The sequence below is a fragment of the Anopheles nili genome, chromosome 3, assembly GCF_943737925.1.
Source record: "Anopheles nili chromosome 3, idAnoNiliSN_F5_01, whole genome shotgun sequence".
Classification (NCBI taxonomy): domain Eukaryota; kingdom Metazoa; phylum Arthropoda; class Insecta; order Diptera; family Culicidae; genus Anopheles; species Anopheles nili.
In genome coordinates, this window is record NC_071292.1 from 25,362,894 (window position 1) to 25,507,072 (window position 144,179).

The window sequence follows — 144,179 nt, forward strand, 5'->3', positions numbered from 1 at the left end:
GGACTTTGGAGCAGCCGGAATCGAGTCCCTTAAAGCTTTTATGGGCGCGGGATTCGTGTTTGTTTTTTTTTTGCGCTTTCCATTTCCGATTCGCGCGACTCGTGTTTCTTTATCATTTTAGCAAATTCCATCGGCGATTGAATGAAAACATGCGTTATCATTTATTGCACCGGCTAATGGTGCCAGAAATGGGACATCATTGTGGCGTATTTTGACGCCTCAATAGACATCGTGGCGTTGAACTTTTCACGATTGATTTGAGCGCTATTTTAGGACCTCGGTTGATGAGACCATCGTTTGTGTTTGAGCTTTGCAAACATTGAAATTGGCTGTCAAGCTCCTGTTCACCGTTGCCATGGGTAACGTAATTCTATTTTTCCACGACCTTTCTGTTCACCTTTCATGCACCCATAGCTTACTGCGTTTGATTGCCATTACTATGGATGATCATTTGCATGTTCAATGGCACGACAGTTCGCCAAGCGCAAGAGCAAAACTTATGAGCTGTTACATTGTATGAAACATGCTGTATATTTCAAACCAAACCACTATCAACGGTGGACGCTAACCGCGAGAAGCACTCGCCTCGAATACACCCCGGTGAGTGCATTTGCCGGTGCCACGAAACGCGCAGTTTATGGCGCAGAGAATTGGTGGCGATAATTTTCAATTTTTCGAAAACGATTTCGCCCCATAACGCGGGCAGAAAACACTCGCCAGGTGTTGCATTGGAGTTGCACCAGCATGAAAAAAGGCTATCCTTCTGGCTTACCACACTACAGTGAAGGCAGAAGGGCAGAAAAGCTCGCCTTTCCTCGGTTGCATCGATGGCTTACCACACCGGCGAGTTCGATACAGACCGATGGAACGTGTTTCTTTCGAATGGAGCCATATTTTGTACGTGGTTTATTTTATCCCCGCATATTACGTGTGTGTGTGGGGGTGAGAGTGTTTTTTTTCCACAGGAGTTTTGCTCGTTTTCCTACGTTTTTTTTCTTCTTCTAAACTATCCTTTAGCAATCGTTTTTGCTGGCTTTCTTCCGATCGTGAGCTCGTTTAGGTTGGGGAGTTTTCATTTTGCTGTTGGAAATAAGCAAACTGCTACTTGGGGGCAGTCTGAGGCAGGCTAAAAAAATCCAAGTTTAAAAAATAAAAACATAAAGAAGAAAAGCAACAATTCCTCAAGACGTCCACCGGTGCCGAAATCGAAAAAACCTTCCCGGTATGGACCTCCTCGATCCAACCCATCGCACCCCAGCTCGCACCGGCACGCTCCAAGCGACCGAAGCGTTCGGTAGAAAGAAAACAGAAACAACCATAAATGGCTCAACTTACCCGGACGGTGGCAGGGACGCACCCTACGCAAAGGGCAAGGGCAAAGGAAAGCAACAAACGAAACACAGCTGCAACAAAAAGAAAAGAAAAAAGGCGAAACAGAAATGACCACGTTCGGGGTGGAGCCGGATCCTTCAGGACGAAGGATGTAAACCAATTTTCATAATCGTAAATACGAATAAACTCTAAATCCCAAAATTGTAATATAAAAACGAAGAAGTTATCACATTTTATTCGTTTCGATTCCGCAACGATCCCGCCCCCTGGTCGCGGGTGTCGACGTTCGATTCGGTATCCCTTGGCGCCTTTGGGGTTGAGTTGGCGTTCGAGTGTGTGTGTGTGTGTATGTGGCCACTACCCATCGCTTCCTTTCTTGGCTCCTTGCACTCTCTCTCTCTCTCTCTCTCTCTCTCTCTCTCTCTCTCTCCATCAGTGGAAAACTCACCCGCTACGGAAGGATTGAAGTTTTTCCTCACCATTGCCGAAATGGGACGGAATTCGGGTGGAGTTGTTGTAACACACCAAGCACGGGCACGGGCACGGGCAGACAGTCTTGGGGTTTTTGATAAAAACGCCCAGGGTTTCATGCGTCCCATTCCCCAGGTTCGATGTTTATCTTGCGTCTTCTCGGTTGCGTCGCTGGCACCGGGCAAGGATATCGCGCGCGAGCTCGCCCTTCCCAAGCTGCTTCCGAGCTTATCGGATACCGATCGCGTAATCCTTGTACCAATTTGACGCTACAAGCGAAAACCAATCCCAAATTGCAATACGCAAAGCCCCTCGCGTAGTGAAGGCGAGTGAAAAACGAGAGAGAGAGAAAGAGAGCGAGAGACAGTAAGCACCGCCGCAAGTGCCGTAAGTCGTGTGAGTGTGTTTTGGATGTTTCGTTTTTTTTTTTTTCGTTTTGGTGTTGTAGATTTGTTTTTCCAGCGGGCATATGTCGGCGCCCGGATGCAACAAGAACCACCGAAGCCAAACCCGTTCATCACGGCGAACGGCGAGAAGATATATATTTATATTCCGTAGCAGGAGCTTTCCGTTGCCGGCGCAAAGCAGCTGCTTTTCGGCACCGGCTTTGCGAGTCCTTGCGATAGTTTTGTCGCGACATACGACTGTCGTCGGGTCGGGTTTGGGTTGTCCTTTTTTTTTGCTCTCCATTTCTTTCTTTTTATCCATGATCCCAAACCGTCGATAGCGCGCCAGTTGAGGGACTTTTTCCCCGTTCCCCGGCATGGGATCGAAGGACGAAACGTATGCCCCTTTTGGGGTGAGCCCCAAAAACACGCACGGCTTTACAGCCAGGACATTCAAGCGGACCGGGGAGGCGCTTTACAAATCCTTTCTCCTGAAAAAGAGGAAAAGAAACTGGCCCAAACGCTGCCAACCAGGGGGTCGTGGGTCGATCGGCAACCGACGGAGTTACTTCATTTATCGAATCCCAGCATGAAATCCAACTCGCCTGCCTTGCCGATCGTAATCAGTAGAAAGCGTTTCCAATAATCGTTCGGCCGAAGGATCGGAAACAAATCCTTTCCCGGGAGGCGTGGGTGGCAGTGAGTGTGATGGGCTTTTCTACTTTGTTTCCTTCTTGCGCTTCAATGTTGCGATCGCTTCAAACCCATGCCCCGAGCCCGTTTCTAATCAGCTTGACAGTTTACAGCGCCGTCCCCGGGCAAAGGACGACGATGGAAGTGAACAGCGGTTGGCAAGACTATTTGTTCTCCAAACGATGATTGCCGATCGTCGTTAGGTTTCGGTGTATTATTTGAGGCACAAAGTGGGAGTGGATGGGAGCTAGAAATTGAATTCGAATGGTGGAAGGCGTAAGCACCTGGGTTGCGTTCGTTTAAAACCCCTACAAACTCATGCCAGCGCCCGTCGATTGAGGAGTGGGTTTTTTTTTAAATGTAAATTCCCTCTCAGTTCGAATAAATAACTCCATCCGATCGGCGGGCAGCACGCGCTTTGTGGTGCATATTGTGCGAGCTGTGAATCGTGCCAATTCCGTTTGCTGCATTCACGATGGCCACGATGGTGTGATAACCCTGCTGGGTTGCCAATTTCTCGGGAAACTGCTGAGTTGGAGTGAATGTTACTCTCTGGCCACGTTCTCGTGCGATTTCGTCCCAGACGCTGTGTCGCTTTTCCGTAGCCCCCCCCGTTGAGCGATATTCGGTTCGATTGATGTTTCTACAAATCAGCAGAACACGCGTTTCTCGGAGCCACTCGGTGTGGATCCTGACTCGGGCTTCGGTATGCCGTGCCAGCTGACCGTGAAAAATGTGTCCTGGCGTACGACAGCGGCATCACGCCACGAGTGGTGTTTCGTTCGTTTGACTTTTATTCGATCGATTTCGATTTGGTGAACAATATTGACCGGTCTTAGTCCTTCGTCGTGGACAGGTCGACGCTTGGGTGCTCATAAGCTACATCATACGAATATTTGTTCCATTCTTTGAATGCTTTCCATGTACGATTTGAGCAATTGTTAGCAGGAAATATGAGAGCAAATTCGCTATCAATCGGACTCTCAGAAACATCCGGAAAAGCGGCTCTTCATCCACGTTGTTTGATACAGCGAAAATGATAAACAGTTCTAGAGAATACGCGAGATAAGTTTACTCCCTAATTTTTTAAATTAATTGCCAGCTCGTCTTTCATTCCACGTACCATCGCTTTATCTTTTCCGGTAAATTAATCTTATCACAGGGGGCCCCAAAGTGATAAAATTATCACATAAAGTACACATACCCTACCTGGTTGGCTCGAAAAGCCACCCTCAAATATCATTACAGCGCTCAAGGACATTTACATCTATTAGCGCAACCATCGATCGCGTCTAATCGGCGTTTCTGGGCGTTCGAAATCTCGACCGGCGTTGTTAATTTATCATTAAAAGATTAAAATTAATTCCACGCCGCTGCCCGGCGGCACGGATTTCGGGCTAAATCTTACAAAACACCTAATCCCGCTACTATCGATCGAAAAAGCCCACCAGCCTGCCCGGTAGGACGCACCGCGGACACCATCTCGAATTCCAACTAATGTCACACCCCAAAAAGGGTGAACCTAAATCCTTTCCACCCTCTTGATGGGCTGGTGGGTGGAAGATTAACCGACCAGCACCAAACGGTGACGCGCGCTGTTGATCGCCGATCACCCCAAGGGTGATTCGCTTTCGGTGCTCGGTTTTCGGAATCGATTCGTCCTTAATCCTCCGGAGACAGCTCCTCGGTAGCGTTGGATAGCCAACGCTGACAAACGCAAACGAGGTGGGCGAGAGAAAGAGAGAGAAAAGAAAAAAACGGAGGTGTACAGAACAAAGGAAACGCGGCTTCAGCGTTGCGATCCTGTGGGAGAATTCCGGACCCCGGACGCTAATAATAAACAACTCCTTGTTAATCTGAGGCACGTAATTACCCCAATAAATCATCCCAGTAGCTGATTAAACTTGCCGCCTTCGCCGAAAGCTTTTCGCGCGCTCTCCTTTCCGGTCCTTGGCCAAGCCCAAGTCCAGTGGGAGGGCCTCCGTTTTCGCATCGCAGTGTTGGTACGCTAATCAAAGTGTCCCGTGGGGAGCCCTGCGTAGATTCCCGCTGCTGTCACCGTCCCGACTGATGGATGGATATTCGCAAGGATTGCGAGATGAAGATGGCAAGCCAGTGGCGCCAGCAAGGCCCTTGCACGCTTTGCCTTGCATCGAAACGAAAGGATAAATGGTGGTAATTGTTTTAATTTTGATTGAATCATCTTTTCCACCGTGTGGCGCACTGAACTACTCTGCGTCTCCGGAGCCCGACGGCGATGGTGGGATGCGTTTTTCACCCGGTCCCGGGAAAGTGTTGATTGCGAATGGTAAAAGCGACCGCGAGGAAAACTCTCATTCGTCCTTCTCGACTGGACGATGCGCCCGACGGGGGAAAATTTGCGCATTCGCGCGAGCAAATTGCGTCACCTTCTTTGAGGTCGCACGGTGGCGCATAATCGCATTCAAATGAGCTTACCCTTAGAAAGGTGCCGTTCGATGGAGCTCTTTCGTTTGTTGACGCAGCTGCTTTCGTATGTTGAACGGGAGTGTATTTTTTTTTTGCTTCAACGCCATGTTCGGTTTGTTGAATTTATTAGCTTTTTTTTTGATACGTTTCCCTCTGCAACTGAAGGCTTTATTTACTGTGCGTTATTGGATTCAATTGGGTTGTCTAACGATTGGTTTATTATTGCGTTACCTCAAACCCGGGTGAGTCGGGTGCAGGCAGAACTGTATGCAATATGTTGCAATGCTGCGGTTGGGCTTATTTCATGGTTATCAGCAGCACCAAATAGATTATATTTGCGCTCTTTCGAGCGCACGCAAATATGTGCTATATATTATCATTTCAACAGGAGAAAAATCAATGCCACGACTACAGAATTGATCAACACACGAGCTCACATTTCCATTGGGATTTTGGCTAAACCAACCGGTGTATGTAAACTATTTACTAACCGTTTGTGTGCCAAGCGCAACTGCAAATTGTCTGCCGTACGGTGAAAGCAAAACCCCGAGATCGATCAATTGTGTGCAACCACGCTCGATCGATTGTGGGGTACATATTTTCAGATTACGTTTTCCTCCCTGACTGCAAAAACCCCAACCGATGGCCATCAACTTCCCGCCGATCAGCAGGTGAGGTTGTTTTCTTTCGCAATCAGCGTAATTGGTAACGCTGGTAAAGCCCAAAATTATTGACATTGATGTCGTATTTCAAGCGTTTTCTTTTAAATATTGACTACGTCAACACATCGATTATGCAAAACGCGCTTGGTTTCGGTTACGCGGGGCCATGACATCGAACCAATTCGGTGGTGCATTCGAACCAACGCCGGCATGTAAATGGTTCGCTTCGTTATTTACCCCCGGACCCGGCACTCTTAATAAATCGCCATCTCGCGTGTGGCAGAAGCCACATCAAAGTTGCAAAATGAAATTAATATAACTCCCACCCAACGCAACGTGCCGTCAGTTGGGGTTTTTTTTGCTCGCCCCACATCAAAACGTGGAGCTAAAATTACACCACGAACGGTGACTCACGGGGGCGTTTTGGGAATGAATTTCGTTTCAATTAAAATAATTACACATGCATCTCGTGGGAAAAAAAACAGAACCCACTCGAATGGCAGCTGACGAATGCACCGGCGACATGGTTTGACGTGGCGTTGAGTTGGGTTTGATGGCCGGGGGGGACATGTTTAAAATGGGAGCTGATTTTAAAATTTCATCATCACCCTAGCAAAAGGGGCTGAGTTGGTTGGGCTGTATGTTTATGAACCTGTTTTATGTCATAATCAACGCGTGCGTGCATGCGTCCTCGAGCAACAAAAAAAAACACTAATCGCGCGATAACATGAAACGAGGTGTAATGGTACAAAAAAAAATGGCAACAGCCTTTGGGGCTTGTTCCAACAGCCCCAGCCACACGTACCATTCCTGTGGAGCCGAATGGAAATAAATTAAAACCTAAGCCCCATTAATTCGTCCTCGTGCCATCACGCGGCCCACTCCCATGAGAGCTTCCTATCAATTTTCCCACGTGGAGAGGTTTTCCGAGCGGTAGCACGAAATTCAATCACGTTTGATTCGCGTGTCTTTTTTTTTCAACACCACCCACTGGTGTGTCCTTTTGGCGAGCGCAAATGCACACCCACATGCCATTATTGGAATCGCCAGTGGAAATAGATCGAACAGTGTGGGTGAAAAAGGCGAATAGAGCTCGAATCGGTGCCCCAAAAACCGAATCGCCCCGACATGTCTTTGCGCGATAAATAATGCATGATGCAATATGCGTTGCATATTGGTGAAAAAAGGGGAGAAAAAAAGGGGAGAGAAAAAATCACTCCCGCCCGGAGGGAAAATGCAATGTTCGGTTAGTTCTTGTTCTTTTTTTTTTTTGCTTTGGTGCTGTCGTTTTTACCCTGCACATCATGGGGGTTCATTAATTTTGAACAAACGGTTGAATGTAACATTCGATACGAGTTTGATGTGGGTGCGTTTATTTATTTTTTTTTTTTTGCTTTTCTGGTAAAATCATCACATCAGTGTCAACCCCAACCGGGAGTGGTTCCGGGAAAGGACTGCGTGTCCTTTTAAGCCCACTCGTCCTGGATTACATCCCGCTGTTTGTGCTTCCCGCGGCTCGGTATGACTAATCGAACTGTCGAGAACGAGTATGTAAAATGCATGGAATGTAAAATGATTGTGATTTTGGAATTTTTGAAATTTGGCGATATTGATCATAGTTCATCATTTCCGCACAAAATGATTACAAATTCCATTCGATAGCCATAATGGTTTGCTGGAAAGAAACGCCTTACCATCGTTGCGCTTTAAATTCGTTCTTATCGACCGATCAAAATGTTCTCTAATCCTGGCCCGCTGGCACGATCCTGAATCCGGAAAAGCAAAAACGAACGCATAATGTTGCCCAGTCAAGAAGCAACAACCTCCACGAAGAAGAAGAATCACAAAATCATTAATCAAACCAGTTAAACAACCCATTTTGCCTTCGTTTGCTCACTTCAGGCTGGGCTTTGTTTCTTCATCGACGACAGAACGGCCAAATCACACTCACACACAAGGGCCCAAAAGCGCGCTCTTCTTCCGCAAAATTTTCCGGCACAATCCAGCCCCGGGAAAATGGAAACGCTTCGGGAGATAAACGATTTGCGAGCGGTGCGAAATTGGCACCAATTTGTAGCGGCCGTGCGGCCGAACGCTAATTCATAAATACACACTCATCGTTTTGGGGTCTGCCGAGTGGGATGGGGGGGGGGTGGTTGGGAGGACAGAAAACCCCCACACCTTTTCCCCACTCAGGACACGCTCCACCGTAGACCGTACTCCAAACTTCCGACGGCCCGCACCAAATGACAAATGACAAAATTCCCAACGCCGGGGGGGGAAACGCCCCGGGTGGATGACGCGCGGTAATTGGGTGGAAGCGATCCCTTATCCTGGAAGCGGGACAGTGGCCACCGGTCAACCGGATGCCCTTTTTAGTGGTGCCCAAACGCACCTTCCGTTGGGCGTGCGTTTACTTCCGCGCGAGTGGAAAACAAAATGCGAACCAAAGCGCCGATCGGTTGAGATGCTGACGTCCTACGGGCGTCCCTGGCCTGACCGAACCCTGTCACGTGCCCTTACCATGGACAGGTGGTGTGGGTGGGTGTTTGGGAAATGTCAATCACCCTCGCCCCCCCTTTCGAGCTCGAGGGACGCTTCGATGCGTCGTATAAATTTTTGGCTTCAAGTGGAAACAACAACAACCTCGGCCGCGAATCCCAATCCCTTCGAATACCTTTCCTGGGGGACGGGGTTGAGTAGCCGAAAGAAGGCGTAGGCGTTGGGTGGTAGGATGAGGGTGTACTCTCAAGCACCCACCCATCATCCCGACCGACTCCCACCGAACAGGGATCAAGCGACGGCTGCACGGAACCGATAGCGGGCGGAATTTAGCGACCCACCGGAAATTACACCGGGTGATTGATTTTCATCCCGCAGCAGGCCATGCGAAAATGTGTTTTTTTTTTTAAGAAAGTTCCTCCAGCGCCTTCATCCACCTCCGCTCGCTCAATCAACCGTGGGTTTGTGTAGTAAGCATGATTTTACTCTCCTCGTGGGGTATCGACTGACCACGCAGTGAGTCGGTTGTTGAATGAAGGGTGGATTTACAAGATGATTCGATGCTTCTTTCAGTAGCTAGCCGAAAATAGCTTTTCTTGGCAGTACAAACCCACGGGGGAAAAAGGGTAGATTACCCACGGCACGAGTTGAATAATGTTCTAAAAACCAAAAAAAACGTTCAGCGAATCGTTCTACGAAAATTCACACTTCAAGGGTTTTGTGCACAAGAGTACCGCAAAACAAATATAACCCTTGAAATGTGTGCCATTCCTTAAAGCAAGAAGGATAGATTAGAGTTCAAGCATTTGCATATGATTGTGAGATAAAAATGCTGAATGTGTTTCATTATTTAAAGTACATTCGTGTTCAATCCGCTATATGCTTCTCATTTTCATCCAGCTGCTATTTCTCAAAACGTATTACATTAAAATGTGGATTAGTCGTTTTTCTGGCATATTTTATCAAGCCCAAACATTGAATAATTTGTCACACCATCTTCAAACCACGTGATTGAGCGGGAACATGAATTTTCCCAGTTACATCGTATTAAAGCAGACTGTTTTTTTTGTTGATACTTTTCCTCACATTAGTTGTGAACCATTTATCACCGCCTGTTCGTTCGTTTTGTAAATTATTTACCAGCTTCCTGCGCGTGTTCTTCCCCGTGTTTGCAGGCTCCGTACAGGAGTCGTGTTCCCGGCACCAGTACACACAGTTCCTAGATCAGCCTACGGCGGGGTTTTCTCGAAGATTTCATGTTTCTACGCACAGCCCGCTCCCGGAGCTCGCCCGAAAAACACCAACCCGCCCGGGTTCGCAAGGCACGAAAGTTCAAGCCATCCGAACCACCGAGAGAGAGAAAGAGAGAAGGAGAAATGGTAAGGCGCAAGTGAGACGCAGGACAAAAAACACCCGCAAGGCGTCTATCAAACTCGCATAAAACAATGTTCGATGTTAAATCAAATAAAAGTGGGTTTATAAATTTCTCAAAAATCATAAATACTTTCCGAAAAGGAAGCCACCACCGCGCCACCGCCGTCTTTCGCCACTGATTGGGTGGTATCCGACAACGCAGGATGGTGACGACGACGGCGACGGCGCTGACGGCCAGGACACGCCGCCTGCGGAATCCTTTTGCGCGTTTCGTTTCGTCCTGCGGTCTGGTTCGCAGCCAGAGTCCAGGAGCCGAAATGTGGGGAGTGTGGAGGAGTCCGAATTTTCTTTTCAAATCCTCGCGCACTCCCCCGACGGCCACCCACCACCGAACCCTTAACCCCTTTTCCACCCGCGGCCGGTCCAGGGTTGGTGCGTTTTGCGAGAAAGTTGCGCATAAATTTCGCCCTCCGTTTGTGCCAGCACCAGAAGGCGCCTCAGGGGGCTAAGGACGGTGGCGGGGGTGGATGTGGTGGCCACAATGGTGGTGGTGACGGAGGGAGGGAGAGAAGAGCCCGGGAAAGATATTCTAACAAAAATGTACCAAAAATTCCGCTCATAATTAATAACATCAAAGCGGAGATCGGTAAACGGTTGCTGGCTCCCTGGCACCGAAAGCTCGCCCTTCTGCTGCTTGGTTTGTGTCTTTGATGGAACTTTTTGTTTCTCTTGCGAGCTTACCCACCCACACCCGTCCATTGGCCCTTCGCCTCAGCCGATAAGCGTGTAGTCATGCGATAAAAAATTAGACTCCAGCAAAGAGAGAGAGAGAGAGAGAGAGTGAGCGCGAAAAAAGAGGTAGGACATAAAAGATATCCCCGCTGATGCTGGGCGTCGGGAAATCCGGTCGTGGCGCGGGGAAAACTCGACTAATTTTGCTCCTTCATCAGCGTCCGTTCGGTGGAAAAATGGTACTTGTGAGGGGGGGGGAGAAAAAAAACGAATGTCGGAGCCACCCCACGGGAAAGCGAATTAATGTTGCCCGTTTTTGTGAACGTGTGTGGGCGATTTTGTTGTTTTTGTTCTTACCTTTATTATATCGGTCCGTGAATAAAACCATAAAACTGGTGCGAGGGAAACTCCCACCCTCCCCGGAACCGAGGTGGCGCAGGGAAAACCTCTAGGAACTAGAAAATTATACCACCAGCCGTCGGTTAGTCGCTTGCCTGGGTGACTGTTGTTGACTCGATTTTCCCGAACGGTTCCGATTTTTGCCCGTAGAAAACGCGTCCTGTTCGAAGGCTGGATCGCAACCCAAAACGCGCGTAGTTTTTTTGCCCCCCGATTGCTCCCGTCAGGTGAAAAACTTTTCCGACCACTTTTTCCGTCCTTCTCGGTGGCCGGTTCGGTGTTCGGTGGCTAGCGCGAACCGAAAGATCGCAAGAAAGTGGCTCCCAAACCGGAGGGTGGATCGGCTGCCCCGTAGCATAGTTCACAGTTTCCGGTCGGGATGGAATGTTGTTTGCCGTCCCGGGTACTTCCCACCAGGGCACGACTAGCCGCACGAACGGTGGGTGGTTTTTATTCCACCCTTTCCTGTTTTGTGGTGCTTTTTTTATTATTCCTCTACGCCGAATGCAATATTCTCCTTTCGGGAATCTTTCGAATTTTACTCTCCTCGGCTCGGTATTCATTTTATCACCAGCCACCTTTTTGGTGCACGGTTAGGTTCGTGTGTGTGTGGATGTTTTAGTTTCTCTTCTTTTTTTTCGTTCGTTCCTTTAGATTCCCACCATCGCTGCAGGACGACCCGGGCAGTAGCGCTTGAATTCCACCGGAAATGAACCAAAAATAAATGCGCCCGGCCATTGGCGCGGGAAATGGGAACCCACAGGGAAACGGCCACATCCACGGCGAACCAAGCGGCCGAGCTTGTTCGTGGAGTTTATTTATTCGCCACCGTCGCCGAATGCCATCGGATAGTACGTGTTCATTATTTAGCTAGCAGTGGAAAGATTTTGGAATGTTTCTCCCTCGTTGAGAGGGGTTTTTATGGACCAGGAACTACGTTAGTTCGCTTTTTTTATTGCCAGATTGATCGAATTTTATGGTTCTATTTTGTTGGGCGAAACGTAGCGGCGCTCGAGCTCGGATGACCTGGCATTGGCTGAAGGCTTTAGCAGTGTTTTATGTTTCATTGTTTTTTAATCTCTTTAGATTCACACGTCGTGGCATTCAAATTAGAACCCACTTAAGGTTAATTGTAGTTTTTGAGATGAATTTTAATAGGTTTGTATTTATTCTTAAGCCAATAATGAAAACTGCTCATAAGTAAATCATTGCGCTAAACATGAAAATAATTATTTTGATATGCATTTCTCATACCTGCTAACACAAGAAATGAAATATGTTGAAAATATCATTTGAGCAAAGGTGGTGTATTTATAAATATTTTTACATTTTAATTGAACAAAGAATATTAAAGTAACTTTTCTTCTAAATATTTCGACTAAATCCAATGGGTTTTAATAGTATTATTTATGTTGGAGACCATAACAACTTGATTTATTTCATGTTCAAATTGTTTTCTTGCTTCAATGTATCCAATATTACGATTCTATTGATTGCTTAATATCTTTTTCCCAAAAAAAAAGTATAAATTGGGTTTAAATACAACGAACTTATTGAAATAAAATTCAAATTATTATTTTCATTTGTTTTGTAATCGTAACGCCTTGTACTGGTCTTCTAACGTCTGACGTCTTAATTTTGAATATTCAAAAACTGTCTTGTTGATGTAACAATCTATAGCTGGTTTCGTTGAGTCTTGACTTATATCTCTAGCTATGCTGAGTTATGCCTTTTAAATTAAAAATTCAATACATTCCAGTAAGATTCAATGATTTTGCTTACTTCGTTCATTTATTCAATAAAAAGTCTTGTTTTAACACATTTTCCAGTGTATCAATCTATGGTGACAATGACCTAACTTTCGTTTGTATCATACGTTTATATCTGTGCAGCTCATATCTTTGTTTTTAAAATGTTTGCGTGTTAGCTTAATATAACGCTTGTTTTCGGTCAATCAAACTAGCTTGAAAAGCAAACTTTCTTGACTTCGAGTCAAATTTGATGGTATGCTGAAGTTTTTGCTCTCCTCAATCATAACAACCGCCATTTTATTATCACTTCGAACCGATTGCGGTCGGCACGCATTCTGTGAGATACGCCACCAAAGAAAAGACTGCAAGAGGTTTGACAAGCCGAGATTTAGCTGCAAATATTTGTGACGATCAACGGTCAGAAGAAAGTGCATCAAACAGACTAAATTGTGGGTGGCTGCGGTCGGTTTTTCTCAGTGATACATTCCGCCAAAGAAGTGCTTTTCGCTGCTGTTTTGTACGCAAGCAAGCGGTGGTAGCCATCGTTCCGTTGCGCCTGCTCACTCTCTCTCTCTCTCTCTCACTCTCTCACAAACCTGACGTCCGGTGCGCTAGGCGTGCCGGTGTGCGTGCGAAGAGCTCGAAGCACAGCTAGGACCACCATATATGAACGAAGCGCAAACACACGCATCCGCTGTGACGAAAGTGACGCGCGGTCGTTTTTCAACAACACTTAGCAATTGCAACCGTGCCGTCGGAGTGGGTCCGTTTTTCGATAGCTCGCCAGCGAAGCGTTAGTTCTGCGGGTACATTGACGAAGCTGCGCGCATAATTACCGCATTAAGTGCGCCCGCCAGTTTTCCCAGCCGTTCCGCGCCATCATCAACGTCGTGTCACAGGCTTGGCGTCTGCTTATCGGGTTCGGCTTAATCTGGAGAGTGTGTGCGTGTGAAAAGTGCGTTACCGCGCGGGCATACGTCGAATAGTGCCGAGTCCAGCAAAGGCAGCCCTTTGACAAGCAGAAGCCCTTGAGTGCGGTGGTGTAGTAGCAGGCGGTGCATTTTTTTCCAAGCAGCGGGAGCCCAAAAACAAACAAAAATGTCCGACAGTACGGGTTACGCGGTGAATGATCTTGTTTGGTGAGTTTTCCACGGTGTGGTGGGTCGGTTTGTTGTGTGATTTCGTGCCATTTCTCGCCCCGTGTCGGAGAAAAATGATGTTTTGATCCGTATGTGGCGGGGCTGGGAAATGGGGCGCCTAGCGACGGCACCGCGTTGTCGCGTGTGTGCGTGCGCCTGTGAATGTGATGTTGATTGCATTTTCCACCGCTCGCGGCGACGTCGCTGCGAAAGAAGCGGGAGAATAGACAACATAACCTCAATTGAGGGGTGGTTTGTTTTTAGTTATTTTTTTTTACTTTTATGCCATGGATACTAATATTTTGATTGTTTTCCTGTCGATCTATGTGAATGCTCGTCCGCCATCGCTCATACAGGGCTAAAATGAAGGGATTCTCACCCTGGCCCGGCCGCATCTCGGTTCCACCAGCAGAGTTGCGTAAAATCGCTGTCAAAAAGAATAACCCGGTGAAGTGCATCTTCTTTTTCGGATCCAACAATTAGTAAGCGTAATCGACACAGGAGTACTTGTGAACCAGATAGCGTAATTTACACTTTTCCAATGCTTCCGTTTTAGCGCCTGGATCGAGGAAACGCAAATAAAACCATATCTGGAGTTCAAAGAGTCGCTGCTAAACTCTTGCAAAACAGCTCAGTTCAAAGAGGCGCTGAAACAGATCGAAGAATTCCGTGTGAATCCCGAGGTAATGAGAAGACCTACCCGCTATCCTCGGCTAGCTACTATGGATAGCTCCAGCATTGAATGTAGTAACAATCTAATTTGTGGGGTTTGTGTGTTTGCTTGTGGTATTGTAGAAATTTCAGCCGCTGTTCGTTGGAGAAAATGAAGCTGCCAATCGCCCGGATCCGGACGAGGAGTTTAACAGATTGCGCGAGGGTGGTACCACAAGTGGTACGGAGGAAAGTGGCGCCGAGGACTCGCCGGCGGTCAACAACACGTCCACTCCAGCTGCCCTGGAGTCGGTGGACGACGTCTCCACACCGCTGGTGAAGAAGTCGGCCAAGAAGAAAGTACGTGCCTCGTTGCCAATCAAGTTGAACGTGGACAAGGTGGTGTGTGAACGATTATTACTTTTTTTGGTTATGAAAATTGTATTCCCTCTGTTTTCCTACATTTACATTTGGCCGGTTAAAGAAATCGCGTATATATAGCGTCTGTAGAACCTTCCTCTCGAACTTGCGTTCGCCTACCGCCTGTGTTCTAAGAGCAGTATTTTTGTTTTCTATTTTCGCCCAACAGACGTCGGTCACGAAAGTACGCTCGATCGGTAATAAGACGAAAGCTACCGCCTTGGACGATAGCACAACCGGTACGCCTTCTCCAAAGCGCAAGAAGAAGTTGTTGAACGATTCGGAACTGTCCTCGCTGGATATCGACAGTTACTCGAGCCCGGTTCGACGCAACGCCCCGGTTACGCATCTGTTGAACCGTCCGATGACCGTCAACCGGCCAGCCACACCCGAGATCGACATGTCGAGCGTTTCGAATGCGGTCCAATCGCGCAACATCAAGGCATCGGAGCTGAAGTTCGGCTTTCTCGGGCTGGGCGTTATGGGTTGTGGGATCGTGAAAAATCTTATCAAATCCGGCCACTCCGTTGTAGTCTGGAACCGGAGCGCCAACAAATGCCGCAAGTTCCAGGAGGTCGGAGCCCAGGTGGCGGAAACACCGTCCGACGTGGTGGAAATGACGGACGTCACGTATTCGTGCGTGTCGGACCCGCAGGTGGCCAAGGATGTATGTTACCCAGCCCGGTCGATAAGTCCGATAAGCATTGCTAGAATAATCGAAATTGTATTGTTATTTTTATTTGGGCCCAGATGGTGTTCGGAAATTGTGGAGTCATGTCGGCGACTTTAGCTGGCAAGGGCTATGTCGAGATGACCGGCGTCGATCCTGAAACGTCCAACGACATTAACGAAGCAATCATCTCCAAAGGAGGCCGTTATTTGGAAGCACAAGTAAGTGAGAAATTTATTAGAATCATACCAGATACAAAAGTCTTACAATCCTATATATTTATTACACGTGATTGTATCGTTAATTCATAACGGCTCATCCCTCTAGATACAAGGCTCTAAAACACAAGCGGAAGAGGGTACACTTATCATTCTGGCAAGTGGCGATCGGCTGTTGTTCGAGGAATGTCAAAGCTGTTTCGAAGCTATCTCGCGCAATTCCTTCTACCTGGGCGATGTTGGCAATGCGACAAAGATGAATCTTGTCCTGCAGATGATTTCTGGTATTACTCTGGCCGGCGTTGCAGAAGCAATGGCTTTAGGTAGGTGTTGCAATATGGCACAAATGTGTGATAAGTTAGGTGTGAAGGGACGGTAAAAATGACGAACGCCTTGTCTGTTTGGTTTAACCTACGTTAGCGGACCGTGCTGGATTGCAACAGAAGGACGTGCTAGAGGTGCTTGAGCTGACTAACATGTCGTCTGAGATGATGCTGCAAAAAGGCAACGGTATGTGTGAATAAAGCTTTTTGCAAAAGAAATGGACGCTAGCATCTAAGTATATAACATAAACTCGTTACAGCAATTATCAAGGGCGAATTTCCAACCCATCAAGCATTGAAGCACATGCAGAAGGACCTGAAGCTGGCGCTGAGCCTGGCCGATGGCCTGGAACAATCGCTACCAATTACGGCTGCTTCAAACGAGGTTTACAAGCACGCCAAACGCCTTGGCTATGGATCGCACGACGCCAGTGCCGTTTACGTACGGGCACGGTTTTAACAGCGACCGGATGGCCGACCGTCGTAGGGCGTCGTACGCCACCGTGCAAGCGCTGCCGAGTAGAACGATAACAGGTGGGGAAAAGTACCGCTTAGAGGAATGTTGACATCATTTAGGATGAAGTATGTACAGAGCATGCACTTTCAAACGTATATGTGTCCTGCTGTGACACTGCCCAGATCTCCCACGATAGATCCCTTGTACGACCACCTTTGTCGTCGCAGGCCGTTGTTTGATGCGTGGGGACATTTTCTTCCCGAGAACTGGTAGCTTTTTTTTGTTTGACATCGAACTTTCGATCAATTTTGATAGAAGACATGTATGAGACGAGCACTGCGTATACAGCCAAAAGGTGGTATCGCAGCCGTTGTTTATGCTCAAGGCAGGGATAGAAAATGTTTTTTTACTGTTTTTGTTTCCTACGAATGATGCTACTACTTTACCGGAGCTTATTTCTGCCTTTAAATTTGGCTAGGGTGTTTATTTTTAAAGTTTCTTTGCCATGTGTGTGAAGTTTCTATTTTTTAACAATGTACATCTGTGCAAATGTATGCAAATATATTGATTGGCTATAAAAAGCGAAACCGTTTAGTTTTGAGCATTGCTCGTCCAGTTTTTACGAAAGTGGATAAGGAGCATGATGAGAATATTTTTTAGGTACGTAGGTCGCAAGGGGATCGGGCGAAGAATTCCTTGACGGCTCTGAACAGCAACAGATACGATGAATAGTCGACACTGCAATAGAAAATCCTGTAAAGGATGGTATATATATAAACACTTTTTTTTCGAAAGAGTTTTCTCTCTTAGTTTTCTTCTTTCAATGTTTACATGTTCAACATACTTTCTGCTAGATTATATGAAGGTAAATCGTAATGAAAAAATGTAAAGAGGCAGGAAAATAAAGCATCAAAATATTGTATGGGAGAGCGGCACTCTAGCATTAGCGTAGAGCAGTTAGTTTTCCCTTTTCCTTTTTTATTATTTTAAGTTAGATTTCATTAGTACGCACGTGTGACACTGAAATATTGTCTTGTTGCAGCATACGTATAGTTGTTTTAGCCTTCTTTTTCTTAAGTACGAAACCGTCGTCATAAATTGCTCTATAGCGTAACTTACGAGCCGTATTTGCTTCCTCATTTTTAAATCAAATCAACTAAATAATCACGCTGAACGTTCTCGTGTAAGTACAACATTTCATCGCTGCTAAACCGGACTGACTTTTAGCGAATGAAGATGGCGAAAGTAAACAAAATCGATAGCGAAAAGTAAATGAAATACAGAAGAGAAAGATAAATACATCTTGTAAAACAACAGAGTAATCGTCATAATGTAGCAAAACTAGGAACTTCCCGACAAATAGTTGCGGTGAGATCGTGAAGTGTTAGGATATTTTTTGGCAATTGAAATAAAATATTAATCGAGATAACAAGATCAAAATCGATAAGCTGTACGTATAAGAAGAAAGTTGAGTGAACGGACAATGAAGTTTGAAAGAAAGAGAATTGTAAATTAACAGATTTATGCAATGATTTTATAACAAACCAAATCAAATTGTTTCCTTTCAGTGTAATATCTCTTTCACTCCTACTTAACGTTATGCAGGACGCTACCATGACGTCATCGGGAACTTGTAAGACGAATGAATTGTTCAAATTCTGGAACGTCTTAAACTCTTGTAACATACTTCAAGAGTTAAATTTTGAAGAAGGTGATGTCCAATCTCGTAGCTTCGATCTTCAATTGCCGTCCTGAAGATCATTTATATGCTATATTTTATCAAAGAAGTATGAGAAGTTTACGTTTGAATTGTGAATAGCTTTGAGTCTGTTTACCATGGAAGCATAAATAGTTACGGCTAATAATGCCACTAACGTATATTGATCAATTCTGTGTTACTGATAGTAAACCGTTAGGAATTTACTTTTCGTAATGAGAAACGATAGAACGCACAGGAACTGCGAATCGCCGTTGGAATGAACATTTAGAGCAGGTAAGCAACCCTCACGGTGGTCATGGTTGAACCGCTGATTCATGTGCTATAAACAAAGTGTATAGACGGCGGTTGTCAAATGCCATATCGTGCTGTAATCTCGCGGAAGAAGAGAGAGTAAAACAAGAAGATGTGCGCGCGCGAGTGCGAGAGAGATGGCAGGATGAATGTGAGCGAAAGGTAAACGCGCGACCACGACGACGAGCCGCAGCAGTAGTAGCAGGCACTGAAGAGCAAAAAAGACAAGCAATAAGAAAATAAAATGGCGATCTTTGCGTGTTGTACATTTTTCATTGCGGCCGTTTAAGGTGATTTTTTCCACTGAAAGTGGTACGGTGCGGTGCAATACGGGTGCGCGGTACGTGTCGGAAGTGGCCAGCTGTCCAGGACATCCGTGGACGTTGAGATACGGTTGGTTCCGGGGACAGGGAGAACGAACACGGTGGCCAAATTCTCTCTGGCGAGTGCGAACGAAAGAAATTTGTAATGAGTGGCGGACGGATTCCAACCACGGCCCGCGGCAATGGCAACGTGACGAAGAAGATGACTGTGTGACGGGGCTGTTCGCAACCGTAGAGTGCACGAAGGGAAAGGTGATCCGTTCGCATAGCATTCTGAAGGATACGATTTATCCTTGCGAGACGTTTTAACGGTGAATTTGTGTGGTGCTACGGGCACGAAAGGAAAATTCAAAACGAACGCAGTAAACGGTAAATGAAATGTCCATCGTGAATGAGAAAACCCCTAACGTGTACGTATCGCGCGTAGTGAGGACGGAAATTCCCATTCGGCCTGCTGTAACTGGCTCCGTCACCCTGCGTGTTACTTCAACCTTCCCCTACCCGTACGCGCACATCAGCCCGTGATCGTTACTATCAACGTTTGTGCTCTTTTTTTTTGAGAGCAGTATATTTTTGATTCAAATCCGGCCCCCTCGCTCGACTCGCACCTTCTCGAAAGTACCTTCACCAGATCGGTCTGGCGACGCATGCATGCAGGGCCGACAAAAACGATTATCAACCGTCTGTGGAGTATTGCGTATTGTTTGGTGTAATGGTACTGCCCAATAGTCTACCTGCCCGCTACAGCATAATGCGAATGAGGTTCGCGTGTACCCGTGAGTCATATGTAAGCCAGGTCGCGACAGTGGCCAAGTCCAATCAGACTGCCAGCCCACTCCACTGGTCCGGCGGATGTTGTGTATCCTTTTGGTTTCTCTGCCTGCCTGTCGCTCACTCGAAAACGTTACATTGTTGCGTTACACACATACAAACCCACAATGGCACGTATATTCTCTTATATTTTCATCGGCAAAAATCGGCATCCTTTCGCCCGTGTGTTGCGCCGGCATAGTCCTTTTTCTCAACATCGCAAGAAAGAGACAACAAAAACAAGAGCATGCAATGCTCGCGTGGGCCAGAAAGAGCCAGCAAGAGCGACAGAGAAAGAGAGCAGGGGAGTCAAAAACATACAACAAAAAAAAATTACTTTGTGAAATCCCATAAAAGTCCTTGTGCGGTTGACATTTAGAAGAAGAGGAGGCTAATATTTATGTGCGTTTGCGCGCGTGTGTATGTGCATGGGACCGTGCGAATACGGTGTTCATTGCCATTCCTTACGAAGCATGCCATGCATGCGTGTGCCTATTTGTAGAAGTACGCCACTTACTGTTGCTGCCCGCGAGAGGAGCTGTTTGGAAGTTCGTTTTTATTTTTTATATTGCTATCGTTTATTTTACCTGCATGTTTTTTTTTTCCTGGCCGAAAGCTGCATATTTTGCTTTCTACCTCATTGAGCTTTTAAACTTGTTCGAACGGTTGCGCCGCACGGAATTAGTTCGGTCAGTTTTTGTGTAATTTGTTGTTGTTGTTGTTGGTATCTTCGCTTGGCTGCTGCAGCCCCTCTCCACCTTTCTCCTCCTCCTCAAACACACGTACCTACCGTACCCTGCCGTGAGGCGTGAAACGTGCCGACGTGTGACACAAGCCTCCGACGGCGGGTGAAAGCTGTACTAGCTCAGTTTACTCGTGAATAACGGCCCGTGGGTGGTGGGGATGGAAAACACCACGACGACAACGGCGAAAGCAAGAAAAATCGGGAAAAACAAAGACACGGTGGAGGCCACCTACCAGCCAATCCGTCAGGTCGCCGTCGCGGCGTAAGATTCGTCTGGCGAGACCCAAAAGGGAAACAACATCTCGCCTCCGGAGGGATGAAAAACGTCCGCAGCGGAGAAGACGTCGTCGCGGGAACGGTCGGGGTTGCCTTTTTGGGGGGGTTGGAAAATACGATAAAGGTAGCCGAGCTCGTGGAAGCAGAGTGTGTTGGTCCGTGCTCGTCGTAATGAGTTGGTACGATTGAGGAGGTCTAGTGGGGAGCCGCAGTGGAGTGGGAACGGGTGGAGCAGAGGAGGGGAAACACTCACTACGAGATAGAGCCAATTATAGCGGCCCCAAGACTTACGTACGCGCGAGAATGGGGCTGATCGCGCGACGAATCCGTCGCGGTGTGCGTGTGTTTGGTGTGCCTGGTTTATGGGAGACGTTTTTCTTTTTTTTGGTGTGTGTTGTTTGGTCTCCTTTGCTCGCGATGGGGTATCCCCACCCCCCCGTTCGGTGGGTGCTCCGAAGGGGGGTGCTCGTGACAGAAAGGCAAACGAGAAGAAGGCGGCCCGCCACGCTCCACACACGGCAACAGCAGCAGCTGTGTGTGGGCCCTTTCGAGAACCAAGCGCAAGCTTCTCATCCACAGCTCACGCGGTGAGAAGGAAGTGAGAATCGCGGTGCGTCCGAGAGACGGCCGGAGCCGCAGGGCAGATACCGAAACAGACCGCGGTCGGTAAAGTCTGTTTTTTTGCTGGGTTTCGTAACGTTGTGGTGCTCTTTTGCCTTCAGTCATCGTTGACCGTGTGTGTGGTGCCGTGCATTTGTTGTTTTTTTGTTTGTTGGTAGCCCCTTAGCTTTTCCTTTGTTTTTGTGCGGTTTTTCTTTTCCAATGGCACGCACGCAAATCACCGACACTCCGTTTTATGCGCGACAATGGCTTACGCACGCCGACATTACAAAAAGTGCGCAAATTCGTGAATAATTGGAACTGCTCCCGTGACAACGCAATCAACAACAACGACACAAAGATCAATTTTCAACAACACTAACCGGTGGCATGAAATGAGTTTGAAAAAAAAATGCACTCCCGAAGGACAACGTCGAAGGGGGGGCTGGTGGGAAAACACACTCACACATGCGTGTACACATTCTGATGCAAGGCCGCACAGCATGAGCATGTATGGTGCGTAGCAAGGGCCATGGAACGTAATATCCCTTCGAGAAAAGCACTTCCTGTCGGAAAGGCACCGGAGCGGGTTTTTTTTTGGGTCGAGCGCTGTCTGAGGTGTGTCTGACAGCTGTTCAGCTTCTGTTACTGCCAGCGTTAGGGTTCGTTCGTTTGGTTAACGAGCACTAAATGTGTGTTTTCTTGGTTAGTCCTCCAGCGAGCCCTCGGGAAGAATGGAGCAAAATTGCTCTCAATCGAACACGGTTCGGTCGAAAAACGTGTGATCAGTTTGACGATTCGATCAGACGTTTAATACTGTCCAAAAAACCCATTGGTTAATTTTACGAAGGAGATATTGAATGCTTTTATCAGTGACATGCAACAAGCATGCTCGATTTCTCTTTACCATTATGTATCCATAATCCAATAGTTCTTTCCTTGCCTTAGCTTTAAAGTTTGCGTAATACCCATCCAATATTACGTTGACTCACAACATACATCCTACATTGTCGCCATTCCATGTCCAGCGATAGCGAAAGAGCACACATTTTCCGCTACTAAGTAAACCCCGTATCGATTGTTTTCTTTACTCACATAAGCCCGACCCAAAGCGCTCTACTGCCCTTCGAGTGGTGTTTGCATCCGTGCGTGATTCCTGTTCGGCTGTTGGAGCTTATTTATTTATTTTTAAACTCTTGACTGTGAAATCAATTTGTACCTAATCATGCGTAGCGAAAACGTCTCGCTTCGACGTGCCCTAACTATGCGTGCCTGTCGCACTTTTGAGCCCTCGGTGCAACGTGTACCAGGGTGCATGTGCATGGGTGCATTGTGCACTTTTTTTCTCTTTGACATGAAATCAGTTCTTTTACGTCAATGCTTCCTCTGGATGCGGCAAAAAAGGACGACCCGCAAAGTAAGCCATAAGGATACGCCATTTAAAGCCTTTTCGGAAGCAGAATGATTTTCATTGTTCCGTTCCTTACCGTGATTGGCTCGTTCGGAAACGCGAGCACCGCATCAAGACGCGCGTGTCAGAAAAGGGGAAGTTTTCCTTTTTTTTTACGTCTCAAACACAAATCAGCAACATGGGAGGGGGCAATAGGGGGTGGTGCTAAATGTGCTGCAGTTTTCGTATGACCACAACGTTCGCCTTTGCCATGCACAAATGTATGACACGATCGTTAATTTTCCCCCACCGCCAGTTCTGCATCGTGCCCCATAGTGAGAAGAATGCGAGCGAGAGAGCTGCGTGTGTGAGCGAGCCCTTGGGGCCCGGTGAGAATGAGATGCGTCGCTGATGGGGATGATGTAAGTTGAAGGAAGTGCCCAAGGGGTGGTGGTTGAAGCGGAGCTCGAAACTCACACACTCACAAACACGAAATCCTTGTGATGCTGAGAGCAATCAAAAAATGAATGTGCGACGTACTAGTTTGGTGAGGTTTTTGCTTGAAATGATCGCGAAAAAAGATGCCTCCCAATCGCGGTGCGTCATATCGCAAAAGCCTGGTTGGGTTAGTTGTTTGGTGTGAAAATGAAGTGAAGTCGCCATCAGCATGTCGTAGTGTGGTGTGTTGTGATGCTGAAAAACCGCGCATCAAAGTCCTTGACCAGAAAAGCGAAGGCTAAGGGAATGAAGTGGGCTAGATTTAAAACTCAACCCAAAGCCCATTTCTAAGTGCGTTCTAAATAACGATCGATAGCGAAACGGGGCCTGTATGATGCGAGATGCAACGTGTGCGCACTGGTGGTTGTGATGACCGGGGTGTGTTAAAGGGGATGTTGTTTTCTTCATCTATCGCCCCGCGTGTGGTTGTTGTGAGTGTGTTTTTTTTTCTGTTGTTCGTTGACGATTGTTGTTGTGTTTGCTTCCGAATCGCGCTGTGCAACTCTTGGTGCCTCGTTCGACCCCCAAATGTAATGCGCAATCGGGTCTCGTAATTCGCGTGTCGTGAGGCGCAACAGAACCACCACCACACACCTGCGCGCGTGGTGTGTGCGTGTGGCCACCCGAGCGCACGATCGCCGTTTTCTAATTGTGATAACCCCGCAATCGTAATCAGCCTGTGAACGTGACTGTAGCCCTTTGCCCGTACTGAGTGCGTCAACACTGTGAAGTGAGTGGTTGGAACGTGAAAAACCCCCACCCAGCGTGTTGCGTGGGTCGCTGTGTGCGAGCCAACAATGACGCAAACGTATAGGCGGTGCTGCTCCTAAAACCGACCACAAAACGCACACCCACCAGCCGGTGGAGAAGGCGCCGTCTGGTTTCCTCACCGTTGTGGGCTTTTCTTGTGCACGAGTGAGAAAGAAAAAAAGAAGCCTAGTCTCCGTGTGCGCTCCACCTTGCCGATCATGTGCGGCAAGTTATATCGATCGCGCACGCACACAAACACGAAAAACCCGATCAACCGATCGACTGCCACTGGGGAAGATCAGTGCTCGAGCGCAACGTGAGAAACAGCTGCTTTGGCTCACTTTGCTTGATGCGGTCGTCGATCATCTGCCATGTATATGCGGAAGGCCCCAACAGCGTGAGCAGCCAGTGAGCCAGTGAACATGCACCGAATCTCTCACCACACGCAAACGTTCAAGGTGAGCAAAATCAATTTGATTCGACGATCTTTCGCGTGACGTCGTGAGATCGCGAGGTGAGCAGTGAGCTTGCACCCGTGAGCGGATCGATCGCGCGACTCAGTGAGCAATGATCATACATGCAGTTGCAGCGAGACGCTCTTAAAATGCGCTCTCTTTCTTACTGCTCCCTTTCGGGTGGCTTCTGTTGCACATGATTACGTGGTGCAATCGAGTACGAGCAAGCGTTGGCGGCCCCTCCTACCATGGGGTGATGAATATACGCTTTCATGAATAGTTCTTGTTGGTCGTTTGGGTGTCGTTTGTCGTCCTTAATAGGTTGTGGTTCTAAAGGCGATGTAGATGATTTTCCAAAAGCTCCGTAATTTAAGCAGAGCATATCAGAGGCGTCACGTTTCTATGCAAGCGCCCGTAGAAGGATATTGCTTTCCGGCTGGATTTCCTTACAGCAATCAATCGATCGCGTTCTCATTAATCAATCAATCCCGGTCGGTTGCCTTCAAATGTCTCATCCTCGTTTGGCTGTGTGCGACCGAGAGCAAGCGCGTGTGCGTGCTCGTTCGTCCGCAGGATGTGGAGCAATAGCGGCGATAAATAGCGCTTCCTTCGAAGCTCCGGTTCCATGTTTGGAGCAAGACGTTAGCAACAGGCCTTCCAACCGAGTGGGGTTGGCTATGGCGGAGAAGAGCTATGCCTTTCGGGTGGAGGATGAGGCCGACCGGGAGGGTTAAGGGTATGAATAAATCGTTCCATTTTCCCTCCTTTTCGAGCAGTTCGTAGTGCAGCCGCGGGTGCAGTTTTTTTTGTTGGTTCTCGGCGGCCAAAGAGAAAGAACACCAGGGATACGAAAAAGAAAAAAAAATAACGATACGCACAACAACGTCCAGTTTACTTGTTTGTTTGTGAGTTTGCATGCTGGTCTCTTCGAGTGTGCCTTGTACTCAGTGTTGTTGTTGGGGATTGCCGTTGTTGCATCGCTTTTTCTTACTCCTCTTGTGTTCCGACTGGGGCCATCGTGGTATGCGTGGCGTTCGTATCGATGGAAGTGTGCCACTTCTTTGCAGGTGGCTTTTGGTGTTGTTTTCCGTCGCTTTTCTGCTGGTGTGTGAGCGATGTTGCCCTCCCTTGTGTTAGGGGTGGGAGCTAGGGTCATTTGTTTCTTCTTCTAAACGGGTGGTAAGTTCTCATTGCCACCCTAACCGACGAGCAGCACCACCTTTTGCTCTTCCTTTCAGCGCTCGCAGCTCACGGTTGTGGCCGTGAGACAGATGAGTTCGAGGCTTCTGGGCGAATCTGAACTAAATCGCCACAACGCCACCACCGAGAGCACTGATCAAGGCTTTGGCGGACGACCAGTGGTCAGCGTGTGATTAATTACCCTCAGGAGGCTATTTTTTCACCACATTATGAATGCGGGTGGGGTTTTCCACTCGCGGTCTAGCGCAACTGTGCATTTCCCACACAACACCCGGGGTCCAACGTAGCCAGTTCCTAATGGGCGTATTTTGTGCTTGATTCGATTTAAATCGTTGATAACCACCACCCAAGGGGGATCTAGGATTCAACGGGTGAGGAGGCAACCACCCGATCCGGGCATGCATGTTCGTACGTGGTTGAAATGCATCATCGGTCGATAAACCGGGTTGTTTAGCGCATTCTGGTGTATTTGTTTACGAACGTCAACCACCGGTTTATTTTTCTTGAATATTCGCGCACATTGATGAGTCATCGGCTGTGTGGATGGAGGGTGAGTGGAGCGGCAAAAAAAATCCCAATGATTCATCGTTCGCTTACTGCACCTTTTATCCGCCACTGGATCCTTTCGGCTGCGCCTTTTGGTGATGGCAGCTGGGGTGTTGAGCATGGTTTTGAGGTCAAGTTGGCCATATTTGTGCGAAATTTACATTCCGATCCACGACGTACGGTGGTGGAAACTGTTTGCTGGCTCATTTTTTTGCCGTTTTGGACCGGTGGCCTAGCTTTACCAACATGGTACGACGCCACCGTTCGTCATTAACATTTTTTTTAGATTTGGTTATAGTATTGGAAACTCCTTATTTATCGGTTATGAGTAACAGTCGGCATTATAAATGAGTTATTTACATTGAGATATATCGAATTTTTATCTTTTAAAATCGCTTTTTGAAAGTGTATGAAACGTTTTTTGTGGATTTAAGATGCCGTCATTTACGCTTCATGATATAAAAAGTATAAAAGGATTTGTTGATGTGTAAAAACCATGAATTGGACATGTTATACTAGTTAAATTCGGGTTAAAATTAGTAGCTCGTATTTTATCAAAATCATTTTGCTATATTGCTTCAAAATTAATCATAATAATTATTATGATCCATAAAGTTCCATGAAAGAATTTTCGACCCCGTACATTCTTTTGCTAGCAATTTGATAACGACTTCGAGAGAATGTAAATATGTTTATTTTGAGAATTCGTTTCCCAAAGAGCCACTTCTGTTGGAACGTGGTATCTCTCCCTTCCGCGAGGAAAAAGTAATATACTTATTGCTCTTCTATGAACCAGGGCAATATTGGAGGATAATTTTCCCTGAATCGCTACCCACCAAACAAATTAGTGCAAGAAAATAAAAATTGCTACGGTGAGAGGGCTTACTATGAATAGCGCTAATAATAGCGCTATGCTGCCGGATCCGCCTTTATTTTTGCTCACTTCGGCTTTCACCCACGTAACGGAATTGGCTTTGTTTCGCCCGCCGGTTGTCGGAAGCTCAAAAATAGCCAAAAGTCAAAAGTCACAAAAGATCCACCGGCGTTTCCAGCTACACACACGCACCCGCAACATAAACACAGCACTGGTTTTGCGTCTCCTAGTATAGGTTGAGTGAGGGAGAAAAAAAAAGAAAGAGAGAGCACCGGGTTGTATGATGTAGGGGGTGGCATGCAAGAATGTTTGCTTTCGGGAGTTACACAAAATAATGCAAAAAAAAGAACAACATACTTTCTCGAGCAAGTTCGTTGGGGGGGAAAACTGAAGAAAGTCGTGTCGACAAGTTCGCGGAAATCTTTTCGTCTTAAAAGTTGTCAAAATGATTTCCACGTGTGATGATGCATATCATCTCGGTGAACAGTATTCTAAACAATCAACACGCGTTGAAGACGATGGCGTGTTACAGATGAAGTATCGCCTGACATCAGCTTGATATAATTGTAATTAAATATTGTTTCCCATGAAAAGTTGGATCAATAGAAAAATAACAAACAAATGCATGCCTTTACTGGTGGTATAAAAAAGCGATCCCGTGGTCATTTCCGTGTCTGGCACAGTTAAACAGGCCAGTGCAACGAGAAGTCACAAATGTGTGGTGTGGAAGAAGGGTCTTCCCATTAACGTTGCACCAGAAATCTGGTTGAACGCGCACACAGACACCACTCAGAACACAAACCACCCTGCTAGGTCTGACGGTGCCGGGAAAATCATACCCGTTCGGGCGCGTTTATTTATTTTCGTACAAACCATGTGCACTGTCTTCCCAATGTTGCTCTCGGTGTTGCTGATAGCTAGCAAGTGAAGACCCCACAAGCTGCAAGGGGAGAGCGAGACAGAGCGAGGGAGAGAAAGAGAAAGCGAGAACGAGAAAATTGAGAGAAAGAGATGCGATGAAAATGGTCGCACGCGCGAGGGAAATTTCGGTTGACGCGTGCGTTATGCTGAATCGGGAAAATAATATGTCTTGCCATCTCTGTTGCGCTTCCGCAGCCACTTTCGTGCGTTCTCGCTCGTCTCCGTCTCTCGTGCCGGTTTTTCCTTCACCACCCACCACCCACCCCGTGGTGGACGCCCTCACTTTCTTTGTTATGATTTTGTTTTTGGAGATTACGCTCACTCTCACTTTCTCGCGCGTGTGGTTTAGCAGCCGTTCTCTCTCTCTCGTTCTTTTCGTTGTTTTCTATCATTTTTTTTAGATTCATTTTTCATTATTCACATAAGAGATGCATATGATTTCGGTCGTCTTTTCTATCGGTAGGTGGAATTACTCCCTCGTACAACCACTCTCCACTCCAAGGCTCGTCTATGGCTTTTTTGACATCGTGGCTGTGTTTTAATTTGCCTTAATTTCCCGAGCATCCCACTACTCTCGAGGCGCGTTTTAGAACAGCTTCCGTATCCGTTGTTGGAATATTGTTGCAACGCTGCTATCTCCCCTCACTCCTTCTCCCATTCCTTCCCGGCAACAGATGCGTCATCTTAATTCTAACAGCACCCATTTCCATCCATGTTTGGGAGCAAACCAACTGAACAGACACGCGTATTCTGTATCCCCCGTGTGCATATGGCGACCCATGAGCGCTTTGGAGACTGGCAACGGGCAACGAATTGCTTGGTTTTTAATCATTTCGATACACACACTGCGCAGGACTAGATGCAGGCGACCGGCGGGAACTCCTCCCCGTACGACGGGTTTTCCATCGTTGCGTCGTCGGTGGCGGTTGTCTTGTTGCTTTATTTTGGGTACCGTTCCGTCGCCGTCGGTTTCCACTGCTGGTGCCACATGTTGGGAAAGCATGTTGCCATGTTTGGGAAGAGTGTGGCGACAAATTCTATCGCGGCAATACGTGCCTCCGACCCGTTCGGAGTGATTCAGCTGCATCCGTTTTTTTGTCCTCTCATTTTGCTTCCTCCCGCGTGCAAACGCCGTTCGTTGACCTATGCTGCTGCGGGGCTGTCCAGTAGGGAATGGTTACCTCCAGTGTTCTCTCTTTGGGATAGAAAAGCTTTTTAACAAATGATGAAAGCAAGGGTGAAAGCGGTTTAGGATATTCAGCTGAAGGATTGTGTATAAAGCAGAGTATTTAAATATGAAATAGAGATGGTAGCTTTGCTGTAATCGAGATAAATTATATCGTTGGTGATGAACGAAACAACGTGTCCTGCCATGTGTATTAATCGTGGCCATATTATACATATGGTTGATGGAAATATTCTCCAGAAGGTTACATGGTTGATAGAAATATTCCCCAGAAGGTTACATGGTTGATAGAAATATTCCCCTGCACTCATCCCTTTTTAAGTCTAGCAATAAAAACAAAATAAAACCAGAATGATAGAGCCAGAGAATGAGCGAGCTCGTACGAGAGGTAAGAATATAAGATGATTTTGCATTCGCCAAAGTTCGAAGGGCAAAAATGAACAAAACGACGCAAACTTATGCACGCGCATGCATCGCAGATCGCGAGCGGACTGGGGACTTTTTTTGTCGCTCATAGCCGCTTCAAATTTGGAGGATGTTTGCATATTTCCGTTCCCAAGCAACACACACACACACGATTGAACAAATGGCAAAAGCATAGCAAAATATCGCGAAACGATTGTAAACGCGAGCGCGCGCGAAAGGGCGGAAAAGCCGTGGCCGAGAAGAATGGATTTTCATGCCCATTGTTTGTTGCCGCGGTCCCAGTGCGCGGGACGACCCCTTCCTGGCCGGGAAACGGGCGTCCTGAAACGTTACGGATGATGATTTGATATTGGCTCCCCTCTCGTCACACACCACAACCACCTACCCCCCTGCGATCCGGCTCAGTGTGTGGTGTCGTAAACGAGCGAATGAATTCGCTTGCTGCGGCGGGACTATTTTCTCACTATTCGGGAGGCAATTTATGCTGCTGCATATACAGTGCCCGGCACCTTTCTCTCATTCTCGTCTCTCTGTGTGCAGCGTGCCACGGTGGTGGGTGTGCTCGACCGATCGATAATCGAAGCAGCGCGTCAGTTTCCCTCCGGGGTTTTCCCGTTCAGTACCATCCCGGTCAATCGAACCGCCCAAACGGCAGTGGCGGCAGGATCGAACGAAAAATGTAACTATTCGTGCGGTGGCCTTTATGCTGGCGCTTGGTTTCGCGGGAGGGTGTGTTTTATGCTGATGGCGGTAGAGCGATGATGATATTCGTGACCGGCGGAGTTGATGGATCAATCAAACGCTCGTCAAACTGCTCTGGGGGGAGGCTCTGTTTGGAGATGGGTTGCATGCGTTCGTGTGCATGTGTTTGTATGCTGTTGATTTTCTTTTTCCCTTCTACTGCTCCTTCGCTCGCAGTATGACCCAGTTCCGCGCAAATTTTGTATAATTCCGATCGACATCGCCGCAGCGTTTGAAGGGCACTGTCGAGATCAAATCAAACACAATTACATTGCCCCGCAGTTTAGGTTTAGGAGTTAGTTTGCTTTAAAGTTGGTCGTGCTGCCAACGGCAACATTGAAATAATAAAACCGTCAGTTACAACAAATCACTCGCGCACTTTCGGCTTCTTATCAGACACGCTCGCTTCCATTGTTGCATTTTAATGTCCCGTGGCGAATGAATGTTTATGCCTCGTTCGTCACATAATTCTGGCAGAAGCAATTATTTCCACCGAACACGAGTGATCGTAAAAATTTGAGCATTCTCTTCCTCACGGACCTTTACAGCGGTCGTGTAAAATCAACAGGACCTCGTGGGATCACTCTTCCTCGCTATCCTCTTAAAAGCGTACCGAATCTCCCATAATAAATAGTCCAATTGTGCTGCTTCGGAACGGAATTTTACAGCTCACCCGGAATCGTCACCACCGGACGGTTCGAGCTAACTTGACTTTTCTGCCACCCCCAAGATGCGCTTCTCTGCCACTTGTCATTGCTGCGTCCTGTGAATGTGCCTTCCCCCTCGTGCGCCACTTGAACAACGTGCGGCAGTAGCTGCGAAGGAGTGAACATTTGAATAAACAGCACGACAGTTGTGGCAGCTGCCGTCGCGGTGTCTTGTGCCGACGAACCCATGTGGAAGGCATTCGATTGTATGTGACTTCTTTTTCTTTTTGTGTGTCCGTAGATTCTCGTTTTGTTTTGGTTGCGTTTGCGGAGCATGCACGAATACTCACTGCTTTACTTCTCAAAACCCTCTGCCACCAATGCCGCATTGAGTGCATTATATTTTACGACCATTTAAATGCATTCCCTTTTGACCCGACGCGACGACGTTCTCGGCGCTGGTTACGGTTCAATGGTTGCAACTTTGTTGCATGCCGAACCCGGCCGCTTGTACGAGGGAATTTAAGGCGTCGTTGTGTGCGCGTGTGGGGGTGATTTGAGAGCACATAATGACGGAGGATGCAACGCCGGGCATGATGCTCCCGTGGGAAATGCTTGCACCTCTCGCCTCGGTATCGGATTGCGCCGGTGACGAGTCTACCGAAGCTGCAGCAGGATGAGAGAAGGAAATAAGTACGGTCGTTAATCGGTCGTAAAAACCGTCACCCCGGCGAGTCTCTTGTGGTTGCGAATTGCACGCGAGCCGGTTTGCAGGCGTTTGCGGATTGCCGGGCGCGTTTTTCACTGCTCTCGATCTCGCGAAACACACCCTCCTCTGGTCCGGGAGGACTCTCTGGTGTGGCAGCAGCAACAGTTGGCTTCTCGGTGCGCATTCCTTGGCGCGAGCGTTGCTGCATCGGGGTTTCCGGAGTGTTTTTTTTTTGTGTACAACAGCTCGCCCCTCGAATGGTCCCGATCAGACATTTATGATCGAATTATCGTTTTATGGAATTATGGCATCCCGCACACGCGGTTGCAGATGAGAAAAGCACGCTGAGATGACGCCGGGGAATTCTGGAAATGCATATTTGTGGTAGCACACCGGTTGCAGTTGTTCAGTAAGCGTACTTTGTGTGAGGCGAATTGAGATGATTTTAAATTTAGCTAATTAATCAAATTAATTGGGATACGTTTTGGTTTGATAATAAAACTGTCAAATGAAAAGTATTTTAAATGCTTTAGACGGTTTACATTTAGCAAATTTATCAAATCAAATAGCGGCATAGGTTTTGGTTTGATAATAAAGTTGTTAAAAATAAATTAAAAAGCATTTTAAATGTTTGTCATTCTCTAGGTCGGTTTTTTTTTCTACCTTCCAGCATGTTCAAGGTTCTGTACATTTTTAGCAATTTTCACGGTATCCTTGGCATAACTGGAGTTGACATAAACTAGAAACCGGCCTTTGATGTTTCTTGCGTGAGCGCTTCGGGATGATTTTCTTTTCTTCATTCGTGTAAATGCTCTTAACCGCAACGAAAAATCAACTGTGGGCGCTGCAATGAAACGACCCCCTTTGCGTTTGCTGCAGCGACATGGAGAACGTTTTCCTACCGTGCGTTCGAAATTGGCACCCAATCCTAAACCAATAAATTGCCATGATTCTAGCTAGGGAAACAGTCCGTCGCGCACCGGCGATTCCGATCGGGAGCAGCTGATTTTTTTGACTTATTTTTGCTCTTCTCACAAATGAACCAACGTCTTTCGCAAGAGCGTACAATCGTAGTGAGTGTGCCTGCAAAGGAAGGCAATCGCGCAGGGGTGGGAGTTGCTAGTGCACCAAAAAAAAAAAAGACCGGCCGGCCGGCAAAAAGGCCAAATTTTTCTTGATCGCATTTACCACCACCCCCGCGGTTTCTTGCTCTTGCTCCCAGAGGGTCACTGGGCCCCATCCCTTGTTCTCTGTCGCCGCTTTTTTTTGGGGCCTATTTTTAGCGGCGCGCGTGTGTTAGTGTGTGTTGCCAAGGGAAACATTTCACCACTTTGTGTGTCGCAGCAGGTGGTGGTGGGTGGCTTGTTGTTCTCGGACCGTTCGGATGCCGCTATGCTGTGCGCGTGGTTTTAAGGAACAAACGTTCGGACCAGCGGAAGAAAAGCTGCTCGCGGTGAGTGTGTGTGTGTGTAGGGAAAGCAGCAAAAAAAGCTGCAAAATCGAAACCACCCAAAAACATCGATATTTGTCGTGATTTCAAACACTGCCCTGCGGAAGGCGTTTGCGAAAGCGAAACCGATAAGAAGTGGTCCGAAAGGTGTGGTGTGGTACTCGTAGCGTGGTGAGGGGGAGGGGGGGGGGGAGAGGGGGCGCTTGGAGATTTCACAACGTTTCACTTTTTTCGTTGTTCCAAGCGCTTATCATCAAATCATTTATTGCGCTGGAAAAGATGGCCAGAAGTGTGTGGGGTGGTAATGGCGTGGGAGGGAAAAGCGACACGGGAAGGGATGAGGAAAGGCGCGGTTGTAATGGTGTCGCCCGTTTTCGTATGTCGTCGAATGCTTATCTTAGCGGGCGCCAACGTTACTGTTTCAATCGATTTTACTACTGACCGCGTAAAATATCTTTGAGAAGTCCATTTCGCATGTCAAGTAGAAACAAGTATTCAGTATAGTTATCGAACACCGTACGGCGTAGAAATCTCGCAGTTGTGAGTGAAATAATCACCAAATTTGATACTTGTTTGTGAAAGCAATTTACAGTTTCAATCAAATGTGACATAATGTGACTTTAGTTTGATTTATGCTATTTTTCAAGTTTTTTTTTTCCATGACATTGGTTATCATGTTTAAATAAAAAAAACCCTAAGAACTTCTGCGCAAATGAGTTTAATTACACTCAACTTACGTTCATAAATGTGCCCATAAATATATCATCTCGTTTAGAGTCGTATCGCTGCTCAATTAGTCGCAAAAAAAAATGCACAATAATAAATGGGTTGCGTTTAATCACGCCGCAGATGGGAACCACTCCATTGAGGCGTTAACTCAAACACCAGAACGCAACGAAGTGCCAATCTGGAGCACGCCGTCCGGCTCCTTTGGTGGTGGTCGCAGCTCCCAAATCAGTTCTGCAGTATTTCTTTCGTCACTTCTTTGCCCCGATTCGATTTCACACTTTCTCCCACGAGATTCGTGTGTCCCATTGCGCGCAGTTTCTTTCGAGCGTCTGCAAAATGTGAGCGCCTCACGGGTTGTGGTGGGTTCGATCGGGCGGTGGCTGGTGCTGGGGGTATGTTTTTGCATCCCTCCCACCCCGTTCCTCACGCACATACACACGCGTGGGTGCGCGCACACACACACTCACACACACATACGTTCACGTGCTGTGATAGCGAAAAGTTGCATTCCTTTCACTCTCGACCGTGGCGGCCTTGTGTGTCACCACCTCCCCCTTTCATCCCTCCCAGGTGACAGGGAGGGGGGGGGGGGGGGTGAAGCGTGAAGGGAGGGGCGAGGACTCGCAGAAAAGAGGTCGTAGAAGAAATCGTGCCGCGTCGCGCCTGCTCACAGACAGATTTTAAGTGCACTTCTTCCCTTCTTGTGCATGCAAAAGGCGGCCTGACCTCGCGTGGTTTATTTTTTTGTTTTCGCGACTGTTGCTGCACGGCTTTATGGGGGTGGTAGGCACTAGTCCGAACGGATGGTGGTGTGTATGTGTGTGACTTTTTTCTGAAGCTATTTTGTTTTACTTTTTTCCTCCCCCCAGAGGGTGATTGGTGTTGCGATTTGTGTGTGACTAATATCATCACGGCCCGTCTCGGCGACGGGTTTCTGCTTTCGAAAATATTTTCTATTTTTGGCCCGGCACGGCACGGGCCACCACGGTGGGCCAGAAAAAGTTTCCGTTCGTGCGGACGGGTACCATGCCATTGTAGCGATTTTCTGCTCGAAACCCATCCACCACCCTCACTGCGTTTTAGGGGGTGGTATTTTATTAATTGGCGATTTTTCGATGAGGGGAAAATAGCTTTCTTTGGTGAGGGGTACTACAATGCGTCCATTTTTCAGAGTGAATTTTTGATATGGTTTATCGACGCAGCACTGTCTCACGCACACCACCGAGCAGCGGGAAATTGTGTTGGCTGCATACCGTACCAAATCCGGATAACAGGATAAACGCGCGGATTATGCTGTCGCTATGCTTGCCACCCTCGGCCAAATGCGAACCCGAGCTAATCCATTTATGCTGGACAGCAGTGTGCCGGGAAAATGGAGAGAAAATGAGCCGTAAGCCCTCAAGAATCTACGCGATTCGAGCGTGTATGGTTCGCGTATAGCCACGGACCGGCGGCGGGGACTAAGGGTAATTGATCCCCTGTCTCGTATCACCCTCATTCAGGTTGGAGTAATTAAATTCCAATTTCGGTTGCATTCTAGGGTTTATTGTTTGCCGCCCTTTTGCGTTCCGTTCGATTCTTTGTATCCGTTAAAGTGCTCTAACCCGTAGTAGATCCCTAATGTATGATAATCTCTGATTCTCTGATTAACATTCATTGTGCGATAATTACGAACCGAAGGGGGCGGCCACGCAGGACTGGCTGTGGAAGAAAAAAGGGCGACAGAAAGAAAAACCCGTCCAGCAATCCGTCCGCGCTATCACCGCCCGTTTATCGGCGCTTTATTGACATTCACTTTCACTCGATCGGGCAAAAGTGAACCCGGGGGGTTGTGCGATAGCATCTCAATTAAATTATCTTCCGCCACCCAACGGTGGCTGGAATGTGGCTCTCCCTTCAGCCCTTCGGGCGGTTGGTGCCGTAATCCTTTCCAAGACAACGGTCGGTGTCTCCCCTGCGTTCCTGCTCGCGTGGAAAGGGCTCCCAGCCAGGGGGCATCCGACGAGTTAGTTTTGCCCTTTCCTTGCGATTGACTGGCAGTGGCGCTTTTTGGCGCATCAAATCGACTCTAATCTTGCCGATTCCGCCGTGGAAAGCGTTCGGAATCCGTTATTTCTTATGGGCTAGCCTTTTTTTTCTTTCTACCCTCGGAGCGAAAGCAGAATCAACGCGATTCTTACCGTTTATTACGGTACCGCGTCCGCGAGAGTATGTATTTAACTGTTGTCTGAACCCCCACCAACCGGTTCGGTGGTTGGGATGATGGCGATTGAAAATGGTACGCTTTTCCTTTTCTTTCGCTTTTGCTGCCGCTTTTTTCTTCGTTTGCTTTCGACTCCCTCGCCGACCCGACTACGGTTGGGTTCTAATCCACTTTATGCCAGTCCTCGCCTGGACCCAACGAGATAGAGAGAAAGATCCCTCGCTGCCACCGGGCTCGGGGTCTTCAAATGAAACGCTTTTGAGGGTTTTTTGTTCGTCCTCTTTTTACTTCATTTCGCTCCATGGTCGGTTGAGGTTGCGCTCGAAAACGATGGCACCGATGATGGGCTACCGCACAACAACCTACTTTCGGTGAGCATACATTGCGAAAACGCGCTCAAGCATCATCGTCATCGTTTCCCATGCTGATTGCCAAGTCCGGTCGAAACCGGTGTGTGGAGTGCGTTCTTTTACGGATGGGGCAGTTTTTTGTTGTTGTTGCTTCACACGCGTTTTGGTTTATGCTTTTTTGGAAGGTTCCACTTTGCTTCTTCAAATGTCTAACCTCTGAAGCGAAACATTGGAGTATGATTTTTTTTTGTTTCATTTTAAGTCCTTACAGCTTTAAAAAGAGGCCTCTGTTTGGTGCATTTTGTTCGTGTATGTATAGCCAAATATTTGCGGTAATGTGAGGTGATTTTTATGATTCAATCCACAGGAAACGATAGAAATTAATAGCTATAATTATCAAAATTTAAACCCACTCACCAATCAGCTACCGAAGCGAGCTGTAGCTGCTCCCGTTGGTGGTGTTCGTCCTGCATTCCGGAAAAGCCATAGGCACTGGGTGTCGGGCACAGCAAACCCACCCATCCGTCCCCGAGAGGTTGCGATGAAAAATGGTGAAGCGCGCACGGGTGAAAAAAGCTGGATGAAAAATGTGCCCATACAAAAGGGGGCTTTCGGTTGTAATGAACGTGCAACGGTCCCACCACACGCAGCCCTTTCGGCTCTAGCAATTCATCCTAGCCCGGGTCTTATTTTAACTTTTCCAACTTTTATGCGCGCTTGCCCACGACTTTCGGTGGCTGAGTTGTTGATTTTGTTGTTCCTTTTTTTTTGCGAACATAGAACTGGCCGGAAATGGAATAACTTATTCCACCGTGGACAATTTTTGCTGACTATCGCGAGGTCGCCGAGCGCACGGTCGTGCTTGCAAACGGGGCAAATAAAGCCTGTTTTTTTTTCTGAGGAGTTGGAGATATTTTTGAAAACATTTTTAAGCGTGTTTTATGAGTTTTTTGTATTCGTTCTAGGTAAAATAAAGCTCAATCGTTGAATGAACTTGCGCTGCAATTAAATCGTTGTAACAAACCTCCACTTGTTTGTTGGCGTTTGTAGCGAAACATTTATTTTTATGTCCAAAAATTGTTTCCTCTGGATATTACTTGCTCTGAGCGTTCAAAAATCGATCCGTTCCCAATATGTTCGAAAGAAAGAATCGACCACGGGACAGACCTGTTGCGTTTCACCTCCGAAATGGGGCATCACGCACATAAAGATGCCATTTTACTAGCAAAAATGACCCGGCGTCGTTTCCATAAGCTACGAACCATTCGGAAACCCTTCGTTTGAGCTCGTTTTCGAATATTGTCACGATTGCCGTTTTCGGCATTTAAAACTATGAAGAATTCAATATTGCGCTGGATTTCTGCCTTAAACCCACGGAACCGATTCAAGCGAACTTCATCCATCGTCAACGGCGAATAGAACATTTCCCACAGGAGGCGCCTTGCTGTGGTGGGTGGGATACAAAACGTTTTTCCGCTGGCTAGTTGAATCGTCGTCCTGTTCCGGCAGCCAGTAACGGTGCTGACGCGCAGACGGGAGCTTTTTAAACTTTCCTTGCTGATTGATGAGCTCCCCATCTCCGGCGCACAAATTGTGCATCGGAACACGGGGCAGACGACACACACACGGTGGGGGTTTCCGATGAAAAGCGTATTTGATGGATGGTGCGGAAAACCTTGGTCCTTCGCGGGCAAAGGGCTGGTAGGACGGCAAGTTATGACCGCGTCGACGATGGTGGTGAATTTTTACGATGCCGTCTTTGTCGATTTGCTTAAAAGCTTTCGTTCAAGGATACCGCACTGGCTTTTCCCCGTACGACGGTCGTGCTCCTGTTTCTGCATGTTCTCTATCGCTTGCGATTGAAGAAACGTCGGAGCAGAACGCACAGACACATACACGTACTCCAGAGCGATGAGTTTTCCTTGCGCAGGAAGGAGAAGAAAACAGGGGGGAAAAAGCTAACGGTTGATTTTTGGTGGCGTGTGGAATGTGGTAAAATTTATTACTAAGGAGCTATTGCTCTCGTATGTTTGAGGAGTGGGCGTTATTGGCGTAGGAGCGACGGGCGCGTGGGGGTAGCAAAATGACGTGGAGAGCATTGAAGGATGGTAAAGGGCGAGAATCGCGCGTATGGAATGAAATATCGGCTCCATTGAGAGACAATGCTGCCTCAAGAGTCGTCTGATGATGTTTGCCAAAGCTTCACGGAAAAGGAACAGCAAAGGCAAGGACATCGATGCGATATGGCTCGAATTCTACATTCGTGTTCTCGCCGCTAGTACCTGCCGTTGGTGGTTGCACGTTTCCACTGAGTTCGCAGACGAGTTCCGTTTTACCGTTGGCCTTTATCTGTCTCCGTTCATCGGTTTTAAGTGCTTGTGATGATTTTCCGATTATTTTTTTTTCACTTTCAGTCAGCTTCGTGTCGTGACATGAGGCAATATTGGCGTTCGCTAAGTCGAACGATGATTTCGCGTCGCAACAATATGGTTGTGAAGGTTGTAATTAAATTTAAATGAAAGTCAGCATCGAGAGCGGCGGCGGCTCTGGCTGGAAAACGTACAATGACACAACGAATCCTAACGATTGTCAACGTCGATGATGACGATGATGTGCCGTTTGTTTAATCGATTCATCCCTAGAGGTGTGTGGGGTGCGTTTTGATTGTGGCGCCACGTTGAAAAGGTTCCATAACAAGGCTAATTGGTTTTAGGAAAGTGTACCGACTGCAATAAACAGCCACGAGGCTTTGGTCCGATAGCGTTAGAGAGTAGACGCTGTTTTCCTCAGTCTCTTTCTTTGAGGAAGGTTCATTATCTCTCTCTCACTCTCTCTCTCTCTCTCTTCGTTACTATATGTCCTTACAACTCTGCTTTATCTGTACAAAAGTTGGAAATATAAACTCGTCCCGAGAACAACCGAGCAGCTTCTTTTGCTGGCACCGTGCCACCGTTACCAAGTAAATTTCGATTTTTCACTGGCGCTATTCGCTTTCCGTCCATATTCTCTGGTTCTTGACCTTCTGTTTCTTCATTACCGGGTAATTGTTTTCAGATTACCCAGAATTATGGGCCAGGTCAGAGAATAATACCAATTGCAAGCTGTGGCTTATGTCCAGATGACTGGGATTGTGCCACGGCAGACTCGCGTCGGCGGAACGTAATGATGGTCAGGATTTGCTTGCATGCAGTTCCGGCTGGGGTAAAGGACCACCTACTCTAGGGTAGATACCAGCGGCGATGAGCGATGATGAGATTCCATACATCCATGAAACCACCCGCCAGGAATCGAATGAGGCTTTCCGATTCAGATTGAATTTCGTTTGATCTTTGCATACTCGTACTCGATCTAGTTGTCACTCTGTTGGCTTTCCACGTCACCCCACCTGCTGGCTTTTCTTCTCATTCTCATTTGTCTATCGGTGTGATTTCATCGTATTCATGCTCTCTTTCTCTATTGCTTCCTCTCTCTCTATTTCAGATCGTGTCCTTGCTGTGAGCTTGCCGGTGCCAGAGCCGGAAAATCGTTCAAACACAACGCGTGCAAGGACTACGTGAGAGTGTGTGTTCGCGCGTGGTGTAGTACTGTCCTCTGGTGCCAACTCCGTGCGTCTGTGTGCGTCTGTTATGAGCCGTAAAATGAACACGAACCGAGGAAAATCGCTCCCATAACAACACGAGCCAGTGCTAGGTTTAAGTCGTAATTTGGTGGCCTTTTTTCCGAAACAAAACCATCATCATGGTGCAAGCGTAACATGTATTTTTTGCTGTTGCTGTTGCTTATTTCTAATTGCTTCCCATCCGCAGGGTGTGCGTATTTGTGTTGTGTAAAGTGTGCCCCGGTGCCAGGTGATTTAACAACACGAGCACACACGTGCCTCCAGCCGAGAGTGGTGAAGTGAGAGAAAAAGAGAGCAAGTGTGAGAGAAAAAGAGAGAAGAAAAAGAAAAAGCGAGAGAGAGTGAAGGGAAAACGACCAAAAGTGTGCGGGCGAGAGAAAGAGAGTGTATTTGTGTGTGTGCGCGTGTACGTGCGTTTGTGTGCAACGCGTACGTGCATAATTCTTCATCTGCCGTATGCAGCCGCGAATGGTCTAGGCATCAAGCCGATGGTGGAGTGCGTGCGATTACATAGCGGTGCAGTTTAAAAAGACATTTTCCACACCATCCACCCCCACCCCCCCATACACACATACACGGCGGTGGGTCTATTATCATTTATTGTTTGTTTTGGTGCTAAGAGGAAGAAGAAGAAGGTGATAGCGCGCGCTTCTCGTGCATTAATGCACCCCACGCCGAAGGAAGTGCGTGCGTGCGGAATCGCGAGTGCCGGAGAAATGTGAAACGGAAGTGTGGGTGGCGAAACAAAGGGCTGCTGCGATTACGATACAGCCAACAACCCGCACCCCCCGGGGGTTGCTGGTGGGGAGAGGGAAGAGCAACGGTTCGCGGGATGGAATGGAATGTGGGCATGGTTGGCGAAAATTAATCTGCCAAAAAAGGGGAAAATCGCGGATCGAGCCGTTGCGCGGCACCGTGGTGGATCGCGGTGATTCAGTTTGATGGAGAAAATTCTGAAGTAAAGAAAGAAGCAAAAAAGGGGTTTTTCCTCCTTCAGAGCCAAGTGACCCGGCGCGGTCTTGGCCCGTGTGGGTGGAGTGATTTTCGCGAAGGTGTTTCGCCTCGCAGAAGGGGGCGAAAGAAAAATGGGAGACAAGCCCACCTAACCGTTCCGGTGCGTTCCGTGTTTGTGTGTAAGGAAAAGCGAGCCAAATATATATATTCATTTCGAAGAAGCAAAAAAGCGAAAGGAGCTAGAAAAAATAGTTCCATCAAACGCCAGTGTGTGTACGTGTGTGTGTGTGCATAGTGATTGCAGGTTGCGTGTGCCCGCGCGAAGTTCGAGTTTTCTTTCGCGTGGAGGAAAATCGCGCGCGCGAATTTTCTTCGCCCGTGAAGCGCGTGTGTGCGTTGCGGCGCGTCGTCGTCTCCGGGTTTGCGACGCGGAAGATGCGCTATCGCAGCGCATCATCGGCGGCAATAGGCAGCACGATTCAGTGCGACCCACCAGCATCAGCAACACCGTCGTCCTGAGGGCGCTGATAGCGAGCGAGTGCGCGGAGATGTAGCGAACGGTGCGTGCGGAACCGGAACAGCAACAGAAACAGTACCTTTCCCGCGACCCGCCGGCTAGGCCAGTAGTTTCCTTTCGGGCGGAAGTTGCCAACACTTCCACCCGCTTTCCACGCACCAAGGCCCCATCCTCGACGCTTGATCCGGCCAGGAACCGTCTCCCGTCTCTTCATCGGCACTGTCGACCGCGTCGTCGCTTGGGACGGCCGGCGAAGTCGGTGAATTGGACATGAACAAATCGCTATATCCAAGGTAAGGACATTTCGCATTGATACACATTCTGCCCACCCACCACATTCTATTGGACCGCGAGCGGATGCGAATGCCTACGCCGCCGACGCGCGGCTGGATTCACCTTCGACATTTACATCTTATTGGACCGACGGCGCCGGTTTGGCATATCCCCGTGACAAAATGTTCGCCGATGAAGAAGTCATATTTATTCAAATCTCCACCCGAAATAGATTCTCCATGGCGGTGACGGGTTAGCAACGAGGGTCCTTTTTTTTATTCCCGCTTACGGCGGGCGAGGCGTTTTACATGGGTTTTATGGAGCGAGGCCAAGCATTTTTTTTTGTGCACGCCAACCGGAACAAAGTGCGCCGAGAAAACCGGCGCGAGGCCCCTGTGGTTGGTAGTAAAATTCACGAAAAAAAACCCCTTCTTTAGGGTTGATGGGAAGGTTTTTATGTGTAAAATTTGTACAGAAGATCGCTAAAAGCATTCCCCGAGCGACTTCTCGGGTCGGTTGTCATTCGACTGTGGAATTTCACTTCTAATCGCGCATCTCGGGAAGAGTTGGCGTTCTTTAAATGAAATTACTGCCCTGCAACGCCGCCACATGTATCAACGTTAGCCGTAACGAAAGCCGATCTGCATCGGTGGGATTTAAATTTTATTTCCCTGTAGTTTTAAATCTTTCGCCGGAAGTGAGCAAAAAAAAAACACATACCAACTTTTATTGGCTTGCAAAAGTCTCCCAACGGGGGTGCGAAGTGAGCGGGTGTGTGGCGCGAAAAACGATTAAAATACGAAGCAAAAACTTTTAATACTTTCCGTTTTTGTGCAGTACACGGTCCTGCTGGTTTGTGCTGAAGGCGGTTGGCTTCGGTTCCGATCACCCGCAGCAGGACAACGAATTAGACGATGTCCTCTCTGTCGCTTTCTCTGTTGCTTTCTCTCTTTCGCGCGCTCTTTCCTTTCCACCCACATTCAGCCCATCATCGATGGTAGCAAGTTCGTGGAAAATGTAGCCGCTTTACGAAAGGCGCGCTCTTGGACGCCCCGAGTGTCGTACGCGCGAGCAATTTTCTCTCGCCCTTCGGACGTTGGAGCAGTTGGAGCATGACGAGGGGTTTTTTTCTTGCACCCTGCGCCTTTCGAACCCACCGAGACGCCGAGAACGGAAACGTAACGGCAGTGAGCGGGGAGGGGCCAGCACGACAGAAATGGGATTGGTGGAGCTTTTGGTATTAATTAAATTTCCTTCTCTCTGCCACTGCTTAATCGGGCTATGGTACATTGCTGTGCGATAAAGGATGCTTTTCCGTCGGCCCGGCTCGCTGGCTCACGCTGGGCTATACCCCACCGCGTTGGGTGACCGGGAAATGCGAAGGCCATCATCGAGAAGAAGCAGAGGAGAAACCGTGGACGTGGGCCCCAACAAGGCCTTCATTTGAATATCGAGATATCTTCTGCTCTTGTTTCCGGGGAAAATCCGCTAGGTTGCCCTCGGCTTCGCATCCGGAAGGATGGTTTCCAAGAAGCCGCGGGTCGGGAATGGGCGAGTGGGTGGAAATGGTTCGATTCTCGAAATGATGCAAACTTTTCCATCGTGTGCGCCCTTCCATCGATTCTGCTTACAGGACACCCACCACCAGAGCGTATCGAATGGGGAGGAAAAACCACCTTCGAGATATCGGTTGGCGTGTTTTTCCTGCTCAAGGAGACAGGCACCAAGCATGAAGGCCGCTACGTTCGTCCTTTCCGCTAGGTAAAGCTTTTCGCACGTTGGGAAAATGAATTTTAAACAATTTTTCAAGATTTTCCACACGTAATCTCGCGTACGGCTCGTCGAACGTCGATGTGAGGCGGAGCGTATCTATAGAACGGCTTATATTTCCGTCCGTTTCCGCATTGAATCGCGGCCGGCTCGTGGCATCCGTTCTAGTCGTTTTCCGTAGAATTTCACTCCTCCACAAGGAGGCGCAAATATAGAACGATTTTTTTTTCTCGACCAAACTCCGAAAAGCATTGGCGTTTATATTTATGGCATCAATAACAATCGTTCGGAAGCGCGTTCTCTAATGACAGAGGTGCTGGAAAACCCGCTTGCTTCTTCTTATCATTTCACATTGTTTTACGTCCGGGCAAGCGGAAAACGGCAAAGCGAGAAAAAGGAGCATGAAAGGGAAATCGAAACTCCCTTCGGTTTAATAGTATCGGTTCTCTGGCGGTGGGAAATGAGAAATGGTTTCGTTTATTTTTGATTTAGCGTAAACCGGCGTAAAATCGAAAAGACCCCGAAAAGACGAAAACCAAGCGAATTATTTCCAATGCGGCTCGAACGTTTGCTGTTAAATTGTCAACCTAATGAACCGCTTCGTTGCGAAGTTCAGCCACGACGCAATTCGTCATTCAGCCCCAGCAATATTGGGCGCGCTGTGTAAAGGGCGGCATACAGGGAAGTGACGCAAGGACGGGCACTGAAATGGAGTCGTCGATGCTGTATTGCGTTAGTGTTCATTTTCATGCTCGGTTGAAATAGATATGGCATTAATTTACCCTTCTGCCACGAACGTTTGGTGATGCTTTTATTATTATTTGGTGTTTCGTGAAAACGAATCATTAGATGGGAAACAAGCGATAGAAATTGTTTACCAAACGTATCGGTTAGTGTATTTTGATTAGGTTAAGAACGGCAGTTGGTAACCTTCGGTCGGCACGAATTACTTGTTAAATTATGTAAGATTACACCATGCAGCCCATTTCCAATGTCTACGAGTATTAAACTATGTTATGCGTATGACCAACACGCATGTTGTTTTGTTTAACTTGTAATGATGTTTATATGAGTGATATTGAAGGGAATTCGTTAACTAAAGTTCTTGTTTTGGATGGTTTCCGTTCATCGCCGTTATTTCTATAGCCTGCAACTAGTTCTGACAGGTGCGTTTATTATGTGCAGCAATTAATTCCGCATCACTCTTGTCAGTGTATGCAAATTTAGGACTTTCTTTTTGCATTTTTGCGGAGCGTAGATAGCAATATAGATCCTGCCGTATTCTTTCGTCCTTTATAATAAACACTATCACAGCCACCAAACGAACCACGGCGCGCGTTTCCGTGATGGATTACGGCGAACCAAACCCGCACACGAGCGTTCGTGAATAATGGCTTTTGGTGGGAGATTTGCATTTTTTTTTTACGTCAGTTGCAACTCTGGCGCTCGATCTCGAACGGGCCCAGGTTCATTTATTTATAGTGACACCATATTTCTGTCACCGGTGTCAGAAAATGAGGGAAAATGGGGCGAAAAAAGCATGGTTTTCCACTGGCGTGACGGGTGCGGTACTCGAGAAAATGTTTTTCTTTTATTCTTCGCATCCTAGTGCTGGCGTTTATGCGGTCTCGACACACAAAGGTCGATCGTTATTACGGGTTGAGATGAGAGGATTCAATTGAAATATTCCGGTTGACCTTAGATATACGAGAACCATGGAGAAATGGCTAAACGATAGTGAGGATACGGGAGAGATAATGGTGGGACTGTTACTCGAAGCAAGGAAAAGCCCTTTTTTATTGAAATACCGCTACAAAGGGATTCTTCGTTTTTAATCTAGTGTTGGAAGTAGACTAACTGGAATTTCGGGACTTTATTGGTCAAAGAAGAGGTTTGGTTTGACTCCTGTTATACATATTAATAAACATCTCGAGCTGTTAGATTGTTTGTTCTCTTTGATAAAATGCAGGTTTTTTGTCATCACATAATTGTGGTCTAGTTTTACGCAAGGCCCAATTGTATTCAGTTCGTCTAATATGACGGTTTGAATCTGGTTTCAACCAATAGAGCCAATGCTATTAACGGTACTTATATACTCGATATAACTACACCCAATAGAAAAACACACATTTCCTTACATGGGGCAAAATGAAACTCTCTCGTTGACTTCTGGAACGTTAACCCTAAACGTTCCAATCCAGAGCACTTCTGCTTCTCGGTCGTACGAGCGCGAATACCCGATCGCGTCGCGGAATTGCCTCAAAGGCGGTCTAAAACGATTGCGAAAAGAAAAACTTCAAAATGGCTACGCCCGAGCAAAGGGGTGGGCAGGAAAACGCTACGCCCATTTGGGCGGAGGGAGCGTCACATCGCCATCGATGGTGATGGCGATTTCTGCGAATTTGATGCGCCGTGCTGCGGCCCCATTACAATCGCGCTCGTGACTCTGAGCGTGGCCGTGTAATGGCGCGTCAGTGCGCGAAATACATTCATCGCGGCTGGCCACGGAGACAGGAACAAGACAAAGCCCTGGGCGGATTCAAACCGTGGGGTGGTGGGTACGCACGGTGTTCATAGGGGTGATAAGCTTTTAAAAATGGGGCCTGCGTCGATGCGCGCGCTCTAGTGCGCCAAAAGGAGCGACGGCGATTAATCTAGGTTAGCACCAGCGCTTTGAATGCCGCCACCCTAAAAAAAAACATCCCCCACAAACACATACGAAGTGAGCGGGCGGGCACGATTGTTAAGGAAGCCACCCCTCCCACAATGGCGCCGGGAGAGCCGTGGGGACGTGTTCTGTTTCACTCGTACGCAGGCAAAAACGTACACGCGCGTAAGAGAGACACTTGCCGGTCTCGAGGGAGTCGATTTTATTTATCGCCACAAACGGTAAAGGCGATTAGAATTGCACCGCTGTCTTGTACATATTCATACAAACGTACTGAGCTCAACAAGTGGGTGGAATTGTTGCGTGAAAAACCGCGATAAGGGAAGCTGCGATAAAACGCCTTTTCTTAATCTAACAGGTATCGCTCACTAAAAACAAAGTTTTTATTAGTATTTATTCGTTCATGAAATTGTATATTGTCACTCAAATGCGAATTTTGACGGTTAGTTTACTTTGCATAATGTTTAATTCATATCAGCCTCACACATTTATTCAAGCTTAGTTTTGTGGCAAACTTGCGACGTTGACATGCGTTAAAAAGCCTTTTTTTCTCTTCCTCGGTCGGAAAATAGTGTAGGAAGTATTAATTAACATTAATTTGTACCATTTGTCAGCTCATGAAATAGCTCCGTAGTACCTGACGGTGCGTACTAACAGCAATCAGCGTGCTCGAGCAACCGCGCAATCAGTGTCGCACATCAAACATAATACAACGCTTCGTCGACTGGTGTAGTAGTGTTGTCGGGCGGGTGAGTTTAGACTGGGGGGTAATTGCGCGGCTAGGGGGTTTGTGAGAGCGAGAGACAATTTCCACCCTCCCTAGCCAAGCTAACGTGGTTCACAACATGGCGAATACTTCCCACCAACCACAGTACTGTGCAGATGCCTGGTGACCATGGTGTAGAAGCGCGTAGTTTATGTTAGCATTCTCTCGTTTCCGGCGCGACACAGAAATGGGGCATATTTACGGGCCTTTCCCGTTTTACAGGAGAAGAAAATCGTCGGTATGTGTGGTACGGAAGTTAGAAATAAACACACACCGAAGGAAAAGATGGATGGGATGAGATGTGCTTTTGTTTAGCTTAATAATGAAAGTTTTCTAACAAAAGATGAATTTCTTTATTGATGATTGGGCGTAATATTTGCCAAATATTGATTAATCTCCAATTTGTTCGTTTAGTATCAATTGCAATCCCAAAGATGGCATTCTTCTATCCTATGATGAAGGTTTGTTGACACAAAACATATATCTTGTTTACGCGACCTTGGTCGCACTATTCTTTGTCCTGTTTTCGCTGTATTAACAATTTAACTAGCTTAATTTCACGCGCACTTCGCTCTTCCCGAGTTGTCCCTTTGGCGATGATGACTTTGTATTCATGTTCACTTTGGGCCTATTGAACGGTAAACAACTACCCGTCGACGGACTTCAAGAGCAGTTACCGTTTGTAACCAGCACAGGGTGCAGTACCGAAAAGGGCCAACAACAAACCCTACAATGGGTAACAGCGGGAGGATGAGTGATGACGGGCACGTACACGCATGCCATTGCTCGTGACGTACAGAACGGAATGGAATTATCACTCTCGGACAGCGTTTGGCGTCATCAGGAGACGAAGCAGGTTGTTTACAGTCGGTCGTTTGTGAAAATGGGATTGAAGCGAATAAATAGTTTTTTTTTTCGTTGCTTCCGCGGCTAAAAAAGCGAATACAAACAATGTTGTCCCTTCTCTATACTTGTGATAAAATATCGAGAATTATTACACACAACGTAATTACGAGCTGCTGGAAAATACAAAGGCCACAAAAATGTATGTTCGGCATTTTACTCATTCAAATGAATGGCTAGTTGTCTGGGTAATCATGGTTCAATTAATATATCAACAACAACAAAAATCTCTTCAAACACATAGCTCGTTGGAGGGTGCTTGATCAGCAATTAAGTGCACAAAAAATCGCTCAACAATTTTCTCAATTTCCCCAGCGATGAAAACAGATACGGAAATACAAGCACATGAAGTTCACTTGAAAAAATAATAATATTGCCTGTTAATCGCCTTTCGTGTTTGCTCTCGACCGGGCAAGCTGATGGAGCGATGTAACTTTGGTGGTTTTCATGTGGTTAAAGAAAGCATAAAAAATATGAACACCATTGCGCAACGAAACACGCGTAATAACTCGGAGAACGAGCGAGATAGGCAATGAACAAGTGCGAATCGTGTGGCTTGTGTGGTTATGATAGCCTCGTTATGTGCAACGACCGTTCATGCAGAAGTGATTATTTCAACTTTTTTGCGTTTGTTTCTTTTCAAATTCATAGGGAATGCTGTGATCTATTTTACTGTAGAGCGTTCAATTTAATACTATGAGTCGAGTTTACCCTTAGTCATTCTCTTCATCCAACTCGTCAAAAATCTGTCACAACTTAACATTTGTTTAACACTTAAATATGTTCACATAAATTGAAATATACCAGTTGGTGGTACTACATTTTATACGAATAGAATGTTGTGTCTACAAACGTTCGAGCTCGAGTTCATGAATATTAAATTCCAATAGAAGGTATGACGGGGGTGCGTACGTAAACGTTTCGTTCTCTTCAATAAAAGCAAGAAAAAAAGTACTGGCGCTAAACTGCCATGGGGCGAAAATAAAACCACCCTTATTCGCGCGTGCGTATGCCCCAACACCTATCGTGCTGCATCATCCACAACGCCATCATGATCATCGTGATTATCAGCTACTCGTCGCTCACCAACTTTCCTTCCCAACGCGGCGAACAGAGTGTTCGTACTTCCGGAACTGTCGGTCATTTGGTGCGGTAAAGCATGAAGAATAAGACATGACACACGCTAGCGATCTGCGGTCAAAGAACCACGAAAAGCAGGACGGCACATGACGGCGTAATATTTCAATTAATTAGTGTCAGTTTGTCGGGGATGCACATTTGCCCCGCAGAGCATCGTGCAAAACCGGAGGAGCAAAAATCGAAACGGGAACTGTTGCAATTCGGGCACTGTATAACCACTGCGCTCACGGTGCGCCCACAGGATATGCACGGGAAAATAAAATAAATCGAAATGTGGCAACATTCCCACAAAATGGTTCCACATTCAATATCGCTGCTGTCGGGGTTTTATCCGATGGCCGATTTCGGCTCGCTCGTTTCGACCGCGGGCGGTGAAAAGCGGAAAATATTTATGAAAAACTTACCTGCAACTGGAAAACGACAAGCCTCCGGTCCCTTTTGAATCTGCCCGGGTTCGCCTGCTTTCGCTTTTCACGTGTTTATTTGCGTGTGGTTGAAAAGATTCGCATCATCCGATGGTGTGATCGAAAATATACGCTGGCTTTAATTATCGACGCCATCTGCCTTCTCCCATCGGTGAGTGTGTGTGCGCGTTATTCAGGACAGTGGTAAAAACAAAACGGACGCGCGAAGTGCGAGGAAGAAACAGGGCATCATTTCAAAAGTGGTTTTAAAAATTAATTCAGTTATTTGGCAACGGGAGCGGAAAAGCATCGAAACACGAAAATAAGCGACACAAAATCCTGATTTATGTCACACACTTGAAGTGTCCGGTTTGTATGATTCAACTGGCGGATGAGCATCAAAATTTCACCCATAACACCTAACATTCGAATCAAAGTAACCTTTTTTTCCCTTCGACATCCACCCGGATCTAAGATATTTCAACATCCGAGCGATCTGAATCAGCGCGCCGGAATTGAAACCTGGACAGGTGAAAGTTGTTACACACTCCGAGCCAAGAGCGTATGTATGATTGTGTGTGCGTGCTTGGGGGCTTGTTTCTCTCCTTCATTCGCAGCATAGAGTGAGTTTTTGTAATGTTATAACATTATTTTCCTTCGTTGCTGTTTGGGTTCCGTCACGTTTCCGAAAGTGGAGAAATCTCATGCTCACTCTCTCTTTCTCTCTCTCTAGCTCTCGTGCTGATGGGACGGGTTTGTTGAGCCGCAAGGGGATTAAGTAAGGGTACGTCCCAAGGGCGCGGTAGCTCCCGCGAGTGGTGGTGATGGTGGCGTTGGAATTTAAGCGGAGCAGGTGAAGGTTGTCGCGAAGGTTGCGGAGCTCACCGGAGCGGTCGACTTGGAAGCACTTTAAACCTGGTGGCCGTTTTACGATCGTGTGTTGTTTGCAAACCTGCAAGAGTGGCGCAGAATTGGGTAGCAGCAGCAGCAGTACCGAGAGATTGGACTTTCTAGGTGACGAGTTGTCTGCAAACTTTGCAGTGTGACCAAGGTTGAAGGGTCCGACCAGCATTTAGCTTTCGTGCGAGAACGCCACCACCTCTGGGTTTCAGGCTTACGATCACTTACGGGAATGGGGCTGTTCCAAAAGGAGAAACTCGAAGTTGTTGTCTTCTGTAGCAGACGGTTTCGCGCCAAGCGGATGCATTTTTAAATAGTTGTGTTCTATTTAATTACATTAAAAAGTTATGCGGCGACTACGAAACCGGTTTCGTGTAACTAGGGCGCAGTAAAGGTTGCCAATTTTGCTGCATGGCGGCAGAAACGATTTCATTTCGGATAAGATTAGCTAAGTTGATAAGTGTGGCTGAACTTTTTGAAGGCTACCGACCATTAGGTCTGACGATTGACCCATTTAGGGTTTCTAATTTTGCTGTTGAGCTGTTAGTATGATGAGGTATTGAAACAACCTTAAGTTTTTGTAATATATGAATTACAATAAAAAAAACAATGCATGCACCTTTTTCATAATCAAAGCGCAATGCCGATTTATACGTGATGTAAAATTACTAACCCCGTAAAGCGCTCGTGGGATTAATAAAATAAGTAATTAAATTTCAATTTCACGAACACGGCTGTAAATCGGTGAGGTTTACTAAACATAATAGTAGGAGACTGTTATTGCTGTCCAACTTTATCGTTTATTTGGGCAACGCATTCTAAAGGTGGAGATACTTTCCAGACATTACTTTCCGCATTTGCTTTGGGGCAAGAGTTTTCAGCAATCAATTTCATCCCCACAATAAACCACATTTACGTGTTTGGTTCGGTCTCTGGCTGTGGCGCTTTCGCACGCTAGAATGGGGGCACAAAAAAAACGGAATCCTACTCGTACACTCCTACCAACTTTCGTGTCGGAGTCGATGATCCTTGAAAATGGTAATACTCCATAAACCGTTTTCCACCTCACTTCCAGCGTTGGATAGGCGAAAAAGAGAGAGCGCAAAAACGGGATCCCGCACCGGGAGATGCACGCACCTGATAAGCCACGTGGTAATCAAATCATAAACCATCATATTTATCCACCAGTGTTCGTGGCAGCACCAGGCGTCCCCGCGATGAACGAACCCAAACCGGGTCGTGGTGCGTTTTTGCGGTAGCATATGGGACGAGGCTTTTTCTCCGTCCTGTGTGTGCCTGCGTTGGTGGTTTTATGTTGGTGTGTGGGGCCACAAGAGACAGCACCATTGGCGCGGGAATAAATGTGCAGCTATTAAATCACTGGGCCTCGCACATTCGTCCGCTCTGATGTAGTTTGGCGACACAAACTATAGTAGCGCTCTTCCGGGTTAGGTCTCCGGTTTCTGTTCGGTGGAGAACATGCGTGCGTTTTGCACTTCCTGCCGTAGTGGCAAAGCGGAATCGAATTAGAACGCCCTCGATGATAATGAAAGCACCAACTTGTTCCGATACAGCCCAGTGTGTTTTATGTAGCGAAGTGAATAATCAACATTAACAGTATTTTTTTTATTTTGCTACGCGTGATCATACTAGTACCAATCAGGATCAAAAATAACAATTTGACCTTGACCGTTTATTACTAGCCCTTTTATGTAACGCAGCGTTTTCTATTTTAGTTCAAATAAAAATATCATAAAGGCAGATATGTATTACGTGTGCACGCGCAGTGCATTTCCCAAAAGCAATTAGTTTCCAAATTGAGTTTCACGAATGGACCATGCCGGTGGTGGTTCGCGTTCGAGAATATGTGCGACAGAATAGCCCTTCAAAAGTTCACAAATCAATCAAGCCCGCTAACCACGTTTGCTTCACTCGCCACTCTCATGCGGGCAGAAACATAAGGAAGCGAACGATGCGCAGTTTGTTTATTGGGTTAGTTATGCTATTGAGAAAAAAAAATCACTCACCCTGTTTCGGTGTGTCGCTCCGCTTAATTCTATTAGCAGTGAATCGGCGAGACGCACTTCCTTTTCGGGTCCGGCAGTGTTCACATGGTTATGGTTTGGGGTAGAAATATATTTTTACCTTGTTGTATGAACTATGAACATATACGGAAATTTGAAGTTAAATATTTGATGGGATTCCAAACTAAGGTATATAATAGCTCTGGATTATTTTTATAGGACACCGGCATGAATAAATTTTATTGTTATTTTACCGTTTATGAGAACCAAATATAATTAAAAAATTTGTTTGATATTGTTAGTGAGAATAAAAATAATATAGTTAGTAGAAATAGTATTGTATTATTTTTGCTATTCAAATCCAATCAAGTTTGCTTTCGTTATGTAGTTGTAGTTGTGTAATTTTTTATTTTTTCTTTTGTTTGACACATTCCTGCTAATGCGTATTTCGAATTAGCTCCACATCCTTGGGGTAGGTTTTGATTTTAGGTACAAGCGCGCTTCACGCTCAAAAGGGATTCATTTACTATATTTTTCAATTAATTTAAATCACCAAACGGAATCCTGTCCTTAGCTCCACGGGTTGGTGTGTTGATTATAAAGTTTATTGATTACATTAGCTATTTGGTGCGTAATTCGCCAAACAACGGCAATTGATACAGGCATGCTTTTTCGATTGCAGTTAACACCTGATCCGCTCCTACACCGAATCCATTGCATTCCCAGCCGCATTGCCTGTGATATGGGTGCATTAAATCGATACCGTGTAATTTGACTAGCCGGCAACAATTGATTAGTCTCGATCCGGAAAGAGAAGGTCCAGCGTAGGGTAATTTAATTTGCTGCAATTTGTCCTGATCAAATCTCCCTTTCGTGCCTTTATCTTTTGGGCACAGTTACAACGTTTCGTTCGGTTGTGGCATATGCTAATGGAAAGCCAAATGAAATTTATCGAATTAGGTACAGTTTTTGGGAATAAAGGCCGTTGCATTGCGGCTTAATGCCAGATGTGTATTTGGAATTTGTTTAACGAGCAACTAGCTTGCATATCTGGCGTGGGTTCGTTTTTCATTCAGTTAGTGTGCTTTAACTTCTGTTATCATTTTTATTACCATCTGACCGACATTCTCTAGCATTACGATGTGGAATCCTATTATTTGCCTTATGTATGCGAAAATCAACCCACAACCACGGCGATTCTCGCGATGGCAATCATGGCTTCTAGCTTAGCCGTATGGTTAAATTTACCGTTGATTATTTTGCACCCAATGATTATTTATTTATGCGTTTGATTTTTTCATCTACCACTTGCGTTCGTATGATTCGCCTAGCTGCCTTTCTCTCTTTCTTTCTATCGTCTTTCTTACTCCCTCGCCGCCAGCAACCCAGCACCAGTGCAGCGCCATGATGCAATGGCCGCCGTGCGCAAAATGTCTAGGTTAATGACGCTCAGCCATAGCGCAGACAGGCACCGGTTAGTGATTTTGCCTTTTCCCGTGCCATTTTTTTTAATAACATAGCAACCGCCTCGCAGTTGGCATCCCTCGTAAGTTCAGCGACTTCTGGGAAGCCTTCCAGCGTTATGGGGCAGAGTCGCGGTTCGCGAGCAGCGCGTCGTGTTCATTAGAAGCAGCAGCATATGTACACGTTTACATATTTACACATGTGCCTTCTGCCTGCCTCTCCACTCAACATTCTCGTGGCGGCAGAGCATACCGAGACATACCGCACGCTCACACTCACAAGACTTTCCCGTGCGAACCGCTCGTTACGGACTCCTCGAACTGCTGCTACTCGCCATTTGCAAAACCGATCGCAGATCGCAGGCATCGGCCTTCTTGGGGTGGCTCGTTTCAAGACGCTCATAGCCGTGTTTCCACAACATACCCATACTTAATACACACCTAACTGAACTCCGTTGGCACGGTTGGCTTTGCGATAACAAAATCTAGCTAAACAAATTTTGCCTCGTTTGGCTTTTTCGGGGGTGCATTTACGCACCCTCCGTTAGTTGCTCACATTTTGCGGTTTGCTACAGTCGGCTTCTCACCCACCAACGCCATTCGCAGGACGGAATTGGGCGGTTTGTGTGGCTTCCTGTGAACCATGTAATCATTCGCGTCCGTGGTGTAGCTTCGCGGAAATTTAAACGATGGAAGAGCGGTCACACGGCGCGCGTTCCATTCACACCGAACACTGAACTATCAATCATTGCTGATAAGCCCGGGCTCGTTGTGTTTGCTCAGGCTAACACGCTGACGGTAGGGACATTGTAGGTTTACAGCAAATTGCATGCAGCTTGTGTGAATTGACGTCCAGCGCTTATGAGCTGGACATAGAAGCATCAATGTTGCGGAACTTCTTTGTAAATGGGCTGTAGAATGACTATAATATTATAGAATTTCTTCAATATAATGCTGAAACTTTTCTAAAGAGATTTCCGCGATTTTTTGCGGCATTGAAGGATGAACATTTGCATCATATTATTTTCGTTATTTATTCAAACGCGTGAGACACATGTTGATCTATCCGTTTGGCCTTCTTAAAAAGTAATAATTCTGCTATAAAAATTCGTAAGTGGTTTCCAACGAACGCTCGTTCGTGTTCGACACAGTGTTTGATTGAAGGACCGCCACTGCTGCTGCCGCTGCCAATGTTCTGCAGCGTGTTTGCATTCAACTTCCGTTTTTTACGGTTCACTCTCGAAGCAGCGTTTGAATATCGCACGTCGGGGGAAAACTTTTCCATCCCGTTCCGACCGCAACCGGACAGGATTAGAATTTCATAAAACCCAGCGAACGGTGCAGTGGAAAAGCTAGTGGCGGAGAGTGGCGCGCACGGAGATGGCGTTATTTTTGCATAGCAGATGCAACGTACTGGACGCCGTACGAAGGCGCCATTCCCGGTTTTCCCTTATGCCCGCACCTCCTTGGAAGCAAACATGATGGCCATCAATTTCCGTCGCCAACGAGTGATGCAACCGTTCGCGTCCGTTGTGGATGAGAATAAAATTCACTTTTAACCAAGCAAGTCGCCCCGTCGCCGATGTGCATAATTTGGTGACGTACGTTGCGAGACCGAACGGGAAAGGGCACAATCGGGGCGAGATTTGTGTTTCCGATGAATCAGAGAAATAAAATGTGAAAGGAACCTAAAATGATATAAAGCAAAATGTCAAGCAATCCTGCCGGTGGAAAGGGGCGAGAGAGAGAGAGAGAGAAACAGGATAGGAGCAACATGCACTCGTACCACGGGTCCTTAGCACTACGTTTGTGCTCCAACCGGCACCAGCAGAGGATATAAAATCGTCCTGCGAATGATAAAGAATGTCCTGCGCAGCGGTGCCATGCTTTGTCCGGTGCGGTTCCTCGGGATGGGTTCATGTCCTTTTTTGCAGCAGTTTGCAAACCGGCGGCTTTTCCACTCCACCAACGGGACCGGATGGAGGGGCCAGGGCGATTAAGTATGCATCATGTATAGACGGTGCAGTTGCCGCCGTCGTCATTTTGGTCGGGCTCGCTGGAACGGTGCGAGATCTGTACGTGTGCTGTGCGTGCCAGACTGGCGTGATATGTCCCCGTGTGTATGCGTGTGTGTGTGCGTGCTCGTTGGTGCGAATGAGCGTGAGTGGTGGTTTTCCCGGGTTTTCCAGCGTTCCGTGTCTTGCCCGCCAGGAGGAAAATCAAAGTAAGCGGCAAGTGCCAGTGGCACTATGGGTGAGTTTTCCTTCGTCTCGAATTTGCCTTCTCGCTCACCGTCGCCTGTCGGGCGCAAAACGCCGGCAATGGGGAAATTGTGAAAACCCCCTGTTGGGTTCACCGGGAACGACGCGGCTGTGGAACACATTTTCGAGACACAGTGTCCACTGGAAATGCCGGGAAAATGGAGAGAGAGAGCGAGGGCAATCGTTGCGGAGCCCGAGCGAGGCGAGCGAAGTGAAATGATAAATAAATTAGCATGAAAACTAGACCCGCCGCGTACGGGTGCGGAGACGCCCGGGAAAAGCGTGCCAGAGGGACACGTTTTGTAGAATTTTGTAGCATCTCTCTCTCTCCCGCTCTCTACCCACCCGTTGGCGTCCCATTCGTGAGAACATTTCCATCACGCCCGAGGCGCATGGAAAACAGGGCACTGACACGCTTGGGAACGATGGGACCGTCGATGGAAGCGTACAGCTCGTCCTGCGCGTCCTGCGAGTCTCTACAATGTCCTCACGATCCTCCGGGCGCTTGTTTCGATGGGCGCTCCATCGTGCACCGGGTGCTGGGTCGGTCCGTTCTCCAGGACGGTAGAGCATAATTTTACTGCGTTGGCCATCATCATCATCAGCGCGCTACTATCACCCGGTTGCCCGGTGTTTAATTGATTGTGTTTGCATCTGCATGTGCATTCGATTGCTGCTGAGGATGGCCGAGCGCGGGGAGCCGCGCCGTTAGTGGGGTTGGCGTTGCGGGGGCGACGTGTGGATGCGATTAACGTCCGGTTTTGATGAAACGCCCACAAACGCCGTTGCCTCGTGCTCGACGTTCGAGATCATCGAAGGTGCGGAGGAGATACACGTGAACGATCGATCATGCTCGAGGTTGGTTTTAATGAGTGCACGTAATCAGTTCCCAAACCACCACCACGCTGGGAGGGCTTGGGATGGAAGGCCTTATTTTGTGCATAATATTGGGAGTACTGCAATGGGTTGGTTGGTGAGCTTTTGGTGCACTGTGGGCTCATCATTTATATCTCGTATTTGGCGCTAGCACAATATAAAAACGATTGTTTTGGATGATCGGTTGTTTGGAAAACAAAGGTTGTAGTCTCTGTAGTAAATCAACTTAAAATAATGCGCTTTATCAAATTGCAATTTCCCAAAGAGATATTCGGCAGTAGATGATACAGAACGTCCGGAATCTAAATTGCTATTTTAACAGTATATATTTTCATATGCATGCGCTGTTGGTTAGCATTACTTGTGGAGTTGTTGGTAACTTGCAACTACGTCAAGTATTGAGCACAAGGCCACACGCGAGTATCTTCATTGAGGACGAAATACGTTTGCCCTTTCCCGGTTCAACCGAGTGCTGTTCGTAGTGCGATTTTATTTTCACTCCGTCCACGCTTCGAATTATGTTTATGACGATCATCAGCATTCAATCCATAACCTTCGAGCGAACCCCTTGGGGGAGTTATCGTGGAAAGGGTATAACCATTTTGCACTCTGTACGACCCGTACCGTTCACGCGTTTTTTTTGCGCTTCTTCTCTCCATGCCTGAAGAGCGACAGATAAACGTCGCGCGGGAGTTGAAGATGCATCCGGAAAGCAGGTGGCCACCCCCGTGTGCAAAGGGTGTTTGTTTCCGTGCCGTTGGGGAAGCATGCACGATTTCGAACAATTCGCGACATTAGCTCCGGCTGTTTCGATGCATCTAATGGAATTCCGGTGCATGCACATGCTTTTACACAATGGCGTGGGTCGCGGCTATCGATCCAGCGGGCGAGCTAACTGGCTGGAGAGGAGAATTGTGCACCCTTTTGGTGCTCCCTTTTGCTCCGATTTGTACCATTTTACGGGCCCGAGGAAGTTGAGCTCGTGGAAGCGTGCCGGAATTTATTGCGAGCCGGGCGCGCGCATCATAAACCCGGACCGAATCAAGCGCTGGTCATGACACACGGTGGCCATGGTGTGGAATTTTAATGCTTAAGCCAACGGACCGTGCAGCAGATCAACCGGGAAGTGGCAAGCGGGAGGGATGGGACGGAAGAGGATTTAAGTCAAGGTGGTGGTTTGCTGTTTTGTTTGTTTATTTTTTCTCTTCTTCACCGTGCATTGTTGTTTGACCTCAGTCGGGGAGAATGAAGTAAAAAAAAACACAGACACACGTAGTGTTAAAGCTGTTGCAGGTAAACTAGCCTTCTGCGTGGATCGAGGTTTAAAGATCATATTTTATGCTAGATTGGACCTCATCGGAAGCGATTTATTGCAGCCGTACGTTTCGGAAATTTGTGTGGCTTATTATACAAATGGAGTCTTCTTCACACACATCGCCCAAAAGCTGTGACTGTTGGACTTGAAGCTTGATTCTAACCTATTTCCTACACATTTTTCACCCGTCAGGCACGACGATGAGCATGAAAGGATGGAGCGAAGAGAACGGGATAAACAGGCCCGTGCCCAGCTACAGGCCGAACGAGAACCGGAACCAGCAGCACCACTATTCGCAGCGCCGGTTAAAGTGGTAAGTGGCTCACACTGCAAATGGAGTTCTGTTTCTTGGTGGTATTGGTTTGCATTTCTTTCTTTTTTCCCTCTCCGTTGAGAAGCATTATCCGTTCTCTAGACAAGGGCAGTTTCGTTTGTTTTGCGGCGATCGGAAATCAATTTCATAATCGATTAAACGAAGTACTAGCGACCATTAGGTGGTTGAGAGGTGTTTAATTAAGCATCCCGCACGGAGCATGTTGAACTGTCGGATTTGTGGGAATTCCCGGAAACTCCCTTCGCAAGGCGCCTATTAGTTTCCGGCGGGAAGCTTCCGGTCCCGAACGTCCATTTTCCCACTGCAATTGCGCCCGTAGATTGTCTGCCACAGGGGGTGAGTTGGAGCGTATTACTTGCTCCGCTGCCCTTGTTGTCCTGCCGAGCATAACAGCAGCACCGGTTGATCAGAAAGATCGGCCAACTTTATGGCTTTGGCGGGTGGTCTTTTCCAGCGATGCTTCGGTATGGTTGCTCCGCCTCGGGGCTTAAAAAGTCAAGCCTCGGTATGTCCGAAAGTACATCCGGTAACTTCTTGCCGTTTTCCTGTGTGGCGGCGTCAAGATATTTGTTCCGGTCGGCACACGAACTCCCACGGGAGAAGGAGGGTGTGTTTGCAGCCCTTGAGGGTAGTTTGGGTTTTGGGGAGGAAATTTTTGAATTCACCCAAATAACTCTCTGCCTCATCCACCCAGCATGCAAACCCCATACGTGGGCTCTCTTCACCGACATTGGTACGCATGAGCATGCATACAACCACTTGGGGCATGTCAAAGTGGTATGAGTTTCGGATTAAGGGAATAGAAGGAAGTGGAGCCAGCTCTGCTTCGAATCTCTTCCGCCGAAGCCGAAGGATGATACGCTGGGCCGCCTTCGTTCCTCGCAAGCGCATGAAGAAGTTCAATGTTTATCCAACCATGAACCGGTTGGGTGAGGTTTTTTTTTTATTCTTCTTGCCGTGCTTTCGTGCCTCTAACGCTCGTTGTGCCCTGCAGTCCAACGGGACGATGCTCGTTCCGGTGTGTTTGAGACAAGCAGCTGCTAGTTGCAGCCACCGGTCGTCATCTTTCCGATACGGTGCAACTGTTTTTGAAGTCTCTTCGATTGCACACGAGCTTGCAGAGATGGAGAGAGAAAGAGGAAGAGCACGAGAGCGAGATAGAATGAAAGAGAGAGAGAAAAGTTTGTATCTCTATTTTCCCCAGTGGAAACGCTTTTATCACAAAGTTACCTAAGTTTTCTGATCCATGGCAATCCAGGGTACTTCTGCTTGTGGTTTTCCTGCAACTTACCTCACAAACATGACGTGGCTTTTGGTTCGATAAGTTTTTAGCACACAAAAATCTGCACATGCAGTTCGATTTTGCTTGTTGGAATGGATAAAATTTGCTGCACATTGATCGCTACCATTTCCACCGCGTTATCCCGCGGATTGCAATTGCTCAACTTTCAATAGCGTTAAAAAAAGGAATCATTTTATTGAAACCCTCCCCCTTGAAGTTGGTTACTTTCCTTTCGGAAGCATGTTTGCCAGCGCACGGCACGTAATCGCTTTAGGAAGCCGCAGTTCCCTACTTTGATGTCGATAGTCTCGCTGCCGAAGAAATCGCATTATCCGTGTGCACGTCCCCGTTTTGCGTCTACCGTTGCTTTCGTCTTACGCCTCCGTGGCTCTGTGGACCGGTTGCATCGCTTGCTCTCGCTTCGCAGCATTCCGAGCGAGTACTTCAAAATGGTTTTACGTTTTACGGCCACCGGAGCGTGACGAAAACTGGACGCCTCCCGTCGGGCCTCTCCGGTCTAACCCGGGTCTTCCTTCCGGTTTCCACGAGTATTTGTTTAGCATCGCTCGCCGATGCGCGCTCTCGTGTGTTTATTCGTGTTCTCGATTTGGGTACTTCGGCTGGAATTTGTGACCCGGACCCGGGGGGCTGTAGGGGTGTCCTCCAACCGGGTTTTCATACTCAAGTTTAAGGAAGGGGTGAATATGCTCGTAAAAAGATCCCCCCCTCATCGTTACTGACCAGAGGCGCGTGTGTCTGGCCAAGGGCCAACCTTTGCCCTCATGAACCTTTGCAATGAATGGACACCATCTTCTCAAGCCGCTGGTTCCGTTGGTTCGTCGTCCCGGAAGGAGGGGAGTTCCGAAATGAGGCCCTTACCGGTGCGAAGAGTACGGTGGAAAATGATGGGAAAACTCTCTTAATTCCCTTGGGGCCCGGTGCCACGATCGTTGCTCGCTTTTCCTGTCGAGTGGGTGGAGCACCCGAACGTGGGGGTTGCGCTCTTGTAGCAACCGACGGAGCCTCCGATTCTGCCCGTTTCGTTTGACGAGACATGGACCATCTAGGTGTCTGTCTTAACATTCGAATCCGGATGAGCGGTGGTTTGGTGTGGCTCGGGAGTGGGGAGAAGAAATAGCAAGAAAAGTTTTCATCCCTTTTCCGAGCATATTGCTGTGTGCGACGTCACCTTACCATCCTCCGATGGAGAAACCTCGCTGGATTGTCATTTTCTTGCGCTCAAAAGAAGAAGCGTTGCATTTCTCGTCTTTCGCGTACATGTTCTACACTACCTGTTCGTGCAGGACCCCGCACAGGATGCAGGATGGGTCGTGAAGTGAACTGTTGAATCGTCCTTTCCTTTTCACTATCCGCTTTACAGCGAGAGTCTGCAAATGGTGTACGTGTATTTTAGTTTTTTTTTTCATATTTATTTTTGTTTTCTAGCTCTTCGATGGCGAAATGTGAAAGATGCAATTTTTCGTTCGTTTCGTTGGAGAAAATTGGGAAAAGTGCCGACAGCAGTACGTGGGCACACATGTAGGGAAGGACGTCAAGATGAATGGAACTTTTCAAAAGCAGTGTAATACAATGCCTGATTTATGGAACCCAGTTGGTTTCAGTTGAACAGGATCGCCGTAAATTCATCATTGCAATTCTATCCTAAGCGTACATTCGTACACGATATAAGCGCAAGGGAATTGAAATTTGCCTGAGTGAAAATTGAAAGCAATCTTCATACGATTTTGTTCTCTCGTTTGTTTTTGAATGCTTGTGCCATAACGCAATCATGAGTGTCATCCATTTCAATGGAATGGCACTTGTCACAAGGGATGATATTCATGCGCATTCGTCACGATTAACAAGAATATATGCGAAGCTTAATTGATGCAAACTGCGAGCTCTTTTTCGCGGTAACGCTTTCCGCCTTGTGATGCTTGGTTCAAAACAATAATGAAGGGGCAAAGGTACATGCTTGAGACACGGATAATATTTTTCATAAATTAGTATAACTTTACGGATGGTTCATGTTCGTACGGCATGATAAAAGCGTGTGAGTTTGTGTTTTTTTTTCATACCAGATGAAAAAGATTTGTGATCGTTTTAAATAAGTAATGCAGTCACGTTCGTGGTGATTGCGCCTTGTGCATTAATTACCATGAAGGGCGCACGTGCACGGTAAAGGCTTCGTAGCTGTGTTGGCGAACGATAAAGCTATGGTAGCGTTTTGCAACTTTCTAGCCGCGCGACGGTCGCTTTGATGGTGATACTTCACGATATCTGATCTTCTGGGTGCTGTCGAGGCGTGGTTTGGATTTTTGCAACCCTTTGACAAGTGCAATACCTTGCTTGTCGATACACGATGTGGGTGAAATCCTTTTAATACACATCATGCTCGCTGAGCATCGTCTTCTTTTTATGGCGAGGATAAAGCCGGAGAGTGCGTCGATACAAGCAGACATAAGGATCCGCTGTGTGTAATAAATATTCATTATTTTGCATGTATCAATTTGCATTCAAAAATTGAGGGTTTCAAAGTTCCCCCTTAGCATCAAGATATGCCATGAAAACTCCCTATTAATGGATGAATTTTGCACCTCGTTGTTAGCAACATACTTTATGTTTTATCTCGCGCTTGCGTTTGAAGTATTCGATACGAGGGAAAATCGTTTGATATATTAATATACATAAACATACATAAAGCAGTAAATACACCTCGTAGCTAACTAAATAATGTTGCTACCGATTGAAGACAGTGTGTAAAAAAATCAACTTGCATATTACTCTACCTGCCCCACGAATTTCAACCCTTCTGTTTTAACGTCTTTACCCTCTGTAAATATATTTGAATCCCGCTCAATTCGTACTCTCGAACTGGCCAAGAGTTCCTGTTTTATCTTGCCGTGCAATAATCAGGATCGCAGTACCAGCGGTGGTAAACCGCCCTTACATTTGCCCGGCGGCATGCAACTGTAATGAGAGCACCGGAACCATGGTGGGGCGTTTTTCAACCGCAACGGTTTCAACCGCATCTGCTCCATTCGACTGGCAACTCTCGGGGTCTAATATATGCGAAGATTCAAGTTCCGTCTGCTGGGAGGTTTCACTCTTGATGAGCTCGCACCCGGTCCGAGATGATGCTGCAGCAACTTTCGCGATGCTGACGGGAAGGTGATTGTACCTGACAAAGCAAACACTAATTACCATAATTAGTCGTTGGAAATTGTTTCCACCGTGTGCTGCGCTCTAGACGCAAAGTGTTGCGAGGCCGCGTTTTTGGGCAGCAAGTCCCACCGTGATGATGCCATGATGGCTCCCTGAAATGGGGCTTCTCCTTGCAACGATAGCCCTTACCCGGGCAGGATATTCCGGTACGGTTGGTTTGTGTTGGTTTTGTGCTCACATCCAAGTCAAACCGTCGGTGTGAATCGATATCTGTTCGAGCAAAAGCTAACCTTAGCAAAATCAACACCTTTCCCGGGGCTTTCCCGTGGCTGGCATCGTTTCCGCGCGCTTTGCGTGCCTGTCGCTCACCGTATCCTTTGCGTTCGGTTGCTGTGGCGCTGATTTAGGACGCCTGGCACGGGATAATGATGACGAAGACGCGATTGCTTTTTAATGAGATCGTGGAATCGCAGTCGGAGGGTGAGATCTGACTTTTGCATCGTGGAGCTTTTTTGTCATTCCTTCCTTTTTCCTTCATCCCATTCTGCGTTCTTTCCTAAATCACCCGTGAAAGGACGACTGTGTGACATGCGGGGAAAATGGTCCACAAGATGTGCTAAAGTGTTGGTGTGTGCGTGTGTGCTTGGGGCAAAGAAAGAGCGAACGTGTCCTTTTTTTGCGGTAGTTCCGTTTAAGCGTTTACTGACGAGTCGTTGTGTGAGGGGTTCGATGGTAATCGTTCCCCATTGTTCCCAAAGGACTTTTGATTTTATTGTGAGGGAATCCTTTTTGCGGTGTGTGCCGTTGTGTGCAACACATTGTCTACCTAAGCCGCTTGCGAAGAATGCTCGGGAAAGCACTTGGTGAAAGTTCATTTGATTGAATATCTGGGGCATGTTTGGAATGTTCGGTTTCGTGAAGTTCCTTTATCTGCACCGAGATTCTGTGTTCCTTTTCATCACCACCTGTTCCACTGGAGCAATCACTTCAAGAAAACCCACAAAAGCAAGCGTTAAATTTATACCACAATCCTTGATCACATTAAACGAGTGAAGCCGACCATACCACAATAAGGTCAAAGAATCGATTGATTCTCTTTTCCAATGCATTTCGTAGCCGGGTGAATAACCTTTGGTATTACTACAATCTCACTATAATGCTCGCTCTTCTCCTGTCCAACGTCGGAGCCATCACCAGCTTCCTTTGGAGTTCGTTTGGTATGAAATAATTTTCCTTTTGCACTACCCCAACGGATGCACAGCCTCATCCAACGCCGTAGGAGGACCCTGCCGGGGTTAGTTTTCCCACTCACGAAGCCGACACTCTGTCGTTAGATCGGTAAGGAACGGTTTAACCCTCTACCGCACGTTTGCCTATCCGACGCCTCGTGCGCAACATTGCACCCTCCCCGCGCACCTCGTTCACCCGCGTCGCACCTTCGGTCGATGGTTATAAATGGAAATAATTGATCCATAAAATATGAATGCTCGACAAATCTAATCACGCCTGGCGATTAAATTTGCGTTCGAAGAGGCAAAGCATTGCGGTGGCAGTAGTGGAGCAGGGGAGGGGGGGGGGGAGGGAGGGGGGAAACGAGACGAGGACGACCCAGCGACCTTTTCAATGCGGATCTGCATCCATCGTGAAAATGGTACCCCTGGTTCGATGAAAAGCAGTCAGCCCAGGGCGATGATGATACCGTTGGTCTGTGATGGACCGTTCGGAGTTGTTCGTAGAGCAGGCAGCATAGTTGGGGAGGAATTATCAAAATGTTGATGGTGGTGTGGTAGCATTCCACCACCTTTCGGGGTGTGCTTCGTCGTCGCATGTCTAATCGAATTTGGTTTGGGAAAAATGACAGGCCGGACAGCTTAGGTAAGTGGGAGATTGGCGTGATGGAAATTTTGGAGATCACTTCGTACCATGTCTTGTCTATGGATGGTGAAATGCGCGAACCTTGTTTGAGGTTAGATCTCTTATTTTCTCATAGTGAGATAATTCTTTCAAAAACAGATAAACATCGTGATATGAATAAATGTGAATGCTTTGATTTAATGTATATGAAGAGAGTTCTTCGATCAATGTTTCCTACCGTTTTTTTTTCAAATAATTCATTCTTTATGAAACTACAAAAGTCACTTTACGTTAAAATTAACACTCTACTGCCAAAGAAAATAGAACCGTTTAGTGAAGCGACCATCGTAACAAGGCGGAGCAGATCTGTGCAGTGGGAGAATTCATGAACAGACCAAACTACAGATTTGCAAACCGGAAAGGCCCCGGATTCGCACGTAGGTGGCATAATCAATGAGGCAAAGTACGTCAACAGACAGGCAACGTTAAAGAGTGAGGTGCATACGTGTGTTTGTGTGTGTGTGTAGAATGCACAAATGCAAATGGCATCTCGTTCGTCGGTGCACGCTGCACTCCCATCGGTGGGTGCCTTATGTTTAACCCGATCGTCCGAAAACTTGAGCATTCCCGTCCCACTCCGGTGCTGCGACATGTCAAGAAGCGCACCTCTCATACACCACGGACGGACCCCCGGGGGGAATAATCAACCTCGACCAACCACACACACATCCATGCACGGGACACCAATGGTCGCCCTAAACGGGGAGAGACTTCGAACGGACAGAGCATGATCCGGTTGTTGCAAGTTTAATTACACATCGTTCTGCGAGTGCGAACAGGCGGTGCATAACTGCACCGGAGCACCACTGGGTGGTTGCAAACAGCGGCACCACGGCTTGTTGCGGGTTGGAAAAAATGCGCTTTCCCGAAAGAGAGCCACGCTTGATGGCAATGCCTTACTGGAACCTGGCTAGCAGCAACGCGGAGCTGGTGAAGGCTTGGAACCTCGTCTTTGTAAGTGCTCGTTGGAGGCGAAACTCATCGGATGTTTATGTATGCAGAATTGCATTCACGTCAAGGTTAAAGTTTTACTATTATCTTTGATGATCACAGGCTTCCGCGAGCAGGCGGGCTGAGCTACGGAGGTGGTCTCTGGTGGTGCTTTTTTCCAGTTGGGGGCAGAAATTATTGAGGTTTTTGTTCGTCCGTGGCACGTTGAAAATTCTTTTTCATCGCCGTTACAAGTTTCCCTCGTGGTCATATTAATATCCTCCCGAATGGTCGCTGTGAGCTTCATAAAAGTGAAAACAATGCTCTGTCGGTTTCCTCCCGAACCATTTAGCCGCCTTTCGTTTTTCTTTAGGTCGAACGCCATTCTCTCTTGGGGAATTGAAAAAAAAAACGCTCGTCGAACAGACGATGTTGCATAAGCCCTTTTTTGGTTGCACTTTTCTCGTTCTCTTACCATCGGTCTGCAGCAGAGAGCAAAAGTGGAATGTTTTCCAACTTATTCCTTTTTTCGTTTCCGAGTGGCTTACATTCATCAACAACTTATTCGGATTGTTAAAAATAATAATTCCGATTTCATGCCCAGTTTGGTGTAAACGTCTTTCGGTTGCCCTTTGGCGATGCATTTTTGTCGGTTATTTTTTACCTGATAATATATAGCTCTGCATGCAGTGTCATAATCATGTTGTCATGAGTTATCTTCGGGTTCTCTTTGTGCGTATTTAACCGCTGAGAAGAATATTTCGGCAAGTAATGAAAAGAACCCGGTTTACGACGTAACACTCCTTTTGCGGCACGGTAAAAAGCATTGCAAATTAAAACGAACAGTTTCCCATGAGCAAATAGCACATGTTGGCGAGTTGGAGTGCATCGCTCAGGTCAGGCTTTTTTTGGTGCTTGGCGAGCATATTGTGTTCACATTTATTACGCGACGATAAGCTGCGTGTCATCCCCAGAACGTACGGTTCCATTTGCGAGTTTATTTATTTTTGAAATGAGTAACGACCCTGTGCCGGGTGCGAGCAGAGAAAGGGTGTCATGGAGGACGCGAAAGGAGCTTCGCCTGTACATGCTGAGCTCGTGGATAAACTCGTAACGAGGAAAGGGGTGAAATTCTACTGATGCAACATTCGCACGAGCATCCTTGCTTCGGCAACGGCACGAGTTCGGAATGTGCATCATAAACCTCGTCGGCAGCACCTCGCAGCAGTGTCTTGAATTTGTAAAAAAAGAAACAACCGCGCTGCAGTGGAAAGGAGTGAGGTTTTGGAGAGTTTTTTGTTGCGCCACCAAACAAGCGAGAAAATGCAAAATACATTCCCTCCAGCAAACTTTACACGAAAGTTTTACTGCCATACTCATAAATGGGTTTTTTTTCTGGTCTCTTCGAAAAGCATCGCCAAATGGGAGAATGGTGTTTGCTATTTGCTTGTTCATTCTTTTCCGATTTCATCTGAAGAGTGGTGGAATGCAAAGGAAAATACATTATATAACACTAAATGTATGTTGTTTTTGTCGAGTATCGCCATACATCAATATTAATGTTCGCGTATCACTTTGCTTGGTGCATGTTCGTTTATAAAACATTGATAAACATGTTTCGTTTTTGACACGTTAAATGGTTACATATTCATATACAACATACTGATCACACTGCTTTTCTTATTTATAATATAAATATAGAAAAATTTAATTACATTTTCTGCCCTTCTTTGATAACAGAAATTGCATACATTACTCGTTTTTCGAGGGCTTGTCTGTCGATGGTGCTCCAATTTTGTTTTGTAACTCAACAAAAAAAAAAAGCGAAACTAGTCCTCGTTGAGCATACGAAAATACTGTTCCTTTTAATTTCGTTTCGCAGCACGATTGCTAAATGTGTTTATCTTCCAACCCGGGCCCTTAGTACGTTGTTGATTGTCCTAGAAATAGGCGACCAACCGCTCGGTAACACTCTCGATGGAGCAAAGCAACACACCAAACTTCAGTTCCACTCCGTACTCTTTCCCGTTTGAGCCACTGCCATGGATCTGACCGGCGAAAACTCGTGCCAACCGGAAGGCGGGAAGGGAAAATTGAAATTCAATTTTCCATTTCGCTCACGTGCACCGGCTCGCACACCGGCAGTCGCCGTGATAAAGGAAGCTTGTGTGTTGGTGTGTCCTTCGGCAAAAATCCGGCAGAAAGGTGCAGAACACGCACGTGAGTGGGTGTTGCAGGGCTTCTCTTGCCGTGAACGGCGGTGGAATAAGGTGTACGTGACAAAGCATGAACTCTTCGGAGCGCGCGGTACTTTTTATCGCTATTTTGTTCGCCTTTGGGCTGATGTGGGTGCGGAATGGCGAGCACAGCGCAAGTGGGTGTAGAAAGGAGGGTTTTTTTTGCGCCCTGTAAACCTGTAACCACAATACACGAGGATGAAAGGGTTCGCCCAAGTGTGTGGCGGCGTACATTTTCCGCTCGTTCCGCGGAACGAAAAACGATGGACATCTAGCCGCGTAAGTAGCACCGTAAAATGTGTGGGGAAAGCGAAAAACGAGGGCTGGTTGAGTGGGTTGTAATAAATTACGATTCATTTTTTTCTGCTTTTCTGACACGGAGCACGTAAAAAGGCGTTGGAAACGGGACGATTCCAGTGGGAATATCTCGAGCGCTGGAGGAAAATTCGCTTTGTTTCGCCAGTCACGCCAGCCCAGACGGCCTAACGGAATGCTCCACAGCAAATGTCCTTTTATATCCTCTAGCTGCGTCTGCCGAGGGTGGAGAGTAATGGTCGGTGTCTAGAGAGCATCTTTGCTGTTTGTTTTTGTAGAAAAAAAAAACCCTTGGATGAAACTGTAGAAGGATGGTTATCCTTGTACAACGCAAATAAAGTGACGGTAAATAATTGACAATACTTTTTATTTAATTCATACGTTTTGCAGCTGACATGCTTTAAAAATTGATGTTCTTTTAAAGCTAGTGTTTGATAAGCAGTGATTTTCTATGAAACACGACGTAGAAGATTTTTTTCTTTTGTTTTTCAAGTGAATGGCTTTGTTGTTTTTCATTACTTGTGTGTTTCTTCAAACTTGGTACCTTTTCGTTGATTTCATTGTTACTATAACATTGTTTTCGTTTACCTTCCACGAATACGCAAAATACTTATTAACGGGATGTTCATGACTCCTGTGCCAAGCACTCTGAAGCCGTCACTAGAACTGTAAAGAAGGAAAAAAAGCATGCAAACTTCGCAGAACCATTTTTGCCTTCCGCAGACGCGGTTCCCCTTCTTGACAGGGCCGCATTTCGTCTGCATTGTTTCGGTGAGTGGTTTCAAAACAAATTAGGCTTCGAATTTCAAAATCCACCCTCCGCATTGTTGTTTCTACCCTTCGCACTCGTCCCGGATGTCAAAATCAGCCGCGACCGCTCGACAACCTGATGCTGGCCTTTTTAAGCGAAAAAAAAAAACACAATAATAGAAAGGGAACCATTCCTTCCTGAGGTACGGAAAACGAATCTCCCAAACGAAAGCGGTTTGTGGGGGCAGCTATTTCCAAAGCTCTGGTTCTCGGGTTGGGTGGGATTGTTTTTGAGGGTGAGGCGGAAGTTTTCCGCGTGATTGCCTGGCGAATGAACCTTGTGCTTCTTCCCGCGAAACCTACTCGATTTGTAGACGTGATTTTGCTGCACGGACGAAGCCTCTGGCCGGTACGTTTGCGAAGCTCCGGGACAAAGGGAGCGGGCGTAAAAATTATAATAGTCGAACACATTTTCCACCACCACTGAAGCGAGCTTTGGCATAGAAAGGATCCAGCTCCGTGGAAACACAGCCATTCACCATTCTCTTGTGTTCGCCACGTCTGTCGCTTTCTTCTTCCATTGGTCCGGTGGGTGCATTATCCGTTATTAGCGTTTATCAAGACAGAGGCAGTGCTAAAGGCTAACGCGAACCAACACGGGGGAATTTGCGCGCGCTGGAAAGCGTAAGCTTTTAAAAATAAATAAATAAAACTGTGAAGTTCCGGTTGTGGAAATCAGACCGGGTTTGGGTAAGCGCAAGCGTTTCTCCTTATAACGGGGCTTTTCGGCAAAGAAAATGCCTGGAGGTTTATAATTTTTACCGCGAATATATTCAGCGGAAGATACGATCCCGGACTGCTAAGGACCGAAAAGGGCTCTTTCATTAGTTTTATTGTTCACTTTCCAATCATCGCCATCATGCTTGATCGTTTTCCATCTCTTTGCCCGTCTGTTTGGCGTATCGCATTGTCGCTCGCTTAGTGGAGAAATTTTCTTTCGGAATTACCACATTTTTCCTCTGCCAGTTTGCGGTTCACCGACCGAAATGGTCGATGGGTTTTCTTTTTCTAATTGTTTTCCGTCCTTTCTAGTGGTAGGTTTGATTTTTTGTTTTGCTGTTTCTGCTGCTGCTCCAATTTGCAGTCCTTGCCGTGCAAAGGCGAGCGAATGCAGTGATTGTGAAGATTTTTTTAAAGAACCTTTCAATGGTGCTTGAATTTTCGTTTTCCCTAACAACAGCTACTCGGTGTATAGGCTTCTCGGAAGGATGTGTATTTGTGTGGCGATAGGGCCGGCTTGGAAGAATCAATTCCGAGCAGATTGTACATGTTTGTGTGCACAATTGCTCTTTGCTAGTTTCCGGTGTTGGAGGGAATGTAGTACTCGGAGAAAATTCATTAGAGCATCGAATCCTCCCGAACTGGGGCTGGAAGTGAAGCGCGGCTACGTGCGGTTTGTTGCAACCGAGAGTTTTCTTTTTCCTTTGCATAACAGCAAAAACATAGAGCGCAAAAAGCACGGTCTCAGGACGGAAGCCATTGTTGGCTGTCCTCGATTCGATTTCTCTTTTTTGGTTTCGACCATTCGGAAATAATAGTGCTTCCTTTTGGTCACGTACTAGCGTCGAAGGAGCGACCGAGTGAAGCACTAGAAAAGGTCATTGGCTGAACGTCATCAGATCATTTCCAATATTTCCGTTCCCCATGATTTTCATTTGCTTCAACACCGTTTGAAAACGTACGTTTGGTAATTTTTTGCAATCTCAAAGTTGATGTGTGGAGAATAACGTAAATAATATATATATATATATATATATATATATATATATATATATATATATATATATATATATATATATATATATATATATATATATATATATATATATATATATATATATATATATATATATAATGGGAATAATCCAATAATCTGAATGATAAAAGTTATTCATGGTTGAGTTGATGTTAATAGTGACATTATATCTTTGATGTTTTTTGAAACTAATATATTAATATGTATTGAAAATTTTCTTCAGAATGTTCGAAAATTAACAAAACGATTTCATTATTGGATTTAAATCAATTTTTAAGTACTTATCAAGTATTAAAGCTTATCAGCTTTGTCTAGCACTACTCATACTGCGTAATATTCAAGGTATGAAGCTTGATGCTCGTAGTTGAATAGCTGCAACCATCAATTAATGCTAATTCTACGCAATAAATCGCGGACAATCGACCTAGAAGAGGAGACGGTATACGGCATATGCCGAGCAGCTGCTGATGGGGTTTCATTTATGTTTTAATTTTGGACAATATTTCATCTCTCACGCCCATCGCTGAACGAGGTTACGAAGTCAATGCTTTACCCTGCTGCTCTTTTCCCGCCTTGAAGTCCTTTTTGCATGGGTCTTTCTCTCAGTTTCATCTGCATGAGTGAAAGTAGTAGAACCAGCTGCGCGAGACAATGAATTTATGTATGCCGATTTCGATTGAATGATTTAATATAATCATCCACTTTCCCTGCTCGCCGTTTGTGCTTTAATAATGGTGATTAAATCGAGTGTCCTTTTTTGGTTTTCCTCTATCATGCATCCTTAGCGGCAGTATTGTATAAGCACGACGAGTGTATCAATTTGGGTTTGCTTGGAACGGGACAAAGTTCTCTTGCCGCATGAGCAGGCGTACTAGAACACGGTGGTTTCTGGGAAGGTCGTCCTCTGTAATAACTATCGAAGTGATATTATACGTTGTGTCACGCTATCATTTCCCGTGTGGTAAAGAAAATCGTACATTTGTCTTACTGTGCCGTGCCCGTTAGACATAGCGTGCCGAAGCATTGGGGGCTTGGTCGTCTAGCAGGCTACGAAAGTTTCACGTACCAGGTAGTTAAGCTTTGTTCTGTTGGTTTGCTCTAAGAAAGCATGTGCTTAAGCGGGATAGCAGAATAGGATAGCTTTATTTTCTATTTACTCTTAGGAGGTAGAGTTTTGTGGACGGAATTATACTCAACCAGCCTCCTATCATTAGTAACCGCTATATCCTGGGACACGACCCAATGAACCTCCCTTATAGACCTGAACTTTTTTGGTCGTATCCTTGTTAATAATGTCTTTAACAACCTTGAACTTTCCCCACGCTTACAAGTAATTTTGTACCTTGATCTTGTAACTGTTGGGAGCGTTTTAAGTTATTTGACGATGGACCTCGAGGATGACTCAGAGAAAATGTTCTTTTCATATTGTTACGAGCAATCTCGTAAATGCTGGTAAACACAGTGTGCAAAGTGCTTAGTCATTTTAATGTGCCTGCAAATATACGATTGAGTGATGGCTTGTTACCATCAGTTTTATAATTTAGTTTTTCCGTTTGTGTGGTTTGATTGAATATTTAGTTCTTTTTTGACTTAACGTAGACACTAAACCTTTGCTCAAAAGTATTGTAAAAAGAATCTTTTTGATTTCTAAAAATGTTATATTAATCATGATTATTCTCAATTCGGATATTAATCATCCCTTATCATGATGGCTCTCAGAACGGAAGGACTCGGATAATCATTAAAGCAAGAAAGAAGTCACTAATTCTTGAACCCTCCGCAACATTGTTGGACGAGTTTTAGTCAGGTTAAAATGATGGATGACGGTTAATGAGCGCGCTACTCGCGGTATTCTTGTCCTTTTTCCCAGCATCGTTTTGTTTATTTCACAATTTTTTTTCCATTTCTTACAGTCGTTGGTAAACGAGTCCACCTAACATTGGTGCAATACTCGAGGGTTAAAGTTGTACTATTTCAATCGATTTGTGTAAGATTGGTAATGATTTACTGGAGTTGTTATCGTGACAATTGTTATAATTTTACATATTCATTTTCCAAACTAACTATCTTGCATGATTGCCGTTAAGGTGATATAATCGCCATGTCTCATATGCTTCTAAATTGTACGCATCGTAAATGCTTGCTGTGAAATATGTTTTCTAGGGTGTGTATGAGCCACGTACGTGCTGCCACGGATATAACAGGAAGTATTTTGACGAGTGGTAATGATCGCTTGTGTAATATGTGTCTTCTCTAACACCTTGCGAGAATGTACACCGGTGCAAAAAGGCTCCTTAAAGAGGGCAAAGTGGTTAGGAACGGGGCAGATTCGAGACGAGCCGATGCCGTAGGCGAAGAAAATCAATGTATTTTCTCACCTTGAGAACGAGCACGAGCTTGGTCCGAGTGATGAATTTCCCTGCCGTTCCGAGGCAAACACATTGTAGGATGGTTTCGGGCACGTTCCTTCTACTGGTCCACTGTCCGTTTTTGCTTGCCACTCTGACCCGTGACTCGTCGTTCCGTCTTTTTAAAGGCTGTACACCAGAACAGACTCCGTGTCGTCTAGCCTGTGTTGCCTGTGGTACACGATAATGCCATCGCAATAAATCAAATAGAAATAAATTTACGACCACTAATCTCTTTCTCTCCCGCCCTCGGTGGTTCGTGGTCGACTCTCTGCCGCTGTTTTCCGCTTTTTGAAGTGTGACCTGCTTTATGCTTACTTATGCTTTCGGTAAAGCGATGATTTATTTTTACCGGATAGTGTTCGAACGCGCACGAGGGACAGTGGTAAATATTTTTACGGTAAAACTTGATCTTCGGTTCGGTGTGTTTTTGTGCGACGATGTGTTAAATTCTTATTCGACGCTTTTGTGAAAATAAAAAGTACGACGAAAGATGCAAAGGGTGCGTTTAAGCTGTGAACAGATAACCCGGTAAATAATGCAGATTTAATATAGTTTAGCATTTTAAAATGTGCCATAAGATTGGGAATGAGATTTAATAGCACGGAAGAGAGGCAGCAGAACTCAATGAGCTGGGTTTCGTTGTGTATGCGTGTGCGTTTTGATGCTGTTTTCTCCGTTGGCCAAGCAGGAATGAAAGAAAGCACATAAAAATAAAGTTTTCAACGATAAAGTTCAGCGAAGTGCAACGTGAGAACATGCAGTTCCTTTTCGAACTATTTCTTAACTCGCTGTCGTCTCTTCCAGATGACAAATTCTTCGACGATGGAGTGCAAGTGTGAAACGACCATTAACATTTGATCGCTTTTTTATGTGCGCAATTATAAGATAGTGCCGGTGCTTGCGGTTCTCGTGGCTGAACTTGCAAACTAAGTTTATTATTATAGAATAACAATCACGGCTACTTGATTACGATTTGGATTTTGTGTCATTGACCGACAAATTTGTACTTATTCGGTGTATTTATTTTTATCAGAATAGCTTGTTTGCTTTTGTTCTATCTAAATGATGCTAGCGAAGGCCTTGTGATTTGCATTGCACATCGTAAACGGAGCCTAATTCTTAAACTTAATCTAGCTAATGAGTGCGCATGTTGTACGCTTATAAATCACGTACAACCACAATATCTCGAACGTGTGCGTGAACGACGATCGATATTGTTCTTGGGGTTTATTGTTAGCGTGGCTCGGTGCAATTGGGTGGTGAGTAGATGCGAGAACAATTGCCTGCCTCAAATCACCTCTAATAGGCGTATAATGGCGTGTTTAATTTAGCGGCATTTATTGATTGTTATTAAATACGCCACCTGCTTTTATCAGTATTGAACGATTTTGTATGCAATGCCAGCTATTGCGCAGGAAGAACTATCTTTTACCAAATTTCTTAATGAAGCTAGACCCATCATTTTCCTACATATTCAACCTTTTCCTGTAACATTATACATTTATTTACTAGAGAAAAATATTTACTTTAGTCAAGTATTTTGTTGTTGTGGTTTTCTAATGGTGCTCTGCTCTTGGTGGTTGTTCTTGAACTTCATATTTTACCTTTTACGATCGTGGTTTCGTGGTTGCGAATGTGTGCCAAGGCCACAGTCGAATGGTCGATCAGGTAATTCGGTTGTCCTTCGAGAACTCCCTCTTAAATTGTAGCGGAAAAAGAGTTTCAAAGAGGAAAAAGAAGTTGCATAAGTTGTTCTAACAGACTCAATTCCATTGTTACGCCGAGGGGTGTGTTTTAACATAGTTGTTAAATAATGGTTTTTTTCATGAATTGGCCTTTTATTAAGGTTCTTCTAACGATGGCATTCGGTATGATCGCGGGTTTTAGAGCATTTGTTAATTAAACCTTCATCGTTCGTTAGCTCGTTTCATGCCGTTTCATGTCGTTTCAGTGTGGAAGTTTTTTGTGTAATTTTTTCACAGTTCCTGCCCTGCCTTGCGATCTGGTAGCTCGACGAATGGGTTTAGTCGTGAATCCGTAGAGTTGAATCCGTTGGCAGTGTGGGCGGATTTGGGCATGGCATGACGGGAGCTAATTTGAAGTCTGTTACACCCCTCTGGGTATGGGGCGCTTTTATATCATTTCCGTTGCGGGTAGTCGGATGAATTTCTTGATTGTATAACAAAGCCCGCTTGATGGATGAAATCGTTTCGGAGAGCTAATGGTGTTTTTTTTTGTATCTCTCGTCTTCTCTTAACCTTGTTAGCATGCAAAATAAGACTGGGGTGGACTACATTTTTATGAACGGTGGTTGTTTTTACCAATCGGATTGAACCGGTTCGTAAAACATACTTATAGATTTTGCTTGTGAAGCTACTGTGCCAGCGTGTTCATTCGCCATTATTTTTTGTTGGATAATGAAGGTGTTTGTTGCGGCGAACATATTTACGTCTTGAGATTGGTAACCAGAATACATCACAATGTTTTCATGAGAATCCTAACGTAACTTTGAACGCTCAAAGCTGAGAAGAATCGCGATATCATGTACAACTTTCTTCATTCATATTTCGTGGCAAAAACAACATTCTTGCTGAACGTCACACCGATTATAATCACTCCCATAAAAACAGTCACCGAGACATTGTTGGATTGCTTATGCCTCAGGCAAGTCCGTCCAACGTTGTCTACTCACATTCTTTCTCTCTCTATCTTTGTTTCTTTTTATTTCTTCTCTCCATTTGATTTCCTTCCCTCAGTTACTGCCTGGCGAGTTCCCTTCCAAGTGGAACTCCGCTGGAGCATCCGGCTAGACTATGTGACAATTTCTCGACCGTTTCGTCTCGCCTTTGCTCATAAAATGATCTCCGCCCTTAAAACCGCACATACGTAGACGCATTCATTTCCATCGTCGCCACGCGTGTGCTCCCTGTTGCATCTGTTGCTATGGGGAGTGAAGGACAAGAAGGACTTCTTGTCCCTCATCCTGGCGCACTTCCGCGTTTCGCCTTTTCGTACGGAACAGGTCATCGAGCGGATATGGCTCCGTAATGGTCCTTGGCTCTTCTATCGTACCATCGTATGGTGAATTGGGGGATGTGCCTTTACCGCCGGAACACCGTACGATGGTTATGTGACGCAGCGTAGTAACAGGATCACAATTAATGATCTCTCTGTATCCTGCGGGGGCTCGAGCTAGACATTCCGTCCCAAGTCGAATGGGTATAAACGTTGTATTTTATGATGTCTCTGACCGAGTACGTTCCAGGAGGAAGCGAACACGCGGACAGTAAAATTACATTTCATCTCGTTTTCTTCGCTAAATGGCCGCATTACAAATGTGTTGAAAGAGGCATGCAGCTGTTTTCAGTAATACTTTCAATTAAATTTTCCCTGTAAAAACACATCGCAAACGCATTCATTTAGCCTGCTCTGTCCAGCTGAGAAGGCGCTGTAATGGAACCTGAATTACGAAAATTCGTCCACATCTTTCCTTGCGTGTTTTTCTATTTTAATACTTGAACCGGTCAGCTTAATGCGTTTATAGTGCAAACATTAATGAAACTAATTAGTGTCAATTGTGCGTATCGTAATTCCACCTTACTTACACTTCAGTGACACCTTAGTACAGCTGGCATAAATGTCGCGACTCCCTCATTTATGATTACTTTGTGCGTCTAATATTTAATTCTGCTGTTTTGTCAAATGCAGTAACACCTTATCACTTTCTTTTTATGGGAATTTCATACATTTTTATTAGAAAACAAAATCCATAAATATTTTATTTGTGCTTCATACATTCAATATAATTAAATATTCAATATGCGAGTTTCATTGCCAGAGAGAAAATAAAATATATTGGCTGCGTTATGTGTGACTATGATGTTTTTTTTTTTCCTTTTGCTGGTATTTGCGCTTTCAATGATTATGTTTCTGGGTTTGTACATTTATCGATAGATCACCCTCTCGCTGTAATGTGCTGGAGGGCGAACCAGGAGTGTACGTAATTTGTTAATTGCTGACCACAATTTAGCGTCACATTGATGTGCTGATTAAATTTCATCCCACTACCATCCATGGTCAATCTTCTCTTCGCGACCCATCGACCCTGTCACAGCGTGGGAGGTCAGGCGCAGAGATGATTGCTTCCCCAAAACCATCATCCCTTCCGGTTGATTCCATTTCCCGGTAGTTTCCTTGCCTGGCACCATCAGTACCGAGAACGATTGTATTGGAATGTATTTTAGTTCAATTTAATTACAAACACAAACCGAGGCCCAGTAGCATTATTTTGGATTGCTGTGGGCATGGTTTTGCCGGGGGAGTACCACTCTTCGAACCCGTGTAGAATATAGTCGATGGTGAAATGTGTCAGGCTGTTTTTTGTGCTATTAATTGCTTTCACGTTTTATTATTTAATCCTGCAGGGGAACTATCTGCTTCATTCCGTGGCTGTGTGGTGCAGTTTTGATCTGATTGAATCAAAACGTTCCGTATGTGGTGTTGTATGTCACAACCACGTATTGGAATCTCATGGTGATTCAAAATATGAATCATAGTAGATGTATAGCGATACGCCACGATTATAACGGTTTGAATTTATTTTCTGGGTTATAAAAAGTCGTATCGTACGGAAATTTACATGTTTGATTCATCTTGTATATTAGTTGATTTCTTATAGAAAAATATAATTGTTTCTTACCTGTATTTAATGTACTCAAACATTGCTCTTTCATTTCTTTTCCAGGTAAGTGGATGTTTGATATAGCTAAGTTACTCGTTTGGGCAGGTTTGGTAAGGATGTGTGAACTATTAATGTTTTAAAATTATGTATCGGAAATGTCTTTTTTCTTAACTTTATTATTTAAGTACTGAAGAAATCATACTTCACTACAACGTGAATTTGAGTATTATGGCTACCTTTTGAACTCGTAAATAATAAACGCATCCTCAGTTCGGTTAGTTAGATTTTTTTCTTGCCACACTTTTGTTGCCGATGAAATCGCATCTTTGAAGATGTGGAACTGTTCTGCGGCAAGTGCAATGGCAAGAAAGGTTTATGGCTTCCATTATAGCCGAACGAAAGCTAACGAAGCGCCCATCATACTTGGGCAGGTGGCTAAAGTTCTTGCTTCCTTGATGGTGCTTCACAGTTACGGCGGGTTTTCCTGCTGCCCTCGAAACGTGTGCATTTTGAGTAGATTTTAAGACGGTTCAAGTGGCGTGTACGGGCGAGTACGTAAGCGTGCAAAAACTGCATTACAATTTAGAAATAAGCGATGGTGAGAAATGCTACACCAGCACTCGTCAAGGCATCATTCCTGCCTCCTACGAGAGGTCGAAGGTGCTGAAAGAGTGGTGATAAGTTTGTGTTCATTCAAAGCAAAAGTGAGCAGAAATATTATGTTAAGTAATGCGGTTGAGATGCTGAAAGAGCATGGGCTCGGTTTGCTTGTTACCTCTTTGCAAATTTTAATGGGAATAAACTTTGCACCAGGTGATGATTGTTGAGCGTTTTGACGTCTCGTGAAGCAAAAAATGTAACAAGTGTTAGTGCTTGCTTTAATGAAACTTAAATTAATTTTACATCAATTTATAATGTTGCGCACTGCTGAAAATACATATGAAGAACTTCACCAACAAAAATTCTATAACTGTTATTTAATTAAAATATGTTAAAAATCCTATATTCTAGTCGGTTCTCCTATTTCGCATCTGCCCGTAAGCATATCATTTAGGCATCATTAGCATGTGTTTTACGCCGGACGTGTCAAGGTGTGGCAAAAAAGTGAATACAATAATCTCAATATCGGCATGAAATAGAATAATCGCACGTAACTAATTAATGCCGTGCTACAAACATTTCGTTTCGTTCCACAAGAGCGGGGGCAGAAGCGAGCGTGGGTGTGCATAAACGCGTTGCGAGTTGCATTAAATTACTTCTCCGAAAATTGCATCCAGATCCGCTAGAATGGCGATCGGCGAGTGTCGATGATACCGCCACACATAAGCAGCATTCATTTCCCTAGCTCTGTGAAACGAATGAGACTGTAATCGATGTGCAAATTTATTTATACACGTAGCACAACGCCAACCCTCTTCCTGAGAGGCGATGATCCTCGCGTCACGTGGCCAGGCTGTTGAACCGTAAAGCGGATCCAAAGGAAGGCGTGTTTTCAACCATTTTTTAAAGTTGCCAGCTCCCAATCTCTGGATGCGGTGTGCATGGCGGAGGTCATTTATTCGATAGAACCATTTTTCGTTTGTTGATGTTCGCTTATATCGTGTGCTTGCCGTGGCTCCCGGAAGCGTATCACGTTGGTTACCCTGTCGGCTGCTGTATCGCATAATTACGTGAATTAAATTATCATGCTCTCCATCGTTGTTTGACAAATGATCGAGTAAACAGTGTTCAAAAAAAGGTGTTCTCAAAATGAGCCGAGATTAGATCCTCGAATTCGCTTAGGCGATATAAAACTATTCGATTAAAGTTAAGGTAGGGTGTGATAAATATTCGTTTTAAAACATATTTTACGCTGTTATGAATTCGAGTGCTTGCAAATTTGATAGCTGCTTGTTTTCTTGGCTTCATAAGCAGTACTGCACGAGGAAAATCGGCGTTTTGCGTGAAAAATCCACTGCATCCGGTGGCGTGGAAAGCACAGGGTTGTTTTCACTTAGCGTTAGTAGTTCGTTCCACCAGCCATTCGTACTCACACATGCACGGGCTCAGCTGTTCACGCGTCGCGTATCCGCGCCGCATTTCGCGTTTCAGTGCGCCATTGCTCGTGGTGGAGCTGGTTTTTCTGCGGCATTGGATTGACGTGCTTCTTGCGTCACTTCAACAATCCCGCCCCTGACCGGTTCGCACTTGATGCTACCAGAGGCAGCTGCCAGCGCGTGTGTTGGTATATGCGCGAAGGGTGCCCCACAATCGGTGGTGTGCGTCGTGTTTGGGCTTTTGGAGTGTCTCGTTGCGATTGCCTACAACTACCCCTACCAATCGGTTGTTGCCTCACGTGGCCAGGCGGGATAGCTTTTTTCTTTTTCGCGTGATTGTTCAAGCTTTCCGCAGTGAGCTGTAGCTGGAACACACGCTTCTAACGCATTTCTAGTTTATTAAGGAATATATCATCCATTTTTGATAAAGCACATATATCGTTTATGCTCTCATGTGCTTAGCAAATGTTTGTTTTGAACGGTAACCTCATCTAGTTGACTCCTTGCTCTACTTTGATGGCTCATCAAACAGTCATTGCCGATCGTCTAGTTCTGATTAAATCCGACTGCAAGGGTGCGGGCGCGTTTTACTATTCAACCCCCTTAATTGATCATCTTGATTCTTCTTCATTTCAGCAACGCGCCACGAACACATCGGCGCCCTGGTTGCTTGATTGGTTTGAGCGAGCCTTCAAGCCAAACCTGCACATTATCTCGATTTTGTTGATGTGTTTGTCCTTGAAACGCAAAAAAAAAAACAGCTTGGGGTGGTTGGGTTCAAATGAAACTTGCGCTGCTAGTGTGCTGCTCAAGATCAAGGATAGATTGTGAACATTTCTTGATACTGTAAATTAAAAAAAAATATCAATGGAATGATGCTATATGCATTAATTGAGGAATGATAGAATGTGCTGCATCTTCCAGTTGCATCGGAATACTGGTCATTTAGGTGCAAAAAGGAAGTGATGGGAAAAGAGAGCGATACACATGTGCATCAGTGTGTGGTGCAGGCTTAACGCATTTCGTTTGTGTACATTTATTCCATCGGTTATTGAGCCCTTATGCTTAGCCGTCGGCGTACGAACGGCAGTGGCATTACTGAGCGAATGGAAGTCGTTTGCAAATGAAGCATTTTTTCCAAGCCCGTTTTGTTTTTCGTTTCTTCTATTCGTACTTGTTGCTGTTTTTTTTCACCTTCGGCCTCTCCTGAATGGAGTAAACAATTCAAGAGCTCTTCAACGCTGAACTCCGATTGAGAAGTATTGGTGAACGGCTCAATGCTGTGCTGGCCTTCTGGTCTTTATCAGCCTCTGAAGTGGCAAGGCAGGAACTGGAGGAAGGCAAGCGGTGTAGTAGAAGGCTATAAAACAACATTCGTATAGAAAACATCATGAATTTTGAAAAATAAACGGAGCAGTAAAACGAAAGTGCCCCTTACTGCAAGAACAGGCAAGTGTGTTGTTGTTAGTGGACTTATAAAACCAACTTGTTGCATGTTTACGAGATGTTGAATGCAGTTTTTAGCTGCATTGCTGCCGCCCTTCCGGCCTGCACAGGTCAGCTTTATTGAACAGCAATTGAGGTGCTGTTGCTCCCGTACGATAATTGACGCATTTATTGCTTGAAGTGATATATTTACTCCACCGAAGGCAAAGAGGCAACGCACTCTAAGATAATGATAGTATAGTGTTTTTTAACAGCAATGGTTAGTTGACCGGTTGGTTCTAGCAAACTAATTAATTGTGAAATTCGTTATCTTTAAAATATAAATGAAAAATTACTCGGTTTACGATGCGGATGTTTGAATAAACCTTTTTTTCATACTGGTGTTGAGCACAAATGATATTTTGAAAGAATATGTTACCATTGGTCGCAAATCTAACTGGTAAGCTTCATTTCTGCATCGCAAGACAACAAAGAAAATGATGATATTATTTAAACATCTGCCACGGCCACTGACAACAGGTGCATGCGAACCGACCTGCCATTCAGGCATGCGTGTCGATAGCGAGCATAAACATACAACTGAGAGTGAAGAACCGAACCCAGCACAAAAGCAGCAAAAGAAAGCGAGAAAAACTGTAGGAAAAGGAGAATTGAAAAGAAAAACGGAAGATTAATTGCCATCAAATTTTGGCTTGCTCGCATAATTTTGCCATAATCGTTTCGCCATTTTTTTTTTCCTCGAGTGCCAGCATTCAGGTCACAGCATCTCTCATCCTAAAGTGGTTGGAATATGTTGAGCAAGAAATAGAGCCAAACGCTTCTGTGTCGTGCACCTGCCAGGAACGATTACCGTCATACTGTAGGGAATGATGCGAGAAGCATGGAATATGTATATATGTATAATGCTTTGGGATTCATTCATGAAAACAATCGTTGCTATTGCGGGTATTGAGGTTGTAGAAAAAATATTGTTTGGTAAATTGTTGTAAAAATTGTCCCCTCACTTGTTTTGTAGTTATGTTATTTTTATCTTGGTTCATCCATCGTTGAAATCCATCTTTTTTAAATCAGTTGCTTGCCACCACCTAGACATATGCTTGCAAATTGTTTTCTGTTTTTCGCAAGAACGTGCGTCAAAACATTTCTTAGAAGATTCGAAACGTGAGAAGGTGCTATCGGGCACAGTTCGCTGCAAGTCACGTTTGAGTTTATTAGAGCTCTTTATTTGCCGGTATCGGCGTTGGTTGACAAGAATCTGGTGTCGACAAAGTTTTGCGTTCTGTCTCTTTTTTTTTATTGAAATATGTCGAGTGACGGGCTGTACTTTGCTTTATTTTTCTTTCTCATTTAACAAATTGGTGGTGCGGCTGCGGCTGGCTTAACGTTAGAACAGTGAAATCTGTTTCCGCAGGCTCAATTTATGAGTGAGAAAAACTTTTTGAGTATGAACGAGTATAATTAATGAGAGAAAATTAAACAGATGCTCTATCGTCCCATGACGATAAACGAGTAATATGTTTGAGAAGAGCAGCATATCAACCAGCTAGAAACGATATTTTTGCTCCTATAACATTCTTTTTATTTGCTTCACGGTTTTCCTTTTTTTCTTGAAGTGCAATTGTATAAAACCTCATGTTCAGATTTTTTTAACGATTTAAAAAATAAAAGTTCGGTTACTCAAAGCAGCGGTTGCGAAAGCATGAACTCGTGTGCACCTTCCCACGGACAACGTTGTAAGACGCCTAAGTGGTTGGATCGAAACTGTTGTAATCCTTGCCCTTCGGGAGAAAGCGTAGGAGCGATAACCTCACACGATAAGGGGGAAGGGATTTGCCCAAGCAACCGTGCCAGATCGGGCGGAGATTACGTTTCCTCCGCAATACCGATTCCAGGCGGTGCAATGTCCTTGAGGCCGCCGCTCAATAGAAGCCACAATGACACGCTGATGTACTACGGTTGCATCTTTGGTGCCTGCCCGTGCTCAGCTCTAGTTTGCAATTCCACTCGTGTACGCTACACACGAACTGGCTGTGCGAAAAGGTGCTATTCCTTAACTCTCGTCTGATGGCTTCCCATTTCATGGAGCATGGGAAGAAGTTCTTCCGGTTCGTAGAAATGCGGGAAAGGGAGCAGAAATGCCAGAAATCGCACTTGTACTCGTTTTAAAACCAAGTTACAGGTTCGTTCCCGTTGGCGGATATTCCGACTTGGTTTCCTGCGTTCACTAATATAGAACCCGAAACGCTCACGTATATCAGCGTCACGTACGAAGTGAAAATATTTCGATGTTTCTATGTTCTGGAATTCCAGAATGGGCAAATGGAATACGATTGCCATCACGTGTGCCGTTTCGTTTTGCTCCCATCGGTTGTTCCGGTTTGCACATGCCACTGCCGGATGCAGTTGACATTTTAAGTGGTTCTTTTTGTCACTATGAAAAGGACACTTTTGATCTTTCTATTAATTGAGAGATGTTTGTTAAAACTTTATAAATGGTTTGTTGAATAATAAGAAGTATGTTATGTGGAGGGTGAATATTCCAATTTCGTTTACGCCGTGGAAAACTAAGAGAGCTAAAACGGCAAATTTATTCATTTAATCAATACGTGGATTGAATTGCGTTCATAGGAAAGCATGACCTTACGATTTACAATGACAATTACCGCTTTTGCCGTATTACAAGCGTGTGTAATTAAAATGTTGTTAAAAATGTTGCATTGCATTTTTCAATGTTGCTTTTCAACGATTCGAGGTATATAATCATTTTTTTAGTATGGCTCTTTTCTCATTTGCTTTAAATTTATTTTTTTTCTAATGACCATTGTTACAAACTACAAATAGTTGTTTATTTGTACCATGCTTTTATTTTATTTTAATTTATTTCTTCTCATCGTTTAAACACCACTTAGTACAGAGAGAGACCAAAGAGATGCTCTATGATACGCTGTGAATATACAGATTTTATTAGTTTTTAATACGCTTCATTGCTTCTGCGTCGTAAATCATAACACACATTAGCCTGCCGGGTCAGGACAGATTGAAATAGAACGCTAACCGCTTGGTAATATATTAAAATTAGCTTAAATCCTTCCATTTGATGAAGAACGTGAGCTGTAAAGTTTTATGGTTTTGCTTCTCAATTCGCAACATGCTAGGATCGTAAAATTTTCGCTCATTTTTCTGCATATTTATGACATTTTATTGGACTTGGAAAACTCCGCTGCGTGTTTGCCAGCGAGGGAAGAAGCCGATGCGTCCAATGAAATCTGGCCCTTCGTGCTTGCCCAGTCTGCCAGGATTGTGGGGGTGGGATGGTCAGCCGGCTAAATGTAATTGAATGTTTACCATTTCATCAGTCGACCCCCCTGTCCGGGTTGCTGATGTAAAGAGTGCTCCCGTGTCACGACGAGCGTGCTGTCTGTATGTGCACGAGGGGGTCTTCACGTTCGGCAAACATCCTCTAACCGCCCATCACCCACCATTCTTTGATGTTGTGCGGTTCGGTGACAGTAGGGACGAAATGACGTTCTGTGCAGGTTCAGGGCGCGGTGCTGACTTTGTGCACATGCTGCTTCCTACCTTGTGGTTTCCGTGCAAATACCGATCGATGCTCCTCGCTCTCACGTTTACGTTTATACCAACACATTCGCATCCAAAATAGTTGTGGTGGTTTGTATGTGCCCTTTGGGTCATCCTTCAAAAAGCGCTCTAAATGGGTGGCATTGGTTTTTCATAACCATATATAAATATTTAGAAAAATAAAACCACATGTAGCTGAGCCGAGGGAGAACGGAGTGGAAGAACGACGCGGTACGTCGCCGGCACTAAAACTGATTACACATGCAGAGGCAAGCTTCTTCCCTTTCTTCCGCTTATAGCATCCAACTGGCGATGCCGCACTATTTAATATGGCTGATACGTTTCAATCTACTGCCGAGGCACGTGGATTTAATGTTCAGGATCGCAAGGTCATTATCCTACCACGGTAAAGTTTGTTCACCACTCGAAACGACCGTAATTGCATTTGAACTTTGAACATGTGTGGATATCGATCCCGGGAAAGCACCCCTTAGTGTTCAATTAATAGCTGAATGTACCGCTAAAAGTTGGCGGTAATATAGAGAAATTGATTGAAATTAAAAAAAAAAAACAAAACATTCCCTTTTCATTGTTTCTGTCGCTGTTGGTACGATAATTGCGGTCATTACGACCTTGTATCAAGGACCTTTCAAAGGTGTTCTTATCGATAGCGGAAAGACTGCATTGATAAAACTCGATTGTACAATGGCTGCTTACGCAAAGAAAATTAGCGCCAGGATGAAGTATTGTGATTGTTATCGTGTAATTACTATCATTCGGGTCGAGTCGTCACGGCGTGAAAACAACGACCAAAACCAGATACCGTCTACCAAAGGGCGCTACACGTTCTTAGACTTGCGCTGTGTCGATCCGATAACTTTCTACCTCGGTGTTCGTGGTGTGGGCCGGCCTTTGTTGTTACCCTTTTTTACTCAATTCAGTCTTTCTACACCTGGTTATCCTTGTTCAATAACAAAAAAATGGGAACAAATTCATCCATGTATCGATCGATCGTGTCCGTAGCTTGTATTCGGAGCGCTTATATTGATTTGGTTTTATGTTTGTGTTTTTTTTTCCTCAACGGTTGGTCGATCCGTTTTGTCCGGCTAATATTTTTCCGAGCACCTTCTCACCCTCTCTTTGCGGATTTTCCTTTTCATCACTCGGTCAAATTTCCACCAAATGGCTGTCGACGGCTCTTATTTATCGGCTCGGTTCAATGATTCGTGTCCCGGCGCTCAATGATGGTGGCGGGCAGCGCGTGTATGTGCAACGTGTATGTGCGTTCGTTGGTGTATTTATTTCATGGTGCTTTTCTCGCTTTCTCCGCGCCTGGGTGAATGTGTGTAAGCGAACTAGGATGCGTTGTTAGGTGGCCAATGGAGACCGATGGAGTTCAGGGGTTGATGGAAGCCTTTGAGGGCGAGCTTCAGTTTCTCATTTGTTTCTACTAATTGAGTTGCTGACAACTCTCAAGTTGCTTAATTGTTTTGGTTAACTGTTCTGTTGTTTTTTGTTGGTACATATGTGTGTCCGTGTGTTGCTATATCAATGGCTAATTGGTTCGGCGAAAGCTTTTGTAACCATTGAGAGATTGATTTTTTTTTTCATTTCTATTCAGAGGTTTATCTCGATAAATCACCTCGGTGTGAATTCAACTATGGGTGAAAAGATTAATGTGTTGAGAGTTATACTAAATTTTGCCACGTGTGATTTATTTTGTAAAATCTGGTTTGCGTTATTTAGTGCTTTTTATGTTGTTATTTGCCTGAAATTTACACAAATAATTGTTTGTATTGTGTTCTTATCAGACGTAATTTAACCTTGCGTGGACGTTTTATTTGTCGATCGATGTTTCCCAAAACGTTTTAGTAATAGTTCTTTTTTGTATGGTTTGTACGATTGCAACGTACACCACAAGGTACGCCAAGGTTCGCCTTTCACGTTTGTTCAATACACTAATTAGACTTCCAATTAATTAAAATTCAATTTGCCACCCAAAGCCGCAACACAACAGCACGCAGCGGTCCATCTAAAGTGCACGTTTTTCCACTCAAAGAGAGATTCCGAAGTTTGTGGAAGAAATAAGTCGATGCAAGGAACTCGGGAAAATTTTGCAACAAAAGCGCCACCGATCGATCTTGAAAGCGCTTTTTGCGGTTGCGGACAGGAAGAAACGATGAAATAATAAATTCTTTCCCAATAAAGCCGGTAGAAAAACGTGCTTTTCTTCGTTGTACCGTACAGCGTGCGGATAGCACCGAATGAGAGGACGGAATGAGAACCCACTTGGAAATTTGACCTGGTTGCAGGTGGAGAATACGAAAAAAGAAGCTTTCTGATATAAAAAAAGCTAGATCCTGCAACGATACTGGTACCTTTTCCATTGCGCTGTGTGCCGGCCTTTGAGAAGATTGCATTTCCAGAGCCATTGTGCTAATGCTGCTACACATTTTGTGTGGCTTTTTGTATTTTTATTCATTTTCTTTTCGCATACTAAATTTTTATGACTATACCGGTAAGCTAGATATTTTGGTCGGAACTGCACGATGCAAGTGCATTTATCGTGCGTTCGGAGTACTGCCTGCAATAGTACGAATATACCGACACAAAGTCAGATACTTCGTTTTATATATTTGTTCATCGAAACTATGTTTTTCTCTTCTGTATGTTGCAAAAATTCTGATTTTGCTTTGTTTTTAAACTTTATACGTAATGTTTTGAGCAATAGAAGTATGTTTGGAAATTAAAAAGAAATATTTCGCGAAATTGATTCTAATTAAGTACGAGGGAAATAAATTAAATGTAAGGGATAGATAAATGAGTAAAATTGACCTATTTATGGTAAGTTTATTTATTTTTTCTGTCTGACAGTTTACCATCAAGTAGCAATATGAATAATTAGTAGCTTCCTGGAGGGTTCAGCGTGTACTAACAGCCTCACAAACAATCGTTCTCTGTGTTTGTCAATAGCAGACATACGCTTCTTTGCAAGCTGTTAGCAGATAAGATAAATAAACTCCATCTATGGTTGTGCCCTGTTTGAGCAGCCCGTGAATGCATGTCGATCATCCGTGATCGATCAAATCGGGCGTGAATATGATAGCTTTCGCTTCATAAAGATTGTAAGGGGTTTTGATTACAATGAGCAGAAATGTGACCGATGAAATAGAGCGTTTGAATTTTGATTCCAATAATTTTCAACCTATTATCTCGTTCGTATGGGTTTATACTTCCTTAATATTCGCTAAATCGCATAAACTATGCCGCTGAACATTTATTGCTTCCTCTCCAAAGCCGCTTTTGTACGCCAAACATTACGGACATTTTCCTCTCGCCAAACAAAACCTTTGTGAATGAAAAGCTTCCGCGCTTTTCTGTTAGATTCTTTCTCGAGAACACCAGGCACGTAAGCTTCACAACCCAACGGGGGGTCATCCTTGTCGATTGCTTTTATGGTTTCGTTGGACCGCCCCTTAGCGCCGTGTCTAGATACTTTCTTGTAGACGAGAGAATGCGCACAGCAACAACAAAAAATAAGCGTGGAAGCAACAGAACTTCTCCTCGAACGTGATACTCTCCCTTCTGGGGAAGCTTTTGGGGTGACCGACATCCTTCCCGTTGGGTCCTTGTGCGCGTTATCATCTGTGCGTTGCCTTGCCCTCTGGTAGAATTACTGCCCACTCACTCGACCGGACTTCAAAATGAGCCCACCCGCTCGGTACCCACGGAGAGGCGTTTTATCGTTTCTATTTTATATGCCTACACGGTAGGTCTCGGTGCGGTACGTCCTTACGAGTGGTTTTTTTTTCTACCTCTTCCACCCACTTTGAACATTTCACTCAAATATCACTTGCATTCCCCGGTCGCTCGCTCCTTTCAACTCCCGGAAGTCGTAAAGCAAGCGCCACTCGTTCGTTCGTGCTCAGGTTTCCCCTTATTATGCGCGCCTCTACTCTCGCTTCCGGTTTGCATAAACTCGACATTTCCTTCGATGCTCCGCCGCCTGCGAGTGGAATCGTTGGCGCAGTATCGTTTTATGAGCGCGAATGTTGGGTTCATTTTTTTTTCACTTCTTTTCTTCCATTCTCGCTCCCATGGGCTTCTGTTCAACGTTGGCCAACATACGGACGCAATCAGAGGCCTATGTTGGCCGCCCTCATCTCGTCATTCGGCGGACACACATTTCCGTGCTGTTCCATAAATCAATGCATTCTTTGTCCCCTGCCCACGTGAGGTGCGCAATTCGATCCCGGGATTCGGAAAAAGGACACGCGCCCTACGATTGAGAGGGAGCCACTAGAGTGCGATCCGGTTCGCTCCCACGTTGTGCGAGCTATTTTCGTTGTTCTGGGGGGTCTCTTGCTTATCGTAACAGGGAAAAGCTGCACACGAGACCACCCACAGCAGTGGCACCTTCTCGGAAGAAATGGTAGGAAAAATTGATTTCAGTATAAATCACATGTTGTCGAATGCTGCGGAGAGAAGAATGTCCGGTGGGGGAACTTGCAGGATAGTAGTGTGCGTATTGTGTGTGATCGTGTTGTGCTTTTGGGTCGCCCACGACACCCGGCGTCTGGAAAGATTTATATCTCGATTCACGCTCATTTAGCGCAAAACATACATCGAACCGTGCGATATATGTGTTGTGTTATTTTAGCGATTTTATTTCAGCGTCTCTCAGGAGTAAGTTGTATTTTGAAAATTTTAGTACTGTTTCATGTTGGTTGGAAAGGCTGGTTGCTGCACCCGGCTAGTGATGCGAAAGCGGCACATGGTGATATCGAAATACATCACGTTTCGGTGGCAAAACATATCAATCCATTTACGTCCGATTTTCCTACCATCGATCTGATTGAAATATGCACCACTGGCAAGCGGGGTGGGCCAGTGGAACGCTGCGAGTTACGCGAGAGGCACCTTTTCCGATGGGAATTCCGACCATGCGGGTTTTGATTTTTCTTTTCTCGATCGATCAGCCGACAAACGAAAAGAGACGAGAGAGAGAGAACGGAGGGTGTAAGCTTTTCGCTTTATTGGAAAGGTTTTTCCCGGCCATTGCGGGTGTGTAAGCGCCGATTCGTTGGGCAACATGCCCACACATAGAGCAGTGAGCTTTGATCGCGGTGTGGGCTTCTCTTGCATGTTTCGTGAGTTTACCTAATGTTGGCAGCAGCACAAGCTATGTGTCAGAAAAGTGTGAGCAAACGAGAGGTTCCGGCGCAGCTGGGAGAACGAATAAAAAAATGCAGTGTCAATGTCATTAACATTGCGACCGCGGAGGGTTTTCCGAAACGGTGAGCGAAGGACTGATGGGACTGGTGCGATGTAGAACCATTGACGGTAAGAAATGGATAATAGACGAGGCCTTGGTCTCGGGAACCATTGTTTGGTCGTTAGGTTGCGGAACGGAAGCGCCCGACGAACTTTCACGGCGTTTAATGTTATGCCTTACTTTGCATACATCGTAGGCATGTGATGGCGCACGAACCTTGCTGAATGCCGTGTAAAAAAAGCGGCATCCCTAAGTTGCACCATGGCCAGAGTTATACCACCATGCTTATTTCTCATGCACACGAATCATGGAAATAGTAGGGATAACGTGAACGCTCCTCCCACGGTCCTTTATTGAAGGCGGCAGGAGAGTTTGTTTTATTATCCGATTCTCATCAATTTTGAATCTGCGTTTCATCGGTCTCTGAAGCAAAAAGCTTCTTTTCAACATTTTTTTCTCTCTCTTCGCTGTGATAGCTGCTCGTGACGATGGCATGTAAAGAACTTTTGGCGGAGGTTGAGAAAGACCAATATGTTTAACTAAGCATGGAAAGGTGGAAAGAGTCAACCAAGGCTTCGACCGGACGGAAATAGATTCAAATTCATCGTAAACATGCAAACATGCAACCCTCTTTCGGAGCGATTTTTTTTGTTACTGTTACTCTGTGAAGAATTAACGTAATTAACAACATAATGCTTCGGAAACTCCATCGTTTTCTGACGAATAAGTTAGATTAAAATTAATGTAATATTAAACGATGCTTTGAACTCATCGTCAACTATGCAATGCATTTTGAATACAATAGAATGAAACGCCTATTTTTGAAAGTATGTTTAAATGAATACAAAAGAATGTACCATCTATTTTGAATGTATGTTGTGCAAGGTTATTCACTCTCATTTAATGTTCAATAGCGTCATACTACAGATGTTTGCAGGACATTCGCACTGGCATGAAAGCAATATATTGAAATCGTACATTAATTACTATCCTCATACGGGTCAGTGCGCTGTTATTTGTCTTCATGCGTACATCCATGAGTTTATCCTTGTCAGCGCCGCAGTTGCGCAGGCTTCCGGAAGCCGTTCCTTTCCCCACGATGTCACGTAAAAAGCCGCAGGATAGCATCGCGCCAAAGCGGTAAAACACTCGGATTAATGCGAAAGCTTAGTTGCGTCGCTGTGCTGTTTTGTGTGGGGGAAAGAGAAACTTCCGCTCACGGCTATACTGCTGGTTGTACTGCTGACAATGATGGTGTTATTGTGTGTTGCTGCAAGGCGTTTTCCGGCGGCCGGTGGCGAAGGATTCTACTACAGGCTTCATAGAAATAGGATCTAACATCTGCCGCAAATAAGCCTTCTTTCAGCTCGCTTTGACGCTACGACGGTTAGCACAAGTCAGCGAGTGCATTCGGGATCGGTTTCCGGTGCGCTTCAAGTGCATTAAATGCGCTCGAGTTTGCGGCACATAAAAGCATCATATTTAGCGTGCGACTACAATAAGACTGTATGGCATTATTTGGTACTTTCAGTATATGGCGTTAGCTACGTCAATAGAGACGTAAACGATTATAATAAGTGTGTTTAATGTATGGTTATTATGCATTTAAATATAATAAAAAATATTTGAAATTAATTAACAGTAGGAAAATTTGTATTTATACTGTTGAACACTAGCTAATTCTATTAAACTATTTCTATTAAAACTATTATATATCATTGGCTAGATAATGCTTTGGAAATTGTAATCGTTATCGTAGTAATTGTGGCTTCCAACTACAGCTAAGTGCATAACTGTTATTATATGCTATCTTTCGTTTCGAAACGATTTCTCACCGCGCTTTATGTTTCCGGTTCCGCCGTTTATTATAAAAAAATCCCACGAGGTCGTCGCGCTTATGCTAAAAAACGATGAGTAAAAACCACATAAAGATTTCTTTTTCAAATTCCGTTTTACTTTGTCTTCTAGTGCTATTCTCTCTAGTGCATTCAAAATCGGAATCATTTTAAAATGTCTGTTGTTTATTGATTGAATGGAGAGAAGAAGCAGCAAGAGTGGCACCTGTTGATGTTCGGTGTATTTTTTCTCTTAAATCTTCTTCCGGATGCATGCGTTCCAAATAAATATGCATTTAACTTAAACAAATATTAAAGAAGCTTCTTTTCAATGTCATGTTCGTCAAAATTCAATGTCAGCATCGTTAAACTATTCTTCGTGCTTCTTTAAAAACATGATCCAATAATAAGAAAACTCGATTGACAATGTTTTCCCTTTCGTAGCATTCAATTATAGCGAATCGCAGCTGTATTTGCGGCTTACGGTTTGTAATATGCATACGCCAGCATCGCGTTTTGCTTTGGCCGCGGTTTGTTTCAACACCCTTTCGGGACGGTGTCATTTCCACTTGAGCGTTTCCGGTCGACCGGGATTATTTACGCTGCCATACTTCATTGCAACCAACTTCCACAGGCCGTTTTGGTTCTGGGCTGGTAGTTGTGGTATAACAAATGGGGATGGCAGGTGAGTGAATAGGGCACTGGCACTGATAAGAGGGTTTACGTCCTCGCCACCTCCCAGTAGCCATTTCATAGTGCTCGAACCGATTGCGTACACGCCTTAGTAACATTGGCCAGTGACGCAGAGACAGAGTGGAATTGCACGATGTTCCCGAACGTCACTACGTTAAAATGGATGGTCAGAAGGACATAGAGAAAGAAAGGAAGAATATAAAATACAAACGTGAAACGCTACAAAGGCTACACGCAGGACGAAGTCCTGGCGTCAGGGCTAGGACAAGTTAAACGCGATAATCGTTTAATGAAATAAAGCGAGCGATAATGATAAAAATTTAATTGATTTCATTGCATTGATTATTCATAGCGGTTGTTTGTGTGTGCATGTTGTATGCCCCGCCGCTTCCTTGGTGTTTCCGTTCGCGGGCACTTCAATGGGGCGCCAGGTGGCGAACGGAAGTAGCGGCGCTTCTTCTTTTTGGCGTTGAGCAGCGAGCGTTGCTGCCATTTATTATGGAGCAAGTTATGAGATGTGGAAAATGGGAATCGCGAAGCGGATACGACGTTGATGTTAACGATTGTGGCTGCCATGAATAATCGATGGCATAGTATCGCCAACATATACGTTTCAGCTACGACGACGGTTCGTTAATGATATTTAGCTATGGTTGTTATCAAAAGGTGATTTTATGATATTCATAACAATACATCCATGGAACAGGAATACGGACGGATATCTTTGGATTTTCTTGATCAAAATTTAGATTAAAATCAATTGAATATCATCGCTATTCATATGAACGTGATGCTGATGCGCGTGCCTTATGAGACATTTTAACTCATTGATATCTTTCTTTTCTTTTCCACAGCAAAGTCCATCCGACATTGACATGCACATCCTACAGAAGCTCGGTAGCTTCGAGGCAGCCATGAAGCACATCCTGGAACCGTCCACGTCGCATCATGTGATCGGTATCGCACCCAGCCCGTCGACACCCTTGCGCCCTACTAGCACGATGCCCAGCCTGGTCGCCGGCAGCCACCATCGGTCGCTTCCACCAAAAACCATTAGCAATAGTAGTAGTACCATTAGCAATAGTAATGCCAACTTCGTCAAGCCGGCCGACAATCGGTCCATCTACAATGGGCGACCATCGTCTTCGTCATCCTCGGCGAGTGTGGGACGGAGCAACGTACCGGGACACTATTCGTCCTCGTCCGGCTCGTTCAACAAACATGAGGTAAGTTCGCCCGTAATCCGTTGCGAATCGATGTGAATTTTCATTCTTTTTGCGAGGAGAGTCAAAAGGAAATAGGGCAAATATTGTTGATTGGTATAATAATTTAATGATATTGATTGCAAAAGTTGCACGGAATTTAAAGTATTTTTCTTAGAACAACACAATAGAATTTATATCAATCGCTTGCTCCGCTTCATTTTTTTTAAATGACATGCTTTTAGTAAAAGAACCTGTTATGTGAACGATTAGTGGCTGCTCTTGTAAAATACAATATAACAAACTGATTTTGTAAAAAAGTATCCTTTGATGAGCTTTTAAATGAGCCACAGGATTGTGAAAAAGATCAATTCAATTACCCAACAAACAAACAAAAATTCGAAGTTTAAACTCCACTATCCGATCGTGTTCTGATCCATCGAAGCCATCGCAATTTCCCTTACTATGCCCTCTTGCATGCCGAATGTGTTTCATTTGATGTTTTTTAATCGTTGTTTCATTTCAACCGTGTTTCAACCAGGTGCATGGACTCTCATCGAAAGGACCACCCTCCATTCCGACCTCGTTGATGAACGGCCGGGCGTCGTCGGGCGGAATTGGGAGTAGCAGTAGCGGAGGCGCTGGCGGCACCGGACCATCCGCCGGCGGTGATAAGTTACCCTCGCAAATGCCTAACGGCCGACTGCCCCAGGTTGCAAACGCAAAAATGCCTAGAGTAGTTAGTTTTTCTTTTTTTATGTCCATTATTTTACTCACACGAATGCCTACCCACTACCAGCACTTTTTCAGTGACGCTCGATGCATGCCGAGATTCGTTCGATATGCAACCACACCAAATGTCCTTTTTTTGATTGATATTCCTTTCCCTTTAAATAGAAAACTAACTCCCGCTAATACACCATGTGAAAACAGCTCGAGTACACAAGATTCTTATGACATTCCATTGAAAACCTCTGGTATAGCCTTTCGAACTCTATCGTGGGATAGCAAATCCCACACATTTATTTGTAAATTTGTTACGTTCAGATATCGATTTCCCAGCTGCCATTAGCTGCATAGAAATCAATCATATCCGGTCATACATTCATCTTCGTTCGAGCAGCTTTTCTTATCATGTTAACTCGTGCGGAATCATCCGAATAAACGGTGCGATCGTGTTGTTTGCACCAATTGCATAGCGTGTCAGTTTTAGGATCATTAGCTCTCTCCCAAGGATGTTTGTTTGTCGTTAGGATGTTTATTGCGTAGCATCATTATTTGCTCTCTCTGCACTGCCAAGCATGCTAGCCTAATGAAGTTATACTCTTCAAGGTAGTTTTCCTTTCATTTTGTTTTGTTTTTTTTTTTATCTCTTTGGATGTTGTGTGTTAGCCTGCACTGTTTTATCTTCTTAGCAAATCCTGAACGACCTATGCTAAATTTTCTAACATGTTTTTGCATTTCTTTTTTTTACATTCGTTGCATGTTGATTTGTCGAATTTCGTGCTATCATTGTGCTTGCATCATCGCCATCATCATCATGACAATTTACACCGGCGCCATCACAAACACACACACGCACACAACCACTGCAACATCGTAAACCAAATGAACGCAACAACAACAACAAAAAAAACGCTCAGAACTCAAGTGATATTTCAACTCCGCTCAAACAGGGCAGCAACGTGGAGAAGATACTGAACGAGATGAAGACCAACATTATGACGCCGCTGACGGAGATCGGGGCCACGCCACGCAAGGAGCTGGAATCCAAGTTCAACTTCAACAACCCGAACGCGAACCAACGGCACGTTTATGCCTCCCTGCCGGGTATGCTGGGGTCACTGAAGCCCATGTCGGCCCCGAGTAGCGTTGGTGCGGGCGTGGGTGCTGCGAAATCGTCCCGTAAGTACAACGGTGCGCGAATGTTTCATCACGCCAGGGGTGTCCTGTCCGTGGGTAGGGTGCGGATGGGCAGAGTTTGGGCTCGCGATGGCTCTGACCCACGTGCCTGGCAGTTATCGGCGTAGTAATTGAGTTTATGGCCAGTTGCTTGTGATGGCGCTTGCACCACCTGGTCTCTATGTCAGAGCCACGACTCGAGTGCTTTTGTTCTAGTTTTCGCCTACTATACCTGGAGCGTTATCGTCTTTTTTTCACTTCATAATGAATGGAAAGCATTCGTGAAGATAGTTGTTTATGCGTTCAATGTTTGTAGAATGACGATGAAATTTTAATGTGGCTACAATGCACATTATGACATTATTGAAACGTTGTTCTACACCTCGGCATTGGATTGCTTTAAATTCAGTTTTTAATGAAACATTATGTTTTCCCATAATAATTATTTTTGCTCTGAAAGCTAAGGTTGGTGTTGGCTTACCTACCACCATGCCATACCGTATTGTCTACGAACTCGCGCCTGTGGGTACGTTTTTTCGATCGAATATTGAGGTCCTTGTGACACGGCACTCCAACCGGTGCTTTTCGGAACGTCCTGCCGTTCGTTGCTTTACGACCCTTTGGATAATATCACACCAACACTTATTTAGAGAGCAGCCTTTTTCACGAGGAGCGAGTGTGTCCCCAGTGTCGTACTTTGTCGTGGTCGTCATCGTTGAATTATTGATTACAAATTTTTAATCGATATCTTTCTTTCTTACCATCCCCTACCCGTCGCCTGCTCATCCCATCCTGCCAATGGGACCGATGTGTGTCATGCCCGCTGGATTATGTTGACCGCTTTTGCAACTGTGACTCCGAACGCGCGGCGATGATGGATCTGATTCGTGTGCCTGTCACTTCACCGTTGTCTTTGGAAACGTGACCGTCGGTGTTCTATCATCGTACCATTTATCGACACACCACGCGTGTTGGTGCAGTTTCCGGGTTGGCGATGCTTCCGCTAGGGTAAGTATCCCCCATACGTCCTTTGTGAGGCTGTGGAAAGAGAGGAAGTAACCATTTTCACTTTGCCCATTTCAGCCCGAACATTGAGGATGACAATCACAACAATGGCTCGGACAGTGACGATGGCAGGGACGCTGAGTCCAAGAAACGCAATTCTAGTGATACCTCATCGAACGACAGCGCAGACGAATCGTCGAGCGAGGATTCCAACATCGGCAACAAGGTGGGAGGAAACCTTGCCCCGGCCGGAGGTCCAATTGGTGCAGAACTGAGTGCAACCGCCAGCGGACCTAGTGCAACTGGCAGCGTGGCACCCGGTGGAACTGGCGTGACCGGTACTGGCGGTGCCAGCGGTAGTAACAGTCCCGTGAGACGACCCATGGATTGGTCGTTGCTAAACTTCTTCCAACCACCCAGCAACAACAGCAGCAGCAGCAGCAGTAATCAACAAGTGCCAACAAGTGAAAGTGCCCCTCATGGCGCGACCGGAGACCGAACCGGAGCGCATCATCACCACCAGCATCATCCCAATCTGGCGCATCATGCGCATGAAGAGAACTCGGTGGCGTCACCGTTGCGGCCACTTCGATTAAGTGGCGTTAGCGAGGGTCTGATTTCTTCCCCCATCGGGGATGGGCGGTCCGCGTCGGGGACATCAATAAAAAACGAACCTCTACCGCCGCTGGATGACGATCACCTGTCGAATGCGAGCAGTACCGCGAGCAACGGCGAGTTGGGTTCGACCACCGGTGGAGTATCTTTATCCGGTGGCAACGCCACCCTATCGACGTCATCTTCGTACGTGAAACAGGAACCGTACCCCAGCGAAAACAGTGCCTCATCACCACCCGGTATCAAGAGTGAGCTGAAGGATGACGGCGCAGACCGGTTGTCGCTCTCCAGTCCGGCGAAAAGCCCGGAACTGCAGCAACAATACGGGAGCCATCACCAGCAGCAGCACCTGTTTAATGATAACGCCGTCGAACAGGAGGATGTGATAAGTGCCCTACAGGAAGCCAAAGAGTTCAGTCTGATCAAGCCCATCTCGGGCATGTCGGATTCCGAGTCCGACGATGTCGACGCAGTTGGAGAAGACCGCGAGCAGCAGCACCGTGTGAACTTGCATCACGTGAACGCGCGTCTTTCGCACCAGCAGGATGGCGATTCGGTGGCCACCGGGAACGGTGTGACGGCCGCTAACGCAAAGAAGAAGAAACGGAAACGTAAGCTCATTGCCGGTTCTGGAAACGAGCGTGAACCGCGGGACAGCTCGACAAGCAGTAGCGAGGACGACCGGTACGGCGTAACGCGAAGAAGTCGATCGCAATCGTTCGAGAAGGACAAAACGCACCTGAAAGCGAGGGGTCGAGTGCGCAAAGGACACGGAAACAGTAATACTCACGGTGGTGGTGGTACGACGAGCGCCGCGTCCAGTGCACGCTACTCCGACGCGGATTCGGTTGCGAGTGGCAGTGGACGTCGATCGAGCAAAACGTCTTCACATGGGTCTACTCCGACGAAGAAGATTGGTGCTTCCGGTATGACCTCCATTGCGTACCCGGGGATAGGTGATGTTGGAACGGCAGGCATTATGAGCCCACCGATAAGTATACCTTCCGTGGATGGGATCATACCGTCGAAGAAGCCGGCATCGCGCAAGTCGCGCTCGTCGAAGGTGCGTAGCCACCCAACTGTACTCTCGACGGAGAGTAGCTCATCTGGGTCTGGTTCGTCCTCGAACGAGGAAGCGGCAGGAGCCTCTTCGGCGGAATCGGCAGATTCGGATTTTGCTAACGAAAGCGCTATTCCCGTGCCGACCGAGATCGATCCCGTGGTTCCGATGGTAAAGACAAAGAAGCAAAAGGCGAAGAAAAAGGCTGAAAAAGCGGCAGCATGTTCGAGTAACGTGTTGCCAAACAAAGGTGGTGCTGCCGGAGTGTCGACTGGTGGCGAAATGCCAATCAAAAACGGACCCAGCGGTGGGGGTAGCAGTCGGAGCAGTAACAACTATCACCCGCACAATCTGTCCTCCGACAGCAACGATGAGTGAGTTTCGCTTTTATGTGTTATCCTTTTAGCGATTGCTTTTCATAGCTACGGTTAATGTGACATTTTATTTTGCGCTTTTCAGAAGACCTTCCATAATTTCACCTCCATTTCCAAGTAATGGTGGTAGGACGACGGAAGCATCGTCGTCGGCTGTTCACTCCAAGAAAGGTCGTAAACAATCCACTGCGTCCATTAGCCAGACCTCTGTCGACGAGGAAGAACCCCGGGTTCCCACCGGCACCAACGGAAACAAAAACGCCGATGATGACGACGATGACGATGACGATCGGTCGGATAGTAACAGCGACAGTGATAGTGATGCCCCTGCCAAAAAGGAGAAGGTTCGTAGCAAGCCGAATCCCTCGGATCATGGTCCTGTGGCCAGGGAACTAATTATAATCGTATGTTTTTTTTTTCTCTCCATTCTCGAAACGCAGAAGCAGAATAAAAACAAGAAAGCGGCCCTCTTTGCACGGGTGTTTATAACCACGTCCACCGCAAGCGGCGGCAAGGGAAAAGGCGGAAAGGGAAAGGGTGGTAAAGGTAAGGGTCAAGTGTATATTGATCACGTGGACGAGCTGCATATGGCAAAAAGTAACGGCTCAACGGGGACCCCGAATGCCAGTAATCTGGCCGCAGAGCAACGACGATCCGCGCAACAACATCTCACTGTGCCGGGGCTCGTGGGTACGCCTCCTAGGTCAGCTTCTTCGACCACGGGAGATGGTCGGCCAAGTAGCAGAGGCACGACCGTAGCGGCCGTGTCTCCGTCGCTGGAAAAAGTGATCTACCCTGCCCAAACCAGTGGTGCCTTATGTAACAACAATTATTCGCTCTTCTGTCGGATCGACTTGAGTCGATTGTTGAAGATTCCACCGCCACCATCGCAGAACCGTACGCTGCTGGGGCTGCGACCGCACGACAACTTAAGCGCCCACCGTAGTGCCTCGTCCGGGCGTCAGAAGAGCAAAAGTCCGTACGATCAGCTGCATGGCAGTGGCAAACGGCGTCGAAACTCGGCTGGGCAGCAGGAGCAGCAACAGCAGCAAGATCGAAGTGGTAGCTCGGTGCACAGCTCTTCCTCGACACCGAGGTTGTTGGACGAAAGGCCGCTGTACGGTGTGCCCGCTGCCGGTCGGCTCCTTTTGGATGAACCATCATTGGCTCTGGAAAATGGAGGTGTTGTAATGACCGGTCGACATCGCAGCAATTCTAACAACAGTGATCACAGTGTCGCAGCTCAGAAGGCACGTGACTACCGCGCTGGGCTGGATGGAGTGTACGGAAACAATTCTCCTTCGATGTTACATCGACACCATCAGCTTGGTGCGTATTCGAATCATCACCACCATCTTGCCAGCCAACATCAGGATCCCAGTGCAAAGGGCATCGCGAGCGGGAAATATGAAGAAAAACTGCTGACGAAAACGGAAAAGCTCAGCTACGGCGAGCAGCGGCTTAAAGAGGACAAGACTTCTTCTTTACTGTATGGTGGCAATACCGGGGTTGGCGGAAAATATCCCAACTACAGCGGTGTAATCAAGCAGGAAGGCATTCCGGCGACGGGACAGTCGCTTATCAAGCAAGAGTGCAATAGGGACGAGTTGCTAGCAGACAGTAAGCAGATTAGCAAGATCGTGGGAACCACGACATCGAATGGAACGGCAAGCGAGCTAGAATCGGCTTCAGGTGGAACGGGACGAATGCGCAAACGCTCCATCAGCTCCGGCAGCAACAACACGTTTAAAGAGAAACGCCGGAAAAAAGACAAATCATCCGCAAACGCACAGGTGAACTTCTCGGGGTGCTGTGTGCCGATAAAGAAAACGTTGCTATTTACCGCTCGTTTGTTTGTTTTTTTATTTTTCTGTCTTTTAGACTGACCAAATGGATCAACTTCCTCCAACAAACCATGATCGGTTAGACGACAGTCAATCGGTCACTGGAATACCGGCTGCATCCACCATTGACAGAACTTCCCTCGGACAGCAGCACCCGGTTGCATTGCACCATAACAGCACGTTACACCATAGCCAGCAGAATCTGGTAGCATCGGGAGCCACAGTTGGGCCAAGTGGTGCAATACTCTCGGACGGTGGTGCTGGTCTACCTATTGAGGTACCGGTGCAAATCAAGAAGGTGTACGTGTCGTACTTTGAGCGCGACGATGAAGTGCCAGAGATCCGCGACCAGAGTCGGTTTCTATCGGAAGCCAAACGGTTGAAGCACGCCGCCGACCGGGAGGGTGACCATCTGGCACAAGCAATGCTGTACCTGGAAGCCGTTCTGTTTTTCCTGCTCACGGGCGACACGATGGAACGGGATCCGATCACCGAAAAAGCTGCCTTCACGATGTACAAAGATACGCTTTGTTTGATTAAGTGAGTGTGTAATTTGGCTGAGTAGAAAATTGACAGTCAAAAGGACAGCATACTGTTTAAAAAAAGGAAATATTCCTTTTCAGTTGAATCACACGTCCTTAATGCATTTTTATCTTGTTCTTTTTAGGTTCATTTCATCCAAATTTCGTAGTCAGCTGCAGAACCAAACGGTTCAGGGAAGTATCCACACGAAGGTGGCCATTCTGAGGTATGTGTGTCTGCAAGTTATGTTGTTTCAAGCTTAATATAACGTATGTTTTCTATTTATTATAGTTTGCGCTGTCAGTCGTTGATTTATTTGAAACTGTACAAAATGCGCCGTCTGGATATGAAGGAAACCGGCAAGACGATCGGCGAGTTCAATCACAAAACCAGCACGGTGCCTGCAGAGCTGGCCAATGGAAATACTCCGTCGCCGCTTTCGCCGACATCGGTTGGATCACAGGTAACCTATATGACCATATATCCGTTTTCAGCTAGCGATTGTAACATGATTTTGATTTAATATGATTTCTATATTTATTTTCTCTTCATATAGAGTTCCGGTTATAGTTCCGGACAAAACAATCAGGTCGGGTCGATGGCTCCTATGAATTCGTCTCCTGCCCAATGCATTATCATGCCTATTAATGTAAGCAAATATACCATTACTACGTCGCAAGAATAGAATGGTTAATTTAGAATCTTAAATATATTGCTTTACCCTCTGTTCACGGGCTACGATCAGTTACGAATATGTAATGAAATATTTTCGATCGCTCATTTTTGCAGGTCCATGCCGCGTACCAAAAGCAAACTACTTTGTTTACCCATCTTTCCACTTGTCTCGATCTTTGGGAACAAGCGGACAGCTTAGTGTCACGGGGGAACCACATCGGTAAGCATAGCTCGGCGGTCCATGTTCCTTCGTATGTGCTGACATCGATGTCGTTTTAGAATTTTTCATCGACCTAGATCACGAAAACGGTCCAATGACGTTGCATAGTTCACTGTACAACGTCGTAAAGTATGTGCAAGCTGGTATTCAGAAGCTTCGACGCATGTAACATTGGGCTTTGCTGGTGGAACCGGTGCCGAAGCAGCTAGAACCGTTCTAGCCAGTTAGCTAACCACTTTTGACAATAATGTGCAACGAGGAGGACAGAAACTGGTATTGGTGTCGACGGAAATGAAAAATGTGAAAGAGGAAGAGTGAATGTTCCTTATTATTCGAGTTCTTTCTCCCCAGCACCATTCCACTGGCGCTATTCCTTTTTCCCTCGTCATCTATACATCATGGGAAATAATGGACCAGCATGTTCTTGCGCTGCACGCCAAGAGCGACTAACTAAAAGCAATGGACATGAAGCACATTCAAAGCAGTATCCCATAAACATGCATACGATATGTAGAGTGCTTAACTACTAAATGGTGCTCCTGACGCTAGAGAAGCGTCCTTTGGATGCAGTGGAAAGTAATTAAAGTGAACCTCTTGCAATGATTCAATCAAATAACCGAACACATGGGAACATAGGACGATCGAGAAGCAAGCAGCATGCGCAAACGGAACGTCTGAAAACAATCAACAACGGAGGTAGCATTGGTAGTGTTATCATTCGGATCATTGTTCAAACGATATTGCTGAACTCTTTACTCGTCAACTCATCAACTCCACAATCGTAGAGAAAAATATAATGTACTACAAGGACCATCTCTTTTCTGTCATATGCAGTAATCCTGGAATTTGAATTATATCGAAACTACGGCAACAGAATCTGCATCAATGTTGTTTAATTTAGAATTTATTATGTATTTTTGCCATCATTCAAATCCACGAATGTTTGCTATAGTTCAAGATGTTGCGGCTAAACGAGAAACCGAACTCATAACGCCATTGATGCGTAACAACAACCAATTGAAGATTAGTGATAGATCTTGCGTAATTTATAAAATACGAAAAACGACTTTAAGTTCACTGCTCAAAGAGTATTTTATGCTTTTGTTAACAAGCGGAACTTGAAATAGAAATAGTTCCTAGCAAAATCCGTGCTGCGTAATTTCTACTGTATGGCAAAGCCTATCGCGGATACAGCTTAGAATTCACATTCACGTTCACTTCTAGAAATTGGAAAAGTATCTCGATACGCTGATAAACCTACCCTCTTAAATGCCCTACATTCTGTTTATAAATTATGCTTTTGCTGCAGATAAAGGGACCTAGAACTTGGATAGGTAAGCGGATGATTATCCTAGGAATGAACACATGCTTGCTTTTCTTTGAAATCATGCAAAAAAATTAAAGCTAAGGCTATTTTATATGTTGTTTTTACCGTTTTTAAATTTTACATGCTTAATGCTCACGTATCACAAGTACACACAAAGACTTAACAAAGAGGCATAAGGCGAAGGGCAAGACTATAAGAAAAAATTGACTTTATTGAAAAGGCATCGAGTCAGACAGCAGAGATAACAAAACACACACACGTTAAGTAAATTTAGCTTAATTTATTGACTCGGAGTTTTGTGCAAAAGAAGCAGCAGTAGCAAAAACAGTGAAAGCAACGATGGTGGTTTACATCAAAGATAAGTTAGTTAAATTTTAGTCAATTGCACCGTTACGATTTCTCCCAGACCGTTACGAATTCCTAGCTTTCCTCTCGGAGCGAGGAAATCTGATGGTTTTAGATCGTTCGTTCGTCAGCAATATTAGCTAGTTTATTGCCGTGGAGGTGCAATTATAATGCGCACCGTACAATAGCCCATACGCTATGTGTCACGTTTTATTTTTCTAGAGCGCTTTTGTACTATTAATCATTTATATACACACTTTTTACTCTTCTCATCATTTGCTAGACGAGTAAAATATGCAATCATGTAGCATTACAATTACTTAGTTTTCATAACGTTCATGTTCAGTCCGGTAGTAACGACTCCGTGTGTTAGATCGACAGTTTGACTTTGCCCATTGTTTATAGATTCCAATCTTTCGCCACATACTTTCCGTTTTTAGTTGTGTATTGTGGTCGGTTGACAAAACTGTTGAAACTTTAAAACTTCAAAGATAACTGCGTCATGGTGAACTTAATAAGTTTTGGTTATTCTTTCTCTATTTGTAAATTATTCGTGCCGTTTTAATACTGGTTTCGTCAGACGATGGTCCGCATGAAATCCATACAGAGAACTATGTCTGGTATATAGGAAAAAGAAAAAACGTCTGGTCTATTTCAAATTAAGATTTCTTTATTGAAACAGAATGAATGTTTGAATGTCTGACCGGAACAGCGAGATTTTAATACCATAGATGCGTCATAACCGAGTTAGTGACATTGATTATTTCGAAAAATGCATTGCAATATGTGCATTCTAATGTACACTATATTTTCGTATTCTCTGTTAGAGTACTGAATCCATTAATAATTAGTTTCAAACAACAAATAGTTTGAAACTAGAAAACTTTAAGTGATTCCACTGTCAAAAATGGCCGAAATAATTAATCGGTTCGGTTACATTTTCCCGTTTTTAAATTATTAGATTGTCTCTTTTAAATGTGATGTCCTTTTTCGTGTATGATTTGTTTGGCGGTGTGTTTAGCTGGTAATGATTTCTTTCCGTTTAATTGTGCTTTAACTGTTGTTTATTTATATTTGTCTCTCGGGTTTTCGTTTTGTTACACAATTATGATTATTTAATTTCGCAGACCAATGGTTTCATATCAACAAGACTCCTCTTCCCATACCCTCCCTTCTTTATCAATTTTCGATCAACGATCTGCAAACTGGGCCAAAAGACTGGTCGCAAGAAGGTCTACTAGTAGCATGTAGTCGATAAGTATACTAAAGCGGGTAGTAGGAGATATCGGGATTCCTAACGCCTCCTAGCCAATGTGCTACTGCGAGGATAAGTCAAAATGTCACTAACGAATTAAGTTCCCCGTTTGTGGAATGTTGGAGGAATAGTTACACTAATCCTTTGCATCAACGATCCTTACAACGCTTTAAAGAAAAGAAAAGAAAACGCTCGGCATCGAATGATGAAACGATTGTAAATTGGAATTATCACACACAAGACAAGCAAAGTCAAGGAACGAAAGGAACAGACGAGAATCAATTTCTATCCCGATACCGGATGGTTGTTCATAGAACGACGTCGTGTATGGATGCGAACGTGTATTGAACGGCATCGGGGCAGGCAAAACAGAAACAAACATATGCAATGGAAATACCTATATTCATTCACAAAGTGCAACTCAACTCAAAGCAAAAGCAACAACTATTGGTAAGGTAAGAGAAAAACAATCGTAACGAAAATAGCATTATTTGTAACAAAAATCCCGTCGTCAATGCCGCGGTGAATTCGTCGGGACGAACAACAAACTGAAAGCATTACTAAACTAAAAGACTAGCGTAATGAAGAGTACGAACAGCAAACAAAAACACAAATCATTTAGAACCGATTCTGTGAGCGTTTTCAGAGACTTGTGAACGCTCTTGCAGGAAACGTCTGCTATGAAGCGGATTGCTTTATAACACATGATACAAAAGAAAAGTATCGGGCAAGTGCGAAGCAAACTGGCTAGAAATCGATTCCAACTCAACACAAAGTAATACACCACAAACTTTAAGTATAAGCAAAACGGTAAAATAGTAGTAGATCATATGATAATTGTGAGCAGCAGGAAAACTGGAAATCGTAGTAATATGTATGATTTTGAAGCGTGTTTACCGAGTGGCAAAAGATGAACAAAGGAAAACCTAACTCAAGAAGGTACGGACGGTCATGTTGAGCCGAAGCTAAAGCTGGATGGTGGGATATTATATTAGCGCTATACATCTTCATATATATACAGACACACATGCATATACCATATATTGATATGTATATCTATATATTGTATACAGAGTAGAGCAGTGGAACAGTGAACAAGTGACAAAATTTAATTATAAGCATAGTAAAACGCATAGGGAATCAAAATTACCAAAAAAAAAAAAACGCAAAATCGAAAATCCTGTAGCAGCATCAACCAACGACAATGGCAGTAACGTTTACTCATCAAAGGCAAAACTAAGGTAACGCATAAACGGCATCTGCATTTTATAGCAGCTGTGGAAACGCTCACAAACTAAAGTAAACCCCATGGCTGAGAATCAGAAAGGGAAGGTGAATTTTATGAAAATGAAACAACAGCACATGAAACAACAATTGAATTAGAGTTACTATGTACATAACATCTAGACCCAAGCGAACTTAGCAGGATAAGAAAACTCATACTTGTGTGAGGCCAGAAGTGTACGGTACACATTAGCTACAAGAGCTTTTGGTGCAGATCACTATTGCAAATAATATCCCGTTTGTAACTAGGGGCACAATTGCGCAAACCCTCTCCAATGCTGCTCGAACGGTGACAACTATATAATTGGAAAGGGGTGATTATTTATGGTGATTTATGGTGAAGCGATTGATAATTAAACACAAGAGAGGATGCGAAAACTAAAGCAAATTATAATTAATGCAAAATTTTGCGATGGTCGCAGCATGTAAAAAGAAAGGAAAAAGAAAAACAAAACCACAACAGAGTAGAAGTGTAAATAAATTCTATATACACTATATTAATATATACCATTAAAATTGCTATTATTATAAATATTATTATATTACAATTGATTGAAGTTATGTAGAAATTTTAGAATAAAAAACAAAAAATGATTCATAACTAATTAAATTTTGCTAATTTTTTGGTAAGAAGTTTGTTGATATTTTTATACAATAATAAACGTGTTACAGTAATACATGAGTCGTACGCACTCGAGTTACAGGTTTTCATATTCGGGTACCGGAACCATGCTATTAACTAATTTCACGAGCGAGATAATTGCATACGCAACTGTTATTTCAAGCATAAGACCCTGCGGAACCTTACAACGTGACTAAATCCTTTTGACATGGCGAGATTTTGACGGGTCGGACATGCCAGTTTGACAGTTCTAAAACAAGAAGAGTTCGTTTACTTATTTCCAGCTGAGTTCGTGTTAAATTACGGTTCGTTTGCAGTAAAATACGCCGCGTTGAGCCGATTTTAATTTGTTTAACTGCGCAAAAGTGTAATTTTTCAGGGATATATCATATCATTCCTTGTGTTTGGCGTTTTGTGAATCGTTACCCGTTGTTAACAGGCAAGTTGTGGTGCTCCCGCTCTCGCCAGCGCCGAAAACAACATGTTGGCGCTTAGCATGCTGTGTTAGTGCGGTGCATGAACCTGTGAATGTGCGTTTTCCGATTGAGTGTAAATTTTCCCTCGCAAAGTTGTGCTCACATGCGCTTTTCCCAAGGGTGCTTCTAATCTGTGTTTACGTGTTTTCTGTGGTGGGTTCACAGGGTGTGTTGGGTATGGTGTAGAATAATCGGATCGGTGTGATTTGTTTGGTGAAATGTGAATAGTGCTTTCCATGGTGCGTTATCCGGACCGGAGCAACGTGTCAAGCAAGTATGCAATCCTTACTAAATTTACTGATTATATTTTTGTATCAATGTAACAAAATTACAAACTATAAAAGTCGCACTTTATTTATCAATTCAGACACATGCATTATTCCTCACATTGTGCAAAGCTTTAACATTTTTGTGTGATTTTTAATGAAATAATTTACTCACGACTATGATTCACAACTTCTTTGAAGCATATTTTTCTTTGCATATGCGCTCAATTAATTTTATAGACCCTTTATCATTTATAATCTAAAAACTTCCTTATTTTAGTTATTTACACAATCAATCCTAAATGTATATTGCACGTTTTGTACGTTAGATAGAGAAATCACGTTTTTTATATCTTGTAACAGGATCAATGGAACATTCTATAATAATTGACATAGATCGTTAATTTGACTGATTTGAATGAATACGGACGACGCTATCATCGCGCTTAAATTATTAGAAAGTAAATGCGGTTTGAGCGAAAAGTCGTTGGGCTAGATTTGATAATAGATAGCAAACGATCCTTGAAATGTAGCAAAACTTGCGCTCGTGGACCGAATGACAAACGACTACCACACAAAAGGACTCGCTCGTATGGAAGATGATATGTTGTGGTTTACTCGATCCGTTCTACAAGCGGTTGAGGGTGGCTTGTCACCGGTTCCGAATGTCCTATTCCTAATTCCTGATATCAACGCACCAACGAACGGGTGGGAAAACAATGCCTTGCCTCAATAATGTCACAGAAGTGATTGAAAGTAATCAAAACCAGTGCTAGAACACCCCTCACTACCAATAGATCTTGGTTTTGAATGTCGTAGATGCTGCTCACCTGCGGCAACACATTGTAATTCGATAGTTCGTCCGGAATGCGATACGAAACGAGAAAACAGATCCTTTTTATTATTAGAGAAGCGAATAAATTCGCTCTGCGAGTAACAATTCAAATGACGTTGCTCAATTTCGGACACTTTTATTTTCAAGAATTTTAAATGCTTTTTGAGGCTGAGACACATTTAAATGATGCCCGCTGATCCATGGCAGCTTAATTATACGTCACCGTTCAATCCGATCTAGCCGCCTGTTCGTGCAATGACCTGGCGTGTTTGCTGTGACCCGCATTCGCATCCTGGTTTGGCCATGTGAGCGGAGACGCTTTCATGAAGTACTTCCCGGCGGTACACCAGCTAGCCAACACCGTCCCGGACCCCCCACGACCCGTCTGCTGCCTTGCGCCATTGACGAGCGCTCGGGCTGGCGACTGAGAAGCTGTTGAACTACGCGAGTACTCCAGCCCAGCCCGAAAGTGGCTAACCGATGGCACCGAGAAACCGCCCCCGGGTCGCCACCGGTTTTCTCGGGCGTGGTGGACCACGGAGAGTGCCTCCCGGTGGCCAACTGGCGGAAAAAGTCGGTCAAGTGACCGCCCGATTCCCGAGTGCCCGGGAAATAGGTGTCGGCAGCAGATGCACCTCGGATGCCGCCGAATGCACACATTCTGACTGGGGTTTTCGGTTCGGCATTTCCCACACCGTGCGTGTGTGGGTGTATGGGTTTTGTGTGTGAGGGCGTTGCGTCGGCGGCAGTAAGGATGGTGCGCCCGATGAAGCTTCGACACGTTTCCACTCTCGCGTGGTAGCACTGCTGTTGGCTCCCAGGAGCGGGTGCGCATGCTCTCGCTGTGAGATGGCATGGGGCCGGAGAGGTGCGGGGGATGCTCATGCTTCGGGAGGTCCTGGGGTGGTAGCTAGGACTCACGAGCTATACACACCCGCAAGCCGAAGGGAGATGTGGGCCAATTAGCGTTATGGTGAAACGAATAAAACTAGACGTTCATATCAATGAAGCCTAGAACCAATAAAAAAGCTAGCATTTTGCTGCTAACTTAAAAACGAAAAATCGCTATCGACTATTGAGCGAGTTCCAGTGAAGGACTCGGTGCTTTCCCGGGGCGTTGATGTGATGGAATTCGCTTTTGTCGCTGCAGTTGGGCGCGACTACTTCCCCATCTAGCACTCATTGATCCTTCCTAGTAATGTCTCGAAGGGTGCTCACGGAGTTGCTCGTAAGGATGCTGTGACTCGAGCAGAGAGACTTTTCATTTCTTCAACATTCTCTCACTCTCTCTAACACACACACACACACACACACACACACACAGCCATGCATGCATTCCGAGGCTACCGGGGCTCGTTTATCATCAGGCTCTCGCGCGAGATGATAACAAACGCATCTCCTGTGACCACGCGACAGAGCGGTGCGCGATCGTTCATCTCGCTCTCGCGAGTGGTCTCCGTTGTTTCGTCCTTTTTGGTCGTTTGAGCGTGTCTTCTTCTTGCCGGTTCCATCCGATTCCCCATTGCGAGAGCCACCGGACGTTCGCGGGCCGTCCCGATCGGTCCCGTCGTCATTTAGTTGCCGCACTCAATCGAATCAAGTTGTGTCCGTTTTTATCTGTCTGTCTCTGTACCGCCGCCATTCACCGCAGCCATCGTCGCCGCCACGCGCCGTCACTACCATCCGCATTGTCACGTTGCGAAGAAAAGGTGCGTGAGGCAGCAGCATCAGCAGCAGTACAGCCTTCCAGGCCGGTCCCTAAAAGTGAACAGCCCGCAGCAATCGCAGCAGCCGCAGCTCGCGAAAGGCGCACGCCTGCTTTGATCAGGAGAAAGGCGCCTCCATCTCCGTGGCAGAATAGTAAAAAAAAAAAATTAAAAAAAAAACTACCCACTGACAACGCGGCTCCTTGTCGTCCACCGTCTGACCGTCTGCTGCTCGCGTGTACGCGTGTTTGTGTGCAAGTGGGTGGGCTAGCCTGCCGGTTGTAATCGGGATAGTCTTTTTTTTATTTTTACTTTCCTTCGACGGGTTTGTTTTCCGGCTTCACCATCTCCCCCACCCGGGATCACCAACCAGCCGTGTGTGAGTGGTACGCGTACGCGCGGTTGTGTGCGAGATTCCGTGATCCTGCGTCGCGCGCGCCATCCTAGCTGTGTGTCGCTGTGTGCGAGAATCGTGTCCGATTTTAGGTCACACACCGTACCACGGGGCTGTGCTGGTGGTGGACAGAGGGTTTTTCTTCGAATCGTTCGCGCGACCTCGCCTATAATTTTCGCCGGTGGCAGCGTGCGTGCGTGTCTGTCCTTCTGTTTGCGTGTGAGCGAGAGAGAGAGAGAGAGAGAGCGCGCGCGTGCGGGTGTGATTTGTGCCGATTTCTGTAACCCGGTACCGAAAGCGAAAGGACACGCGAACGAATAGGGCCAAGAGCGGCACGAGAACACCTACACCCCAAGACAACAAAAAAGAAAGGAAGAATCGGAAAAGGAGTGGTAGGGAAACCTTAGGCAAAGGGTCCTTCACGGGGAAGAAATTTTGGGTGGGTCCTTCCATTCATCCCGACCAAGCGGCTATACTGACGTACGTGTGACGTTTCGGTTGTGAATTCTACGTTCTCGTCGCTGAACAGGCCGAACCATCCGAACCCTCACCAACCGCTGTGGGGCTCTGAAAGTTGGCGAAGAGTTTGTGAAGGAATTTTAATTGTGATTCGATTGGGCTTGTCACGTTTCGTTTCCCTGGTAGACCTTGCGGCGAGCGCTTGTCCTGAGTAAACCCTAAGGCAAGGCCCTTTGCTTCTCCTCTCCGTCTGGCTGAGGATCGGGGAGCCAATTAAGCCGTTCGTTTAGTGTAAAATCTGTGACTTCAAAGCATCGTGTGAAAGTGGTGGACCATTCATCGTGGTTGCTGCTGTCGGAGGAGCGTATTCAAGGTGCGAAAGCATACGTTAGGTAAGAGGAGCAGCTTTGCATGTTTTTCTTAAAATATTATTTAAATAAATAATTTCATTAAATGTTTCGGGTTAAGCGTGTGCAATTAAAACACGTTTTAGGGCGTTATACTAGTCCTCAACACAATATTAGGTTCGTTCAAACATACGCACCTTGATGAACGTAGCTTGAACGCAGCATGTTGTCACAAGCATCATCGATCATTCGTACGAGCACCATCCTATGATGAAACACATCCATCAACTCCATTCACAGGCCGGAGTACGGACCGAAGCAGAACCAGCATCCATTTTGTATAGCCACCGCCCGAACAAATGAATTGGACTTTTCCGTGTGCCCTCTTTTTTCGGCATTGTTCCAGTTTCTATATACAGAGAAAACATTTGTGCGGCCACCTTTGGCGAGTGGGTGAGTGTTTTCTTTTTGAGTGCTTCGATACCAGAATTCAGTCATGACCAACGGAGGAACGAGAGATGGGGGGCTTTTTTAATGGGAACGGTTTCCCGCCACGTCCTTTGCCCGTGGTCTGTGCGAGCTGAAATAACTTTGACGATTGCCGGCCAAGCATAACCGGTCGCAATTCTTTTTCGCAATCGCTTGTGATTTTGACGGCGGCGACATTTTGCCGGCGTTGCCCGCGCTTCCCAACTCGTCCGGACTAAACCCCCCCTCTATCGGCAGGTTTAATTGAGCGTACCACCGGAATCGCAACAATTATTTACTGTTCGATTTTCGTCGTGATCGTTTTGAGGGGAAATGTGCGGCTGTATTTTCGCTGTGACCGGGGATCAAATTTCTCGTTTTATTGGTGTATCGTTATGTAATACCGTCATGAGAAACACAACAGCAACCAGGCGTCTCCATTTCATATTGTGGAAGTACCTTGTCGTAATAAATTATGGAAAAAATGTAACTTTACGAAATCAGTGAAGTCTATTGAGTTGTTTTTCATCATTATTTTATCCCTTTCATTCGCGAATTTGTGGAAGCTTTATTTTAAAAGCTTCCCGCACCTCTGTACAATGTTTCTTTGAATGCGAATACATCTATGTTCCGAAACCAGGGAACATAAAGAAATTGGCAATTAGTTTAAATCAACTTATTTACGTCGATAAAATAGAATACCTTGTCATAATCGAAACGAATGAATTTAGTTTATCTTCTCTTTCTACGCTGTCTTGAAATTTTCTCTACCATTCAACGCCGTTCTGTTCGTTTTCCAATTTTCAGTGTAACGCACAAAAAAACGCGCACCTTCTTGATTGCTTCTAGTTTTTTTTTCGCTTCGCGTAAGTGTGCTGCTCTCCTTCTCATTTGTTCCGAGGACTAAATCTAATTTTCGCGGCTCTAAAAGGCAATGGAGGCGCCTTGCTTCTTTGCGGCTGGTTCGGTTTGCTTCTGATCTTCCGCGTTTTTCTTTCAATAGGCTTGTAAGGCTTGTTAATGATGAATAAATTTAAATTAATACTTGCAAAAGGATTTTTCTCCTTCGAATACCGAGTTGCGAGACGGTTATGCAATTGGCACACCGTGCTCGGGGCACAATTATGAAGGGCTTAGCTGTTTGGTTTCGTACGGTTGGGAAAAGTTTGAGCATTTCTTTATACTTTTTTGTTTTCCCTAGCCCGCGGTTGCCCTTTTTTCCGGGTGAAAAAAGAGGTCTACCGTGGGGCGTGACGTGTGATAAGCTGGCGTATTTGCATACTTTTCTAGACGCTGAGATCGGATGGTGGAGAGAAAAGATTCATTTTCACCCAAAGATGCAAAGCGGATTAAGTTTGCCTGTTCAGTTGGCAATGGGTGTATTTTTTATGCGAGAAGATAGCACCATTGCACCTTTACGTTTGACTTAGAAAGTGATGCGGTTATGTTAAACACATTTCTGTCTGGTTGAATTTTTCTTTCTAATTTTGATACAGCAACACCCAGTTGGCAAAGCTGTTTTATTTGACTGGGATAAAAATGGTTTCCATAAACCTATTGGGTTATTGATTAAGGTAAAAGTCTTTATCACGTAAGCGTTTAAGAATCTAGCAAATGTTTCGTTGCTCATCTCATGCTCCCAATATAGTGAACCATTAGCGCAATCTGCTATTGGTTAATTGAAATTGAGTTCTGGATTGATGCTAATTTGAGTTGATCCATATTTATTCGATATCATCATTTCTGTTTTATTTAGCGAACGATTCGATTATTTCCATTTCGATTCATCGATAAAAAGCGCCCAATATGCTTCCACGGGTCAAAGCCTGATTTGATTGATTTAAATACGACACGAGCTTCGTCGCAATACGCATCAACCGTTGCTCCATTGCTCATCCGTTTATCGTCCGGGGCGGGATTTATTTCAACCCCAAAGTATAATTTGGAATTGGCTAAAAGAACGAGAATAAACGCACTGCGAAGCGGGCCGCGCAATTTATCCCACCTTTCGGTTTGATTATTTCGCCCATTGCCACTCGTGGCCTCGAGCCCAATCGATGCAGCCCAATGGGTTTTAGCTTTACGTAAGCAGAAACCGCGCGTCCTTTTACGACCCGAAAGTGAAATGGCCATTTTTCCGTGCCACCCCCCTGAAGTGGCTGTGGCTGTGGACCATTTGCACGGCCACGGCGCCCTCTGGAAAACCACCACGCGGAAGATGGTTCGTCCAAACGTAGAATGGCTTTTTAGGAGAGCGAAAAAGAGATAGAGGCAGTGACAGAAACATCATTCGCGATAGCTTTTTTGTTCGCTTACTCTCTGGCCATCGAGCGCGGCAAATGCCATAAATCTCTGCCCTTAGGAGGCCACTCGCCGGTTCGTCCGATGGTAGCTTCTGGATAGTAATTTTATGCTTTTTTTGGGTCGCTTTTCTTTCCTCCTTCTAGCCGTCGTCTTAAAGGAGCCGCGCCCGACATCCGATCGGTTCTTATGTGTGGGATTTTTTTCTGCCACTAGTTGTAAATTTGTTATGTTGTTTTTTCTTCTTCGTCGTGCTCCATCTTTTGGCATCATTTAGCGGTGGAAAGAGGCCACCGAGATGTTTCTGCCGTGCTAACTACGGTGGAGGTGGTGCATACATGACTTTTTCTTACCCACAGCCTTCCCACACGAGATCCAGCAACGGATCGGGCGTTATACCCTATCGAGACATTGTTATACTTCAGGAGATGAAGCAGAAAAAAATATGAACGGTATAAAACAGAACACTTGTGTGCAAGAGAATCGTTCTGGTTAAACATTGTGTCGAAGGCGAGATGACGGTGTGCATAGGAGGTTTAAGCACACACAGGATGATACTCCATTTGCTACGGATCCATAAAAATTGCTCCACACGCGCGTACTTGTGCTGCTGTATAGGTATGGGTAAAAACAAGAAACGAGAAGCGTTTGTTGCTCCTTCGTCCACCATCTACAGCACCCGCGTCAGCGGAACACATTCTTGTCACCAACGATATGAGGAAAAATCATGAAAATAGGTGACAGAACCCTGGAGGGATGAAACGCGCAGTCTGTGCGTTTTGCTTCTTTTTTTTTTGCTGTTTGCTTTGCCTCGTTTTCTGTTTGTGTGTTCGTGCATTTTCTCTTCCGTGGGCGTTTGCTGAAACGTTAGTACACGATTGGCTGAGGAAGAAATGTAATTTATTGTGAAATTTTTCATAGAGTTGCTCTTGAAACGGTTCACCGTGTTTCTGCGAGGTTACCATAGCAAATGCAATTCATATAGCTCGTTGGACATTTTCATCTTCTTTTATTTTCTTTCATGAACTATCTCGTTAGTTAACGCATAATTCGTTTCATTCATTACAAACGTTTATTCATGCATGCTACCATTTTCTCGTGAATGCGTTTAGATTTTCTTTTGTGAAAACCAGCGATTTCATTCGCTTATATATGGAATCAAGAGCTGGCTGATTTCGAGCTAGCTAGAGCTAGGATCCTCGAATAGGCTAGACTCCCCGGAAGGATACCCTTTTCAGTGGTAGGCCCGTTCCGTTGGTTACCGCAGCTACCCCATACCGTGGAAATGAGAATGGAAAAAGTCGACCTGACGGCTAAAGATGAATGAATCTTTCGGGAGCGGAACCGGGTAGCACTGAACCGGTACTAGTCCGCAGTAGAAGTGGCTCCGTCTGAGGCACATTGTTTCGTGTTTCACAAGTACGGCAGGGGAGGTAGACGGAACGACAGGAGTGCAAGGATTGAGCAAAACTAGAAGATGGAAGGGAGTTCAGTCACAGTATCCTCGCCAGACCTCAGCTAGCCTTTTGCCCGTGGTGGGTCTGAAGTGGTGTTGGTCCGTGAGCGTTAAAGTGGAACAAATTGATGTGCGAGGAAACCAAAAAAACGAATCGTACTCACACACACACAACAGTGGCGTTCTTTTTCACTCACGAAGTAAACTTTTTCTTCGCCAGGATCGATCGCCTCCGATCTTATTTTCAGGTAGCATTGCTCTTCTGGTTAGCTATTTTTTGTGAGGTCATCAAAATAACCTTCACGAATGCAAAAGCTTCTTTTGCGGCAGCTACAGTCGTGTGCGTTTGTTGTACGATCATTGGAAAAGAAAGATAAACCCTAAGCCATCCAATTTGTCTGTCGCCCAACGAGGGTGTTTTTGTTTCGCGTTCTTGCTTGCTGCGATGTTGTTCGGAGTATGCGTGTGTCCTAATAGAGATGGGCATCGATTACAACCGCTTATCCTTATCGCGAGTGCGAAACGAACAGCTATTCACCCATGGTACGTCTTTGTTTCCGTAGGGCACCGTGCTTCCGGATTTGGTTTCAGCTTAGAGAGGAAAACATTATGGCAACGAGTTCGTCGAACCAGATGCGGACTTATGTCTCACTTCATCGCCATCCACGGCAATCCTTGGAAGTCCGCTCGCATATTTCGCAGTTAAAAAGTTAGCTTGCGGCGTCTCTTTTTCTTTTTTTTCATGTTACATTACCGGATTGTAGGCGTAGCTTTTTCGTTGACGTTCGCAGTTTCGGTTTGGGCGCCTCCATCAGATTGATGAAACGACCGAGAAATGCTAGACGATGTTACTTGGCAACGGACGGGGGTATTTATTGGCATGTTGACTTTATGTAGGCAAAATTCTTTTAGGGGATCTTTCATGAATCCAACAGAAGAAAAAAACTCGGTATAAATATATTCACTATACCTCATATTTTCGATGTTGTTTTTGCAATCCAATTTTTGTTTAAAATATTGTAAAGCTATATAGACACCATTCGAATATTCAGTTTTTTTAAATGTTATGTCGTGAATGTGCTATGTGAACATGTTTGGTTATTTGAATATTCACTGTTGTTATTCTTATTCAGAATGCAATAACTCCTTTCAGTACTTTTTCGAGTTCTTTTTAAACGCAATATCTAGCCACTTGTACATGTTATGCTCCAACAAATTCAGCAATTGAGCGTAAACTGTCAATGTTGGATCGCCGGGACACGCCCTAGTTCCGGTCATTCATCGATGTCGTGGTTTCTTAGATTACATGGCGCCGATGGGAATTCATTACGTTCTCAAACCTACCTTAACGTTCGGTACAGAGCACGTAATGTGCAACTAGGGTGCAGAAAATTGATTGGCCTCCGTAATGAAATGCTCCATGACGCTAATGAGCCACCCACTGCTGCATGGGCGGAGTTGGCCTCCGTCTGCTCATCGATCGGCTCACAAGCGAGTAGCTCAGAGCAGCCCAAACCTATGCCAGGGGATGGCTGTCAAATGTCCAAAACCGAACCTCAAATTGCCTAGTACTCTGTGTGGCTTTGTGTGCAATGTGTTGAAGGGCTGAAATCAACTGCGAAGATTTAATTAATTGTCGACACCGCGTTGACGTGACGGAGGAAAACCTGGTCGAAGAGTTGTACTCGAGCGAGCGACGTGGATTGACGGTCCAAAATGGGATTTTCCGCCCATTTCCCACTGGCGTGAAATCCACCTTATCAGTAGTGGCTCACTTTGGTTCGACTTCACGGGAGCGACGTTTATTAGTTTTCCCATGGCGTTGCTCTCGCCGATTCTGATTACAACCGATGGCTACCTTGACGAATGTACGGGTCTCGCTTTGTTAGCTTCTCCCGCAACTACGGCTTCGAGTGCTTTGCTACTGCTGCTGCTGCTGCACAATAAGCTATTGGCTATTCACATTTCTTTTCAGGTGAAAAAAGCGTAATTAATTTTCTAGCTTTTAATTAGAGAAATGTTGTGCACATTTCTTTCGTTGCACGTTGTTTCGTGTCTATACAATTTATGCGTAATTTTAACAAATAAAAAAAACATACTTTGGTTATTTTATTATAGTTTGTAAACTCATTCAACTTTTTATTATATGATTGAAGAACGGTTTAGATACAACAAGTGAAAAGCTGCAAAAAATAAGCTGCATAAAAGGATGCGTCGCAATGCAATTTTCCTCGGATAAAAAATTGCGATAATGCATCGTACTGCATTCACTCGTTGCAGTTTTTCTTGCGCTTAAGTGGCGCATGATGTATGCACAAGAACTGACAGAAACACTCTTTCATGGTTCCATCTCTGGCGAAGTGCTTCCGTTTGAACTAACGCTTGAGTGAGCGTTGAGTTCTGTGCCGGGTATGTTATAAAACCAAAAGGACAGCATTTCTACAGACAAATGAGCAAGGCATGCAAAAACATGTCCCGTGAAGTATAAGTCACAAGGTAGCTTACGTAGCTGGCAGATTTGTATGGTGGTTAGGAAGGATAGGATAGTATGGAATAATTTTTGCCAGCATAGCTGGGATATATTAAATTTTGCTGGAAATTGAAAAAAATTAGAGAGCATTTATTTGATAAATACTTTTCAGTTAACTCCTACAATTTTTATTTTTATTCAAAATCACCCACAATTTCGTGATTTTTGAGACCCGCAATTGCAAGGGGGTTTTCCAACGTACCGGGTTCGAGCTTATCGTGCTCGAACACGATCTCCATAGTGCTTGCTCATGCTTACGCTACGAATGCTATCACGTTCCTGACAGGGACTGCATCGTGGTCAACTGCTGCATCACTGCATTTCACACCGCGTCGCGTAAAATGTTGTTGCTTCCGTTATCTGCTCCTGCCGTCACACGCTTCATGCACTCGACACCTGCTGCCGGATCCGATAGGGCAAGTATTAGTGTCGTGTTGGACGGGCATAAAATAAATGGTGCATCCTTTCGTGCTGTGTCGCTACGATGGCTCGATTCCGTGATCTTGCCGACAGCCATTTTCTGATGTCACCGCTTCGAGAACAAAAAGGGATCCTCGTTTTGGCTGTCCACTGTTTGCGCAGGGAGTCGAACAAATGTGATAGATGATTTCTGCAATATGTTATATGACCACTTTTCGTTAAGCTATACCTGGCAAGCTTTTGGTAGCTTTCCAGTCGCTAGTTCTGACATAAGCTGACCCAGCATTGAGGTGAGCTAGCGTTCTATGGGTTTTCACCATCTGCTTGGCGTTTAAAAATTGATTCAACGTGAAAGCTCACTCGTGTGAGTGTTGTCACGTTCATCAGAATGAATTGAACATTCTACCGCTAGAGTAGCCGCGAATACCTTCGCTGACCTACTCTGCGCTCTAAAATAGAATTACAACCGAACGGATAAATTGGTAACGAAATGGACAAACATGGAACAAACTGCCCCAATTGGTTAGTTTATTTTTGTACGGCTTTGAGGCGGGATTTTGGCTTCGGTGAGATGATCCTTGTTCGTGGATTTCAGTAATTCCCGGATTCCGGAAACGGGCCCGAAAAATCAATTTCTCCCGTGCTATCTGCAACATAACCGGGGCTACAAATATGGGCTGCGGAAGCACGATCGATTCGGTTCTTTCGTAAATGCGCCATATATGCACAACTGACGGACGTACCGGGTTGCGGGAGGATTATCTCTGCTTTTCCTTTCTCTCCCCGTTCCGGTGGTTTTAGTGGTTTCGCTTGAATTTGGTTATGCTTTATTGGTTTTGTCAATAGTCAGCAATTATCGATGCGCTCATAGTGCCATTCGCATAAAAACGGGGAGATTATCTGCGAGGTTTTATGCATGCGTGAGTATGTGTGCCTGCATTTTTGTGAAAATAATGAACGTTTTACCTCGTCGTGCATGAGAATATAATTGATCCGAGTTATTCTTACTCATCATAATATATATGTATGTATCGTGTGCGTTTTTGTGAAATTGTGAATGTGCTGACTATTGTTGGGGTTCCAGGGTTGGGTATTATTTCAAGGTTATTATTAGCTTTTTTTTTAATATAAATAATGCTTAAATCTGTGTTTTGTAGCTTGCCTTCAGGTCTCAGTTACTCTTTTGATAATATGGTTTGAATTATTGATATAACCACACGACCGTACTTATGAAAAAATACACGAATTGGGGCATAATAGCAAGCAAACTGTTGCCTGTTTTTTTCTTTCAAGATTTTGAAAAGGTAAAAAATATAAATCCTGATTTTTAATTAAAGGTTGCAGCAATGCTTTCAATCCGACAAAGTCCAAGGAGATGAATCGAATTGCCCGAGATAACATGTTCAATTAAAATCGGAAATCCTGATTTCATTTCAATAGAATCTCAGAAGGGTTTCTTTTTTATTTTCTGTTTCATTGCATTCCTTACGCCTGTAAATTCCATCTGCTGCGGTTTTATTTTAGACGAACCGTTTTTGTGTCTTTTCTTTCTCGTTCGGTGAGTTCTTTGGCTGGAAAATTCAATTAGTTTTCAAATTAAAAATCATCGAACACCACCGGTAATGCGACAGAACGCGAATGGTTTCTTTTCTCCATTGGTCAAAAAGGCGTTTCTAGCGTTGCTCCGCGCCGTTGGATAACCGAACCGAATCGATGGATTTTGCACCATTCCATTGCTCTTGCTCACGAAAGACGAACGATAATTCCAAACTCCGACTAATGGGCGTTGGCCGTTGGCCAAACCTGATTAAATACCAACTTTTCGTGTTGTGTGGTGCTGTGTTCGTGGTGGACGCTTCCATGCCCAATCCGAACTGTCACCTAGAATGAGTGGTGGGAGGCTTTTTCCCGTGTACGGTTCAGCTGGCTCGGTTCCAGCATCGGTGTGATCGGTAATGAAAGTCTAAATAATTGAGCACTGTCAAATCTGCGCCACCGTCGCACGTTTTCCATTCGTTCGGGCCAACCCGCATCAACCAGTTGCGGAAAATGCAGCCTTTGGAGGCTTTTCCAGGGCTTTGGGAGCGGCAATTCCATTGTGCAATTGGACGACCAAATGCCATGGATACACAACAGTGCCAGTCCAACGGAAATATTGATGAGCTTTCGAGCGATACATCATCATCGAGGCCGCCCTCCGCCCTCGGGGGAAATAAAAATCAACACTCCAGCAGTGGAACTGCACAAGAACTGGCAGGGGTTTTGCAGTCGAATGTGTCAACGGGCTCGGCTTCGTTGGCAGCGTTGTCACCGCCGGCCGATGCATCGATCTGATCGACATCATTATGGAAATTGCTTCGGCAACGTCTATTGTTGGAGGTTTCTTTTTTTTTTTCGCTTTCCATCCATGGACATTCCCATGGTCCGCTCTTCATCGAATCGTTGCATTTTCCGCACGTATAGCCGTTGCGCGGGCAACTGGTGGCCTCTGTTCGATAGTCTAAACGTGACCCACATGTTTAGCTTAGTTTCCGCTTCCGGATATAACTCGATGATAAAGTTTTTCTCCCGAATCTCTAGCTTCGATTTTTCGGAACGCCCTCCATTTTGCTTTTTTTTCTATTTTTTGTCCCTCGTGCTGCATTTCTCCCGCCCGTTTCGTGACGGATCGATCGAAGGATATGAAAATTTCATAATGCAAAATCATGATTATTCCACTTCCGACCTCAATTCTGCATTCGGTGCATGGACCGAGCACGAGTTTGCTTTATGCATTTGTTATAATGAGCGGAAACCGGTGGCAAACTTTTGCGCTACACAGAGCTATCGAGTGCAGGCAGAAACTCTTACTCCAGAACACGGAACTGAATCGGGAATTCGCTTTGGTTCGCCTGGAATGCCATAAAATGGAGTCCTTCAGACGCTGTACGAATTTCTAAAGCATCCACACCGCGAGAAGGCGACGCTTGGGAGTTGGAATTTTATTCATCATAAAGCTCACCAGGGAAACGAGTCGAGCTTGTTCTCCGGCTCACAATAGTAGCAACTATTTGCGAGGTCATTGAACAAGTCCTGTCGAAACCAGCGGGAGATTTTACCGACGGCTCAGCACCCGACAGTAGCCGTATTAAATTTATTGTCGCAATAATTTTCCTTCCGAATACGCCCGTATATTTGCGGAGAAATCGTATAAGATCCGTTTATGAAACTAGTTTGAAGTACCTGGCCCTCCCAGGCCAATGCAGTGGAGTCAAATTCGTTATAACGCTAAAGTTGAAAGTTCAACTTTTTGAATTTTTTCAAAGAGGTAAGTTTTTTTCCTTCTGGATTTCCGTACCAATAAAAATAATTTTAATCTCAGATTTTTGAGTTTTGTTGTTCGAATCGTTTGATGCCGGCTGTACTGTAATGTTTTCTTAGAAAATACACAATTTAAAAGCCTATTATATTTTGATACATAAATAATTGGAAGCATATTTCAAAGCTATTGTTTTCAATTGTTTTGCTTTTGTTGTACGATCTTATTGCACGTTCGACAACCCTGATCTTGGCGCTTTCCGTCGTTGCCGTCTTCAGTGGGATCGTCAGCCACGTTCAACAAGCGTGCTGATGCATCATAGGACCCGTGCCGGTTCAATAATCCATTGTTGGTGACGCCGTTGCACTGGGTCCTGATAGCACCTGCTCGTTTGAAGTTGAGCTCCCAACTATCCCGGTTGGGATACATACCGTTCCCCACTGCCTGTCGTACGGGAAATGCAATCTAATTTCCCATCATTGGATGTTGAATTATTGCATCGAAATTCAATAAAGGGCCTTTTGTTGATGGGAATATGCACAAAAACCTCGTACGACGCGAAGCAGGCGCATAAATCGCCACCATGGAGACGCAGGGTTCTCGTCCAGTCCCTGGACGTTTGTGTGCAACTTTCCCTCAGGTGGTTTGTTCTCGCGCTCACCACAAGCACTTCCTTCCAACCGCATGTGTCATTTGCCAACGCATGGTCGTTGGCGCTTCAGTATGACCGAACGCCGTTTCGATTCGGCCATCCAGCTGGCTCGGAACAAACTCTAATGGACGTCCACCGAGAGTGCTGGCCAGCCCGTTAGGTAATTCGCTCGGTTCGATGTATCAATAACGGGCGGCAAAACCAACTCAATTATAAATATCTTCTCTTCCTCGGGAGGAACGGCAAAAATCGAAACCATTTCTGTCCGTTCCGGTCGGTGCGCTGGGGGACGAAATTGCAAAACCTCACGGTCGCGGGCATGCGAAGTGGACGTGAAGCAAATTCCCGGTGCCGCATCCGAACAGATGTGCCCGGATCCTTGCGCCAGGCTGTGGCTGACCAATCGGTAGACTAATCCTTTCCATTCAATGGCACCGTTGCAATGGTGCGGCCGATGGAAGCAATACGACGCTGAGCGCTGACAAATGACGATGCCAACGAAAAGGCGCCGCTCTGCTGTCCTACTCCGATGCTATTTGTTCGTGGCTTTCTTCCGCGTGTATAACTTTTCCTGTGATTTCTCCACCTCGTGGCTTTGGCATGAAATGTTATTCGGGCGTATCAACCTCTTAACCTCCCATAAAATAGCCCCTGCCATTCTGGCAGTGAACTGTGAATTTTCCCCTTTTTTATGGGTGATATTTCGAGTTTCAACCACGTAACAAAATCCGAGCAATGGCATGAAGTTTACACGTGTGTCAACAATAAAATTGGTTGAAAAATGCGGATGCTCCCGGCATTATAAAATGCTTTATTTTTCTATGTATTGAAAAAATGGTTATCGTTACCTTGGCGAACAGAGGGCATTCAAATTCTGTAGATTAATACCATTATGAAGCATAGAGGTACACGGTTAGTGTGCGGATAGTTATAAAAAATAGTTTTGATTTGTATCTTTGTACATTACAAAATCGAAATAGAGAATCAACACGGCAAAGCTCTTTCCTAGCACTTTATATAGGCCTAAAAATGCGCGTTATCTTGTGGGGAACAGTTGAGTATTAAGGGTTGATACTGATGAAGTGTGCATGTGTCTTGGCTGATGCTTCGTGACACATTTTATGCTCACTCAGCAGAAATTGCGCCCTTTGACGATCAGTAGCTGTAGTTAGTTATTGTCGGAGAGTAAATGGCAACAATCATCTTCCTGTCAGAGTGTGGATGGCTTTCTTCGAGGAGCTTAAGTGCACGATCATTTCTGCAGGGCGGATGTTGGCTTCCGAATTTTTAGACGCTGATTAATACTCTTGACGTCGAAAGGAAACTGACTTCCGTCGGGGCTTGATGCTGATTCATCGTTAGAGCTCTTCCTCTTGCGCGTGTATCATAACTATATGTTGAACATGGCTGTGCACTACGTGCTGCCACGAATAAATCTAATTCAGAAAACATTTTAAATGCGCGATCAGCCAAGCAACGACCAACATTATAAAAAACGCTTCTTTTAGAACTTCGAAGAAGCATATCAGAGTGGCGTTCGCTCCTTTGTCGCATGCGCATTATAATCCTAATCGAAGGACTTTAATCATCCAGCTCAATCTTGATCCGATCTAGCGGTTACGGCGTCCTTACTTCCTGTTCGCGGATCCGAGCGTCCGCTTTTGTACCGTCTAAATCGAGGACGATAAAAAAAGGATACGGTATTATTTACATATTATTGGATTCCATCAATATCCTTACCTTGAGGTGGTTTTTGGGGCAGCAAAAAAAACTTCATCTAAAGTACCCGAGTAACCCCCGGCGGGAACCCGACTCCAATTTCCATCGGTAGCTTTCCACATCCTACCATCGTTGAGCGCTATTCAACGCGCACTCTCTCCATCGTTGTCGACCCACCGAATAGCATCGTATTTTATTGTGATGCTCGTTGCACCCTGACAGCGTGTGCTGGGTGGGAAAGGTGAATTTACGCAAATATTGACATGGAGAAGATTTCCCACCGGATGGTACCTTGGAGAGGGGGGGGGGGGGTGAAGAAGCAGCGGCCGTTATTGGTTTTTGGCAGGGTCATACAGGAAGAGATCCTAGGCATGGTTGTACGGATTTTGCACAATATTAACCACCTACAATTATGTTTTCCGGACCGAGGTGCCCGGAAGCACGCTTCGTTTGGAGGTTTGATGACCCAATTCGGTTGGGTAGGAAATGGTTTTGGCATTTTATGATTGAAAAAGGATGAGAGGATTTTTATATACGGTGGCTCGTGAAGTGCACTATAGGGCAATTTACGTTTGTGATCCTAAAGAACGTCGTTTTATCTGCTCGAATCGGTGGAAATGATATGCAGAAATCAATCACGTAAGCAAAAGAATGCTTTATCTTAAATGAAATGCGTTTTTCGAAGAAGACTCCATAAACTGTCTTATATTAAGCACACAAACACTGTAATGCAAATTTCGTTCTATTGTTATATATTTGCTCAGACCCTTTGATGGTGCTAAACATCCTACACTGTAAGTAAGAAGCTATTTACAAACCGTAGAATTCCGGCTACCAAATGAGCGTGTTTGCTATCCTCCGCAAACAAGCGATGATTTCAACGAAAATGGTTCCAAAATTGTTGCCCCGTGATTTCATTACACGTTTCACGAGAAGCATTCGCCGGTTCACATCCGAAACGTGGCTGAACCCGGCACAGGAAGCGCCGTCGAAAAGTGGAACATCGAAATGTGCACCTTCTACGTACGGAACAGTGTGTTGTTGCGAAGGCGGCATCCGTTGGAAGGCAAAAGTGTTTCCGAACAAACGTATGGGGAATAATTTTCACCACTACTGACGGCTGTGCGACGTGACGATGGTGGAAATGGAACCTTTATGCCACGTACTCTGGCACCCTTTTATGCATGGGGCGGTTTTTTGTTGTTGTTGTTGTTGTTGTTGCTGTTGTGCTTGCAGTGTGCAATTGCACATTGCTGCCCTGCTAAAGCATGGGAGCGAACCAGCGCAACCCCAAGCGCAGCATCCATTTGCGCTGAGAAAAGAAAAATTCCATCGCTTTTACCCCTCGCAACGGGAGGATTCCTACAAAGAGGCGCTGGGCAAATAAAAAGCTTTTAGATAGAGAGAGAGAGAGCGAGATAGGAAACAGAGAGAGAGAGCAAAATGTGTGCGAGAGAGAACGAGCGAGGAAGAAAGTGAGCTTTTTGCCAGCAAATGTTTGTTAGTCAGAAAAGAGCTTTCCACCAACTACCCACCCTTCGGCTGTGAAAACTTTTGCACCATCTCCCTCATCATCACGATCGTTCCGAAGGCTCTGCTAGAGCACGGATGACGGTTTCTGGAGGCAATCGGAACAATATTCTAGTCTCTATCTGGCAGGAACGCGTCGAGGTAAGACACGCCACGAGGGCATGAGGGTTGAAAGTTTGCCAGAGAAAATTGCACAACTTTTCCCTTTTCCCCGAGATCGAAACGACACCCAACGGTTTCGTTTCCTCGCTCCCAGCTTGAGATTAAGGCGTGGTCGGGCTTTCGAGCGCTGCACGTATGCACGTGCCTGCAAGCAAAATCGATGCTCGTCGGCGGCCGCACCAAAAGCAAGCCGGCGTGTTGCCAAGCGCACCAGGCTCCCGGTGGCTTTGTGTGCCGTTTTCTCACATCTTCGCTCAGGGACCTTTTGCAGCACTGGTCTGCAGTTGGACTCCCATTTGGCATCGGTTTTGACGCGCCGGCCCGGGGCGAAGACCAAGATGGAGCCGGTTCAAGACAGGCCGGGGTCGCACTTTTCGGCACATTGGATCATTTTGGCTGCGGGCCAAAAGTGGGCTTCGAAGGGTCCGGCTGGCAACCCTGAAGGTGGATGAAAATTTCACCATCCGGTCGGACATTGTCGTTGACAAAGGGGCTGCTCGTGCTGGGAGGAATCTCTCTCACTCGCTATTTCGAATGTTAACCCGTTCGGGCGGAGGTCCTTTTCCGGCGGGAATTAACTGTACGGGATTGTGCCTTCGTATCGGGGGCATATTTTGTACAAGCCCATTTTTTCCATTCACCTTTTTTGTTAACACTGGAATCATTCGTGGAAGGAGAGAATGAACTTGCCTGCCCCGGTAAAAAGGGCTTCGGCACTCTGGGAGGCATCCTTCGGCTGTCCTTCGAAAAAGGGCGGAACGATATTTATCGACAACGATATTATTGGCCGTCGAATAAAATGGGATGTTGGTCGGTTTTTTTTTCTGTTAAGGATAGCTTAAGAGATAACCGAACCCACAACCGAAAGCTGATGAGCTTAGTGTGTGGAAACAAATTAAAAACACCCAACCCTGAGGGGCAGATGTGAAATAATGAATGCTGATGATTGCTTTGCAAAACATCCGATGGTTAGTGTTTTGATTGGCCAGTTGTGATTGTTTCTATACAACAAAAGTAAAGCTTTCTCCTGTCAGGGATCTCCTGCAGCATGTCGATCTTGTCGTTGATTAGCTTCATGCTAACGGTAGAAAATCGGTCCATTGCCTGTCGGGCAGCGACACAAACACGTTTTGCTTTCCCTCAATTTGTCACGTGTGCCCGGTGAGGCAAAGGTCACATTCCGGGGCACTATTCAGCGAAAATTGGAGGCACGGACTTCATTTCCATTCCCATTCAGCAGCTCGAGCGCACGTCACACCAAGCCAGTCAAACATCTGCATTTTATAGCTCACCGGAGTGGCGGCTCGGATCCGTTCGATCATATCCATAAAATTGTCCAACCGGTGACGTTGAACGAGAATGCGGTGCTGGCATACATGCACGATGCACGAACGGAAGGTGCCTTTCCGTGGCTCTAAGCGCTGCTAACTGCAGTTTGCTCTCTAACGAGCCCTCCGGTGCTGATCGGCTAGGTGGCGTGTGTGTTGCACCACGACCCGCTCAAGCGCCTTTGGGGGATTGCTTCGGTTCTTCGGGCGTTCGAGTTCGAAAGCAACCCCTGGAAATCGTCGCACATCCAGCGCAAACCCACACCGACGCGCTTTCTCTGGTGGTGGTGTCAATATAATCGCCATGCTCGCGCTGGTGAAATGGCGAAATGGAGCTTTTCCCAGGCACACCATCCAGTGCCGTTGTTTACGGGGTTAGGGAAAACCTTTTCCCATTTTCCTTTCTTTCGTATCGCGCTGTATCGTTGCGTTAGATTAATGTTTATTTATCGCATGGTATTTGTGTTTATCGCTGATTGCATATCTGGTGCCGGTTTCTAGTTTTGCTCTATTTGTTATTGGTAGTTTTCCGGTCGGTCTGTTTTTCATGGCGCAGGATTAATCAGCATTTTCTTCTCCATTTGACCTAATTCCTGCCTGCTGGCTGTTTGTTATGGTAATTACACGTTTTTCATTTGCAATATTTTTTTCGTAGTACAAAAATGTGTTCATTTCATCCTTGAATGTCTACATTTGGTGAGGAAAACCACACCCAATCACATTGATAGCAGCTGAAAGCGAACATCCCATCGGACCTCATGCATCAGACGAATTTTCTAGGGCTTCCCTACCGTCTATTGCTATCGTTGTTCGGGTCCCCAGCTCGTTTTTATGTCGCCCTCGTTGCTCGAGCGTGTGTTGTCTCCCTTTGTGATATTTCTGGGTGGCTTCCCTTTTTTCCACGGATTAAAGGTCCACCTACCTTCACGGGAGCCAAGGGCCAGGATCACCGCTACCGCTTCGAGTTCGTGGGGTCATTAACCGTGGCATTTCCTTCTGCTGTTGGATTGCGTTTCCATTTGTCCCGCTTCTTTCACCCACCGTTTCTTCGCGCACGTCGCAAGGGTCCTATTTTCCCGGGCCGGTTAAGTTCTGTTACCGATCGGTACGTGGCCGAAGAGGGGGCCACCGACTGACGAGTGTATTTTCGCGCCGTCCAGGCCCTAATGCTAATAAGCCCAGGGGACGCTGCGTCACGTGGATGTGAGCCCGAGGAACAGTTTTACTTCCCCCATTCGCTCCAGTAAGCCGTTAATGGGCTGTCAATAGGTTGTGCCAGCGTTACGTGAGGGTACCTTCGAGTGTGATAAATATACATTCGTGACGCTCGTGAAGGTGTATTGCCGGTAGGGGATAATGTGGTGGATTTCCGGGATTTCGTTTGTGACAATTGGATTACCGTGGGGCGGGATATTACACCAGGATCGTTTCCCCGTCGGTGGGTATTTGCATAGTTCGATTAAAGTTCATCTTCCATAGACTAATGGTTGAGAACAATATCTTCTAAATCGAACATTAATTCGATTTATCGATGGTTTGTTCTTCCAGTTCAACTTATTTAAAATTTTTATTCGTTTTGATGCTTTTTTGCAATACTTAACTTGTTTACTCTTGCATAATTCCACACCACGAGCGATTGCGATTGAAATAATTAACTTTAATCAGCTTAAATAAAAAGGCCTGTCTTACTTTGGGACATGCGCGCTGTAATCTTCCTGATCGACCGTTTTGCTCACCATCAAACTCACCATAATCACCACTTGCTGTTGCCGTATACCCACCACAGTCTAGTTTTCTTTTCGCCGTTCGCTTCATTCCTCGAAGGTCCCTCCGTATATCATGTAAAGCATTATATCATCTGCTCAGTCGCCCTGAGGAATAGGGGTCATCCCCCTTATTCAACTCCTGTCACTTCTAGCTCCCCTCCCGGGCAGATTTCGGCGCATTTGTATGCGTGCAGGCTGACTTCCGCGCTGTCTAGCCCTCGGGACACGCGCGGCTCTCGACACCGGTCGACGCACCGGTTGGTCCGGTGAGGCTAGTTTAGTTTTACGGGAACCACCACCAGGGTTGTTGGTTGCGCTTGCGAGTGCTGCGTCTGGTTTTTACCGCCCGGGCCGTCGGCTGGGTGTTTTTGGTTTTTCCTTTCCGTTTTTCACTCTTCTTCTCTCTGCCTTTCTCTCACTCTGTTTTACAAACGCATAGTCACGCGTGGGCGTACTCTCGGTTTTGTCTCGTTTCGTTCGTTTCCGTTCCGGTTTCGTTCGCGGTTCCGTCCTTTTGCGTTGCGCTTCCGCGGTGCTGTGGTTTGGTTCTTTTCGATAATTTTCACGCCTCCCGGGTTGGAAGGGATCGCGGAACGCCAAACGTGAAGCGGATAGTTCCTTCGGCGCCCTTTGGCGCGCTTTTTGCTAAGCATATTGATCGTCGTTAGTGGTGCCGGTGTCGTTACGTTGGTTTTTTTAGGTAAATTATCAGCAGTTCTTAGCGGCATGAAGTTTTAGTGATCGACCTGTAATCAGAGGGTAATTTTTCATGGTATTTTAAAATGAATACTCGATACTGCGGACGAATGCAGGCATACCGCTCTAAAATGGCGAATCCTAAGTGTGTTAAAAATACCAAATGATACTAATTTTCGTTCGAAAACTGAAAAAAGGTTCAACATTTTCCACGAGTCGCGTTTGCGAGTGTTTGCCGCCGGGTGAATGAACGTGTTTAATTATGCGCACCAATAAGAACAAAAAAAAAAAGAAAAACAAGAATCGTTAAAATGTGGGACGAGAAACATTTGGCGAAAGGTTACGACGGTTACATAACGGCTCTGGCAGCGGCTATTTTTCTCTACCATAGATGCGATAGAACCGTGATAAAAGATTGCCCTACAACGCCGCTCGAACTGTGCGAGGGCCGACCCTTTAGGTCGATAGTTTAGCGTTGCCGGGCGAACCAAGCGTTTAGTTTTGCCCCGTTCCACTGCTCGTTGGAATGGTAGAACCGACGTTTAGTTCGTTCGAACCATTTAAGGCTAAATATAGGTCCGTGCACGGAGGAGTTATATTTATTCAATTATTATTAATACCCGACGCAGCGTGACGCGGATCGGCCTTCCTCGCGGAAAACCCGGAACGGGTCTTTTGTTACGTGTGAATTTTCCTCACGCCTGCTACTGGGTGCTGGTGTTTCTATCACGTTTTTCCGGCCGGTGGACGAACCCTGCAGCCGAAATATCGTATCATCTATTGCACCGTACTTATTATTATAGGTGAGTTCGCGCGCGTGCTTTATTTTTATCTTTTCCCTCCACAGGGAGGCAAATTGGTTTGGTTTTGGGTAGCACGTCGTAGTGTATATTTTTTTATTGCAACTGTTTCACACCACGCTTCATCAGATTCCGGGAGTATCCGGATTTGTCTAGCCACCGTGGAAACACGCATTTGGGACGATTGCATTCCTGAATAGCTGTAATATCAACGCATCAGTGCTTAGTGAGGTCTTATTTCGAGGAGAATAGTTTCAGTATTACATTACTGTACGCGACTTTGTGTGCATTCACCGTTCGTTCCATCCTGTTACTTCCGGTTTTCCTGTGCCTGTGTGATGGGACATTATTTAGGTATAATTTACTGTTATTACCCCACGTCGAGTGCCCGTGGTTTTAAGCGATTTGACCCATTTTGATGAACGAGCTTCCATGCCTTTTCGGAACGGTTGCTGCAACCCCGGTGCAATTGGCTTCGTTTTTGGCAGAGCCCACCTTCGCCCCAATCTGCAACCGGTTGGTATCCTTCGCCGGTTGGTTCAGCAGCATGCAACATGATTCCGGACGAACGAGCTTGTTCCCGTGGCTCATCTCCGAGTCCCACGTTTCGCTCGCCTCCGTTTTGGCGAGTGCACGGGTGGCATGGTAATCATCGTTTGGCAATTTGGGCGAAGGACTCATTAATGTTCGATCGACAATTTATGGATGCGATAAAATTAGCGAAACATTATATACAGCCCATCGGCCTTCGGTCGGTAAGCGCTCAGCCGCGGTGGCGTTAGAGCTTGCTACTTTATAGTGTTGCTGTTGCCCTTCGTTTTTTTTCACTTCTCGTTGCCACTGATTGCAGTTCAACTTGTAGGCTCGCGCGTTTCGAAGGATTAAATTGCCGTTACGTATTGGTCCTAGACTTGCGGATTAGGGCTACGATTGGGTTTCATGCTTAGTTCGAAGTAGGCAGCATCGGTAAACCCTCGGAATCACACAAAAAAATTCCCATGACTGTGCAATAAAATAGGTCAAAGGATTAGGATAGCGGTTTAATGATGATAACGATGATGATGATGGCTTCTTTGGATTAGGTTTAATTGTCATTGTACTTAATCGATGGCAATAAAAGGTGTTTAATGAGCTGTAATCAACGCACCCGCATGTTTTAAGGCAATTAATGTCAATTACCTTACGATTTGAAATATTTCAATTAGTTCATATAAGTTTTTCTGGTATTTTGTTCGTAATTAATAATATTATCACAAATTTTAATAATTTAAATTCTAGTAACGTTCTTTTATAATATTATTATGTGTATTCCTATTACAACATGCTCGATATAACATCTGCATGAAGTGTAATGTCGAAAAGAAAGCTTATGTTTTTTTGCGAAATATTTTTTTACCCAGTGGTTTTGTGAATCTTTAAATGTGTCCTTAAGTGGTGTTTGATTAATAATATTATCATTTTTCAACTATAAATGTATTACGTCGCGGACAAAGCGTTTGCTTTCATGCTACTATACAACTAGCAATCTCACTGTATCGTCAGTTATATAGATGAGTTTTTACCTTGTCATATAATGTAAGTTATTCCTAACACACATTAGATATCCACACACTAAGGGTTTGAATTTTAAAGCCTGATAGAATCACTAGATTAGGTCGTCATTTTTTGCTATCTATTTTTCTCTCACTTTCTTTTTATTTTTACTCTACCTTTCTTTACTATCCCTCCGCCGAGTCACCTTGTCGACGCATTCACCAATAAATAACAAGCAACACTTCGCCAGTGAGCGTTTCCAGTCATTTTCCATGGAAAAATCTTTCCTGTTTTCGCTCGCTCTCGACCGCAATCCCAAACACGGAACCATCGTGGGTTCAGTTTGTTCGTGAAATTTCACACTCAAGACCAAACCACCGGCCACAGCTAGGCGGCGTCTTCTGTAAGCCCGTTCCCCTTGCTCGAAATGGTGGCGATGACGCCGAATGATGGCGATGATCGTGTGCTGGTCGTGCCGCGCGGACTGGGGAGTTCAGAAATTTTCAAAAATAGAAATTTTGAATAGCCAAGAATCTATTTTCGGGTCCTTCTGAAAATTTGACTATAAACACTCTTGTGGGCCCCCCGTTCTATGGCGTAGTCCCGCGGTCAGTGGCGGCTTCCCAATCGCGGATACTTTCCACGCCATTCTCTCCGACCGAGGCGGGATCCTTCCAGCACGCTCAGCATAATCATGATTCTGGCGTGAGTGGTTTGAGTCTCCGTCGTAGTCTGGGGCGTGCTGCACGAGCGTGCTGAAATGGCGTGCCGTTGTTCGCGCCTTTATTATAAACTTTCCAATTTAGCTTGCCCCCTTTAGCAACAAAGTCATACCCGCAGGGTGGTTCGGTTAGGCAAGGCAAACACACACCAGATGCTCTTAGTTAGCCGAAATCCAAATCCAAACGGAAACGAATGCGCGCGTTCAAATGTGGAAATGAGCTCGCACCAAGCCAATGATGGATGGATTGGAAAAGTTTCCGTGGAAAGCAACCAACTCAGAGGATTAGCAGATCAGCAGAGGATCCGCCGATCTGTATCAAGCAAGCTTCCTAATCCCTTCTGCTAGAAACGTTTCACCGACCAGAAGGACACATAAATCCCATCGGTTTTTTTGGTCTACTTCTGCCTTGCGGAAAATGCATCTGTCAGCATCAAATTCGCGTCCGTATCTGTCGACAGACAGCAGAGGAAGGATTTTTAGCTCAATCTGACGACTCAAATGGATTTTCTAAAAATTCATCCAAACAACGTGTAGCACCTTTCACGCTCATGCGATTTGTGACTTTCTTACGTCGCATATTTTGGAAAGCATCGTAAGGTGCCACGGGATGCGACCCAAATGGAGTCAAAGTTGTTTTTCCTCGGTTGTGCATTCCTTTCAACGCCTGGGAACTTTTTCGCAAGACCGAGAACTTTGCTAACGGAAACGCACCGTATGCATTCAGCCAAAGTTATGGCGCACGGAAAATTCGAACGAATGAATCAACTCACGCTTGAGTTGGTGCTGCTAGTGGAAAATTGGGCACCGATTGTGCTCTTTCGGGAACTGCAAACTGGAACAGAGCAAAACAAGACCCGGACACGATCGCAGAAATTAATCATGCAAGCATAAAACCAGATCCAAAAAATTGGCAGATATACACGGCCCCGTTTGGGGCTTTCAGAAAGGGTCTGGGGTCTGTTTGTATGATTGTGCCTTTTTTTTTTCTTTGTTCCCAAAAATCATCTTCTGTCGTTCGCCTTGTGTCGTCCAATTTAGGAAAGCCTGGTCTTGCTTTGTACCAATAGCGGGGGCGTAATTTTTCCATCTTTTAGGCACGGCATCTGCAACCGTCCTCGTTTTCTCTTCTTCTGAGTTGTCTTGGGTAAACCGAGAAAAAAATCAGCTACACCATCTGCTTCCGTCGACTGTTCATGAAGCCGTTCCATCATTGGACAAGAAAATGCAAATGGCCTCAGAACAGCGAATGCCGCCGGGAAGGAGAATGCACAAATCGAATAACAAGCACTCCAACAAGGCACAACGTTTGCGAAACGGTGGCCAAAAAATGTGTGTGTCCTGTCCTTACGCCGGAGAATGGCTCCAGATTAGGATGCGATGACGCGGTCCAGTGCCGAGTGCTGCACACGGTGTTTCGAGAAAGCTCGTGCTTCTTCATTCGACTCATCGGAAGCTGCCGGGAGCAAATTGTTTATTTTTGTAATTTAAAATTAAGATGCACTTTTGCCTTTCACTCGATGCTGCGCTGGGACATCAGGACAGAGTGGAGCTCGTTGCATCACGTCACGATAGAAGGGTTGTTTGATTTGATGCTCAAACTTTTTTATAACCCACACGCCTCCTCCTATCGCATCCCTCAGGAGGACAAACAAAACCAGGCCACAGCGAACGAACAACACAGGACGAAGGTGGATGTTTTGGTAGCCTATTTTACTGTCCGCATTTTTTCATTCTTCACCCTGAGTACATCCCGTTCATCTCAACATTCATGCAAATGCGCCGGCACATGATACGCGAAGGCACGCTTGGAAACCAATGGAAATGAGGCCAGAAAATGTTACGCTTACGCGGTGTGCATTCTCTCGCTCTCTCTCTTTCTCTCTCTCTCTCTCTCTCTCTCAATCTCTCGTTCTCTAGTTCACTCCTTCTTTTTACCCTGGTGTCAGACGGAGGAGTTGCTCTGATGCTGCCGGCTTCGCCGCATCATATCACTCGGCGAATGCATAAATGATGAATTTTATGGCACTTTTCCACCGCACATACACGCATACACCCACTCAGATGTCGCTGCACCACCTGAGGCACACAGGCGGCTCGGTGCACTGTTCTCTGCACTTCGCATGATAAAAAGTGATGAATTGTGGCACATAGCCTTTCACGCGCGCTCTGTCCCTGCAACGGCCTCCGTTTGCACGCGTTCGAGTGAGGCGTCATTTTAAAGGACATTTACCAGTGCTCGTGCGGGCTTTTCCGATCCCGGTCGGAGGCTTGGGAGTTTTCTACGGTTGTCTATTTTCCATTAGACTACCTTTGCTATAATTTATTGCGTGCGTAAATCTTGCCTCTCATTTTACTGATGAGGAGGCATAACGTTCGGAACGACGTGATAAGGCGACCGGGCTTTTGGTGTTATGCTCTAATTTGCTGCATTGTGCCGTTGTAAGGTGGTGGCCGGTTATGAAGGCCACAGTTTTGATCACAGTTATGCAAACTACACATACTGGAAGGCTTTGATCGGTATTTTACGTGAGTTTGTTTCCTTTTCCTGTATAGCTTGTTTTTTATTCTCGTTAGCTGTCTAGTGCTTAAGCACCAAATCGGAGAAATTTATGCTAAAATAACTTATAACACCTTTAGGGTTATGAATTTGCAGTCGTTAAAATCTAGGATTGCTCATTCAACATACGACATCCTGTCCGGATGCACCTGATCCGGCGCTGGGTTTATGTTTAATTTTCAAACAAAGTACAAAATTTCCAGACAACACTCGCAACGGCAACACTATAGGTCTGTTAATTTCACCCTCGAGTAGTCTGGACCGCCCGTTGCTGAGAGTGGTGCTATTGTTCGTACCGAATGCATTTCGGTGCATCGGTGCAGCGTGCGAGTATCAAATTACATCCCGTTCAGCTTGTGCTGTGACGAAGCACTTCTATGGCTCTATCCGGGCAGGTATTGATCCCCGTTCGGGCTGATGTAGCTTGATGTCGTTAAATGATACACGGTCCTCGTCTGAGTTGCGTGGGTTGTTCGTTCATACGGTACGTCCCAGTGCTGGGTCCTAGCGTGGTCTAGCGGCAAACGCGATCGAAAACGCGTGATCGCACCGTTCATGCGTGACTGTTCGAATAATGTTCGGTGTCATTTCCGAAATAAATACTCTTCTTTTTGTTCGTTTCCTTCCTTGCGGGTTGAAAGCGATTATAATTATAAGCTATCGATACCGTCACTCGATACGGTCTTGGGTGGTGTGCATTATACTGCTTCTCATCAGTTGCGGGCTTTGGAGATTTTCTATAATGGTTATCTTTGAAAAAATAGTTAAATATGTTTAGTTGTGTGCTTTTTTTTTGTAAAACGTTTCAATTTTCGCAAACGCTACTGCTACTCTAAAATCCTACTTTGGTAATATTGAATATCGATCGTAGTTGACTTGTGGTCCCTGTCATCCCTTGGAATTCATATGGATTTCCTTTTTTTGGTTCTCGCTCTGCTTATCATTCAAATAACATTTTGATTGCACGTTTTATCAAAGCAATTAATGGGCCACCATATGGTGGCACTGGTATCGCTTAGATAAGGCACGGATGTGTGACGCACACCGCCAACGCGTCGTCCACTCGGTCCCGTCCGTCTACTGTGCATAAATTTGCTTCACAGGCCACATTGGGACACGATACACGCTGTTGTAGCAATAAGAGAGCAAAAAAAGCAGCGTTATTTTATCAATTTCCAAACCCTTCTCACGCCCTGCCATTAGTGTGTTTCGTTGGCTTTTCGAAAATATTTATTGGATATGCTGGCAGGAATACAGAGGAGCAAAATGGGTGGAATGTTTCGTTTTTTTTCCTGCACATCTAACACCAAGCACAGAAGTGATAATAAATTTATTAATCAAACACCTCGTTTTTCCGAAAAAAAAATAGTCGTTTGTATATTTTTCACATAGATACAACAATCGCAATTTTATGGCTCACACAAAATCGCTTGAAGGTTTGCAACAGTAAAAAAAAACTTCATTTATCCACCGGGTGTTTTGTCGATTCGTCCGATAGCAAATATGAACCGCATGAATGCGTACCCCAAATTAATTTAGAAGGGTTTCATTTGTGTGCTCGCGTTGATTGAAATTTCATTCCGTTCCATCTGGCGCGGTCGGGTGATTAACATGTGAGGGTCGTTTTTGATTCGGCGTTATTTTATGCAAATCGCGCCCGTTAAAGTTTGGATTTAATTATTGCCAGCTCTTTGGCTGTTGGCGAAAGAGTTCCGCGTCTCCGTGGGGTGCGGGCACGTATGTCACATCCGTCTCCGGTGCACATGTGTGTGCGCGAGTTCAACCGGCCGTGTCTTCGTTCCGGCCATCCGTAATCCATCCTGCGACATCTTTCCTGACATCGCCCGGAAGTGAAGTTTACCGTAGAAAGCAGCATCCTCCACGCCGTAACCTCACATTTCGGCGAAGCTTTCGCAGCCTGACGGCGGAACATCGAAGCGGTTCCTTTCCGGCGTTTGGCAGTGCTGGTGCGATTTCACTCATAAATCATTCCTCGCCCGGTTTTCGTCGCGCTCAAAACCGAGAACCACGCCGCCGGATGATTGTCATGTGCCATCCAAAATTAAGCACCGAAGCTTGTGCGCGTGTGTTTGTGTTCCCGCGTCGAGGTTGCGGCTTTTCTCTAATCAGCATCATGGCATTTTCCAGCCGAGCGAGCTGATTACTAGTCGGAAAATTCACCACTACCGCGTGCGCTTCGTTCGGGAGGTGGTTTAGCTCCTTTTTTTTATTGCCTTTCCGGGGTTTTCCTCTCGCGCGGGACATGCGTCATGAGATGGTTTTCGGTGAAGGGCTCTTCTAATCACGCGCCCGGTCTGGGGGTGGTTTATCTGTCGGATGAGCCCCTTCCGGACCACTATCGATCGCGGGTGGCTCGAAGCGTTCGAGAATTCCGTTTCATGTACGCCAGGCCCATTAAAGGCATTAGCGCTGGAGAAGTGGTTGTCGAAAGCGTGGGCATTGCGTTTGTTTGTGTTAGCAACAATGCGGGTGAAGGACGAACGATGGCGACTAGAGCCGAGACTAGGCACCATTCTCTGAGTGCATCACAAACTGATGGGCACAAACGTGCGCGCAATCCAAGAGCAAGCCAAATCGCTTCCGGTCCTCATTTGCATCTTATGCCACACGGCAACCGGAGGCGAGGCGTTCCATTGCAACACGTTAACGAATCACGAATTCCCGTTTCGTTAGGTCCAACGGTGGCCCGTTCGCGCTAGAGCGGCCTAGCTATCAATAATTTATCATCGAAATCTCATCGAGTTTTGCCAGTTTCGGCGCGCTGAGGCATTCCTCCCGATTATTACCGATAAGCGAAACATGTGCTGCAGCTCTTCTCCCGGCCATTAGGGGTGGTGCTACAAAACGGGACCATTTCAGCTCGGAGTTGGGATAGGGCGCTTGCATAAACAATACGGTCCTCCCAATTTGCGTCCTAGCTCACCCAGTACCGGCCCCGCTGGCTATTTGCACAAATCCCGCATAATTCCGATTCGGGAACTAGGGAATCCATATTTGGGCTCGACACGATGCGGTTGTGGGAACAATATTTGGACACACCGGGCTCGAGAAAACATTGGCCCCACTCGGGGCAATCAATACACCGTCCGGGATTCATGCTGCCCGGGTGAATGTGTCTGCATTCGTTGCCCGCCCTCTAGCGTCAGGCATCGATGCCAAGAAGCTGGTTGGGGTGGCGCTCGCAGAGAGACAAAAATGTATGCGAATTAAATATGCATGGCTTAAAATTTGGTTCCGACCCAAATCCAGCCTTTTTGCCTTGGCAGTATCATTCGATTAGTGCCGCCTTCCTGCTGTTGCTGTCGTGCTCGTCCGGGCTTCGGGCAACAGGCACCTGATGCGAAGGCCTACAATTGTCACCATGCGTTGGTACGTTCCATTGGTACGTTGTGTGTGCTAAATTGGACCAAATAAATGCACCCCCAAACGTGCGGTGTCGGCATCCGGCAGGTGTTAGCCATTCGTGAGCCTTTCCGTAAGGTTAGGCTCGTTCTAATAATGAAACTTTATTTAAAACATGCAATGAAAAATAATGATTGGTGTGCTCGTTTCGGCTGTAATAAAAAAACAAAGCCTTTTCAACACCGGGTGGGCTTTCCAGCCTGAATCCTGGCTACTGGCGGCTCTCTGTGGCGTACCCGACATCGCTGCTGTTCCTTGTCTCGCTCAGCAGACATCAGCCGAGCATGTCGACGGTCCTGTGCCGATTCCAGGCGACACATTTGCCTGGGTCGATTCCAAAAACCTTCGCCAACCAGCAGCCAGCCCTACGTTCATCATTCATTTTTATGTCGTTCATTATGTGTAATGTAGGTTTTGGAATTGGCACATTATTATGGTGCAATTTTGGCCACGAGACGGAACCCCTCCGTCGCTGCTGCTAACCGCACTTTGCTTCGGTGTATCAAATTGTGATAAAACTGTGTAACAACCAACATTCAAGTCTGGTCGGTTGCGGGTTCAAGTGGGTCGGTGGAAGTAGAATTAAAATCGTTATGAAAAGGCATTACGGAACAGGGATGTTCTTGCACTCGTGTCGTCAGGACGCTAGGCAGATTGCGCGCTGCGGGAAGTGTCTGGTGACAAGGAGATATCCGCCGCAAATGAGTTTTACATTGCATGAAATGTGACCAATTATCAACGTTCCATCAAATGTTCGTTACCGTTACACGCCCATTGCTGGTTGATCATTTTCTAATACCTTTTTAAGTGTTGAGCTTCAAGAATACAACCCAGCGATGCCTGTGTGCCGTACATTTGAGAATCTTCTTGTCGTTACAATGCATCCTAATACAATATCTGTCCGGTGGAGGATCCTGCCAAAAAGCGAATGATGATTGATTTTATTTCGCATGATTTATGAAACGCTTTCGTCATAATGTGTCCCGCGTCGCGGAATGGAACGTGCTCTGTTCTAACTTTGCGACGCTTCTCCCAGTGATGGGCTAATGATTAATGGAAACGTCACGCGAACTCGTGACGTCGGCGAGGTATGCACCCCCGGGGCAATAGATCAATCGTTTGACTGATGCATTGGATGCAGTCCCATCACACGCGGGCACCCGGTGTTCGCGGTTCGTGTGCGCGATAGGAACGAACGAGTCATTTGCTCCACTTCTGTCACTCGCAGGCACGGTTGCATCACATCGGTTTTCGCGCGCATATCCTCCCAATGCCGTGGCACAGTCAGCTTCCACCCAGGCGTCACTGATTTGTGATGCCATTTTTCAAAAGCAAATGCCCTCATCTATCACCGAATCGAGTAATGTTGCTGGCTCGTGGAACAGCTTTTTGAGGCGCACTGACGAGAAGAGGAAACCGGCACTTGATGGCTTCCGGTCTTGTTGTGCGGTCCTCGACTGCATCCGATCACAGACAAACGGGTCGTAATGGAGAGCTGCTGCGGCGCTATGTTGGAGTTCCAGTTCCACCGGATTTTGGTTCTTGGCGAGGGTTGAACGTCGTGTGGTTATGGAAGATTTTGTGCTTTTCGCTGTAGAGCGAGCGGCGGAAGCGATATACGAAGAGGAAACCGAACCGCCCGTTGTTGTTGTGAGGTTTGCAACATTCTCGACAGCCGTAACATAGCCAGCTTTCAGGACTTCAACCATAGCAGTGGTGGATTTGCTGACCAAAGCTCTTGAGGTGTACGGTTTACGAACGATGCGAGCGTTATTTATGTGTATGTTTATTGCACTGTTCACTGCGTCCTGTTAAACGCATCGAGAATCAACGTTGTTTTAACCCAGCTCAGGCATTCTTTCGTCCGAGATGAATTTGATGTGGTTGCCCACATGTAATGTTACACCAGAGATTAGATGCTATGAAGCTTTCTGGATTTGTCACTCTTTACACATTCGCTGTGTAAACGGATGGATTAAAACAGAATGCTTAATATGACTCATAAGCGTTCATGTTTGAGATCAATTTTCTGATTGAATGAGCATATATTGCTTCCGTACATCCATATCCGTCGCTTATGACGTATTTTTTATCCAAGAGTTTTAACTTTAGAACTACGCTAGTATTAAATCAATTGCAATCTATTTTATTTTTGCATTTGTCAATGAATACGTCGTTTTTCTTAAAGATCAGTTATATTGATTAATTTCCTCTGTTTTCTATAAATTTTCTACTACGTATTTGATGCGGTTATTATCTTTTTATTGTCATGCAGTTATTTTATTATTAGTTTTTACTAAACAATAATGGTTAGATCACTTCGCAACTATTATTTTCAATGCAGCTTTCTATTTTGAAATTCAATGAATAAATTTTATCCGGTAAACTAGCGGATAAGTACCGTCTCTATCTATCCAATTGGTCGTCCATAATCATCGCCTCAAACCCGTCGTTTTCCTTTACGATATTGACGGCCTGATTGCACATCTTCACCACGCGACCCAACATGGTTTCGAGTGGTCAAGATAAACAAACGTTGGAAGAAGTAGAAAGTTTTTTTCCTTGCTTTTTGTGCGCTTCGTCAAGATTGAGCAATGGCTGCGCAAATTCAATTAAACTTGGACCGAGAAGCACATCCTTGCGTAGCTCTTCTATTTTCCGTTCCTTATTTTTGCTCCTCCGCTCATCAATGTTGTGTGCACTTGGAGAAACTATCCACGAAAACAAAGTTTGCAGCACAAACGACACGACCGGCGTGCCCGGTTCTGGGGTTCTCGTAATTGCAATCCGCGCACTCCGTGGCTGCTGTCGATCCTCGGCACGTTTTGTGACGGGTGGATGAAAAAGCAACTTCATCTTCATCATCATCACGATGGGGAGCGAGAAAGTTCGCCATGGTAGTGTTTGATTGCGTTGCTGCCATCTCCTTTGCAGCCTTTATGGTATGCAGCTTTTCTGCCACCAAAAGCAGAGGCGCACCATTTAAAATCCACTCCATCGTGACCCAAATCATCGGGTTTGGGTTGGGCAGCAGGACATTGCATCTTTCGGTCGTGAAATGAATTCTCCTTTTGGTGGAGATGTGCATTAGTGTGCTTTCATTTGATGGTCGAGTGATTTCGCACGCGGGATGAAATAAATGCGGGCTTATTGTGTGCTTTCGTCTCAATTGATCTGCCTGCCACAACAGACTACGTTGTCGTATTTCCTACCAACGACTCGGTGATATCGTGCGTATTCTTGGGCTACGAACTGATGTAAATAATTATTATTGTGCGTAAAACCAGGCGTAGCAGTAACTGTGGACGTTGTTATCCTTTCTTTTTTTATTTCAATCATTCTAACAATCACTGTTTGTCTTTGTTTTCATTTGCAGATAAAACAACAACTGAATAAATCTTCCATTTATAAGATTTTTCTAGTCAAGAGGGTTTGGAGAGCCAACGTCTACATCTAGTACTATTGCAACAACGGGTGGTAAGTGTTATAGAACGTTAAAAGTACATAAATTACACCCCAATGAAAAGATAACTTCTCGGGAACGGGTTCAATAGTCCGATTCCATGCCCGTACGCCAATTAATCGCTGATAATAGTAGAGTACCTTTTTCTCACTCGTTTTCACGACCGTTCGCGATCTGATTATGTATTCAAAGTGTTTTTCACCTTTTGGTGTCGGTGTGTCCGAGGGTTTAACTTGCGGAAAGCAATTTGTTCCGACCGAACGATATTCAAATGCACCCGAAAACGCGGACAGCTTTATTCGGAAGCCTCTCCCCGGGGGATCCTTTTTGTTCACCGAACCGGAACAATGCCCGTCGATCGTTTGTGATTTTGGAGAGTGAGAAACGTTTCCTACTCCAGCTCTTGTTTTTATTTATTGTTTTTCCCGTGCGCAGGGAGTGCCCCAAACGGAATGGAGAAAAATAAGCAAACAAACTCTCACCACCATCATTACCCGTAGGAGTGCCGGCGTTTGCATCAGCATTCTAAGAGCGGATTTTTATGTTCTGCTGTAGATCAAAAGACGGCATGATTAAACTGAAACCTGCTATACGTACCGTTTATCGTTCTGCTTTTCATGTCCCGCTTTTGTTTCTCTTGATGTACATTTTTTTCTCTCTAACGATGCTCAATAAAGTGTTAGTTTTGCAGCTTTTTTTGTGTGGAGAAGGTCGAACGATGCGATAACATAATCTGCTTGTGTTCTGTCAAGTGTAGCAGTGCTTAACCCGATCATGTGCAAAATAAGCATACAGGAGGCTGACCACGACCGCTGCCGGCTATGCCGAGGTTGCCGAGGTCCAAATAAAATCCGGATGAAAATTGGCTCAAACGCACTGCGGCCCATTCGTGTGTTTGCGTTTTTTTTATTTCGCTCTTGAGAACTGCTTTGAAAATAAGCAGAAAAAAGAGGCAACCCACGGGTATCAAATATTCGATCGCTTTTCAGGGCACTTCTCTCTAATCCAATAAGCTGCTTTTTGCCGGTCAGTCGGTCAATTCGCTTCCGTCCCGCCCGGAGCGTTGACCTGGTGAGAAATGTAAGCCTGTAAGAGCTAAATTCCGCCTGGTAGATCCGCATGTTCTTCCGATTGTGGAACGCTCGCACAGCCAGTGGAGTGAGATGGTTTATGGAGTTATCCTTTTCCGGTGTTGATATTTTCCTTGAACGTGTTGCAATCGATGCTTGGAAGTTTGCGCTGTTTATGATTCGAGCGCACCGGTACGAAGAATCCAGTGGAGTAAAGAAAACGAAAAGGAAAATTGAAATGCTTTCAGAATAAAATTTCCCACCAGCAGCGCTACAAAAATGGAATATCGATCGGCATTGGGAACCCATTCATCCGCAGAGGGTCGAATCGGTTTGTCGGCAAGTGCCGAGGTTTTATGTGCTCGAGTGCGCCAAACAGTTTGCTTCCGGCAGTACCAAAAGTTGGACCCAGAAATGGAACCACCCGGTGATGGAGACGCCTGGTGGTGGAAACGCCTAATGATGGAGACGCCTGGTGGTAGAAACTGCTTGGTGATGGAGACGCCTGGTGGTGAAAGCGGTTGGACG

The 144,179-nt window shown here is 45.6% G+C and overlaps 2 protein-coding genes and 1 long non-coding RNA gene across 3 annotated transcripts; all 3 read left to right on the forward strand.

The window, feature by feature from the left end:
• The first annotated feature begins 13,848 nt into the window (after positions 1 to 13,848).
• LOC128723110 (cytokine-like nuclear factor N-PAC) lies at positions 13,849 to 18,048 on the forward strand. The gene is made up of 9 exons (XM_053816819.1): positions 13,849 to 13,889; positions 14,246 to 14,371; positions 14,446 to 14,572; positions 14,685 to 14,942; positions 15,130 to 15,627; positions 15,711 to 15,851; positions 15,958 to 16,171; positions 16,269 to 16,358; positions 16,432 to 18,048. The coding sequence occupies exons 1-9, from the start codon at positions 13,849 to 13,851 to the stop codon at positions 16,629 to 16,631; spliced, it is 1,695 nt and encodes a 564-aa protein (XP_053672794.1). The 3' UTR covers positions 16,632 to 18,048.
• Positions 18,049 to 18,813: 765 nt separating this feature from the next.
• LOC128722682 (uncharacterized) lies at positions 18,814 to 40,472 on the forward strand. Its single transcript, XR_008410806.1, has 2 exons — positions 18,814 to 18,929; positions 40,275 to 40,472. It is a non-coding gene; the product is annotated as an uncharacterized LOC128722682 (long non-coding RNA).
• A 1,336-nt stretch (positions 40,473 to 41,808) lies between these two features.
• On the forward strand, positions 41,809 to 102,747 carry LOC128725613 (AF4/FMR2 family member lilli). Its single transcript, XM_053819370.1, has 15 exons — positions 41,809 to 41,851; positions 58,514 to 58,634; positions 93,875 to 94,246; positions 94,764 to 94,961; positions 95,866 to 96,127; positions 97,105 to 97,132; positions 97,208 to 99,178; positions 99,264 to 99,522; positions 99,619 to 100,971; positions 101,060 to 101,562; positions 101,690 to 101,770; positions 101,836 to 102,007; positions 102,101 to 102,193; positions 102,334 to 102,439; positions 102,499 to 102,747. The coding sequence occupies exons 1-15, from the start codon at positions 41,829 to 41,831 to the stop codon at positions 102,606 to 102,608; spliced, it is 5,652 nt and encodes a 1,883-aa protein (XP_053675345.1). The 5' UTR covers positions 41,809 to 41,828; the 3' UTR covers positions 102,609 to 102,747.
• The last annotated feature ends 41,432 nt before the right edge of the window (positions 102,748 to 144,179 follow it).

Bases quoted from the DNA above. Each gene is read 5' to 3' on its own strand.
- LOC128725613 (XM_053819370.1), top strand. From the start codon at position 41,829: ATGAACAAATCGCTATATCCAAG. The intron at 94,247-94,763 runs GTAAGTTCGCCC...TGTTTCAACCAG, and splicing joins GCTCGTTCAACAAACATGAG to GTGCATGGACTCTCATCGAA. The intron at 97,133-97,207 runs GTAAGTATCCCC...TGCCCATTTCAG, and splicing joins TTGGCGATGCTTCCGCTAGG to CCCGAACATTGAGGATGACA.
- LOC128723110 (XM_053816819.1), top strand. From the start codon at position 13,849: ATGTCCGACAGTACGGGTTACGCGGTGAATGATCTTGTTTG. The intron at 14,372-14,445 runs GTAAGCGTAATC...CTTCCGTTTTAG, and splicing joins TTTTTCGGATCCAACAATTA to CGCCTGGATCGAGGAAACGC. The intron at 15,852-15,957 runs GTAAGTGAGAAA...TCATCCCTCTAG, and splicing joins GCCGTTATTTGGAAGCACAA to ATACAAGGCTCTAAAACACA.